Here is a 144179-nt window from a genome sequence, read left to right on the forward strand (position 1 = left end):
GACTGTCAATACTCCCAGCAACTATTATGTCTAACTTGGCTGCGCTAGGCTTGCTTGTTTGTTCTCTCTCATTCAGTCCATCCCTGACGCAACTCTTATTCAGAATTTCCATTGCCTCCCCAAGACCAGATAGAAAAGAGAGACACCCAGAGAGCTGGGTGTCATTAGCATCCGGATGATGCAACGCCCCAAATTTCTGCATGATCTCACCCAATTAAACCTTGCAACAGAGTTTGGAGACTGAAACTGTTTGAGCACATGAATGCCACGGAATCAGAACTTGGTTCAAAATGCACTGAGCTGAATTAGATGCAGTTCGGCACAACTAGAGGTTTTGAACCCTTTTTTTTTTACCACACTCAGAGGCCTTTCTCACCTTTGCTTTTCAATGGCATTAAAAAATGGTGCTGAGAAATTCAAGAGAAATAACAAGTGCCACACTCCCCTTTCCATCTGCTGGCAAAGGTCATCCAGTATGGTGATCAAATCAGCCTCTTTCCCTAAAACCACGTCAAAAGATAGATAATGATGGCTCCTGTTTCATCAACAAGCTGGTTAATGATTCTGGTATTTTGGTAGGTTCTCCAGTTTTCTAACTAACCCTTTTATACCATAAGTTGACTACAGTCAGGGCACCACTCATGTCCTGAGTTCGCTATTAGAAGGAGTGGAACACATATAGTGTCCTCTTTGTCTTTATATCTGCTGCTGGCTTGTCTCTCTATATAATTTTTCTTCCTGTAGGATTTTCTTGGGTTTATGCATAAGCCAACTACCAATTTTTAGGAGCATTTCTGAAGGAGGTGGGAAGGCATGCATTGAGCTCCTATGGCCCCAATTGAAGGAAGGGGAGTCAATTATCACCCCCTTTCTTTTTCCTTCCAAGTAGGGATAGGGGAAAATTTGATTAATTTAAAAGCGAACCCACTTAATCTGCACTTTCTGAAACAATATATGAACCGAAAGAGCCATCTTACAAAATTCATGCTTCTCCAAAATTGGCAGTGCAGCTTTCCAACTAAGTAATGTGTACAAAAATGCATATACTAGGGTAGGGTGTGCACAAAATGTATTAATGGAAATAGCATATAAAAGTGCATTATATTAGGAAGAATTTCTTTGCAAAAAGGTGTATTTTAGGCAGCGGCAGGCTTGGGTACTTGTGTTTCTAGACCAATGATTTAGAAACATTTTGCCAATTTTTGTAGCCTAAGTTTTGCTGCCTGTGTTTTCTGACTGTTATGTGGAAAAGCACATGAATCTGACCTTTGAAGAGTTTGTAAGTAAAAACCAATTTTAACTTACCAAACTCTGTGGTCTTTTCTGTGCTAAAGAGGAAGCAAAAGGGATATTTTAAAGATCTAACAACCTATATTTCAATGTTTCCTTTTACTGCATGTTCTATTATTTTAAATCTCTGCTGGGGCTCTCTCACCAAGAGAATATTTGCCCCAAACCTGAATCTAGGAATTCCGAGAATTCTCATTTTATTCTTCATTAAACTGTTGAATAACCCACACTTCTAAGCTGCTCAAGGCCTTATCAGTCCACAGCAAAACGATAAACTTGGTTCAGTAGTAAATTGAACCCAAGTCCTGTATATGTTTTTTAAAAAGAGCGTTTGCCTATCTTAGGTGGAAAATGTGGCCCCACAAAGCTCAGTCAAAATATAGTTCTATTTTACTCCTCTGTTTTGGGGGATTTTATGTTATCTCTGTCACTTTTAAGAATTTCTTTTGTTTTGCCTTTATATATTTTGTGTATATGTTGTGCAAAGTTTGGAACATCAGAGTGTTGTTGTTTTTACATATATTTACTAATACGTATACCTATAAATCTGGGACACGGGTGGCGCTGTGGGTTCAACCACTGTGCTGCTTGGGCTTGCCGATTGAAAGGTCGCGGTTCGAATCCCTGCAACGAGGTGAACTCCCGTTGTTTGGTCCCAGCTCCTGCCAACCTAGCAGTTCGAAAGCATGCCAGTGCAAGTAGATAAATAGGTACCACTCCGGCGGGAAGGTAAACACGTTTCTGTGTGCTGCTCTGGTTTCACCAGAAGTGGCTTAGTCATGCTGGCCACATGACCCAGAAAAACTGTCTGCGGAAGCGGACAAACGCCGGCTCCCTCAGCCTTTAAATGAAGATGAGCGCCACAACCCTAGAGTCATTCGCGACTGGACTTAATTGTCAGGGGTCCCTTTACTTTTACCTTTACCTTCTACCTATATATCTACTACTACTACTAAATTAGATAGTGTCTAACAATAACAAGGTAGCCAGCATTCTAAATTGCATTCAAATACTTTACTATTCTTAACTCTCTCTCTCTCTCTCTCTCTCTCTCTCTCTCTGTGTGTGTGTGTGTGTGTGTGTATTTGTCCTTAATAGCAACTTGCATGGTTAAATTCTGTACCTCTCTGATGTGCTGTGATTCCAGTTGAGAAAGTTCACACTTAATACTCTGAGATTCTGAATGAATTACCATCTAGCTCTGCAGGTATCACAGAGACATCGTTCCCAAGGACTATTCATTATATTTCTTGTCAGAGGATTGCTAATGATATGACAGTCCTTGCTAATTAATTTCCAAAATGTAATTCCGTCTTTAAACCTGATGACAAAGCCAAGGCTTTAAATTTTTTCCCCGCTTGCAATCTTTCATTTATTTCCACCCAAAATTTCACTGATTCAGATTTTTTTATTGAAAAAAATCTAATTGCATGACCCCCCCTCTTTTTTTCTTTGTTCTTTTTTTGCATGGAGAAGCAGGGAGGGGGGGAATAGAGGGGCTTATTCAAACCCATTCAAACTATGCAGCGAGGTTTCGGTGTCTTGACAATGCTCTCTGGTTCCACAAGGACAGAATTAATCTTATTAAGTGTCTGTTGCAAGACTAGGAAAACATTTTGCGGTCGAGTCAGTGAGCCAAAAAACGAGGCACGCAATTGTAACATATCATCAGAGGAAAGCAGACTGCTAATGACTTCTGCTGTTCTGCCGTCGCATTTTAATCATTTGATGTCGACTAATTCAGCTTCCCCTATAGTTACACAGTGCCTGTGATTAGCTGATCTCTTGGTAATGGAAACCACGGGAATTATCGTCAATTGTTTGGTGATCACTATTGGTGAGATGTCAAAAACCCATGCAAAATTATCATTAATTTGTTTTTATAAATATTTTATTAATTTTCCAGAAAAATATAAACGGAAACAATACAAGCGTTTCTCCCTTGCCCCGCTCCCAAAACAGAAGACTAATTGTGTCAAATTTGCTGACAAATCTATATGTGTGGGTGCCAGTCATCAGGATGTTCACTGGAATATTTTATAAAGGGGTGCCATATTTCAACAAAATCGTCGGTCTCAAATACAACATTCAGGCTGTGGACTCTCCTAGTTAACTTCTCATGTAAAGTGACTGTTATCGGTTAAGGTAAACGGACTTCCCTAATGACCTCTGACAGGGATGTTTCTGGGTCCATTGGGGCAATATCATCAGCAAAGAGGTTCAATGCTATTATATGTCCATTTCTTAATATTCCTGTTATTTTCTTATAAGCCAATGTTTCCATTCAAATAATAGTGGTGATAAGGGGCATCCTTGTTCGGTGCCTCTTCACATGTTTAGGTATTCTGAATCCATTAACCTGAACTACTACTGTGCTATTGCTATACAATTTTTAAAAAAATAATATGAAGGAATTTCCAAATATCAATTTAGATAAAAATTGGAATTAATGTTTCCATTCAACTTTGCCAAAAGTCTAGGTATTCCTAAGGCTTTTCCATAGTACACAGCATTGCATATAGGGTCCATAATATGTCTATTTTTTAACAAATCCTGTTTGATTGATCCCGTAAAAACTATCAAATCCAGTAAAATTAAATCAAATCCTGTAAAATTATCCAGAGTGCCTACATCCCTGTAACTGAAATGAAGGTAACACTTCTGTTCAGAGCTTTAGACTTTTTTCCCAATACAGTGGCACCTCGGTTTAAGAACAGTCCTGTTTAAGAACGATTCGGTTTACGAACTCCGCAAAACTGGAAGTAGGGTCCCGGTTTGTGAACTTTACCTCAGTCTAAGAACGGAATCCAAATGGTGGAAGGGCACCGGCAGGAGGCCTCATTAGGGAAAGCACGCCTCAGTTTAAGAACAGTTTTGGTTTAAGAACAGACTTCCAGAACGGATTACGTTCATAAACCGAGGTACCACTGTACCTAGTTTTACTATGTGTTATCATTAATTGTATACCAGCAGAACTGATTTTAGCATTTCCCCAAATTGCAAGGAGGACAAAAGAATACATCAGCTTCACCCATCCCCAATAAGCATTCCGATGACGTATCTCCATTGTCTGCCCTTCCAGTGAAGTCACCTGACGAAATCGTTATGGAGTCAGTGGGCTGTATTTGATGTTGCTGTTCTGTTCAAGCAACAGGCTCCCATTTGTGCTACAGCGCGCCACCCTTCTCTTCCATTCCCTGCAGCCAGTGGAGGCTGTTGCGTTAGGCAGTGCCTGTTGGTGGGGTGAGACAGGTAGGATGAGGTTGCTCACCTGCCTTCTGACAGACAACAAGACCCCCTTCTCTTGGCCTCGCTGACGTGATCCAGAGGAAAGCAGAACAATACATCTGAAACCAGCTTGGCTTCAGGAGTTGCTGGAAGGAGGCGTACAAGACCCCATCCAATCATCTTAGGGACTCTGCTCCAGATTTCTGTAGGGCTTCCTCCTTAGCCTTTTCTTCTCCTGAAGGTAGCTCACAAGGCAGTGGAAGTTTAGGGCCAGTTTCCTTTCTCCTCAATGGGCTACCTTCCCAGGTAGATGAGCCCCATCTGCCCCTGTGTGTAGAAAGGCAGGCAATGAAGAGCAAGCTGTCTTTGGGAGGGATAAAAATCACCCCCCCAAAAAAAACCCCATAAAAGCAGCAAAAGTGATTCATAGTCTCTGGGGGAAGTCTGGCTGCCATTACTGATTTTCTCATTCCAAAGAATCCATAGTTCCCCAAAAGACACTTTGGAAACTATCACTGTTTCATAGTTGGCAATACTGGCTTGCAATAGCATTTGCTGACAGGCACAATATTTAATAGCTGATATTACATGTAATGCTATTTTTTAAAAAAAATATAAATAAATCTGGCAGCAATTGGTAGATAACATTCAGTGCAAATTAGTGTTTGACAGCTGATGCCTTTATGAGATGGATGTAGTGGCTTAAACTGAATCTGACCATTAATCCAGACTTGTTGATAACGGCTTGCCTGGTAGTCATAGGTGAGCAGAAATCACATGCAGGCGAGCGAACGAGGTAGTGGAGAAGGGAATGATCACTTCTGTCCTCCCAGCCTGCTTGGCTTCTGGGCTAACCATAGATGAAGGAAAGTCTCTTCCTGCACAATCAGCAGGAAGCAGGAAAGAGTGATATGACCTTCCTCCACCAGTCAATCAAATTATAGTGTGGCTAATAATAAAAGACTACCATGCACAATGGGGGAGATGTTAGCCAATGTGTTCTGTCCATGGATGGAAGGAATCTGGGCTAACAGACACAATTTTAGGTGATTTCCCCCTCTCCCCTGCAGCCCCCTGCTTCCCCCTAAATCTGCTCTGGAAAGTGACATCAGATTTGGGAGGAGGGCACAGGGGGCTGCACAGAGGGGGTGGACAAATCACAAAAAGGCCTATTTCCCCAGTTTTGCTGATGGATTCCCCCCATTAGCACATGGAAAGCCATAGTTGCAATCCATTAAAATAGCCAGCCCATAAAAACATGCTTAAAAGTTGCATTAAAATAATATACAAAGCAGAATAAGAGAGATCTTCCAAAGGTGAAACACCTGTGAAAATCGAAAGGAAATAGATTCAAGGAGGTACTATCAGCTAAGGCTCCAACCCTGAATGATGGCCTCTTCAACATCTTTCATTACCTGCCAAAATCAAACTATCGGGGGATTCCAGCAAGCCTAAAGCAGCTGAATTTCAAATTCTCAGTCAATTTCAAAATTTCACGTTCAGAATGCAGACCTTTGGATCCGAATTGTGAAAATTCATTCATTGTGCGAAGTTTTCAGTGTACATTCAATTTTCTATTTGGGTAGCTGCTATGAAGTACACGAAACTTTCCTTGAAGGTGCAGGGCATTCATGCCAGATTCATGAGCAGATACTTCCAACTCTGACTTAACTGGAAAATGTTTTGGTACTTGCAGGTCCAACTTTTGGGATGGTCCCATCCCAGATACTGTGCAACATCCAACAGGGACATGCAGATTGTTTTAATGGTTCAGAACGCCAACTAACTCCCATTGTTCTTTGTATTTTAGCACGGCCATACTCTTTATTTCCCAGGCACACCCCTGAGGTTTGGGACTAATTTTCCCACTTGGGAGACATACGAAGGGATTTCCCACCAATTAATCTGAACATTCCTTTTCTGTGAAGGCAGGGCACATTAGCAAGGGGGTGAGAGCAAAGCAAGTCTCAGCTGCAGCTGCTGGTATCTGATGGGAGCTGTCCTGTTACAGGCGTGAAGGGGAGGGAATGGAGGGGGTGGGTGGGGGAAGGATGAGGCCATATATAGCAATTGCTCAAGGATATCTTACGTCAGAGTTTGCTGTACTTGTGAAACGGAGGAGAAACTACACCGAACACAAGGTATCTCTCTTCTAGCTGACTGTATGCCTCCTGTTATTTAATTAATACTTGGTAAAAAAAATTGCTTGACTTGGGGCTTCAAAGTAGTTGAGCTGCTCTAACCCAAAGCATTTTGCGAGCAAGATGTTCAGGCTCTTTCTAGGAAGTGTGCTCTACACATGCACATGTCTGTTCTATTAAGAGGGTAATTTCTAGTAAATTGTACTATATGGGGTGTGTGTTTTAGTTGGGAAGGATTATATGTCCAGGTAGACAAATTTTTCATTTCACCTTCCAAATGTCATTATTATTATTTTTTAAAAAAAATCTGTTGCATGGGATTTTTCCAAAAGTTTGGAATTTTCATTTCCCCCAGATGCTCCTCGAGTTTTAAAAATGTAGATATCCTTTCCAACTTTGCACCAATCGCCAGAGGAACTTGGGGGAGTAATATTCTGACATTGGTCTGAAGTTGCTTTGTTTTTTGATATATTTTTGACGTCCTCAAGAAACCCTCCTAACTTGGTGGCATCGCACAGTCGGTACACTGCTGACTCGCTCACATTTCCCCTTTTATCTCCCTGCTTCCTCCCTTTCAAGAGGATATCAGAGACCGAGTTGCAATGACGGAGCCAACGGCCGCAGAGAGGCAGAAGAAGAAAGGAGTTCCCACAGGTCCAAGTGGGCGAAGAGCTCTCCCACCCAATGTCTCCAACGCAGAAGAAGATGAAGTTCCTGAAATGGAGACGATCGGCTTGGTGCCGAGAGGATATAAGCTGCAAGGTATGGCAAGGAGCCTCACAGTTTAGACAGAGCAAAACGTGCTTCCCCTGAGACCTGCACCCAGGTTCGGCATGTTGCCAAATGTTGAGGTTCAGAGGTAATCCATTATTTCCCCAGAATGCATCTGAAAGAGGAACAACTGCATTTCTCCATATTGCATGGGGTTGGACTAGATGATCCTCAGCGTCCCTTCCAACGCTACAATTTTATGATTCTATGATTTTGCAGAAACCTGAAGTCCAGGGTGAGGTACTAAAGGAAAACGTATAGCCCTCTGCTCCTGCTGCAGTGGGAGAAGGGGGAATTAGAGGTCCTCACTTCTTGCTGCAGGCTTTTCATGCTCCTGCAAAGGTATTATTGAAGGTCAGGGGACTCTTCCAAGTGGCATCCAATACAAAGGAAGGTCCAAACTACCTGCTTTCAAACAGGTGTCACAATCTCTCCTTTTTAATGAAGAGAAAGGCGGCTGTGGGTCCCAGATCTGCCGAGGGTCAGGGTCCACGGCTGTTTTTTTCTTCGCAATAAAAGCCTTTAATTAAAAAGCGTGAGTCGTGTTTCGTGTGGCCTCAGCCCAGAGAGACTGCAGCAGAGGGAGGCAATGAGCAGAGCCTTCAAGTGTGCAAACAAACTCTTAAGTGCTCCACAAGCTTTTGGGGTTGCTGATCCAAGTTTCTCCTTCATTGCTAGTCCATTAAAAATTGCAGGGTGTTGTAATAGTCTTATGAAGTCAGAAGCCTGTCCCCATGGTGTGCTGTATCTCAGCTAAGCCAGAACAGCTGCACATTGTGTCCCTGCGTCTCCTCGCTTCCACTTCCTTCCTTTCCTTCTGCTTCACCCGTTTCCAATTTTAGGGACCGTTCGTCTGCTATACTGCAATGCATACTGCTCATGGACTGCAAATATCTATCTATATATAATAAATAACAAATAATATGCATATCATGATGATGGCCTTCTTCCTCTTTTACTTCTTCATTTCATCACCACCACATTAATAACCAGTGTTAAAAAATTAATTTTATTGGTTTAAAAAAACACAAAAACCAACAACATTCCAAAGCATAAGCAGTGCAAAGAGAGAGACTTTAAACCCACCCCCCATCCTGCAACTTTGGTTCACATACACAGAAGAAAAAAGCCATCACAATTTTACATATCTGCGTATATCAGCATAAGGAGAATTAAGGTAAGTTGTCACTAAATGAAAAGCAGGTGCCCAGAGAAGTGAAAATATGTTGATAATTATTAGAAGGGTGAGATCTGCATTTGAAAGCTCTTCTCAGTTTTGCTTATGGGGCTGAAGAATTGACATCCCCTCCCCACAAATTCAGTAGTACCTCGGGTTACATACGCTTCAGGTTACAGACTCTGCTAACCCAGAAATAGTACCTCAGGTTAAGAACTTTGCTTCAGGATGAGAACAGAAATCGTGCAGCGGCAGCACAGCAGCAGCAGGAGGCCCCATTAGCTAAAGTGGTGCTTCAGGTTAAGAACAGTTTCAGGTTAAGTACGGACCTCCAGAACGAATTAAGTACTTAGCCCGAGGTACCACTGTACACGTTACCCTGATCAGCTCTGTGTAAGTGTACTCCATTCAAATAAGATCTTCTGCTTTTGGGTTTCTGCATTTGCCCCTGGCATTTTGCCAGAGCTGGCATGGAGGATGCACGAGGGAATTGCTCCTGCCACCATCCTGGTAGAAATCCCCGTGGGGGTTTCCTCGCATAAATTATCAACACTCATGTCGTGGGGGAGACGGACGTTGTTGTAAATTGGCTGCTGGCATGCGTACAAGGGAGCAAGGGGAGCAGATGGTCCCGGCGTGAAGAATCGGTGGGGGTGTGATTGTGAGGAGAATCAGCTGCCATGGAGATGGGGAATATCAGGGAGGGCTGGGCCACTGGGGATGCTGAGCTGAACGCATCCCTGACTTGCTCCGTGACCTCCTGGCTTCCCGCCCCGCCCCCTCCCGTCAGGAGGGAGTTAACATTTCAAGGTGAGGTGGCTCATGGGCTCCCAGGGTCACATACTCGGAGCTGTGGTGAATTTATTAGACAGCGGTGCTGATTGATTCCATGCCTTGCAAGAACTTTTGCTGGTGTTTCTCTTTGAGGCTGGTTGAGATGTTAACATGAGACATGGGGCTGCTGCCAGAACTGGAGTCCTCCTTCCCCTCCTCCGTAGCACACAGTACATAGGAAGTCTCTAATAACAATAACAATAACAATAACAATAACAATAACAATAACAATAACAATAACAATAACAATAACAATAACAATAACAATATTACAGTGGTACCTTGGGTTAAGAACTTAATTTGTTCCGGAGGTCCATTCTTAACCTGAAACTGTTCTTAACCTGAAGAACCACTTTAGCTAATGCGGCCTCCTGCTGCTGCCGCGCCGCCGGAGCCCGATTTCTGTTCTTATCCTGAAGCAAAGTTCTTAACCTGAAGCACTATTTCTGGGTTAGCGGAGTGTGTAACCTGAAGCGTATGTAACCTGAAGCGTATGTAACCCAAGGTACCACTGTATTATTATTATTATTTCTACCCTGCCCATCTGCCTGGGTTTCCCCAGCCACTCTGGGCGGCTCCCAACAGATTAAAAAAAACAGAATAAAACTTCAAACCTTAAAAACAGGGTGGGCACCTTCACCGTGAAGACCCTCTGCCTGGTTCCCTGTAACCTCACATCTCGCAGTGAGGGACTTTTAGAAGACATCTGAGGGCAGCCCTGTTTAGGAAAGTTTTTAATGTTTTATCGTGTTTTTAATATTCTGTTGGGAGCCACACAGAGTGGCTGGGGAAATCCAGCCAGATGGGCGGGGTATAAATAATAAATTAATATTATATCCTTCTAGGTTCACTTTGAGTCTATCATTGCAGACCTGATCCTGATCCCCCCTAGCACAGTGGCATGGTGGAGAAGAGCCCAAGCAGGGATAATCATATATAGCTACACCTTCTTCCTGTCAGGACACAAAGGGGCGTGATCTCACAGAGTTCTCTCTAGCAAGTTCACAGGAAAGCTCTGTGAGCCTCAGCCCTTTCTGGCAAAACATGAATTGTTGATTTGACTGCATTTGACATCCTACAGATACTTGGCTCGCCAAACAAATAGCCTGACTTGGCATGAGAAACTGCAGTTCCTGTGACCCCACTGAAATCATTGGGACTTCCTCCCAAGTACTTGTGCATAGAGCCAGTGTGGTGTAGTGGTTAAGAGCAGTGGACTCGTAATCTGGTGAACTGGGTTCGATTCCCCGCTCCTCCACATGCAGCTGCTGGGTGACCTTGGACTAGTCACACTTCTCTGAAGTCTCTCAGCCTCACTCAACTCACAGAGTGTTTGTTGTGGGGGAGGAAGGGGAAGGAGAATGTTAGCCACTTTGAGACTCCTTAGGGTAGTGATAAAGTGGGATATCAAATCCAAACTCTTCTCTTCTTCTTCTTCTTCTTCATAGGAGTGCAGCCCTAGTATAATAAACTGAGGGGGTTTTTTAAGCCCAAGGAAGTTAAAAATCAATTCATACCCTGATCTAGGCAGCAGAATGAAGTTCAAATCATACTTTTAACGGCGTGGAAACGGTCAGCCGGGAATAGGTGTTATGGAGCTGAAACCAGCTTTCAAACGTGGTTTTATGATGATGATACCACATGATTAATCCTCCGGGAACCTATCAGCGTAGATTTCTCTAGTCCACCCAAGGACAAGCCTTATTAGAGTGTTCCTGTAATGGGAAGCAGCATACAGGGCAGTATATTTTCTCAGGGCAGCCACAGGGCTCTTTTGTTTGACATTACAATAAGGGCGCTCAGCTGTTGCATTAAAATTTGATTTGGAGGTAGTGGGGATTGCCTCCAGTATGCATTACGGGCCTTCAAAGAGGCTGCATCATTCATGAGGCCTCATTTACGTCCCGTAAGGTCAGGAGTCAGATGTTCAGAAGTCGAGAATGGGAAATTCAAATGACTTGACTGGAGAGGGGCTGCCGTTAATAAGGGCCGTATAATTGCCTGCACGGCGAGCATGTTTACTGGTATTCCCCTTCGCTATTAAGTACCTCCCCTCCACGCCAATGTATTTAGATAATAGTCGTTCATGCAGAGAACTGTCCTTGCCTACCATAAATATTGACAGGAAACTTGCTTCTCCAAGAACCAAGATGGCACCAGCCACACAGAAGAGGGAGGCTCAAAGTTTGGCAAATCATTAGAAAAATCCCTTAGGTAGCAGGTGTGTGTGTGTGGAATCCAGGACAACTCAAAGAGAATTGAGTCTTTTCAGTTGTCACAAACTGCCGATGGAGGGCTTGTCCACACTTTTGCTTGTGTGTGCTACTTTACCCAGGGAAAACCTGCAATTTACCACTGACTCAGAACAAACGTCAATGGGTTTTTCCTGCAGATTTAAGTTTCTTCTGGTTCAGTGGTAAACAGTGGATTTTCCTGGGTAATAATAATTTTATTATTTATACCCCACCCATCTGGCTGGGCTGCCCCAGCCACTCTGGGCAGCTAGGACAAATAAAAATAAAACCCAGAAAGCATGGGACAAGCAGAAAACCTCTTGGACCCATGCTTGGGAAAATAGAACCCAGTGGGGAGAGGGAATAGAACAAGGTATCTTGAGGAAGGCAAGACTGGCCGGAACTCTGAACAGGAGCACTCTGCTCTGCAGCACTTTATTGCAGTTCACAGCTGAAGCTTCTAAATCCAATTCATCATCCTGAGATCCATCCAGTTTCGGGAATCTAGAGCAGCAATAGGGCTGGGCTCCTGGGTTCGTAAGCAAAAGTGAGCTCATTGACGTGAAATGGTGCCTTTTACGCTTAAAGCGTTGATGGTAATGTTGAGCAGGCTTCATGTCTCTCAAGAGCCTCTCTCCAGTTTTCTAACAGAAATCTCTTAACTGAACATAACAACAACAAAAACAAACAAACAATGCAATGCTATACACGTCCTGAGTTGAACAGACAGTGGTGATAGCTAGAAAAGTCACACAATCAAAGCAAGGAGCATGGAAAGAATAATGCAGTCAGGCTCCTAAAACCAAGTCAGTCTGTAAATAGTGGAAGTTTCAAAACTTAGTAATCTGAAAACTCTCTCAGATTCTCTCCCCCCCCCCAGCCACCATTTCGCAAACCCCAGAATCACCCTTACTTTATGTGGCATCTCTTTTGCTTCCTGCCCAATCGTTAAAGCAAAATGTAAAAAATACATATTTTGGGGGTGCTCAATCCTAACAGAAAGCAGCCTGGTCCTCTGCTGACAAGTCTCAACTGCCCTTTAATGAAACCTCATCCAAACACTTGCACAGTATTCCATGGGAATTTCAAGTACTGCTTATATGGCTTTAGTTTCCTTCCCACCCCAACCCCCTGCCAAATCATGAGGTCTAGAAACATGCTGGATGCTCAGCATCCCTTAGCAGCTACTAGATTTTGCCTCAAAAATCACAGGGCAATCCTTTGGGCGAACATTTCTGGACTCCTTATCTAAATAAAAACTGCTAAAACAGATTGTTCAAGACTGAACTGGTTACATTATAGAAAGATGCTAATCCTAAATTAAAAGCATCCTAGCATCCATTAAGCAAAAGGGTCACTTTAACCAGCATTGTGTCTAGAACCAATATCATAAAAACAGCAATGTGTTGTTGATTTCATCTTCATTCCAGTGCCATATTTGTTGGGAAATTAAAAACAGATATCAAAAAAGCAGCCAATTTGCATCATGTGCTAAACTTGAAGCACCCTTAGACTCCAAAAAGAAAAGCAGCCCCTATTCTGTCATGCAACAGATATTGATGCAATATCCTTTTGAGCAGGGATTTGGGAGGTAATGACAAATATGATAATACAATCTATTGAGTCCTGTTTCTGAATGCTAATCACTGTAGAGCAGCTGGGGGGAAAACACTTCCTTCCCCAGTACATAGAATCTCTACGTTACACAGCCTGTAGGGAATTGAGCTTGTCTGGAGTTTCCAAGTCGTACTGGTAATCCCAGTGACATGCATTATCTGATGAAGCACAGCTCTGCCCAATACATAATGAATGGCGGGCAGTAGAGAACTGGTGAGAAAGCTCCAGGCATAGGCAAAATTAGACCTGGTAGGGCTTAAACAAAAAACAAAAAAGCTGTGTGCCTATGAACTGGCATTCAATAGCACTTGCAAATGTCACAAGGACCTGGAAGACCTGAACTGGTTGTCAGAGGCCTGAATTCAAACTGCCACTTTGCTTGTGCACGAGCCATGCCCCTCTAGTACTCCTATTCTTCTTTGACTTCTGATCTTCGGAAAAGAATGAGGGAAAGTTTGAACCTATACCGCTCAGGACTGCTGCCTCTCATATTGACATGCACAATGATGAACTCTGCCTTTTGAACTTCTTCTCAGGAGCCACACCTGTGTTGGTGTAAGACGGGGCCTTTTTGGTTGTGGCACTCCATCCTTGGAGCATATCCCCAGGCAAGTGTGCCTGAGGCCAATACTGAAGAACATAAGAAATGTTCTTGTTGGATAAAGCCAAATGTCTATCTAGTCCAACATTCTGTTTGCTCATTGGCTAACCAGATGCCTCCGGGTAGCCCATGAGTAGGACATGAGAACACATGACCCCCAACAGCTGGTTTTCAGAAGAACACTGTCTCTGATACCAGAGGTAATAGACAGCTGATAGCCATTGATATGATAGCCATATCTTATATGAAAAAGCCTTATCCTCCTTGTGCCTTTGAGGGACCAGGTGAATGTTTGCCTAGGCTCTTTAGATCATTTGCATGGTAACGCTGGATGCCTGCTGCTCAATCTTTATATTGTTGTTGTTAGAATTTATTTACCACCCTTTACCTGGGGGTCTCAGGGCGGTTCACAGAATAAAATCAAGATAGAAAACCACAAAATACATAATAAAAATAAAAACAACAACCCAATAGCCTCCCCCCCAAAAAAAACACATTTTAAAAGGGCATAGGATGTAAATCAGATCAACCAAAGGCCTGGTTAAAAAGGAATGTTTTTGCCTGGCACTTAAACATGTACAATGAAGGCGTCAGGCAAACTTCCCTGGGGAGAGCATTCCACAGACAGGGAGCCACTGCAGAGAAGGCCCGTTCTCATGTTGCCACCCTCCGGACTTCTCAAGGAGGAAGCATATAAAGGATGGCCTCAGAAGATGATCTCAGGGTCCAGGTAGGTTCATATGGAAAGAGGCGGTCCTTGAGGTATTGCGGTCCTTGAGTTTGATTTAATTTATGATTGCCCTGCAAGTGGGTTTTTTAATTTTTATTTTAAAGAATTCAAAGGCAGGGTCTGAAATTTGTGAGATAAAATGGTAAAGGGAAAGGAATTAATTCTGGGAACCAAGTGACAAGAAGGAACTAAAAATGCCATGTTGGTCATCTCTTTGTGCACCTGCAGATGTTCTGGAAGTGCAGGAAGTCCATTTGTTCAACCGTGAAGATGACATTAATAAGAGAGAACACCACACGGAGCGATACTACAACCTCAAGCTGATTGTGCGCCGAGGGCAGCCCTTCCACATCCAACTCACATTCAACCGCCCGTACAATCCAGAAAAGGACCATTTCTGGATTGAGTACATTATAGGTAAGTGTCAAATGGTGATGTTCACCACCACCCTTCTCTTCACTGGATTATTATACTAGACAGGGGGGCAAATGGATGAGATGGGTGTGGAGGAGGTTGTCCTTACAGATGGCAAAGACTGCTAGGTATGTAGAAGATACTGGTCTTTGTTTTGAAAAACAAAAAATAAAGCAAAAACAAATTATTTCTCAGTGCTTCAAACTGGGGTGGGTGGGACTGTGCATTTACATTTGAAATGAGCCATGTCAGGAGACAGAGAACGTTGAGCAATTTCCTTATTTATTAAATTTGTATGCCGCCCATCGTCCGTAGATCTCAGGGTAGTTCACAGCATAATAATGTGAGATTAAAAACACAAAATACATAAAGGTTTGTCCAGGAAGGAAGTGAGTGGAGTGAGTTCCAACACAAATGAACTTCAGCCTCTGTAAATCAGTTGTTAACGCCTCACCTCTCCTAAACACTATGGGGAGGAAGGGAACAAAATGGCTTGGTTTTAGACATAGCCATAGTTTAGCATTACAAGAACGAACACCCTACATTTCATGCGAGGAGGATACCAGAAGCTTCCACTTTCTGTTAGAGCTAACCACAGTTCCCTGTGCCACCCAGGAAGAGGAAAGTTCACACGGAGAACCCTTTCGATAGCCAGAGATGAGTCAGATTGGGGTAATAAGGAAGGTTAAAAGAAGGTCAGGGGATTCAGGCACGGAAATGACTTGCCTTGTGTGGGAGGAACAGAAAGAAAATGCTGGATCATCTCTTGAATTTTCACGATTAGTCGAGGGCCACAGCTAGCCTTGAATGTTCCAAAAAGGCTTTTGCTGTTTCAGATCATCCTTCTACCTGTCAAAGTAGTGGTCCCATTGTAGGCAGGCAGCCGGCGGTGGAGAGCAGGGGGTGATGCTTGGGCTAATCATATAATCATTGATTCTAGGGTCAGATTTCAAACCTTCCTGATCCTGTTATAAAATAGAAAAACCTTCTCTTTGGAAAGTGCCTCTCCATGGGGGAGTCCTGCTGACTAATCCCAAAGAAAATAGCAAATCGCATTCCCTGCCCATCAAATCTCATTTTAATAAGGTGCCTTGAAAGAGGATGAGCTTGGACCTCTTCAGAAAATGCAAATGGACACTCATTGCAAGATATGCTTGCCAGCTGGCAACTGTTTGCTCACAGGGAATGATGAATGGCCAAATCCTAGGTGATGCTTGCATTAGATCTGGCACTGGCTTCAGGGGATTCAATTATGCATATGCAGCCAGTTCCTGGCTGGCTGGCTGGCTGGCAGGCATGTATTTGGATCAGCTCTGGCCTCAACAAAGGATCTCTCACTCACTCTCTCTCATCACAATGGCACACAGCAAAGCTAAGTTGCACACAGCCTTTGAGCATGTACAGAGTTCCAGCCAGAGCATCTCAGTAACATGAGCACCTGGTAATCATTAGTATACTGATCTAAAGACTGAAGTTCCATTTAACTATCATGGATTATTGCCATTTTAAAAAATCTATCCTCCATGAACTGTCACAATTTTTACAACCATCCAAGCTAGTGGCTATTGCTACATCTTTTTGGTAACGAGTTCTGTGTGTTTTTATTGTACAAAGAAATAGTCATTTTCTTCTTTGGTTGGTTCAGAACATGCTGCATGTTTCATCGATTACTTGCTGATTACTCAATGCTTGATTTGTAATGGAAGAACAGTCTGCTTATGAAAAACATTTGTGCTGTGTTAAAGTTGCTGTTGACTAATAAGCTAATTCTGTGTGCTGCAGTTATATAGGGCAGTATTCAACCACATTTTACCTAGAGTAAATCCACTGAAATTAACCTTACATTTGCATTCTCTTTCTGCATCTGAGTGTCTGCGAACTACTGAGTCCATGACATTTGTGGCAAATTTACTATTCAGTCTACATGACTTACTGATGCAAATCTTTCTCCACAGCCGTCTCCCCTACTGTTATAAACTCTTTGAGAATTATTTTTGATTTGACATTTAATTTGTCTTCCTAGGAACTAGCTGTATTTTTGCATTTGTATTATGGTCTGCCCCCCCCCCTTTCTGTTGCTGCACAATAATCGTGTAGCCATTTATTAAATCTGCTAGTTAGGAATTAGCATGCATTTAGCTTTTTCATTTCTATATGGTGATAAGGTGTGCCTTTTCAGGTTTTCCTTTCAGGTTCTTTTTCATTTTGAAGGAAGGATAGTCCATGTATGTTTGGATAAAATCATTTGCATTGTCAGTTAAATAATACAGACGGAGTCCAGAGAGAAAAGAAACTCTAATAAGACTTTACTGAGGAAGACTGAATAAAAACAGTGTATAACTTGAGGAGAATGAAACAGAGAGGTTTTGCCTTTCTTACTTGTACATATCAGGGAGACATTCAACTAAACATACAGAGGGAAACTCCCTCAGAAGTATCTAGCCAATCAGAGCACATGCCACCTCACGAAAGATCATGCCACGGCCTAGGTGCTAAGCAACACCTCCATCTCGCCTCCTGGCTAGCTGACTTACTGATAACAGAAGTAACCCTTAAACTAGAAACTGAATGACCCCTGCTGTTGCACTTTCAACAAAAGGAGGTTGAATCTTGGGTAGTATTAGAGAAAGCGCAATACATAACTGGGTTTTCACCATGAATTCCTTGGTGAACTACCCATCACATTCCATTCTTCCCTATTCCCGTTCAGGGCTCAGATCTGGTAACTTGAGTCACCACCAAACAGCTGCTAAATACGGGTAGGAGGCATGGTGTGCTTTGCTGCTTTGCAGGAATGGAGAGAAGTTGGAGGCATAGAGATGCTGATCCCACCTGCCATGTTCTCCCTGCAACCTGCAGGACTCACAGCAGAGATAGGAAACCTATGGCCCTCGAGGTCTAGTTGAACCACAACTCCCCTCATCCCTGACCATTGGCTGTGCTGGGTGAGGCTGAAGGGAGTAGAAGACCAACAACATCTGGAGGACCAGAAATCCCCCATCTCTGATCTGTAATTTAGCTTCATCCCTTGGACACTCTTATTCCAGTGCATACCTTACCCTCCTACTGTTGGGCACAGAGCATACAGATCCCTGTCTGCTGAGTATATCCATAGTAGGTGATGCTGTGTCAGTTCCATATGCTTACTGAAAATATAAGTCCTCCTAATAATGGCTTGTTCAAAAGGCAGCTAAAAGATCACATCAATTTCCCCTTTTATTGCGTCTTCCTGGGTCCGACATTAAATCTGTTGATAAATTTATACGCCACCTCCTTGCATTAATGATCTTTTTCTTACGGCTGTAAATCTTCAGATCCATTTGAACTCTGCCAAACTGGCTTCTTAAAATCCATACATATTGGTCTAAATGCCCTAAACACTTTTGTTATAAGCCAATTGACTGATATACAGAACAGCATCCATAAAAGAGCTGTTGGGTTAAAGTCGGCATTTTCTTGGCTCCTGTATTCCTGTAAATCCATGGATTCTGGGACAAAGATAACTTTGCCTTTCTCTTCTTCGCTCTGGTACTCAGTCTTGTTGCTCTTGATAACTGTGCAGTCACAGCTGTAAAGAAAAGGTGAGGACAGACCTATCTGGCTGGCTGGAATAAGAATTCTCTTCCACAGGCAGGGATGTAAGAAGACAGCATTTTTATTTACTCCTTAATATTTGTTATAGAATCCAGAATGCGGCAGCTAGACTGGAGACTGGGAGTGGCCGCCGGGACCATATAACACTGGTCCTGAGAGATCTGCATTGGCTCCCAGTAGGTTTCCAAGCACAATTCAAAGTCTTGCTGCTGACCTTTAAAGCCCTAAATGGCCTTGGTCCTGTATACCTGAAGGAGCGTCTCCACCCCCATCGTCCAGCCCGGACACTGAGGTCCAGCGCCAAGGGCCTTCTGGTGGTTCCCTCACTGCAAGAAGTGAGGCTACAGGGAACCAGGCAGAGGGCCTTCTCAGTAGTGGCGCCCGCCCTGTGGAATGCCCTCCCATTGGATGTCAAGGACATAAGCAGCTATCCCATTTTTAAAAGACATCTGAAGGCAGCACTGTTTAGAGAAGTTTTTAATATTTAATGCTGTATTGTTTTTAACACTCAATTGGGAGCCGTCTAGAGTGGCTGGGGAAACTCAGCCAGATGGGCGGGGTATTAATAATAATAATAATAATAATTGAATCATAGAACTGTAGAGTTGGAAGTTACCCTAAGGATCATCTAGTTCAACCCTCTGCAATTCAGGAATATGCAGATCTCCCATATGGGGACTGAACCTGCAAACTTGGTGTTATCAGCACCACGTTCTAACTGACTGATCTTTCCATGACTCACATGAATCACTGTTTCAGTTCCACCCAGTATTTACTCATCTTGCTGACCAGCATGGCAAAATTGCATAACTTACGTAATTTACATTGTAATTATGATATTCCACCCCATGCAAAAGGCCGTCCATTTGACTGCAAAGGAATTCCCGTGCAAGCGGAGAGGAATAGCAATCCATTGCATATTGTTTGTGGACTGAAAGTGGCAAAATCCAATAGGATTTTCTGAATTGATTTCTGCTCAGGACATGGGATGAATAAGAGAACATGGGCAATTTCCACTTCTGTTTCTGTTGGCAATTTTCAGCATCCCTGGCTGAAGGTAAATTAAGATCTACTGGGAGCCTTTTGTAGTCCATCAGCAAGGGCGTTTGACTCCCAGGTGTTGCAATAGCAAAACTACCTTCCCCACCGAAATGAGGCTGTGGAAATGAAGAAAACTAACCAGGGCTGAGTGGACTTTTGTGTGAAAGAACTGTGAGCTCAGGTCAGTTCTGGTACCAAAAACAAATCCCTAGGTTTAGAATGCTCTCAGGGGCATTCCGCTCCTTAATTCTGACTTTGGGTGCTTCCAGGCGGTGACTATTTTTGGGTTGCGAGTCAGTCAAATACCGACAAATTTGGATTGCGCTCTTATAGTCAATTGGGAGGTTTTGCACAACAAATCCACTTCCCCCAACGACTGGACTTCCTGCGATATGGAAAGTGATGGGAAAATGTACTGGAAAGTGTGGGGTATTTACATTTGCTGGATCAGGATGAGTATCAGAATTGCCCATTGTGGTCACATATTTGTCTTTTCTAGTTTAGCAGCTGGCACACAACATTTTTTGGGGGGGGAGTGAGTGAGTGTGGATCACATATTTTAGGAAACAATGGTACAACAGTAATAAATAACAGCTTTTTCAAAGGGTGGAGTCTTTTGCAGAGTATGAGAACAATATGGTGTCACAAAGACCACAGTTGAATTAATGAGTCCCTTCTCCTCCTCCTCCTCCTCCTCCTCTTCTTCTTCTTTTCATTTAACAGAAACTTGGGTGTTTGGTTAATTAGCCACGTAACACTTAGCTGCAAATGGCACGATGTGAAAAGCACATTTTTTCTTTAAAAAAATTGTCATAATGCGTAAGATGTGTGCTGGCTGGGGCTGAAGGGACTTCTGATTCAAAACATCTGGAGAGCTCCACTGGTGGAGGAAGGGGGGCGGTGGGGCGGTCCACCTCCGGTGTCATCCCTGATGACATCGCCACCTCCGGTCCACCTCTGGTGTCATCCCTGAGGGGGGTGACATCGCCACGCCACCCCCCTGAGATGCTTGCCGTGCACAGCATGGGCTCTGCTCCTGGTGCTGGAGCAGTTGCTCCGCCTCTGGAGACCACTAGAATGGCAAATACTAATAGCTGTTTGACACCATGATTCATAGCGATTGTGACAGCGATTTCTGTACACTTTGACAAAATAGAGAGAGCTGCGATTGTGCCAGGGGAGGATCAGTTTAAGGTCTTCAGCCTATCCCCTGTTGCCCCACAGCTGAGACTTATATGTACAGCTGCTGAAGGCATTGTGTATACTTTGATTCTTCTTGCAGTCCCATGGACTGCAAGAAGATCAAACCTCTCCATTCTTAAGGAAATCAGCCCTGAGTGCTCACTGGAAGGACAGATCGTGAAGCTGAGGCTCCAATACTTTGGCCACCTCATGAGAAGAGAAGACTCCCTGGAAAAGACCCTGATGTTGGGAAAGATTGAGGGCACAAGGAGAAGGGGACGACAGAGGACGAGATGGTTGGATAGTGTTCTCGAAGCTACCAGCAGGAGTTTGACCAACTGCGGGAGGCAGTGAAAGACAGGAGTGCCTGGCATGCTCTGGTTCATGGGGTCATGAAGAGTCGTACACGACTAGACAACTAAACAATAACAACAACAATACTTTGGTTTACTTCTCTGGTTTTATTTGTGGAATTAACTGGGTCTTTTCTCTTAAGAGAAGGGTGGGAAACTGCAGACCCCCCAAGTGTTCCTGTTTTCGAGGGACAATCCCAGTTTTACAGAAGTTGTCCTGGTTTCTGATTTGATCCCTGAATGTCCTGCTTTTTCCTTAGGATGTCCCAATTTTCTTCAGAGAAATGTTGAAGGGTATGGAGTTATGCGTCCCCATAAGACAAGGAGATAAGTAACTATACAACCTTTAGAAGACATCTGAAGGCAGTCCTGTACATGGAAGTTTTTTAATGTTTAATATTTTATTATGTTTTTATATATGTTGGAAGCTGCCCAGAGTGGCTGGGGCAACCCAGTCAGATTGGCAGGGTATAAATAATAAATTGATGGAGATGGAGATGATAATGGAATAGGACGTCCTTACAGTGGACCCTCCGGATATGAACTTAATTCGTTCTGGGGTCCTCATGTACCCCGAAAAGTCCAAAGCATGAGGCACTGCTTCTGCACATGCACGCGCGCCAAAATCTGGAAGTATACACTTCTGGGTTTGCCGCGTTTGCAACCCGAAAGTGATGTTACACGAAGGTAACTTAACCCGAGGGTCTACTGTATTTTCATCAGAGAAATCGGAGGCTATGGAACTGGACGAGTCTGGTGGGCCAGATCCTTATCTGCCTTACCCAGCCTCTGCCCCTGTGGGCCACACTTCACAAGTGAGTGGGTGGCCCACGTGTCATGCACCTGACATCAGAAGGACATCAGCTGACGTGGGACTTTTGTTGGGACTTCAAAGCACGTCACAAAAAGCCCTGCACAACTCTGAAGCACTGACAATCAGCTGGTTGCCTTGACTTCAAAGTGTCATGAAGGGCTTTTCGTTAGGAATCATAGAAGCCTAGAGGATCATCTAGTCCAAACCCCTGCAGTGCAGGAATCTTTTGCCCAACATGGGGCTCAAACCCAAGACCCTGAGATTAAGAAGTTTGCAAAAAGCATTGTGTTGTGCTTTGAAGGCCTGCCGGCCAGCTGATAAATGATGCTTCGGAGAGCCCTTTTGACCCAGCCCAGCTGACTTTTTACCTTCCGACACTGGACTTCATCTTTGATGTTAGGTGCTTTGCAAGTGGGTGTGGCTTGGCAGAAATGGCCTATTAGGTCCAATAGGGAGGCCCAGCATGCCCCATGGGTCAGAGGTTCTCCACCCCTGTATTCATAGTACCACCAGAGGGTGACAACATGAGAACTGGCCTTCTCTGCAGTGGCTCCCCGTCTATGGAATGCTCTCCCCAGGGAAGTTCGCCTGGCACCTTCATTATATACCTTTAGGCGCCGGGCCTTTTTAACCAGGCCTTTGGTTGATCTTATTGACACCCAACAACCTTTTAGAATGTGGCTTGGGGGGTGGGTTATTGGGTTGCTGCTTTTGGTTTGATTTTATATGTTGTGGTCTTGTTGTGAACCGCCCTGAGACCTCTGGGTATAGAGCGGTGTATACGTTGAATAAATAAATAATAATATTCAAAGTGAATTTTGGTGATACCCCCTACTCTTGTCCTCCTCGTAGCATACCCTCCAACATTTATCTGATGAAAACAGGGATGTGCTATTCAACAACAACAATAACAATTTTACAACTTATACCCTAATACTCTGACTGGGTTGCCCCAGCCACTCTGGGCAGCTTCCAACATATATATATATATAATAAAATAAAACATTTTTAAAAACACCCTTCTCTATATGGGGCTGCCTTCAGATGGCTCAGGGGTCAGATAACTCCATACCTTCCAACATTTATAACTCTTGGCTATTTATAACCCTGTCACAATTATTATATTTCCTGGACGTGCCTGGAAGCCAGGGATACGGATGAAGGGTCAAATAAATAATTAAATAAAGAGAGGGAGAGAGCCCTGTCCTTGTTATCTATCTGATCTGTGGTAGTGGCTGGGGGTAGGGGAGGGGTGAACACCTTCTGCATTCAAAAATACTGCTTGAAGGGATGGAGAGGAATATCTGGAATGGAAAGCAGCAACCAGGAAGCCCGTATACAGCTGTTGTTTTGAGGCTTGCTTGCTCCCTCTGCTGGTTGCATGGGGCCAGGCACCCTTGGTTGCTGAGCTTGCTGTGCACAAAGGCTGGATTTGAGATGGATGAGATTGAGGATGATGTAATCGGAACCTTGTTGCCGGCAGATGGTAGCAGCACCGCTGTCCCTTTTCATAGGTTCTGAAGGATTTTTTGTTTTTTGTACTGCTTCATATAAGCTTGCAAGCTTCACCAGCAGGGATGTAAGAAATATGTGTGTGTATTTGCCCTGTTAAGGAAGTGATTAATCTGCTGTACCAATGCTCAGGCAGGGATTTGTTATTTATTTGTTTATTTGTTTCATTAAATAAATACCGTCCTTCATCCATAGATCTCAGGGCAGTTCGCAATATAAAATACAAGATAAAAACTCAAAACGCATAATAAAAACAATGACAATGACAAAAGCCACAAACCAACAACGCCCCTCCACAAGAGCCAGCTTGGTGTAGTGGTTAAGAGCGGTGGACTCATAATCTGGTGAACCGGGTTCGCTTCCCCGCTCCTCCACGTGCAGCTGCTGGGTGACCTTGGGCTAGTCACACTTCTCTGAAGTCTCTCAGCCTCACTCACAGAGTGTTTGTTGTGGGGGAGGAAAGGGAAAGAAAATTGTTAGCTTTGAGACTCCTTAGGGTAGTGATAAAGTGGGATATCAAATCCAAACTCCTCTTCTTCCTCCTCCTCCTCCCACTCCCACAAACACATTTAAATGGATATAGAATGTTAACCAGCCCAAGGCCTGGTTGAAGAGGAACGATTTTGCCTGGCACCTAAAGGTGTACAATGAAGGTGCCAGGCAAGCCTCAGAGAGCATTCCACAAATGGGGAGCCACTGCAGAAAAGGCCTGTTCTCGTGTTGCCACCCTCCAAATCTCTCGTGGAGGAGTCACACAAAGAAGGGCCTCAGAAGATGATCTCAGGGTCCAGGTAGGTCCATATCGAGAGAGGCGGTCCTTGAGGTATTGAGGTCCTAAGCCATTTAAAGCTTTATAGGTCAAAAACAGCACTCTGAATTGGACCCAGGAGCTAATCAGCAGTCAGTGCAGTTGGGTCAGGATCGGTGTAAAGTGCTCAAGCCATCTTGTTTTAGTGATCAATCTGACTCCTGAATTCTGCACCAGCTGAAGTTTCTGCACCACCTTCAGAGACAGCCCTACATAGAACACATTGCATTAATCTAGCCAACTAGATAGCAGAAGTTAGACTATCCCTGTCCAGATAGGGGTGCAGCTGGGCCACCAGCCAAAGCTGATGGAAGGCACTCTGCGCCACTGAGGCCACGAGCCTCAAGCGACAGCAAAGGATACAGAAGTACCTCCAAGACATGTACTCTTTCCTTCAGAAGGAGTGTAAGAGCAAGCGCAGGCAACCTCCCAGCCATCTGGGCTAGGGAACCACCCACTAACAGTGCCTCAGTCTTATCTGGATTGAGCTTCAATTTGTTGGCTCTCATCCAGTCCATGATCAAGGATAAAGACTTGTCTCTGCTGCCCCCAGAGGGCAGGAGGACTAGATATAATGGTGTTCAGTTGCAGGCAAGTAGATTCTGGTTAAACATGAGGAGAAACGTGTTGATGGTAAGAGTGGAGGCAATTACCTAGGGATTGTGGGGGTCTTTGTTGGAGGTCTCTGAGCAGCCATCTCTGTGGGATGGTATGGCTCTGGGTTTTTTGCCTCAAGCAGGGGAGGTGGCCTGGAATACTTCCAAGGTTCTTTCTAACTCTAGAATTCATTAATAGTTGCAGTAGAATGGTTGTTCTGTTACACAATGTGATCATGCTTTGTGTTGAACAGGTTCCAAAGTAGCATCAGTGTTGTTCGAATTGTATTTATGCAAGGTGCCTTGGAGATCCACCTGGTTCAAAAGTTAGGATAGATATAAAAATCTTGATGGAAACTGGGAATAGAAGAGAATTTTGTCCAGTCTGTGTTGTAAAACAAACCGACCCAATTCACACCTTCCAGGCTACTGCATCAATACAAAAACAATTCTCCTTTTGATTTTGCACTTCTCCAAATTTGGTGAAATATTTCTCAGCTCAGTGCACCAAAATGCATTCATCTTTTAGAAGAAAATGTGTTTAGGAATGTGTACATTCAGATACTCTATGTGTTAGATTGCCATCAATGGTGGAGGGATGGAGTCAATCTATGGTTTTAAAGGCTGTTGCTTGTTTAATGGGGTTTTATCTGTGATAGTACATTATTGAGATACAGAAATTACTGTTTTAAATTGAGTACTTTATTATGTTGCATCCCAAAAAGGTATTGGTTTTTTTGAGGAAGGCCATGTTAGAAATATTTTAAGTGAATAAATGCACACAAAACTATTATCTTGATCTACATATGTAGTTTGAGTTCAGAATTCACTGGATGCAAATAGTAGCCTAAAGATCAATGAACAAATGATGATGAAAAGCTTGAATCAAGAAGCCCCAATTATGCAATGCTCTCTCTTTTTTACGTTCTGCTTGATTCGGCTTCAAATTACCCCGTTTCTAAATATAAATGTCAAAGATTAAAGCAACCAAAAGGGGCTGTGATAACAAGCTGCATAAACAAACTTTTCAGATACGCTTGTGCTTTAAATCTGTATCATTTTTGTGGCACTGAATACTGAGCAGGCACTTTGCAGTTTTAAATTGTTCCCACAACCCTCAAGTACCAGATATTTATCTGTGTATTTGCCCAGTGCCATCAAGGCGCATGGCGTCTTACAGAGTGCATGAGGAGAGTTGTCTACCCCAAGGAGCTTCCAGTAATCTCAGATCTGACCAGAGGAAATAGTGGAAGGGGAGGGGAAGGAGACAAGAGTAAGCACAGAAAAAGGTGTGATCCAATTACAAGTGTTAGGCCTTGTTACAGCCTTTGCTGTAGCAAGGAGGTGGGAGTTAGGAGGTTGAGTGAAAGTCTTCATGATACAGGTGGGACCTGAGAGGTGTGGCATCATTCAGGAAGGGAGGCAGGTCCTCCACTGCAGGTGGTTGGACTCGATGAGCCTTGGGACCCTTTCAACTCTACAGCTCCATGATACAGGGCAACAGGAGAAAATGGGCAGAGGTGTGTGTTTTTTCCTGGACTACAGCTCCCATCATCCCTTATCACTGGCCATGCTGGTTGGGGCTGATGGGAGTTGTAGTCCAGAAGCATGTGGAGGAGGCCATGCTTATTATCCCTGGACCACATAGCAGTGCTACATCTCATATTGATGCCTGTTGTCTCTGAATGCATGCATGCTTCCTAACAAGTCCATAAGAAGAAGAAGAAGAAGAGTTTGAATTTGATATACCGCTTTATCACTACCCGAAGGAGTCTCAAAGTGGATAACATTCTCCTTTCCCTTCCTCCCCCACAACAAACACTCTGTGGGGTGAGTGGGGCTGAGAGACTTCAGAGAAGTGTGACTAGCCCAAGGTCACCCAGCAGCTGCATGTGGAGGAGCGGGGAATCGAACCCGGTTCACCAGATTACGAGACTACCGCTCTTAACCACTACACCACACTGGCTCCCAATATGTTCATAAAAACATGAACTATGAAAGCGAAATCAAATACATTCCTCATCCACAAAAAGAGGACATTAGAGAGGCCTCCTTCTCCTCCTCTTCTTCCAAATATGCAGGTTCAGCAAGCTGATTTTTCTCCTGGCATTTCACTTTCTTTAGTAGTTGGGTTTCCTTCTGGCCTTGGCTTGCCATTATACTGTAGAGCAGAGTTGAAGCTGAGCCCCTACTGTAGAGAGAGGAAAGGTCAGGCCCAGCCACCGTTCAAAGAACGAGTCGGCATTCAACTTGCTGATCCCATTGTTAGCTGCCACCGGCCTCTCATCTTGGTTGCCTCTTTAGCATCTCCCTCTCCACCTGATTCCCTTTGAAGCCCCCTTTGAAAGCGTCCTTTGCTCTATCTTCCCAAATGTGCTATTGATTTGGCTTTTCTTTCTTGTGTTGCTTCTTTTGAAGGCCTCTTTCTTCTTCCATATGGCCCAAATATTCTGGGTTAGATGGAAGGTTTCCTGAGTTGTGTCAACCAAGGCCACAGGAACCAAAATATAAACTAGAATTGCACTGGAGATTAAAGTAGAAGAACCCTGTCACTAGAGATAAATCCAGGGCTTTATAGGGGCTGTATCTAATCTCTAGATATACCACGTTCAGTGCCAAAGTTCAGGTCCCAAAAATGTGTTTCTGCAATTATGTCTCCTGCTAAACCAGGAACATATCCCTGTCTTTGCTCTGTGCACCCTTCCTGAGCACAGCAGTCCCTACTTTACAGGAATATGCGGAGTGGGACAGTTCTAGGGTATTGGAACCTGCATTATACCAAGTTAGGTCCATGTAGCTCAGCATAATCCAAGGATGATGAACCTTTGGCCCTTCAAATGTTGCTAAACTACAACTCCCATAATCCCTGGCCATAATACCTGCACCTAGTTCATCCTGCCCCCAAGTGCAGGGCACCTGAGCAGCGAACTACACTGCTGCCATTGACCAGGCTGACTGGGACTGATTGGAGCTAGTGTCCATCAACATCTGGAATACCACAGGTCCTCCACCCTTGATATACAAGTTGGTAATCATGGGAGGACAACATGCCCACCTGCTCAATTTATATGGGCGGGTGATGTTTGTAGCTAATATTAGGGAAGAGCCCACTTTGCTGGTTATTTTCAGATGGTGCCCGGTGGTAGCAAATCCTAACATTTGTAGAATTTAATATTGAGGCCTGGAACCTTTCTGTGACTAGGGCGGGGTGGCAAATAATCTCTTTTTCCCCTACTGAGGGCTGCATATGCTTGGGGGCAATCTGTGGGTGGGTGAAATGCCAGAGCAAAACATCGGTCAGATCCACCCCTCCCCCCCCCTCTCATTCTGACACCCCCTTCTCGCTTTCTGGGCCAATCTACACCGTGCTTTTAAAACACATATAGCACACATTTAAAGCTCATGACCTCCACCTCAGAAGGAGCTGTTGTTTCCCATTACACAGATACAAGACCTAGCACCCTTAACAAACAAAAGTTCCCAAGAATCTTTGGTATCAGTCATGTGCTTTAAATATGCATTGGATATGCTTTAAATGTATGGTATGGATCTGCCATGGAGAGCCAGTGTGGTGTAGTGGTTAAGAGTGGTAGACTCGTAATCTGGTGAACGGGGTTCGCATCTCCGCTCCTCCACATGCAGCTGCTGGGTGACCTTGGGCTCTGAAGTCTCTCAGCCCCACTCACCTCACAGAGTGTTTGTTGTGGGGGAGGAAGGGAAAGGAGATTGTTAGCTGCTTTGAGACTCCTTTGGGTAGTGATAAAGCAGGATATCGAATCCAAACTCTTCTTCTTCTTCTGCCAGGCTCTTTCTAATGCCCCATTTCTCTCCCCACCTAGCAGGCTGCCAGAGGAGGGACACATCACTCTTGTCAAAAGTCTGAACTGATTGCTTACAGAGGGCTTTTGCCAATCCATTTTGGCTCCCACCTGTTCCCCACTGCCTATGTCCTTGCCAAAGCTCTCAATTGATTGTTTTCAGGGGGCTTTCCCCTTTCTTTCCATTTCTCACAATCTTTTGGCTTTTCCCATTTTTACCCCCTAATTGCTCTCCTTCCTTCCTTCCCTCCTTCCTTCCTTCCTTCCTTCCTTCCTTCCTTCCTTCCTTCCTTCCTTCCTTTCTTTCTTTCTTTCTTTCTTTCTTTCTTTCTTTCTTTCTCTTTCTTTCTTTCTTTCTTTCTTTCTTTCTTTCTTTCTTTCTCTTTCTCTCTTTCCAGGCTTCCCTCCCTACATGAAATTAGGTAGAGGGCCACAGGTTCTCCACTCTAATATAGGGAGACCTGCAAGGATGTTGGTGATTAGAAGATTCTTCAGTGTACTCAATGAAGGAATTTGTTTACAGGGTATTTTTGTGACTTCCAAGTCTTGGGTTCTTTTGTCCCTGTTTTATGTAAACAATGCAAACTTCTGCAAGTTGGTTTTAAGGAGCAAGCAGATGTTAAAGATAAAAATGTTGACAAGAAAGCTAGATTATGCAGACAGTATATATATATAAAAGCAGTAAATCTACTGTAATCCTACTGACTTCCGTTGGGCAGTTCCCAGCCCAGATTTTGCTGCACCATCAAAATGTAAGACAACGATTCATCCGTTGCACTCATATGCAAAACTAGATTTCTGCCCCTTCTCTTCCCATCTCTGCAGGGCGATATCCACAACAAAGCAAAGGCACATATATCATCGTCCCTTTGGTTCAAGAGCTGGAAAGCGGCAAATGGGGTGCTAAAATCACTCACAGTGACGGAAGTTCTGTTGGCCTGAATATCATGCCAGCTGCTGATTGCATTGTGGGGAAATTCCGCATGTATGTTGCCGTCTTGACTCCGATTGGCATTCTCAGGACAAGGAGAAACCCAAACACAGATACATACATCCTGTTCAACCCCTGGTGTGAAGGTAAGGAATGTCCAGGGTGTAGATACATGGGGAGGAGGTTTGTCCTATTAACATATTTGGTATTCAACAGCATTAGCAAAAACCCTGCCTCAATATCTGTAGGCTGTGTACACTGGACACTCAGGTCCAGCGTCAAGGGCCATCTGGCGGTTCCCTCACCGCAAGAAGCAAATTTACAGGGAACCAGGCAGAGGGCCTTCTCGGTAGTGGCACCCGCCCTGTGGAACGCCCTCCCACCAGATGTCAAAGATGTTTAGAAGACATCTGAAGGTAGCCCTGTTTTGGGAAGATTTTAATATTTGATGGATCGTTGTATTTTAATATTCTGCTGGAAGCCACCCAGAGTGGCTGGGAAACCCATCAAGATGGGTGGGGTATAATAAATTATTATTATTATTAGTAGTAGTAGTAGTAGTAGTAGTAGTAATAGTAATAGTATTATTATATACACATTTCTATTTCCTTTGGCTCCAGTGCACTTCTGCCACTGGGGTTTGAAGCCATGTACATGGAAAATTAGCCACAACCCATATCTATCCTGTAGTTTCTTGAGAAATTCTCCTGTTCGATGCATTTTCCCTCAAACCAGCTTCCATCCGATTTGAAAATGCAAGCCACATTTACTTTGCAGTTAAGCTGAAGTGCATACATTTGTGGGTACAGCCATTGCACATGCTCAGGCGATAGCTTCATGAATAGGAGTTGTGGTTTGTGTGTGTGTGTCTGTGTGTGTGCACATGGGAAAGCAAACAGGTAAGTGTGCATCAGACAAAGACATCCTCACCCCTTCTCTGGTGTGTACAGCAATGTGCAAACGTGACTTGAAACACAATTCAGCAGGGGTGGGGTGGGAACCTCACTGTATTTTAAGCTACTAATGCATACATAGTTGTACAAACCCAAAGTTTTATAGGGGGTGGAGAACCATCCTCTATACATAAAGAATATGAAGATGAAGAGCCATATACATTTTTAAGCATCGTGCCAAACAGATTTCAACAGATTCTTTTTCACGTGTTCACTGGGTGGATGCAGGCAAACCAAAAAACCACCCCAAACGTCATGGGGCAAAAGAAATTCTCTGATTTTTACCTCATGCTTACCCTTACAAGATGGCCAAGGGTTTTCAGATATTTTTTGTTTCTTGCTTTAAAGAAAAGCTTTTTAAAAAGAGGCTTTCCCCATAGCTTCCCGCCAGCCAAAAATGACTTGGAAGTAATATTGTTTCGTGTTGTAGCACATCACTCCCAAGGCATTTGGGAACGTGTGGTTGGCAGGAAGTGGCATGAGGCTCTCTCCACAGGTTTCCATGGACTGAACTTCCCACTAAGTCCTAGGACAGGAAGTGGCAACTACCTCCTAAAATTCTCCTCCACCCCAAGAAATTGGCCCCAGTTTTTACAAGGGAAGAACATTTTCAGGAAACTGGTGTGTATGTGTGTGTTCAGGGCTGTACCTCAGTGGGAGAGCATTTGTTTTGCATACAAGAAGGTTCCAGATACAGCCTCTGGCATCTCCTGGTAGGGCTAGGAATGTTACCTGCCTGAAACCCTGAAAGCCACTGGCAGTGCTGGGCTTGATGCACAATATAAGGCAGCTTCCTCTGTTCCTATTCAACCACTATTCCTATTACTAAAAGAGCACATAGGTAAAAGGTAAAGGCCCCCTGGATGGTTAAGTCCAGTCGAAGGTGACTATGGGGTTGCAGCACTCATCTCGCTTCAGGCTAAGGGAGCTTTCCGGGTCATGTGGCCAGCACGACTAAACTGCTTCTGGCACAATGAAACACCGTGACAGAAACCAGAGCTCATGGAAACACCGTTTACCTTCCCACCACAGTGGTACCTATTTATCTACTACTTGCACTGATGTGCTTTTGAACTGCTAGGTTGCCGGAGCTAGGACAGAGCAACAGGAGCTCGCCCCGTTGTGTGGATTCGAACCGCCGACCTTCTGATCAGCAAGCCCAAGAGGCTCAGTGGTTTAGACAAATATGACAAGGGGAGGAATGTTCATCATGAAGATTGTAGCTAGATTTTAGCCTTTTGTCTTTGACTATAATTTGTTTCTCAATAAGCCAACACACACATGACTTAACAGAATCAACCAACAGGCTGATTTAATGTTTGATAAGGTTGTGTTGTTGTTGTTTTTAAAGAGAAAGAAATGTGAGTAGAACCCAAAATTATTTCTCCCTTTGTATCACACATTAATTATCTGGTGTGCCTCACAAACACCACTGTGCAGTTGGGTCGATATTTTCCTACATTTTATAGATTGAGGAAAAGGCTGTCTCTTGAGCCCATAATGTGTCAAATGGATCATACTAGCACCCAGATAAGCTAACTCTCTCTCACACAATCTTATAAAAAATTCCATTGATTTAAGAAAAGCATGGAAGCAGTGGCGTAGCGTGGGTTGTCAGCACCCGGGGCAAGGCAAGTAGTTTGCGCCCCCTAACCCGTGGATTTTAGCACTGATTTTAGCACTGCGAGTGCGAGCGTGCCCCCCCAGATGTTGCGCCCGGTGCGGCCGGCCCCCCCTGCTCCCCCCACACTATGCCACTGCATGGAAGTATCTCTTCTCATTAGCATCCATATGCATCCATTTGGTAGATCTAGAGACAATTCCATGCTTAGCCATAAAAGTCACATGGATGACTTTACACAAGTCATTATGGGGAACGGACTATAGCTTGGTAATAGGGACCATTCCTTCTATGCATAGGGCTTCATTTGATAAGGCCATGTATAATTAGATCCATGAAACAGTTCCCCTACATCAGTAGCAGGGCTCCATCAATGCGCAGCAGCTACCTGTAGGGAACTCGCAGTCAGATTTCTGGATTTCTTGCTCAACCCAATCTCAGTTGCCGTAATAGCTGTCAGAAATCAAAGGCCTTGTTTTCTGGAGCAGTCTTCCCTTCTTGGGGAGAATTCAAAGACCTGTCTCTCTCTGTCTCGGTCTCTTTCAACCACACTTCACTGAATACTGAAAAACTGAGTACCTTTGACAAAGAAAGGGAAATTCATTAATCTCTACCTCATTTCACAAATATTTGTGAAGCGGGGGTTAGCAATGAAAAGCAAACTTGATTGAAAACCTCTAATATTTCCTGAGGAGAAAAGAAATATGGACAAAACAAAAAATGCGCCACAGCGGGAGAAGGATCGTGGATATCAAGCAAATAATGTATTTGCCCACAGACCTTCCCAGCTCACTTGGCCTCTGCTGCCTGCTGAATTTACCACCATACCAGATATGTGGACTGGCTCTTGCAGTTTCCTTTTTTGAAATTCTGCTTCTGTAATCCCAGATATAGCAACTAGAAGGGGGGAAACCCGTCTGCTGAACTCTGTGGAATTGTGCATGCAAACAAAGATAAGACATTAATGTTTGTGTGATGGTGCCACATAATACTGATGAACACAGCTACTTTTTGCATATGTCTACTTTTGCATCATGTCCCCTGTTTATATATTCAGTGCTGGCTTTTATCATCTTATCATAGGGCCAAAAAACCCATGGCACCGAACACATTGCATGCAATCATACCAGATGAAAATAAATGAATAGTAGGCACCAGAGAGGCATGCGGGGAGGGGTGTTTAGCCCTTTGCTCCACCACCATGGTCATAATGAGAAATCCCCCTCCTGTACAGCTGCGATTCTTGGTGCCAAAAGAGGCTTCCTTTCTGGAGTCAATAGCTGCTTCAGGGGGTCATCTACATCAGGACTGTGGAAGAAGAGGAAAGGGTTAAACCTGTCAGTTTTCATTTTTTGGTACAGAAAGTATTGGTAGAGATCTTTCCTATTCCAATTAATTCAAGAGAGTTCTGGAAGCTTCTCTGTGTGATACAAACTGCTGCAAACTGAAAGTTTCTAGCTGACATGTAAGTTTCTGTTCTGCCTAGAAACAAGCAGAAGGTTCATGATGTTTGGGTTATTCCTTCAGAGAAGCTGAACAGCTGGGTTTAAACTAGTTCTGTTATCTCTTTCACTCAAGGTCATGCTGACTATAATAATCAGCCAGAAGGAGCCTGGTTTTCACTTTCTGTCTCTCTTTCCTTCTGGTGTGGTGTTTTGTATATAGTATGCTTAAGTGCTAAGTCTTAGTCTTATTATAAATTATTGTAAATTTAAGTTCTGCTGAAACTGGATTTCTCATGGACAGTGCCAATCCTGAATGTATTGGATTTGTGACCATTATGCTCATTTGCCTTCAGTAGCAGTAAACCTCCGCTGGAGGAAATATTAATTGCCCCTGGCCTATTTTAGGGGAATCCTGCAACATGCTAAGTTTATTTTATGTTGGAATCGGCTCTGGATCAATTATGAGTAGAATTTTTTTTACAAAACCTCCCCTCTCCCCTGCTGTGTAGTCCTGACGAAAATGGTGCCCCTGCACTATTTTTTAAAAAATGTTCTGGTTACAAACTCATCTAGTCAGGCCCTCAGAGGAAGACTTGCATACAATGCAAAACGTACTGAGAACCAGGCCCCATGGAGTGCAGTGAGATCTAGACTCCTTGTACTGCTTATTGAGAAATCCTGAATTTGAGATAATTAAGCGCAGATTGTTAGACAACGAATTTCAAGAACTTAGTAGCCAAATCATGAATAGTGTCTGTGCAAGTCTGGGGGTGGTATGATGTGGGAAACCAATGGCAACTTATCCTTCCCATTTGAACAATCTGAATCAGCGCAGGCCATACATGCTAACAGGACATTCCAGAAAATTCCCCTCGCAGAGACGCTATCCCTCTGTGGACAGAGACAAATGGAATCAGTAGTGTATGTTTTTTTGCCCTGTCCCTTGTATCATTAAGTTCATTAAGCCGTTAGCAGGGAATGGCGTTCAGGCGAATGTAAAGTTTGTTTACTCAGGATGCAGAGAGGATGGTGATAGTAGCCAGGTTTCTGCAGAGGATTTGTGAATATTATTCAGCATTAACTTAAACGTTAGATACAGGTTTTGCTGAGTCATTTTATTGTACTGAACCTTACTGGACTCTTGTCTATATGCCAATAAAAGGTTTGTGAATTTGAGTTCTTGTACAAAGGATTACAGGGACGCGGGTGGCGCTGTAGGTTAAATCACAAAGCCTAGGACTTGCTGATCAGAAGGTTGGTGGTTCGAATCCCCACGACGGGGTGAACTCCCGTTGCTCGGTCCCTGCTCCTGCCAACCTAGCAGTTCCAAAGCACGTCAAAGTGCAAGGAAATAAATAGGTACCGCTCCAGTGGGAAGGTAAATGGCGTTTCCGTGCGCTGCTCTGGTTCGCCAGAAGCGGCTTAGTCATGCTGGCCACATGACCCAGAAACTGTACGCCGGCTCTCTCGGCCAATAAAGCGAGATGAGCACCCCAACCCTAGAGTTGGTCACGACTGGACCTAATGGTCAGGGGTCCCTTTACCTTTACCTTTACAAAGGATTACAGCCTTGCTAGCCTGTCTGCTCACACCTACCTTTATTACGGCATATTCACACAGCCTTTTATTTATGTCTTGGGAACATTGGCATGCTGCTTGTGCCACAGTCTGGTGTAGTTGCTGATCGGTGCTTCACTTCAGGGTTAGTTGGGAGGAGGGTATGTAAAAAAGGAGCTTTCTCCGTGACGATCTACATGATGTCTGAACAGAGACAGTGCGCGGGGGAACTTAGATCTGCAGGCTGGGAGAGCTTCAACCACCTGCTTGAAACGGAGCCCTTCGCTGCTGACAGCTCTATTGCAGCCATGCAAATCAAAAAGTGCCTGAGGCTTGAAACAGATTCTTACCATCCACCCCCACCCTCAGCAGCTGGAAGGAAGCCTCCATTTCAAAAGAGAAGATGGAGCTGTCCATAGGGATGCTTGAGGAATTTGGTTGCTGTGGAATCCGTGGCAAACTGGGGGAGTGCCGTAGCTCAGCAGCAAAACATTTACCTTGCATGCAGAGGATTCTGGGTTCAATCCCCAATTTCTCCAGGTAGGGCTGGGATTGTCCCCCATCTATAACCTGGAGAGCGGCTGCAAATCAGAAAGATTGGGTGCTTTCTAGGTTCCTGACCTTTACTAACCTGTGGATCAGACTGTATCTTATATTTCTGTTTTGCAATGCATTTTTTCAGCTTGAAAAAATGGACCAGAATGCATTAAAAAATATATCTTTAACAATAACGTGCTTTAGAAATGCAATGAGTTCAAACACATATTGAAAGTACGTGTTTCAATAACATTTCTGTGCAGGTTCAGTCCCCCCACTATCCCAAATCTCCATCTGGAGATGGGGCAGAATGGCGTTATGAATAAGCACTTGTGAAACTGACACAGATCAGAAACAGACTGATTTGATTAAGCAAACTGAGGCTTTGGGCTTCTTACTCAATTAGATTTCGCTGCTCTTGTCTGCAGGCAAAAATCACACAGCAGCAGGAAAATATTTTGGGATGAGGAGGGATAGCTTGCCTCTCCTCCTCCCTGAAAGAACAGGGTTGGGGGTTGGGGGGTTGGTGTTCAGTCTCATTCCTATTTGTTGCCACAGTCATAAAACTTCCTTGCCTAGTCTCCTGACATCAATCCTTAGTCATAACATCAAGTCAGGTTTCAATACGGGGAAAGGGAACCTCAGAGAGCCAGTGTGGTGTAGTGGTTAAGAGCAGTGGACTCATAATCTGGTGAACTGGGTTCGCTTCCCCGCTCCTCCACATGCAGCTGCTGGGTGACCTTGGGCTAGTCACACTTCTCTGAAGTCTCTCAGCCTCACTCACCTCACAGAGTGTTTGTTGTGGGGGAGGAAGGGAAAGGAGAATGTTATCCGCTTTGAGACTCCTTCGGGTAGTGATATAGCGGGATATCAAATCCAAACTCTTCTTCTTCAGGCCTGGGGCCCTCTCAGGATGCAACCCAAGCCACACCCCTTCTTTCCAAGCCACACCCCTCACTGACCTTGTTTCACAATTTCATTGGGTGTTTTTGCCTGACTGGAAGGTGTGTCTTAGATAGGTGGGGAGGATAGAGAGCAATGTGTGTAGAGACCAGCCTACTGTACAAAGGTAACCTTTACAGCTGTTGCTCCACCCACTTTTGCCTCTGGCCCCACCCACCACCAGCATGCACCTCCCCTTGAAGGGGATGGGACTCTTAGTCTGAAAAAAGTTCCCCGTCCCTGTGCTGTTATTTACATAGATCAGTGGACCACACCCTCAGCCTCCTCCAGCATCTCTCAACTCCAGGGCACGCTTTTCCCTTCAAATCTTTTGACATTGACTCGCTCTCTGTCACCGATTAAGAAGTTTCAAAATTGTTCTTTGATCCGCTATGCAGATGCCTAATTGCATCACGGCACTCTGGACTTCTCAACTTAGCGATGCAAAATCATAAAATGCTTGATGAGAGGTGACATTTTAATCACGCTTTACAGATCCTGCTCAAAGCAGTGCAGATTTGCCTTCCTCCCCCCTCCCCTTTCCTCCTTTTAAGTTGAAGAATACCTGGCTCCCAATTACAAGGAATTGTGCGAGGAAGGAAGGATATCCTACTGCTCTGCTTGATGAACAAAAACAAAAAAACAAAAAAACCAGCCTTTTCATTAGCGTCATATCATTCTGCAGTACTAAATGCTGGCATCTATTATAAGCAAAACAACTGTATTGACGAGCTTTCACACACAACGTTTTGTTGCAGAGGATGCTGTGTTTCTGGATGATGAAAAGCAAAGGCAAGAGTATGTCCTGAATGACCTTGGGGTTATTTTCTATGGAGAGCCTGATAGCATAAGATCCAGGAGTTGGAATTATGGCCAGGTGAGTTGTTCTGAATGGACATGTTGGAAGTTCTGCCACTTATGCTGCTGTCCTAAGATCTTGTGCGCCAGCAAATGAACACTTAAGATTGAAGGTGGGGTAGCGTCTGCTGGGCCAGGGTGATACCACAGACCACAGTGGCATAGCTGTCAACTTACAGATTTGAAAATAAGGGACCAGCAGCCTTGAAAATAAGGGACCAGTAGCCAAAATAAGGGGCCAGCAGCCTTGAAAATAAGGGACCAGTAGCCAAAATAAGGGACCAGCAGCCTCACCTGTTCCAGGCACTCCAGTCTTCCTGTCCTCCTGCAGTCTGGTCAAACTCATGCTGGGTAGCTTCGTGAACACTGTCCAACCAACTTTGTAACCAGAGGTTCAACTGAATAGAATCTGAATCACATGCACCACAAGGCCTATGCAGCCTCAACTTAAGATGGCTCCCCGGCCTGGCTTTGCACTGCAAAGTTTGCAGCAGCACGTGCAACAAAATGGCGTCCAGCATTCAAAAAACCCCTCAGCTTGCATTAACTAGCCACACACAAGGCATGCAAGCTCCACCCCCCAGTCGTTCTTAGACTTCTTATTGGGTGAGCAACACAGCCAAGCAACACAGTTGGAGCCTCCCTCCTCCCTGGCCGGCAGGAAGGGAGGGAGAGGAGCTGCTTCCTTTGAAATTTAAGGGACATTATTTAAGGGACATTTAAGGGACATCCATCAGTAAGGGACAGCAGCGGGACATGGCGCTGGAATAAGGGACTGTCCCTTCAAATAAGGGACACTTGACAGCTATGCACAGTGGTGTTGTGTGACATTACTGGAACCTTGATATCTCAGGCTCGTGCAATTTTTTTTAACGCTGGGGTATTAGGCTGAAATTCTTACCGCAATTGTTTGGGAGGCAACCTGCTATGTTCAACTGAATTACTCCACACATAAGGACTCACAAAGCCTGACCTGCATCTGAGTCCTAAGCATTTGCACCAATGTTCTCTGTAGATATTTTCAGACACCTTTTTTGACGGGTGTGCAACTGATGCATAAGGATAGGACAGGCAGGTGGATAATATACAGCGGTACCTCGGGTTACAGATGCTTCAGGTTACAGACTCCGCTAACCCAGAAATAGTACCTCGGGTTATCAGGAATCAAAAGTTTTGTGTCTCTTTTGTAGGAAATGTATACTTTTTTGTGCATTCTGCAATCTTCATGGTGAGACCAGAAATCGTGCGGCGGTGGCAGCGGGAGGCCCCATTAGCTAAAGTGGTACCTCAGGTTAAGAACAGCTTCAGGTTAAGAACGGACCTCCGGAACAAATTAAGTTCTTAACCCGAGGTACCACTGTACGTTGATTCTTCCATATGCGCTTCTGTACGCTTTGATCCACATATGAGTGCTTTCAGTTTTATGCTTCCCAAATCTAGCTTGATGCTTTGCATCCACCCTAGTGGGCAGTGCTTGATGAGATTATTGACACTGTGTGTCCTGTCCCCCTACTTCCCACTCTCCAAAAGTTCCAGAAACCTGAGGTATCGGTTTGTGTGTGCACACCTCTTTTTTCTCCTTAAAGGGGGATTGCCCACCTGTCAATCACTTGATATTATTATCACATCAGGCGACAACTTCATTATGCTAGTATCCATCCTGGTTGGTTAGAGCATGGTGCTGATAACGCCAAGGTTGCAGGTTCAATCCCCATATGGGACAGCTGCATATTCCTGCATTGCAGGGGGTTGGACTAGATGATCGTCAGGGTCCCTTCCAACTCTACAATTCTGTGATTCTATGATTCAGCTCGTTGGTGGGCAAATGACATCAAAGGCCTCCTTAAAGTCCATTAGCAGATGCAGGTGCGTTCCAACCATTTGAATGCAAACCACACCCCCAATGGACATTTCCCCTCTCCATTTGCAGATATGGTTTGAATCAGAGCACATGTGCTCTTTGCTCTCACTCATTCTTCCCATTCACAAACACACAGCTCCCTTTCTCTCTTCCCCTTCTGCTTCTGGGCCGAATGGGTACCCTCTTACCTGGCGTGAACAAACAGAAGAGCCAAATCAGGACACAGAGGCAGCTGTCTTACTCTTGCCTCAATCTTTGCATTCCTCTTTCTTCCCACTGGTGCTTCTTTCAAGCCAATAGGAGATGGGAGAGGTGTAGGCAGCCTTAATTTTCAGTGATGGAGACAGGCGAAGGGGCTGGAAAGGCAGATGTTGTAAGAGTGGGTCATCTGGCTAGATAAGGCAATGGGAGGATTGATCTCAAGTAGCCCTGTGACCTACTGGCCAATTGCAGGTAGCATTCTGCCAACCCTTCACATTATTAGGATTTCCTACCAGCAGTATCTCCACCACGTCCAGATTCAATTTCATCCTGTTTTAAGAGCTCATCTATTCAACCACAGCCTCAAGACAGTGGTTTAATACTGAGAAAACGGGTATCGGATGCTTCATTAATGAAATATGGAACTCGAGGGAAAGCGTATTGTCTAATTTATGACACCCACCAGCAAAGCTCTGGATGATTTTTGTCAGCAGCTTCCTATGGGTGATAGATGTTAAAAGGCATCAGTGATAAATATCAAGCCATGTGGGACACAATAAGTCAACTGCTAGAGGGCTGAGATGGGATCACCAGTGATGACCACTGAGTTCATTCTGGGGGGAAAGGAATCACTCGACAGTTAGATTCGACATCCCCACAGGCTGTTCAAGCCAGGCCAACAAAATTTAGTGAGCTGCTGCCACTGAGACATCCAAAATCATTGAGAAGGGAAAATGCCTTGTCAACTTCCAGACACAAGTAATCTGTGAAAGTTGCTAAAGGTGGAAGTCAGACTGAAATGGACCCAGAAGTGATGTGTTATCCAGTTATTTTATTAATCTTTCTCCCTATTCTGTGTTTCCTTAAAAGTGAAGACCTGAAACAAGTCTAGGAATGGTTTTGTCAGGAGGGTCCCCTTCCTATTTTAACCAGCAAGTCTCAAGCTCCTCTCAGTTGGTCTTAACTAGCCAAGATAGACTATTTGACAACCCTAGTCAACCAGTCAGCATTCTTGAGAGAAAGCACCTAGGCTGAAGTGATCCTAGTGATTGCAAAAAGTGGCTGCTTCTGACTGTTCTGGTCTACGCTTTGTCACATACAAATCAGACTGGATGTGAACATCTTCACCATCTTCAAAAGTTATCTCAACAAGCAACTGATGCCTCACTCACCAGCAAATGCCCATTTTCAGTGGAAAACTGAAAATTGCTTGGAACAGCCTCTGGAACACAACCCTACAGATGCAGTTGTGGCAGAGAAGAATGTTTTCCCCTTTACCATCATTGCTGTCGCCTTCTAGGCTTCAAAACGGGCTCTTGACACACATGGGCAGATTTGCCTTGTGCCCCAAGTGAGCTCTTATCTCCTCTCCATACTGGGTGGCTAAGGTCGTTTGAGATGGCAGCAGGGAATGCGGGCAAGCAGGGGTTGACAATGTTTCTTGCTCCGGTCGATCATTCATTCCAAAATGCCACTGAAGCATCAACATATTTGCTGCTGGTATCTCCTCTATATGCCCAACATCCATTAGTTTCTGTAAGTCCTCATGGGCAGAGCATTTTAGTGGGCCAGGCAGCCTTTTCCCAATAGGCCTTGACCAGGTAACAATCTAACAATGATGAAGGTCTAATCTTAGTACTTCCTATTGCCAGGGGATTGCTATACCTGCTGAGGGTACACTCAGAGGCAAACTCAAGCTTGGTACTGCACAATGTGCGGAATTATATTTTGGGTATAATTTCTTACGGTTATCACCCTTGGAGTTTGGCCAGTGCTGCAGAGTTCTGATAGATAGTCAATGGAATATGGGGAGGAATAACCAGGAGAAGCTGTAGCTGCATCAAGGAATGTAAAGGGCACCTGCCATTTCGATATTGGGCACTGCCAGATATTGATGTAGTTATGATGGATCATTGGTTGCTTGAAATGAAAAGTCCTTCTTACACTTATGTGATCAAAATGAAGTTCTGTGTGTAGCATTATAAGAAAGAAAGGTAAAGGACCCCTGGGCGGTTAAGTCCAGTCAAAGGCGACTATGGGGTTGTGGCACTCATCTCACTTTCAGGCCAAGGGAGCCAGCATTTGCCCACAGACAGCTTTTCTGGGTCATGTGGCCAGCAGGACTAAACCGCTTCTGGCACAATGGAACACCGTGATGGAAACCAGAGCGCACAGAAATGCTGTTTACCTTCCTACCGCAGCGGTACCTATTTATCTACTTGCACTGGCATGCTTTTGAACTGCTAGGTTGGCAGGAGCTGGGACAGAGCAACAGAAGCTCATCCCATCATGGGGATTCGAACCGCCGACCTTCTGATCAGCAAGCCCAAAAGGCTCAGTGGTTTAGACTACAGCGCCACCCACATCCAACTGGGAGAGCATCATTAACCCCTGGTGGCAATAGTTTTGGTGCAAAGTCTGTACTTTATTCACCGACCTTGCATTACTGACAGCAGGAATGACTTGATGTTACGAAATCTGCTTCGCTTAGACTCTGATGAAAGTGGGGCAGACTAAGGACTGCCTCAACCAACAGCACAGAGATAAAGAAAAACTTTTATTTGATGAAGCATGTGGCAAGTATGGTGAGCTCAAAAATGGATCCACATCCCCAGTTGTGAAAGGAACATTTTTCAAGAGCTGCTACCAAAGCATTTTTCTTACTCCAGGATTGTTTACACCAATGAACTCTTGTACACCATTGAGATTTATGGGCCAATTCCTAGAATAAACATTCGGCTTTTTGAAGATGATATTGTTGCTGGAAGCATCTCCTTTGGGAAAGTGTTGACCTCCACCGCGAACCCTGTTTCACACTATAGGATTATAACTCATTATTTAGTAATGAGCTTCTGTTCCATTCCAAAAGAGAGAGAGAAAAGTAATGCAATTATAGGTAACAGAGCCAAGGAGATGAATGATGATAAATGTGTCATGTCCAACCTGGATGCAATTGCATTAGATAGTTCATCGCCATGTCGGTATGTTAACTAATCAGTGATGCAATCAATTTATTGTTGCTATTTTTAACCAACTAGCATTTTTTTTTGTTAAAAAAAGAAAAGAAACAGAGGCATAAAGAAAAGCTTCAACAATTGCGATGGTCCAGCTTGCAACAGAAATATAATCTGCTCATTTGTTTACCACCGCTTAGAGAGGCTCATAATTGAATTCATGTGCCTTTGCCTCCATCTCGGCAATTGTTTTCCAAGAGACAGTGTCATTTTTTGGTTGCTATGCAATTTCTTCTGAGCAAATTGGACTGTATCACAGGGCAGGCTCTTTCATAATGAATTCTGCTCTATTTAGGCACTTCTGCCCCCTATTTATTCCTGTCCTTGTTGTCATTGGATCCCAGAATTTAGACTCCTTTATTAGAGTTCATTCTCGAAGACAGTTTCAGGCCACTTGCTGGTCTCTCTTTGCAAGGCTTGCTAGGCCCATCAATAATCAGAAGTACAACTAGTGGCAAACTATCTATATTTGGAGTGGCAGTAGAGAGAGTTTAGAATAGATTTAATTTGAGCTAGGGCTAACCAGTGCTATTCCACCACCCACCACCCGATGTATTTTAAAGTTATCCAGAAGCTGAATACTGGAACATGATATTGCATTTGAATATTTGACATAAATAACCACACTTCTGGAGGCTACCATCTTAGTTCAAAATGGCTGCTGCTGCTTTGAGTTGCCGCAGGTGTATTCTGCAACATGCCACTGATGCAATAATTTTGCATTCACGGCGGATTCACGCATCGTTCCGCTTTGTTCATTGTTCTGAAACGCTTCCCCGGTGTTGCCACATTATTGCCATTTGGAAGGGCGCAAAAGCAGGGCACACTTGTGAAACATTTGTGGTTTAAAAAGCTACAGGATTTCAGAAGGAAGTTAGGGAGTCATGTACTGATTGGTGACAAAGCAGTATGTCTGGCCTGAAACTTTTGCCAGTGCAACAGTATTGAAAGCAGGATTGTGTATAACTGCCCTGATAGTATCATGAGCACAAATCATCACAAATGCACAATAGAAAGGGCATCTGGAAGGGCTCCTTAGAATCATAGAAATGTAGAGTTGAGAGGGGTCCCGAGGGTCATCTAGTCCTACCCCCTACAATGCAGGAATCTCAACTAAAGCATTCATGACAGATGGCCATCCAGCCTCATCTTAAAAACTTCCAAGGAAGGTTCTACCTTCTGAGAGAGTCTGTTTCGCTTTGAACAGCTCTTAAAGTCAGAAAGGTTTTCCTGATCTTCTTTCTTGTAACTTGAAGCCATTGGTTCAAGTTCTACCCTTCAGAGGTAGGATTAAATAAGCTCGCTCCCTCTTCCATGTGACAGTCCTTGAGATAGTTGAAGATGGCTATCATATCTCCTCTCAGCCTTCTCTTTCCCAGGCTAAATATACCCAGCTCCCTCAACCGCTCCTCAAAAGGCTTGGTTTCCAGACCCTTCATCAACTTGGTTGCCCTCCTCTGCACACATTCCAGCTTGTCAAAATCCATCTTAAACTGTGGTGCCCAGAACTGGTAATGGAACTCCAGAAGAAGAGAAGAAGAAGAGTTTGGATTTGATATCCCGCTTTATCACTACCCGAAGGAGTCTCAAAGCGGATAACATTCTCCTTTCCCTTCCTCCCCCACAACAAACACTCTGTGAGGTGAGTTGGGCTGAGAGACTTCAAAGAAGTGTGACTAGCCCAAGGTCACCCAGCAGCCGCATGTGGAGGAGCGGAGACGCGAACCTGGTTCACCAGATTACGAGTCTACTGCTCTTAACCACTACACCACACTGGCTCCCCAAGTGTGGTCTGACCTTATTCAACAGAACAACTACCTATAGGGAAGAGGCCGAAAGGGCATTCTCCGTGTGTGACTCTTGTGTAAAACAGCCAGAATCTGCCCTTGCGAGTTTGCATGGATCTGATGTGCAGCTGTCTTGCATGAGCTACCTTTGAACTGCAGCACTATGCCTGCATGCACCAGTGGCAACCATGGCTTAAAGCAGTGACATACTCTGGAGCCACCTTTAAGTCTAAGCTGGACAATCCCACCCACTTTAAGTTTTTTATATATTTTCACCTTTACAATACATGTCTCTCCCCATATGAACTCTACCACTTGTGAGCTGCAAATTGGACTCTGCTCCATGTTATGTACAACACAGGAAGTGACAGCGAACTGGTATTCGGAGGCAGCTTGCTTCTAATCGTGGAAGTAGTACGTAGACTTCATGATGGCTAGCCATTATCTTTATCTTTCTAGTTTTTGGAGAGCTTGCACCCTCTCTTTTTCAGAAAGGCCTTTGGCTGCTGAAATTTTTAATCAAAGCTTTGTACTACTGCTGCTGAGATATGTTGGTTTTGTAGTATATTAATGGGGGGTTCTTAATGATAATTTTTATTGCAGTTTTATGGTTTTATATTATCATTGTAAGGTGCCTCAAGCCACAGAGAGGCGAGGTTTCAATGGCTAAGGATTGTTTGTTATTTGTGTAAAGATTTACCGTATTTTTTGCTCCATAACACTCACTTTTTTCCTCCTAGAAAGTAAGGGGAAATTTCTGTGCGTGTTATGGAGCGAATGCCTACGGATGGCGGGGGGATCTGCTGCAGTTGTGAGCAGAGGATCCATGGTTCCCCATCCTTCCCTCCTCCGTGGTTCGCTTTGCTTGCTTTGAAACAGGAAAGCGGGAGAAGAGCCACTGAGTGGGGAGAAGAGAGGGACAGAGAGCCTGGTTACAAAGCACGGATCCACATGGATCCTCAGGATTTTTGCACTGGGTCGCCCCAAATTCACCATCAGATCACATAGCATGTCCATGGCTACAGCTTGCACCAAAAAAATCACACACCCACTGTTGCCTGGGGCCGCAGTGGTGCAAAAACGTGGTTACAAAGCATGGATCCACATGGATCCTCAGGATTTTTGCATTGGGCTACCCCAAACTCACCGTCAGATCACATGTCTGTGGCCACAGCATGAACCACAAGAATCATACATCCACTGTTTCGTTTAGAACATTTTTTTTCTTGTTTTCCTCCTCTAAAAATTATGTGCGTGTTATGGTCGCGTGCGTGTTATAGAGCGAAAAATACGGTATATCAAACATCTTCTGGTGTTTTGATCTGAAGTGGCACAGCTGAAGTTACAATTCGTATATAGGAAAATTGGTGTTTCCTCCATGGAATTGAAAAAAGAATTGTACTCCCTCTTTCGAAGCAAAGAGCATTTGTTTCCCGTTTGTTTTCTAGAATGAGCACTGAATCCATTCTCTGTTTCTTTCTTTTTCCTCCCTTTTATTTAGTTTGAAGAAGGTGTTTTGGATGCATGCCTATACCTGATGGACAGAGCACAGCTGGATCTCTCAGGCCGAGGGAATCCGGTCAAAATCAGTCGTGTTGGCTCTGCAGTGGTACGTAATGAACATATAGTGGATGCAATGTGTGGAGTTTAATGAACCATTTGCTTGTTACTTGGCTTAGGTCAATATGCCCCCATCAATCTCAATTGCGCTCTCTCTCTCTCTCTCTCTCTCACACACACACGCACACGCACACACACACACACACACACACACACTTCAGTTTTAAAGCCCCAGGGCTGGCTCTACAGCTGGGCTAGAGCAACAGATTGTGGAGTGCCGAATTTACGTATAAGCTAAACAAGCTACAGCTTAGGGCCCCACTCTCTTGGGGAGTGTCCAAAAAATTTAAAGGGGAAAAAAAAGGATGTACATTTCCAAAACATAAGATAAAAAACAAATAAAACAAAAACCTACATACAGCAACAGTGTTTTGTGTTGTGTAGGCTCCTATTTGTTATGTGCAAATGGCTTTAGATACCTATTAGGTCCATAAATTACCATATAGCATATATTCAACACACAAAAAAGTGGCAATTTGTTGTTGACAAAGGACAGCTGGACATATAAAGGGCCCCATCATCTTCAGTAGCTTAGGGCCTCCTCAAACCTAAATCTGGCCCTGAGGGTGTCAATGCCCAGTATTTCATTTTTGGTGGGTGTACTCAGTTGTGTAGTGGCAAATATAGGTGGCTTACAAAATAATAATAATAATCAATGCAGATCTCCATGCATTTCAGCTAGATTTACTATTTTCTGTGCATGTGCCTGGCCAAATGCTTGGGAGTGCTCCGATATCATAGTCCATGTAGCAGAAGTTGCACACCATTTTCTTGAAACTAAAGCCCCTTGTGTTTTCAGTGTTCCTCAGTGCTTAGATTTGGAGCATACAGAACAATTTCTCCTTGGTGTCTTCTCCCGAGTCAACCTAGGAGCCAGGGGTGCCAACTCCCAACGGGCCTCCCAATATTTTTTGGGGGGAGTGGGTCCCCCGTGTTCAAAAGAATCAGGGCCAAGCACAGGGCTGAATGTGGTGTGACTTAAGTGACCAGCTCCTTCTCCTCTTCCTCCTCCTGCCATGGAGAAGAGGGGGAAGTAGCCCCCAGCCCGTGGCGGCAGCAGCAGGAGGAGAAGCCACTGGCCATTGAAACTATGGTGCCACCACGTTCAGCTCTGCCTCCTGGCTCCTCCCGATCTCCTGACGCCACATAGGGACTTTGTGTGCATGACGTCACACACTATGCCACAGGCATGACATTGTGTCACAATCTCAGACCACTACACCTCTGACTATGCTGCACATTTTGATACAGGCTAGAGAGAAGTGCATTCCGTAAATTCAAGCCACCAGGATCATGACAGCAGTGCAGTTTTGGAATGCAACGCAGTGATTTTCCCCTTTCATTAATGTCTCACTGTTTTGGCCTAGAGGAAATTTATCGACTTTTCTTCAAAATTAGGACTACAGTGATAATTAGACTTTTAAAAAAAGAAAAAGAGGGGAAGGGAACAGGGAGGTAGTGTGACCTGGTAAAAATCAGAAATAGCCTGAAATGCTTTGGAGCTTGAGGCAGACAATTCAAATAGCATCCCCGCTGATAATAAAAAATATAAAATAAAAAACCAAATTTTGCTCACCCACAGCTTTGGACTGTCTCCTAGCTCGTTTTAGATAAATTAGGTAATTGATACTGTAATGCCTTTTATCAGCACCTCTCAAATCTACACCCTGAGGCAAGCTGCGTCACCCTGGCTCATGGTAGATCCAGTTCTGTCTAAAATAATAGGGTCTCAAAAAATAAAATAAAAGTGGGTTAGGTTCCCCAAAAAGTCTAGCAACAGAGACTACAACCCTAATCATGTCTACTCAGAAGTAAGTCTCATTCCATTCAATGGTGTTTACTTCCAAGTAAGTGTGGTTATAGTGTAAGAGACTGAGCTATCAATCAAGAGGACCTCGGATTGATTCTTGCCTATATGTAGGCCGCTTGTGCATCACCAAAAGAAAGGGTGAAAGAAGACAGATTTGCATACGATAATTTGTATGTATATATGCAGATTTTTTTGGGGGGGGAATCTCTGTGATTTAAGTAGAAATACAATATGTCTCGCTGTTGTGGTTCCCCAGATGACCTGTGTCAAAGTCCCTGCTCTCCGCTTCTGCTTCTTTATCACTCTCCTTCCTTGGAGGTTTTTAATCAGAGGTTGGATGGCCATCTGTCACAGATGCTTTAGCTGAGATTCCTGCATTGCAGGGGGTTGGACTAGATGATCCTTGGGTCCCTTCCAACTCCATGATTCTATGAACATCCCTTCAACTAAAGGTAAAGGTAAAGGGACCCCTGACCATTAGGTCCAGTCGTGGCCGACTCTGGGGTTGTGGCACTCATCTCGCTTTATTGGCCGAGAGAGCCGGCGTACAGCTTCTGGGTCATGTGGCCAGCATGACTAAGCCGCTTCTGGTGAACCAGAGCAGCACACAGAAACACCGTTTACCTTCCCGCTGGAGCGGTACCTATTTATTTCCTTGCACTCTGACGTGCTTTGGAACTGCTAGGTTGGCAGGAGCTGGGACTGAGCAACGGGAGCTCACCCTGTCACGGTGATTCAAACCACCGACCTTCCAATCGGCAATCCCTAGGCTCTGTGGTTTAGAGCACAGCGCCACCCACGTCCCCCTGGTAGTCATAGGTGAGCAGAAATCACATGCAGGCGAGTGAACGAGCTAGTGGAGAAGGGAATAATCACTTCTGTTCTCCCAGCCTGCTTGGCTTCTGGGCTAACCATAGATGAAGCAAGCCCTAGGCTCTGTGATTTAACCCACAGCGCCACCCGCGTTCCTTCCCTTCAACTAGAGGACTGTTAATCTGTAAGTAATATGGCCACTCTACCTTTGCCATGAGCACACTAGGCTGGCTTTAAGCAAGCCATTCTCTCTCTCAGTCTGCAATATAATAAGTGGATTCTAAGGGGATAATAATACAGTGGTACCTCGGGTTACAGACGCTTCAGGTTACAGATTCCACTAACCCAGAAATAGTACCTCGGGCTAAGAACTTTGCTTCAGGATGAGAACAGAAATCATTCTCTGGCGGCGTGGCGGCAGCGGGAGGCCCCATTAGCTAAAGTGGTACCTCAGGTTAAGAACAGTTTCAGATTAAGAACGGACCTCCAGAACGAATTAAGTTCTTAACCTGAGGTACCACTGTGCAGACTTAACCTTACAGGGTTGTTTTAAGGATGGGCTATGTGAAACCCTTTGAACACATGGAAACAGCATACAAGTGCTAAATATTATTTTTCTGCATTCTAAGGTGTAGATGATTTGGTGTTTAATTTGGAAGGTTCTTAATTATTATTCCAGGCGTGAGTGGTGGTTTGTGGGGGGCCTTCTGCAAGTTACAGGGAACCAGGCAGAGGAACGCCCTCCCGCCAGATGTCAAGGACATAAATAACTATACAACTCTACAACTTTAGAAGGCACCTGAAGTCAACCCTGTATGGGGAAGTTTTTAATGTTTGATGTTTCATTCATAGAATCACATAGTTGGAAGGGACCCCGAGGGTCATCTCGTCCAGCTCCCTGCAATGCAGGAATATGCAGCTGTCCTGTACGGGAATCAAACCTGCAACCTTGGTGTTATCAGCACCATGCTCTAACCAATGGAGCTATCCATTTGCTTATAGTGCTTTTATGTTTGTTCGAAGCCACCCAGAGTGGCAGGGGCAACCCAATCAGATGGGCAGGATACAGTTGTTGTTGTTGTTGTTGTTGTTGTTGTTGTTGTTGTTGTTGTTGTTGTTGTTGTTTCTGTAGCCCCTTTCTAGTCCAAGGATGGGGAGCCTCTGGCTCACTTGTTGATGATCCCCAACTCCCACCAGCCCCCACCAGGATGGCCAACAGTGAGGGATGATGGGAGTTGTAGTCCGGCTACATCTGCAGGGCCACAAATTTGTCTGCCAAATTTGCCTTTTGGCAGGCACAGTGTGTTGGTTTTCCACTGGTTTGGAAAGTGGAATGATACTACCATCCTGCCTGCCGAATGCCTTTTTATTTCCTGGCGACGGCCACTCAGGGTCTCGCCCTGAAACCCCATTTAGGTCTGCTGCTGAATGCTTATCTCAGGGTTCACAGGAAGTCGATTTTCTAATTAGAAACCAGTACTTAATCCAGCCAAAAGCTTTTCAATGAGAGTCGTGATTTATTTGGCAAGAATGTAGCGACTCGGTATTAACATAATTACAAGGTACAGAGCAAAAGGAGCTTTTCCGCATAGCCTCCACTGATTTGGTTCAAATTGCTGGAAGGAAATGTATTGCTCACTAATAGCTATCCATTTAGTCATTAGTCAGCAAAACTCTCACTCCATACAGCCTTACCCCGAGCAAAGTTAGACAAGCAAAATCTTTCTTGTTCTCATGATGGGCACACGGTAGACAGCCTATTTCCACACACACATACACCGCTTACTCAGGATAAATTATATCAAAACCATTGGAATTGCAAGGGGGTCAAACAGAAGTTTTCTATTCTTTTTCTTGCAAAACAGGTCAAATGCTTTCTGGGACACATTTCGTTTCCCACTAAAAGCTGATAAGTTTGGAGCTGAATCACACAACCATTTTGGTGTTGCTGAGGGGTTTTGGGTGTGCTTGAAAGCTCGCGCTTTGAAGGCTCACTAACCTCATACTCTCCAATTTTTCAGGAGCATGTACCCTCCCAAAGAATGGTCACTACTAGATCCCCAGCTTCCCCATATCAGCTCACTCAAATCAGACCATTCCTTCAAACTTGCCATTAGTGACCAGAAGAAAGTCCTTTTGTAGCTTTCCTCATTCATACAGATCTTAGAACAACTTGTACGTGTGTAAATATAGCCTGTTGTAGGCCACAAGCCTGTAAGAAAATTGCAGCTCAATTTGTTGTGGCAACCTGGCATTCACCCAATGAGCAGTGGAGGTGATCTGAGGATAGAATCACATTATGTATCTTCCTCTTCTTTGGCGATCACTCATAGCCGAGTAAGATTGTCTTAACAGTGAGTCCGTAAGTGACTGTGGAGGCCAATTCTGGAGCCACACATCCTTCCACAGTGGGGACATTGGTTTCCGGGCGGGAGTTGATCATGGTGAGGGTTTGCCAAACATGCCTTTCTGTTTGAACGTTTCTTCCTCTTATCCTGAGTTCAAGCGTCTTCAAAGGCCATGACAGCTTTGTCTAAAGGCTGTTTATGAATGATGCATTATGGATCATCCCATTATGTGAGAATGCATTCTCACATAATCCTGCCTGTAAGAATGCATTCTTAAGGGGCACCCTCCTCCCACAACACGCAGCCTTGACTCCCCACCTCCAGAACTCTTATTTGTGTGGGGAATTGCAGTCAAACATAACTATGCACGAGTGGTAGTTAATGCATAAACTGGGGTTCTTCTGTGTGGATTGTGACTCAGGTTCAAATCCTAAAGGATGTCTTTTCTGTGTGAATTTAGGACCCTTCCAGATATACCTTTTGTGGGTGATTGTGCTCATGATGCTATCAGGGCAGTCAGACACGATCCTGTTTTCAATATTGTTTGTGCCTGCAGTAGTGCTGCCCACTGCTTCGTTTCCAAGCAGTGCATATCCCATAGCTACCTCCTGAAATCCCAAAACTTGTTCTACCACAAATGTGCTGGTTTATTAATTTGTTTTATCCTGCTTTTGTTGCACTGTAGCTCTTCCAGACAGCAATATTGTGGCAGGGCTAGGGAAGCATTGCAGAACAACTAATAGAGCAGAATAAACACACATTTTACTGTGTCAGGAACATGTTGCAAAATGCACTCTCAATAAAGCACCCGTCTGGTGGGCCTCTCACTGGCTTGTTCTCCCTCCAGATCAATTCTAAAGATGATGACGGTGTGGTGTATGGCTCCTGGAACAGCGTTTATGAATACGGAGTGCCACCCTCCTCTTGGACTGGAAGTGTAGACATTCTGTTGGAATATCATAGTTCTAAAGAACCGGTGCGGTATGGTCAGTGCTGGGTCTTTGCCGGAGTCTTCAACACTTGTAAGTATGAGATAAAATATGCAATGAATCTTTTGTGGCATGGACACGGTTTCTTTTTCACATTGGAATGAACCAGAGCCCTCCCAATACCCTTCTGAGATTGCATTGATGCTTGCACCGAATAACAATAATCTTGTTGCATGCCACCCCAATCTCCTAGGGCTCCAGGCGCTTACCAAGGGCTTGGTTTCCTTAGAATGGGGAACAGTGGACACTGTGGTGTCTTTATAATTTATGGCTTGTTTACACATACATGCAACTTTCCCCATTACATAAATAATTTTATAACTTTCTTTCATAGCACCTCTTATGTACCTTTTCTGTAAACTAAAAATTGCAAATGCTACAGTCATGGGGGAGTCATTCAATAATAATAATAATGATGATGATAATAATTTATTATTTATACCACGCTCATCTGGCTAAAGGGACGCTGGTGGTGCTGTGGGTTAAACCACAGAGCCTAGGACTTGCCAATCAGAAGGTCGGTGGTTCGAATCCCTGCGACGGGATGAGCTCCCGTTGCTCAGTCCCTGCTCCTGCCAACCTAGCAGTTCGAAAGCACGTCAAAGTGCAAGTAGATCAATAGGTACCGCTCCCGCAGGAAGGCAAATGACATTTCCGTGCGCTGCTCTGGTTTCCCAGAAGTGGCTCAGTCATGCTGGCCACATGACCCGGAAGCTGTACGCTGGCTCCCTCAGCCAATAAAGCGAGATGAGCGCCGCAACCCCAGAGTTGGTCACGACTGGACCTAATGGTCAGGGGTCCCTTTACCTTTACCATCTGGCTAGGTTTCCCCAGCCTCTCTGGGCGGCTCCCAACAGAATATTAAAAACACGATAAAACATCAAACATTAAAAACTTCCCTAAACAGGGCTGCCTTCAGGTGTCTTCTAAAAGTCAGATAGTTGTTTATTTCGTTGACATCTGATGGGAGGGTGTTCCACAGGGCTGGCGCCACTACCAAGAAGGCCCTCTGCCTGGTTCCCTGTAACCTCACTTCTTGGAATGAGGGAACCGCCAGAAGGCCCTCAGAGCTGGACCTCAGTTTCAGGGCTGAACGATGGGGGTGGAGACGCTCCTTCAGGTATACTGGGCTGAGGCCATCCCCTTGAACATTTTCGTTGCCCTTTCCCAAACCTTTTCCAGCTCTACAATGTGGTTTTTGGGGTGACCCTGCCTTACAAGGAGTGATGACCTGCGACTTTGTGGTGAACGGTGGGATATACATGCTGAAAGCAAATAAGCCAATATTCCCATCCACTGACTCTCTCAAATGAAAGGAAACATTATGTTGCTGAAATGCAGACAGCAGAAGCTGGGCACTTTTGGTACTGTTGTTGCAAAGCACTTAGCCAAGTGATAAATAGCCAAGACATTAGCCTGTTGTGGTTTTTGGTTTTTTGAAAATGGAAGATGTTGGAATGTACATCTTTGTTTAAACATATATTGCCATATGTAGAAGAGATGCAAAATGTAACAAACATCCTCTTTCTGTCACAGCTGGCAGAACTCCAGAGCAAAACTTATCTTTCCCTTCGTAGTCATGCCAATATAAGTAGGTATCGCCAGATATAAAGAACAGCTACGCATTAAGAAACATCCAATTTATCCACATCCACTTTCATTCCATGGGAGACGCCTTTATGAATCTTTATTCAGAATGTGGTGAGAGTGGATTTTACGCAAATGCTGTAAGGACATATTAAAGTAAACCTTGAGCCATGTTCCGAAAAAACACCACATGTCTGCAAGGAAATTAACATTTGAACGCTCTGAACTCAGTACATCTCTAACACAATTTACAGAAAGCATGCTCTACTTGCTACTCCCAGGTTCCCTTGCTACAGGGGCTCAGAAAGTCAAGAAAGGATAAGTAAAATACTTTGATATATATCCAAAAGAAGGACTGTATTAAGGCAGTGTCTGATCCATTAGGACAAATGGGGCACTGCCCGACCAGCCTCAATCTGCCCTCAAGCAGCCCCATGCCTGCCTGCCTTCTTACTTATGAACAGTCCAGGGGTTAGCACTATCTGCAAGCTTCTTCCTCCCTTAGCCTATGTAGAACTCAGTGGGAGTAGCTGGGTGAACATAGACTTTGTTGCCTCTGTGACTCTGGCTCCACCTGCTGTTGGCCTCCTGCTTTCTGCCCTGCTGGTTTCAATGGGCACCAGCAGCCACCACTGTTTGTGAGAATCAATAATTGTGAATGATCACACATAAACCCCATCAAAAAAATCTCCGAGAGGCCCATGAATATGAGCTGAAACTTTTGCATTTATTTCAGGCATTTGCTTTCCCAAAGCTCTAAATGGTTTTCATTAAAAAAAGCCCAACCCCAACAGCATTTACAATCACATATAAAATAAAAATCACAATAATTAATTACAATTCCATTTTAACAGAACTCTAGGAAAAGTTTCCACCAATAAAACCACATCCTATGGCAATCACATTCATCTTTTAAAACACACACTCTGTGTTTAATATGCACAGCAATTTAATTTCCAGCTATTTAGGGTTTCTAATGCTGTATGGGTGCAACGATTCAGCTTCCCAAGGTTACCATATTGAATATTTTGGGACAGTCATCTGTTAAAAATGCTAAAACATTCTGAAAAAGAAGGAGCAGAGCCATTAATCTTGAAATTGTCAGCTGAATTATTTCCAATGAGCCTTGATGGCTTGCACACTCGAAGTCTGGGAGGGCATTCGAATTAAGCTTAATCAATAGGTGCATATGGCATTGGAGGAATCCAGGCAATTTGTCATCAAACCATTAAAATGAATGCACTAGAAACATTACTCTTCTGCATGAAACACTGCAGCCACCTTAGGGCTATAGAATATGAACTACGTACTGCAGGAGTGTCAAAAATGAGACCTCGGGTCTTATTAGGTCTTTAGGGGCCCCCGATGTGGCTTCTTCTACGCAAGAAGCTGCATTATACTGGTCCACCTAGCTCAGTATTGTCAACTGGCAGTGGCTCTTCACTTGAATAATAAACTGATATTAAGATGAACGTGTAATGAAAAATTCAACCTATAATAATGTACCATACAAATGTGTGTAACAAGCAATAAGAGACCTGTGTGTCAGATAGATAGATAGATAATTTATTACGGTCCAAGACCAGCTTATAAAACACACTTGGGGGTACAGTCACAGAAGAAAAACAAACAATTAAAACAATGTACAACAATAAATTTAAAAACAATGTGCAACAATAAACCTGTGTGTTAATAAAAATGCAAAAAACAGATCCAAGTCTCAGCAAGATTAAACTACCAATATCAATATACATATCAATGAAATGAGCACCATATATATTTAAATATATTTAAAATCCATGCATCTGTAGAGATAATGTACAAATTCTGTGGAGAAGTACAATTAATGTCGTTACGTACATATAAAAACTCTGCTTCTGTACTTCCTTAGCCTTTGTGAAGGCTGCAGGTGAAGTCTCTACATTTCAATGGAAATGAAAAAAGGATGAAATTGAAAAGGTGGCAACTTTTGGCTGCAAAAGAAGGAATCAGGATCACACTCTAAGCACACCCTCAAGTCTTCCTCCTGAGGATGCGAAGGAAGAAAGGAAGAACTGGGGGTGCATTTAGAGTCTTCCTTTTGGAGGATTCTTCCCATTGGAGTAGAGTCATCTCATGTTCTGGGGTGTCAGGTGATTGACAGTTGGGTCATGATGTCCACCTGTCAAAGTGGCCCATGGGGGGTGGTCTTGGGAGGGTTATGAATGCAGGTCAGTGGCCAGTTCTAGTTTGTCAGCATTCACTATTCTGACAATTAATTTGCCAGCTATGTTTCTTAGATCTTTTATGACCACCCTAAAAAACAAAAAAAAAAACTTAGTTTCCATAGTTTATTGATAAATTGTCCTTCCTACAATACTCTCAATAACCCTCAAAGATTTATATCTGTTTAGTCTCATGCAAACACCACTGCATTGACTTGAACATTTTTCTTGAAAAATAATCTCCTCTTCTAATAGTTTTGAGGTGCATAGGAATTCCTGCCAGGGTTGTCACCAACTATTCCTCAGCCCACGATAACGATGCCAATCTGCAGCTGGATGTCTTTGTTGATGAAGATGGAAAGGTGGATTCCAGACTCACAAAAGACTCAATCTGGTAAGGTATCTGGAGCAATGGAGGTTGTGTTGACTCTGAAATGTTAAAAATGTAATGAGAATAACCAATACTTCCCTTCTCTCCTGAATTGAACGCTACTATTTTATAGGAACACAGGGAGGGTGCAATATTAAAGACCAGTGCGTTTTCCCCCCTAGGGGTACACAGGGGTACGCATACCCCTAAACATTTTGTGAATCTAAGTTTGGCCGCATTGACGGGCAGTATTTCAATATGAGTAGGAAAATGAGAGTACCCCTAAACATTTTTTAAGAAAAAAAATCACTGTCGAAGGCCATAGTATTAGCAACATATAGGTCACTGAGGGTGTGATTCTGTAACTGCTTCCCAGAGAATGCACCACATTGAACTCAGTAGGACTTACTTCTCATAGATATGCATAGAATTGTGCAGGGGGAGCCCAACCTTCTGCATATAAAAATGTAAGATGCTTCCCTGTATCATTGTTGCACGATTGCATTGTTGCCTGCAATCTCTGGTTGGTAATGGAGGAGTACGCCTTTGGAGGTGAGGTCAAGCTGTTGGAAGGTTGCAGCACCTGCTGTGACTGTAGAGACTGACATAGAAGAGACAGGTTTTGTTGCAGCTGGGGCAGATGAAGGTGTTCAGTTTTGCTTCTACAGGTGCACCATGGTGTTTGTTCTCTCTGCACTGCTCCCAGTGGTCATTCCATCTCTGGTCCCTGCTATGGTTACAATACTTGGCTGTTTGTCTCCAGGCACTGCAGTCCAGGCACATGGCAAGGTTGAAGCTGCCAGCCTTGCAGACTTCTTTGAACCACAGAGTTGGTCAGCCTGGTGCCAGCTCCCCTTAGAGCACATCCTTGGGGATCGCCGCCATCCCCATGGAAATCCCTAGGGAAACCGTGCAAAAGTGCTCAGATAATTCACATCACTATTAGACAAAGACTCTGTTCTTATATTGTTGCTTATAATTTCCATAAAATTGAGACAGTTCCAGATTTTGCATTTCAAACCCCAATCAAGGGCCTTATACACTTTCCATTGGTATTATTCTTTGTGTGTGTGTGTGTGTGTGTGTGTGTGTGTGTATGAATCTTCGTTATGGAGGATGTACATACTGACCCTTTGGCTATACTGTAACCGGAGTGGCGGAAAGTGGGCACAACCCACAGGGAGCATAAACTCGATATCAAAAATGATGTAGTATACTATTGATTGATCTCATAACTCAAAACTAATTCTACTTCCCAAGAGGGTGGGATAGAAGTATGCGCATACAAGTGAGCACAGAAATATAGTGCAGTTACTTACCCACCCTAGTTGCAACAGAAATTAACTTTTCTTTATGATTTATGTGTATTGATATACTGTCCTATAACCACATTGCAACAGAGCAGATCAATCACAAAATATACGAAAGAAGCATAAAAACAACTGGAAAGGAGAAAATGAGAATGGATAAAAAGAACTAGGAAAACTAGAAGTGGTATTTACCTAGCGTTGAAATAAAATCAAGTTTGGGGTGCCACCACCAAAAAGGACATTTTGCAGTAAACATCTTCTGCACTGTGCTTTCCAGGGCACCTGTTTCTAAAATTATTTTATTTACAGTGGTACCTCAGGTTACATACGCTTCAGGTTACATATGCTTCAGGTTACATACTCCGCTAACCCAGAAATAGTGCTTCAAGTTAAGAACTTTGCTCCAGGATAAGAACAGAAATCGGGCTCTGGCGGCACGTCAGCAGCACAGCAGCAGGAGGCCCCATTAGCTAAAGTGGTGCTTCAGGTTAAGAACAGTTTCAGGTTAAGTAGGGCCCTCCGGAACGAATTAAGTACGTAACCCGAGGTACCACTGTACTTACTTAGGATTATGCCTATAACCCAGTCTTCCTCCAAGGTTTAGCTTACACATAGTTCTTTCTCTGGTAGTCCACCTCACCCCCCATGTAGGCAAGTTTCAGGGTCAGACCTTCTTAGCTTCAGCAGTGGAACTGTCCCATGTAGCATCAAGCAAGCCTCCCCCACCCTTGGGCCCCCAAATATTGTTAGACGACAACACACACACCCCAGTATCCCCAGCCAACATGGTCAATGTTCGGGAAAGAAAAATTCCAACAACATCTGGGAACCGGAGCTTGAGACAGGCTGTTCTAGGCTGTAAGGGAATGCTTTGATCTCGCTCCTCCCCTATATATATCTAATGATTTCATATACTTTTCATTTCATGGAGTCATTCATTGTCCAGCAATTCTCTAAAACCTAATTCAAAATTAAAGTAAGTGGAGCTTTGCAGATCTATAACAATTGCGGGTAAGCTCCGGAGTGGTTTAAATCTTGCTTCCTTTTGGGAACTTGATTACATTTTTGAAGTCCCCCTTTAATCTTCTCTCTCCATGGTATATTTATTGCTACATGATGTGCACAACCTCTTGGGTCATACATTAATTTAACCTATAGTTCTTTCTATTCCTCCTCTATGTCTTTTCTCTTCATTTGTACCACTCAGTGGAAGCTGTACCCTAAATTGTTTTGTATCCTAATTTTGATGTGATATTAATGTGGTCCTTTTTTCATTCAAAGCCGAATTTAGGATATTTAAAACCATTTTAAACATATCCTGCTTCAGGAAAATGTATGCTGCTTCTATGTTGCATTACACTTAAGTGTTTTAAATTTGTTGGTAGCCACCCTGAGCCCAGAACCGGGAAGGGCAGGGTATAAATAAAAAAATATTATTATTTATTATAACATCGCAGCATTCCCAGCAGTTTCAAAAATTCAGGCAGTGTGCATCACTTTCCTGGAATAATTCCCACACACCCACCCATCCCGTCCTGCTTCATTAACTCACCTAACTGACAAGTTTCCCCCAGCTTTCATTTCCACTTTGAAATGTCTCATTAAAGCAAGCCTCAGATTCACACCAATGCAAACTACTCGTCCCTCTTTCCCTCAGCCATTATCAATGAAACTGGCTGAGCTTAACGATCCTTATATTTTCCTAAGACATCATTGCTAATATTATTGCATTGAGTATCTGAGACAATGGGCAGGGTTATGTAATTAGCTTTTCATCTACTGGGAGGGAGCGGGTAATTTTTATTTTTTTTAAGGAAATTGCTGTATTCCCCTCCCTCCTCAAATCTCCTGAAGCTTGTCTGAAAAGTGTCTTCTGAGAGGCCTGTTCTCCCTTATTTGCACTCTTTCTGGAGCCTTATTGAACCAGTGGAATGAAAATGGCATGGCTATATTTTGTTTTTTTATGAAAGTTTGAAATATCCTGGACAGATTTCAAATGGGATGATGACCCTGTGGTGTTTCTGTCAAGGCCGAGCTGAGAAGCCAGAATGTGAGGAGGCCAGGGCCAAGGGATGAGCCTGTTTCTTGGGCACAATCCCAGCCAAAGTCCTTTGCAGCCCTTCCTGTCCAGGAGGCCCCAGGAACCTGACTAGATTTGTGCGGCCAGACAGGAGACTTGCATACCATAGATTCCAGCGTATTAGATGACTTTTGAACCCCGGAAAATCTTCTCCAAAGTCGGGGGTCGTCTTATACGCTGGGTATGGTTGTGACAGGTGGCAGCGGCTGGCTTGGAACGGCAACGGGCAGAAGGATGGTAAAAGCCACCCCCCACCTCCATCCCATGCAATCCTGAAGCAGCAGCAACCGCGAGGTGGTGCGCGGCTTCGGCCGGGGCTCACCCTCCCTGCCACCATGGGGACCGCCGGATTCCCGGAGGGAGGGAGCCAGGAGGGAGGGAGGGAGTTCAACCCACCAAACGCCTTGCCTCGGGCTGTTGCTGCTGTTGCAACGGCAGAGGCAGCGGAGGGGTGCGCGCTGTGCCCCTGGCGGTGCTTGGCGGGCGGCCAAACTATAATTTAACAGCAAAAGTTGGGGGTCATCTTATACACCCAGTCGCCTAATACGCTGTAATCTACGGTATACAGTGGTACCTCGGGTTAAGTATTTAATTCGTTCCGGAGGTCCATTCTTAAGCTGAAACTGTTCTTAACCTGAAGCACCACTTTAGCTAATGGGGCCTCCTGCTGCCGCTGCACCGCCAGAGCACGATTTCTGTTCTCATCCTGAAGCAAAGTTCTTAACCCGAGGTACTATTTCTGGGTTAGCGGAGTAGGTAACCTGAAGCGTATGTGACCTGAGGTGCCACTGTATGTCACTGCTGAGAAGGTGTTCTGAGCTAGCTCACCACACAGGGCAGCCACCCTCAGCTCTGAAAATTCCTAGGCCCAGCTGCTCTTGCTGGTGACTGCTCCAAAGAAAGGCTTTCAATACTCAATTTATAGGGCCTATTTTTTATTAGCAGTTGCATGGAGGTCAGCTCCAGAATCTCATTCAAGTAGTGGATTACCAACTGGTGCCCCTCCCTCTAGCAGCTGCCGAGTGTGCAAGCAATAGCTGTGCCTGTCAGAGAAAGCAGACTGTGTGCAGGGTGCTTTAAGTCTGGCCACTGAGTTTATGCATTATTTAGAACTAGCCAGCCAGTTCTAGGATTCAGTTATTTCCATTAAATGTCCATTAACGGAACAGCCATAATAAAGATGCCCCTTAGGTTTGGTACTGTTTAATATGTGAACGTTATTCTTTTCTTCTCTAAAGGAACTACCATTGCTGGAATGAGGCTTGGATGACCAGACCAGACCTCCCTGTAGGTTTTGGAGGCTGGCAAGCTGTGGACAGCACCCCTCAAGAAAACAGTGATGGTAGGCATATTTCTTCCCTGCCACACAGCAAGGTAAAGGTAAAGGCCCCCTGGATGGTTAAGTCCAGTCAAAGGAGACTATGGGGTTGCAGCACTCATCTCGCTTTCAGGCTGAGGGAGCCAGTGTTTGTCCTCAGACGGCTTTCTGGGTCATGTAGCCAGCATGACTAAACTGCTTCTGGCACAACAGAACACCGTGATGGAAGCCAGAGTGCACGGAAACGCCGTTTACCTTCCCACCACAGCAGTACCTATTTATCTACTTGCACTGGTATACTTCCGAACTACTAGGTTGGCTGGAGCTGGGACAGAGAAATGGGAGCTCACGCCATCATGGGGATTTGAACCGCCGACCTTCTGATCGGCAAGCCCAAGAGGCTCAGTGGTTTAGACCACAGCGCCGCCCATGTCCCTTTGCCACACTGCATGATGGTAGGTTCACACCAGACAGAAGGAATGAAAAAAACCCAACCAATATCTGATTCAAACGTAGAAATATAATGGGACATTTCCATTTTACGTGCTAAGGAAAATAGGCTTGGAAGGGATAGAGTTTCTCTTTTTCGCCTTTCAGAGAAAGGTTGACTAGTTACCACAAAAGTTGTTAAGAGTTCTTAAAGGGCGATGGAATGACCCTTAGCTAGGCAGGGTGAAGGGCATACCCTCCAACATCCTAACAATAAAATTCCATGGAACACAATAGCCAGTGCGGCTTATATAACTCTCTATGAAGGTATAAAAGAAGAATTACTGAATGGCCTTTTTGAAGAGATTTCATCTTTGTATACATCGCTAGTATGACAGCAGCAGACTGAGTAGCATCTATATTCAAGAAAGCCAGAGAAATATTAAGAGCATCTTCAGAGATGAGACAGAGGACTAGACCAGGCATCCCCAAACTCGGCCCTCCAGATGTTTTGAGACTACAACTCCCATCATCCCCAGCTAACAGGACCAGTGGTCAGGGATGATGGGAATTGTAGTTGCCTGGACTAGACTATCTGGATTATACTGGAATAAAATCTTTTAAATCTCAGGAGCATTTTGGTCGAAGAATCAAGACAAAACAAGACTGGCTGGCCACTAATGGTTAGACAATTAGACCATTTGGACTCCAAAATAACTCCCACCTTCACTGTCAGCAGGGATAATTGGTAATACAGTATCATCCATTTCAGAATAGGAGATTTGTCAAGTGAGTTCCTAAGAAAAGCAACCTAAGACAAATGCTGCTGAAATAGACCAAAGGTCCACGGAGTCCAGCATTCTTTAACAGTGACCACCCAAATGCCTCTGGGAAGGCCACAAGAAAGACAAAAACATTATAGCCTTCCTATATTGTTTGTCCCCAGTTGCCAGTATTCAGAGGTACGCTCCTGAAATAGAAAGCCCTGATCTGTTTTCATGACTTAGTAGTGGAATACTGGTTGCACTGTAAAAATTTGGTCCAGGCAGTTCAGAGACCAGAGTCACAGTTTCTGAGCACCCAGTGCTTGCCATCAAAACATACGGTATCTGCTTCAACCTGCCCCAGTCTGACAGCATTCATTAGGGAGCATATGGGAAAGCCGTAAATTATACGCTTGATCCTGGGAAACATCCCTAGCTCCTTCTGTGCTAGTGATCGTAAAGGGCACAGCAAATTCTGTGGCAATGTATTAACTATTGTTAACAGCAACAACTACTTTTTTAAAAAATAATGCTTTGGGCTTCTGTGCATTTTGGGATGATCAGTTTGAGATTATTCCAAGAGGCCTTGGAGGGTTTTATTTTATCTAAAGAGGGTTTTATTATTTTTTTGGCTAGGAGAGGCAAAGTTGCATTATATAATCTTTTGGTAACTTGGCTTTTCGTAATGGTCTCTGGCTGGCAGCTGTTCAGGGCAGAAAGTATGGAAAGATCTGACATCAGAAGTAATTTTGCAAGCAGGAGTGGAAGGGTTCAGGTGGCACAGCAGGAGACTCAATACATGTTTCCCCTTTTGGTTCTCCACATTCAGGCATGTATCGGTGTGGTCCAGCTTCTGTTCAAGCCATTAAGCATGGCCATGTCTGCTTCCAGTTTGATTCACCTTTTGTTTTTGCAGAGGTATGCATCCGTATTCTTCTTTACATGGTCTTAGTGAGAAATATGATGTAAATTCAAGTTAAGCTATCCACTTCAATTATGTTTGTTTGTTATTTATAGATCACTTAATGCCAAAATAGGCTTCTAAGCGGTTTACAAAGTATAAAAGCCTACTACACTAAAACTAACATGATAATATAAACATCTGCAATAAAACAATCCCATTTCAGTGGTACCTCGGGTTACAAATGCTTCGGGTTACAAGCACTTAGGGTTACAAACTCCGCTAACCCGGAAGTAGTACCTCGGGTTGAGAACTTTGCCCCAGGATGAGAACGGAAATCGTGCACTGGTGGCGCGGTGGCAGCAGGAGGCCTCATTAGCGAAAGCGCACCTCAGGTTAAGAACGGACCTCTGAAATGAATTAAGTTTGTAACCCGAGGTACCACTGTAAAGCAACACCACAGTTAACACAGGCAACTCACATTGAGAAATCATGGGAATGTCTGTGTAAGCAGGTGAATCTATAAAAGACGGCAGAATGCCAATACAGATGAAACCTCTTGGATTTCACCAGGGAGTATGTTCCCAGTGGCGGAGGAAGAAGAGTGCGGGGGGAGCACACCGCCCCGAGCAGCGCAATCCCAGTGGGGTGCCATTGCAGCTGCCCCCTCACCCGTGCTGGGCGCCATGCCCCCAGGACACAGGACACGCCCCCAGGATGTGGGCCACACCCCTGTGGGCAGGACACCACGCCCCCAGGGTGCGCACCAGCCCCGCCCATGCCTGCTCTCCGCCCCCCCAGTGCTGGAACATGAAGCTCCGCCACTGTATGTTCCATAACACGCATGCCACCAATGAAAAAGTTTGCCTCTGCATCATCACCAACTGATGATCATTAGGCCATGGGAAGACTAACCATCTTGATCTTAATGCCCTTACCGGGCAATGGCATTTAATAGTCTTTATCAAGATAGTCAGCGCAAAGAACAGAGAGGTGGAGAAGACCTCATAGAGGACAAGAGAAGCTTGGCATCAGAAAATGAAAGGCTATAATTGGTTAGCCAGAGCTTAGTAAAAGAAGGGTTATTGAAAAGGATTTGAAGGATGAGAAAAGACTGAATTAGCTCACATGGAACAGGAAGTTTCCTTGTGGCATGCTAGATGAGCAGAAGGCATGATGGCTGGAGTGGGGGAAAGGTAATGAAGTGAAGCAGCATGAGAAAGTGAAAATGTGAATGGAAATAAGGGGAGAAAGCAAGATGGAGGCAAGATCATAGAAGTGATTCATGAAGTGACCCATCAGGCAGCCTTTCCCGCAAATTTATGCTTTGGGCTCATGGAAGTCTTTATACATTTGTAATTAATCTATTTCTTGTGGCACAGTTGTTGTTCTTTAATGGCCCATAGCTTGGGAATTAATGATCAACTGACTCATGAGATAGCCAGCAAATGGCTTCACGCTCTGCCTTTGCTTCATTTTTAGGTGAACAGTGATGTTGTATACTCAAAAGCAATGAAAAATGGAACTAAGGTGGTTCAACATGTTGACAAGACCCAAATTGGGAAATTAATCGTGACCAAAGAAGAGGGCGGGGATAAAGTGAGGGACATTACTGAGCTCTACAAATTCAAAGAAGGTAATTTCACGGCAAAACTCACTAATTACCTGAATGAAGTTTCATTTCTATCAGTCCACAGATCCACAAAGCAACTTCCCCCACCCCCGCCACCTATTGTCCATTCAAAGCAACTTTCCCCAATGATTACATTTGGACAATAGCACCACAGCTTAATAAACTGGGATATGAGCAAGTCTTATGGGTGTTCATGCAGCCCTTGAGCTCCTCTTTTGACAAGAGCAAATAAACAAGGAAACTCTTCAACTAACAAGTTCATCTGATTAATCTGAACCAGAAAGCTGTGGTTCAGAAGCTGTCTTGATAGTCCAAAGCTGTTAACCACAGTTTCCAGGTACAATGAAACAGGAAACTATTGCTAATTGGAGAGTTCCAGGTTTGTTTGTTTGTTTGCATGCACATGCAAAGAAAAGAACAGAGGGATGGCATGCACACCCACAAGGCTAGTTCATATCTTAGCAGGCTTATAATTTTCTGAACCTGCTAAGACACCAGGACTGGCCCAAAGAGACCTAGTGATTTGAACCTGGAACTCCCAATATTTAGTCTGACATGCTAAGACGCTGCTGACTCTGATGAGGCACCTGAACAACTGTCAGGTATGTTTCTTCCAGCAAGGGCCAGATTTAGCCTATGGCCCACCAACTGCTGAGTTTGCTGCCCCTTTTTGCTTAAAACCCCTTCCTAACCCACTTGCATGGTGCCTAGCTCTTCTGTGAATCTTCACTTTAACTCTTTGATTCTAACTTTAAAAAACTATATTTATATCACTGTACTTCAACATATCTATCTCCTATTATCCTCATGTCTCTCCCTCTTCTTTCTCCATTGCCTCTGGCATTTTTCATCCTTAGATTTTCTAGACCATATAAATATGCTTTGAGTGATAAGAGGAGTTTGAGAACGTTGGCTGCCACTTTTAGTTAACCATAGTTCGCCACGTCATCTGGATCTGTAACTGTAGCTAAACTGAACTAAGTTTCTTTTCAACAAGCCAGCTTCAGAAACTATAATTTGAAGTTGGGCTTGTTTATAATTAACTCGAGTTTAGTGCTAACCACAGTTTATCATAGCAAATGGCACGGCAAACTGCGGTTAAAGGGAAAGAGAAACACTTCTCCCAGGGAGAAGGAGAGCACATGAGTTCACTGTGGTTCTTTATTGCTCATGGTTGAGCATGATGTGGGAACACGACCAGTGGTTCACGTGTTTTTTAAAAAAACCTATTTTCCATTTGTTTTGCAGGCACAGATGAAGAACGTCTAGCCCTGGAGACTGCCCTGATGTATGGTGTTAAAAAATCTCACACCCAGGATGTTGTGTCTACCGCAGAGGTTGACATGGACTTTTCAGTGGAAGACTCAACAATTGGCAGTGACATCACTGTTAACATTACTTTTCGAAACAACACCCCAAATCTGTACACTGCTACATCTTACCTTTCTGGCAACATTGTGTTCTATACTGGAGTCCCAAAGGCTGAATTCAAGAACCACAGTTTTGATGTAAAACTGGAACCCATGAAAGGTAAGGCAAGAATATGTTTCTGCATTTTAATGGTGTGTCATTAATTAAAACATGTAGCTCCACCCATTTTTTTCAAGGCTCACAGTAGAACATGATGCAAGAAACCAAAGGAAAATGTTTTATGTATTTAAAATGTTCAAAGCATCTTACAGCAACTGTAATATAATACATATGCTCTCCATAATGAAATACTTAATATATTGACAACATGTAAAAATTCAATTTAATTAAAGGGTTTTAAAAAGCTCAGGATTAGCAGCAACAGAAGGGAAGCAGCAGCAAACTGTAGAGACAGAATTACACAAAAGCCAGTTAGAACAGAACAGTCTTCATCTGGTATAAGGCCAGCCCTACCATTAGGCAGAGTGCCTCAGATGCTGGTGCGAGGCAGGCAAGGGGTAATAGTAACGCACTGAAGAACAGAAGTGTGTGTCATGCAGCCTGACCTGCCATAGGCATGAACAGCACATTTCATTAGCGTGTGCACCCTACATACTTGTACACAAGGGACATTATTTTTATTCCTCAAATAACAAACTCAGCAGCTTTAATCTTTAATCAGTTAATGAGCTGACCCAAACTGACCCAAACAGTTTAAGGTTTCTTCATCTTCCTGCCACAAAAGCAGCCTCTCACCCAGACAGATCTTTCTCCATGGAAGGTGAAGAGTGAAGCTCAGATGGAGACAGAGCCATGAGACCGAGACAGATGCAGGCAGAAGAAAAAAGGCTAGAATGGATCTGCCTCCGTCTTTCTCTGGAAACAGTCAGTGCTAACTTGCATCTAAGTTTGCCTTCTGCCCTCTGATGTAGTGGAGTGCCTCTATGGTGACCTATGGGGGACCTGCTGCAATATTATTATTATTATTATTATTATTATTACTATTACTATTACTATTATTGAGAGCAGCAAAGACGCTGGGGATTGCAGGCTATTGTGGGGATGTCCCCAGAGTTGTTCACCTCTGAATGGGTTGAGGGAGTGAGCCTTAAAATCATGATGAAATCACATGGGTTGGACGTACTCACATCCACAAGGCCTTGCATAGGTGTCAGGCTTCGGGGAATCGGCTTCCTCCTCTGTGGCAGTAAATAAGCAGATCAAACGAAAGGAAAGTCTTAACAGTTAGTTTCTTTAATAATCACAGTGAGAGACAAAAGAAAGCGTCTCCCTAGAATGGTGGTGCTCCCAAGTAAGTCTCCCCTCCCCTCCATCCCTATTAATCCGCGTCACTCCTGCATCTTGTAATCTGAGTTTGTAGCTTCTGCGCTTTCTGTTCTGACACTCTCTGATCTCTCCGTGTCCTTGGGGATTGTGGGGGGGGGGAGGGAATGCCATCCAGAGACTGTGAATCTGTTAACCCTCTCTCTTCCCGTGTTTCTTCTCCTAGCTGTTCCCCATCCAGTATTTCCCAGCTTCTGCCTTCTGAACTATGCCCTTCTGCAAACCACTGTTCCAAATCTATACTGTCCTCCTGCTCCTGGGAAGATTCAGGGTCAGGGGGAAGGGGCGGCTCCCACCATTCTTCCTCAGTGCAATTCCTCCTCAGCATGGTCCCTGACAATAGGTATCAGTTCACATAAAACGTTTCTTTGCGTAGAGGCAGAGGGTGCTGAAAGCCAATGGCTTGGATTGCTCCTACAACTTACCCACTAGTATAGCCTATGCATGGAAGGCAGAGTTGAACAACCTGTCTTGTTACATGTTGGCCAGACTTTTTGATAAGGTACAAATGAAGAGGAACCCTACAGTGATCTATGTGCATTTGGGTACAGTCACACACACACACACACACACACACACACACACACACAAGATGATAAGTGCTGTTATGGAAAGAAAGGAGCAAAGCACGTTTTCAAACAGAAACTGAGCACATGGTCTTCCAAATCATGATTAAAGGCATTGTGTAGGTGGAAATCAAGTTTAAGAATCTGAATACTTCAAATATCTTCAAAGGGGCTATCAGTTCTGTTCAGCTAAATTTAGCTTTTTAAAGGACAGTAGGCACACAGGCACTGCTCAGGAGAGAAGGGGGGGTCATTCACTTTCTTTCCCCACAAGGGAGTCTTTGTCAGGAATGCCTATCTTTTTTCTGGCAACTCTCAGATTGTACATTATGAAATGGCCTCATGGAGTCTGAGGTTTCCCTGGGGTTAAAAGTGACTCTTTGACCAGTATCAATATGATTGTTAGCTATTGTGAGATCTATAAAACACAGAAGAAAACCTAACAATTATTCTTAAAAATATATGGCTGTTTTAAAAAAATTATCACTGAAAGCAGCCCTTTAAAAGTTGCTAAGAATCTTGCCCCTCTCTCAGTGGAAGCTCTTTGGCCAGTCTCAGATGGGGCCTTCTGGCGGTTCCCTCACTGTGAGAAGCTAAGTTACAGGGAACCAGGCAGAGGGCCTTCTCCGTAGTGGCACACGCCCTGTGGAATGCCCTCCCACCAGATGTCAAAGAGAAAAACAACTACCAGACTTTTAGAAGACATCTGAAGGCAGCCCTCTTTAGGGAAGCTTTTAATGTTTAATAGGTTATTGTTTTTTAATACAGTGGTACTTCGGGTTACATACGCTTCAGGTTACATACGCTTCAGGTTACAGACTCCACTAACCCAGAAATAATGCTTCAGGTTAAGAACTTTGCTTCAGGATGAGAACAGAAATCGTGCTCCAGTGGCGCAGCAGCAGGAGGCCCATTAGCTAAAATGGTGCTTCAGGTTAAGAACAGTTTCAGGTTAAGAACAGACCTCCGGAACGAATTAAGTACTTAACCTGAGGTACCTCTGTATTCTGTTGGAAGCCACCCAGAGTGGCTGAGGAATATTATTATTATTATTATTATTATCTGAAATGGCACTCCGTTTGAGGACACTTGTTGTCTCTCCTGGCTTTCCTAAGCAGAACTAGCAACTTCCTGGTCACAATCCGAGTCTCCTCTACATGTACAGTCCTATGTGGCCTGTACTGTATTTGCTGCCACTTCAGTATGGCATACTTCTGTTGCAGATATTAATATTGTGCAGTTTGAAGCAACTGGAAGCATAAGAACTGACTCCTTTTGGGATTGAATCATTGTCCAGCTCCATAAAAATAATATTCGAACTTTTACTGACAGAACTCTTCAAAAAACAAAACATAAGCATCAAAGATACATCACAAAATATCCATACAATGTCTTGTGCTGTCTAGCACAGACTCGACATCTTAGAAAATATGAAATAATCCAAACAGACCTATAAGCAAAGGTCTCTCTCTCTCTCTCTCTCTCTCTCTCTCTCTCTCTCTCTCTCTCTCAACAGCCTGCATTGCAGCCTCCATTGGCCTTTGGCTGTTTATTCTCCCTTCATTTGCATCCTTTTATTCTCTGTCCCTGTTGTCTTTGTCCACGGAGTTTTCTTGGCAGGGATACTGGAGTGGCTTGCCAGTTCCTGCTCCAGGTGGGTCACGTTTAGTCAAAACTCACCACTATGACCTGTCCATCTTGGGTGGCCCTGCATGGCATAGCTTATAGCTTCTCTGAGTTATTCAAGCCCCTTTGCCATGACAAGGCAGTGATCGACAGAGGACAGGATGGTTGGACAGTGTTCTCGAAGCTACCAACATGAGTTTGACTAAACTGCGGGAGGCAGTGGAAGACAGGAGTGCCTGACGTGCTCTGGTCCATGGGGTCACGAAGATTCAGAAACAACTAAATGACTAAACAACAACAACAACATTCTCTATCCCCAGAGAAATACTATCAAACACCACCCTTTCAAGTTGGTGAATTTGCAACTTAATACCTTTGTCACTTGATCTAAGGTCACAACTGTTTAGAATAATAGAAAACTATCAACAGTTATTCATTAACCCATTAAGGAGCTCAGAATCCTTTAGAAAACAACCGTGGGGAAAACCCCAATGTTAGCAATAAACATTTAGCCATTTTTCATTTTAAACCTTCATTAATACACATACCTTTTCTCTCTGTGTTCAGTTAAATCAATTATACTTAACAACTTCTTAGGATGGTCAGGTTTCCAATCTTCTTCTCAGACTTCCAGAGAGCTATTCTTCTGAGTCTGTTGTGCCAAAGAACAATAAAAGAGGCTAGTAGCCACCTTAAAAATGGACAGATTTATTTTGGCATAATATGTAGCCTACAAAATCTTATGCCACAATAACTTTGTTCATCTTCAAGGTTTCACGAGTCTCCTTGTTGGTTTTATCTTGAAATGTTTCTCCCACTCAATCTTTCCCAAAGTGTGAAAAAATAAGATTTGCTCATGCCATAGCAAATCTCCTCCCCCCCCCTTTATTTTTTTGGTGGAGGCAGGGAGTGTTAGACATGACTATTTCTAAGTTTCATCTAAGGTTAAGACTTAGAGGGGTATTGTGTAATTCCTTTGCAGCAGAGGGGCCACATCAAACAGCTCCTGACAGGTCTTGGAAATCTAGGTCAGATGGTTGCCTGGGAATAGTGATAAGAATGAAAGCAGGGGCTCCATTTTGATGTGGGTAGAACAAAGAGGGAGAATCAGCACATCTTTTTCACATGGCAGCCTCAGTGTGAAGGGTTAGGATTTTTGTTACATCTGGAAATGTAGCTAGAGGTCAGAAGCATAGTTCTGCTCTTTGTGGCTGCTGACCAGCTCTGCAACTCTGAAAAAAATCCTATCCTATTATCATCCTAAGAGACAGAGGTCTAAAAATAACCCCCCCTCTTTTATAGGGATTCAAACCTCACAAGAGTATGGATGGGGGAGAAAGTCGATTAAGTTCACATTTAAGGGTGAAACTACTTAATTTACACTTTTTGAAACAATAAGCAAACCAAAAACATTTGATTCTCAGAATTTTGCAGTGCGGTTCTCTGGTCAAGCAGTGTGTGTGAAAATTCGCGTACTGGGGTAAAGTGTGCACATAAATGCATGTATAGTGCAAACAGCAAAAAAAAAAAAAAAAAAATAGTAGAAGCTGCTATGCAAAAATGTGCAGACTAGGCAAAATTTCATAGAAAAATGTGTCCATTGGAAGAAACTCACACTAAAATGCTGATGGATTTTCACGATGACCTTTTAAAAAAAAGGAAAAGGAAGGAAATCGCAAACTGGTGTGGAAATGTAGAAAACTGAACTTGAGAACAGAAACCGAAATTGCCAGTTTGACCCTTCCTTACACAAGGGGAAAGTGCCTCTCCAATGAAATGCCTTCTGCATCAGGGGCTAACTTCCTATTACCGACACTCCTAGCTGCAGAAATGGCTTTATTTCCGTGGGTTAAAAATGATCTAAATCTACATTGTATTCCCCCCCCCATGTCACTGCTGTGTTTAGATCACAGCAAACAATCCAGCAGTTCTACAACTGGAAGCTTCCTTGTGCCTTTGAAAGCTTTGACCCTCCCTGTGAGCAGCATCTTTATTGCATCTGATGGCCTATGGGTAATACGACATCAGCAGGACTGGAAGTAATAACTGGCAACTATATTGCTTTCAGGCTTCAGTTGTGTTTTCTCTGTTTGTTTGTTCCTCTTGTCAGCTCAAACTGTCGAGGTGCTAATCAAGTCGAGCGAGTACATGAGCCAGTTGCTGGAGCAAGCCTCCCTGCATTTCTTTGTCACAGCCCGCGTCAAAGAAACGGAGAAGATCCTGGCCAGGCAGAAGAGCACTGTGTTGAAAATACCCCAGCTGCTCCTTAAGGTCAGTTTCAGGGATGGCAACAGGTTGCGGAGGACGGGCATCGATTTGATTCAGGTCACATTTTTAAAAGGATAACCTAGCTAATTTGCACTTTCTGAAACAATAAGTAAAGGTAAAGGGACCCCGACCATTGGGTCCAGTTGTGACTGACTCTGGGGTTGCGGCGCTCATCTTGCTTTATTGGCCAAGGGAGCCAGCGTACAGCTTCTGGGTCATGTGGCCAGCATGACAAAGCCACTTCTGGTGAACCAGAGCAGTGCACGGAAATGCCGTTTACCTTCCCACTGGAGCGGTACCTATTTATCTACTTGCACTTTGACGTGCTTTCAAACTGCTAGGTTGGCAGGAGTTCTGAAACAATACATGAACCCAAAACACAGCCATCCTTCAAAGTGCTCCAGATTTCGCAATGCAGTCCTCCAGCCAACTAACCTGTATAAAAATGCATATCCTGGGGTAAAGTCTATTGGCAAAACCTATTGGTGTTTCACAACTTTCTGACTACAGTGGTTCCTCGGGTTAAGTACTTAATTCGTTCCGGAGGTCCGTACTTAACCTGAAGCACCACTTTAGCTAATGGGGCCTCCTGCTGCTGCTGTGCCGCCGGAGCACGATTTCTGTTCTTATCCTGAAGCAAAGTTCTTAACCTGAAGCACTATTTCTGGGTTAGCGGAGTGTGTAACCTGAAGCGTATGTAACCTGAAGCATGTGTAACCCGAGGTACCACTGTAGTTGCAGGACCTTAGCTAGACCTAGCAGAGTAAATGCAGAGTTCATGAAAGCAATTGGCAACTTGGCTGAAGACAGGATGGACGAAGCAGGAACCAGGAACTTGTAGTTAGGTGTTTATTATATACAGTGGACTACTTACAGGAACAGAACAGAACACGGATTTTTAGCTAGCTCTCTCATACACGACTCACAACTCCTGAACTCGAACTTGTACTAACACACATTCCAGTTAGTAGGCCATTAATCATTATTCCCGTGAGAGAGCTTGACCAATCATGGAGCTGTCTCCATGCCTCTGTATCACCAGGCAGACTTACTCCTTCACATTGCCTTGGCTGTTGGCCAAACTCTAATTGACTCTGTGTGTGTAGCTGCACATATGCAGATTCCCAACAAAGTCTTCATGAAAATTAATATACTGGTGAAAATAGCATACAGAAACGCATTATGTTTGGGGGAATATGTGTCTATCTGGAAAGGTTTGCACGAAAATGCCGGTGGATTTTCATGAGGACTTATTTAAAAAATAATAATTCAGAAATTGATGTGGCAATGTGAAGAACTGACTTTAAGAATGGAAAAAAATGAGAAACTTGGGAGAAATCAGAATTGACAGATTCACCCATCCCCAGCAAAGAGACCAGTGCTGCTGTTCTGATTCCAGATGTATTCTGAGTCTCTGTTCATCTGCCCATTGGGGCTTGGTATACTAGAAGATAAAGTGAGATGGATAAGGAAGCTCCAGAATCTGATAGGGGAGGGAATATATTATTCATTTTGGTTGCATATCCTGTCTTGCTTGCATGATGGAACCCAAGATGGCGTCCAAGTGGTTACCAGGTAATCACCCATCCAGGCACTGAACAGACCTGGATCCACTTCAGCAAGGTGGTGGCCTCATATACGGCAATACTTTGGTTTGGTAACCTATGGGCCCTCCAGATGTTGTTGACTCCCTTTAGTCCCAGCCAGCATGGCCAACAGTCAGGAATAATGGAAGGGGATATCCAGCAACATCTGGAAAAACACACAGGTTCCTCAACCGTAGCTTGAGTGGGCATGCCAGAGTGACTATAGGACTTTTTCAGGCAACAGCCGTACAGGCTATGAGAAGCATGCATGCACCAAAAGAAGCACACTATGTTCCGCAAATACAAGCTCAGAAAATCTTGGAAGTTTGATGGGAAACGGCTTCTTCTCATCAAACACCAAGGTTGGTTCAAAACTCTCCTCCAGCCTCAGCCTTTGTGTATCTAATTAGCCTGGACAAATGTTGATCGGCAGTGTCCTCAAATGATATAGTGTGTCTTTTCCGAGCATTTTGCCGAGGAAGCCAATAAGTCAAATAAACTTTGCTTTCGAGCTTGTATCTTCAGTAACCACATTTTAAAAATGTATAATCCTTTCATTCATTCAGTTATTTATTTATTTATGGCCAAAGCTGAACGGCATATATCATCTTCCCTGGGTTAAGCCTCCTAGATTCCTCAGGCCTCCCCTTCTGCTGTGAAGTAGGAATAGTAAACTTGCTGAATGGCAAGCAAAATCCAAATAAACACACCATTGGACCTACCTGGCCAGCTTTGTTACCCATCATTACTGCACTTCCTTTGCTTTCTGGAAGTCTTCTTCAAGCACGAGGGCAAGGAATCAATGGTTAGTGGAGAAAAGAAACCTGACACCCCTGGTTTCTGTCAAAAGAGTATCATGTGTATCTGAGTATGAGGGGAGGAGAGGTAAGAAATTCTGAATACAAACTCAAATTGGTTCCTTCCGTGGAGCAGCTTGCCGTCTGATTCAACTGAGAGAACATGATCCCTCTCTTTAAAAAAAAGAAAGAGAAAAAAGACCAGGGAGGAAGAAGTGAAGGTTTAATATAATTCATAAAGCCGTAACAAGCATAGGCTGAACTGATTTATTCTCATGTGCTAAGATAAATGTGACATACCACAGATGTTGCCATGAATTATGCATTGTGCAGCGTGACAGCATTTTTCTTTCTTCCCTTTTTATTTCAAAAGTGCTAATTCCTTCTGTCCCTGTCAGACGAAAGACTCGCCAGACCACAGGAGGTATTGCCATGGTTGGGTCTAAGGGTTATCATCCTGTGCCTGGGAGTCCAATAGCAATCTTCCTCCTCCTCTACCACATAGGCGTTTTTGTGAAAGCCAAAATGAGCCATTTGGTTGGATCCATCACTGACAGCCAAATGCAACACGAACCACCATTCATGTTAAATATACATTAATATTTACTTGTTTACATATTTAAGTTCATCTGATTTTTGATTTGCATCCTTTCCACAGGTTCCTGGGGAAAAGGTAGTTGGCAAGGAAATGGCAGTGATAGTGGAATTTGCCAACCCACTGAAACAGAAACTCACTGACGTCTGGGTCCGACTTGATGGGCCTGGTCTACTGAAACCAACCGCAAAGCTGTTTAGGTAAGAAATCTGTGGTTATAGCATTGGCTGCCCAACCTGTGTTTTCACAGGAATATGAACACTTACAGGAGGGGTATCCAAACTTTTTTCAAAGAGGGCCAGATTTGATGAAGTGAACATGCATGAGGACCGACCAAAGGGCTGACCAAAGAGTTTTTGAGGGGTTTTTTTTGGATTTTACCACAGGAAATAAGCTGCCAGGGGCTGGATTAAACTGACCGACAGACCCCCGAAACAGACTTTGGACATGCCTGACTTACAGTGACGCAATTCATGCCAGTGCAATATAAAACATAACACTGTCATAGTATCTCCCTGAGGTAATCTAAGGTTGCAATCCTAACTGCATTTATCTGGGAGTAAACACCATTGAATTCAACAGAGCTTACTTCTGAGCAGACGTGGTTAGGCTTGCAGACTAAAACTGCGAACTGTGATCCAGGAAGTGCACTGTTTAATATGTCACCTATCAGCACAATCCTGATCATGTCAATTCAAAAATAAATCCTATTGAATTCAGTAGGGCTTAGTTCCAGGCTATTGAGGTTAGGATTGCAACCTAACTCATGAACCCGCTAGGAAAACTAGTATCTCTTGGTCTCTCTCCCTCCATCTTTAGTATGAAGATAGTCATACTAATTTACCTTACAAGGTTGCAGCGAAGGCTGTTAACAATGTTTATAAAGCGGCCTGACTGCTATAAAGGCTGCTGTATAAATGCTATGATGGTTTTCTTTCATAGTGATTTGACGGACTTGATGGACAAGTCTTGTTTTTACACTCACCAGATTTTTATTTTAACAATAAATAAATAGTTCCGGTGGGTTTCTGGATTTGGGCAATTGCAAGATCTTCTCCGAAACCATAAGGACTAGAAACTGCCTTTTAGAAAAAGAAGTACCACTCTAAAAGCTGGGGTTCTTGGGCTTGCATAATAACACATAGTGCTGATTGAGTTCTCATTTGGCTTGGATAGAAGCTTCAAATTATACTTAGAGAAAACAAATCGTAGCAGATTATTTAAATAATAATCCCATTTGTTTCTGTGGATGGAAGATGATAAATGACCAGTCAGTGTTGATGGCTTAGCACATTACTGAGAATCATCCATCACTAAGGTTACTCCGGGCAAATGGAATTAGTGAAGTTTTATTCCATTAGCCAAAAAAATTTTTTAAATTAAAATAATCCTTTGGGATATATCGCAGGGTTTTTAAAAATTATCTCCGGACAAGGTCTTGTTGGAAGTGCACCCTCCAGTCTTCTATAACATTTTTTTTAAAATGATATTTATTGCTTTTAGAAATTACAAAAAAGGAAAAGAAAAGAAAAGAAGACAAGAGAAAAACAAAAAACAAAAAACAATACAGTACAATATATATAGACAATACAAAACACAACCTAAACACATTAACCTAAACACATTAAACTAAACAAAACAAAACCCTATCCCCAACCCTAACCCTAAATAAAACAAAACAAAAACAATTTAAAAACATACATCACACCTTTTCCTTACTCTATCTTTCATTCCCTTGTTTCCTCGACCTCCTCACACCTCCCTTTTTGTATTCCACTTCTATTAATTGTTTCAGCAAATCCTTTCCATCTTTCTCTATTTTCTATCATATTATAAATATCTTAACATATTTTTAACCTTATTTTTCATTAAAACTAAAATACTTATATATGCTTAACTCCTTATAACATTTCTGCTAAGGCCATAAAATTTCTTTCCACCATTTTTCTATCACTCATTAATTTTACAGTATTTCTATATATAAACTTTAAATTTTCCAATCTTCTTCCACCATCTCCTCTCCCTGGTTTCGGATTCTGCCAGTCCTTTCCGTCAATTCCATATAGTCCATCAACCTGGAGATCTTATGTCCGAGGCTCTTAACTCTTTTCCAGGTCCCTTCTGCAGGTCTTCTTCATATTCTTTAATGCTAAAGAACAGATCTCGGGAAGACTCCAACCTAACAATACTTTTATTCCTTCTGGACAGGTCAGCCAAATTTCCATAGTTGAAACTAAGGTCCATAAAGTGTTTCAAGACATGTTTCAAAATTCCTCCAAATCCAAAGGCCCCCAGAACTTCAATCTCCTCCAGACCCAAGTCCACGTCCCAGAAGTCAGTTAATCCCTGCATAGAGGGATCTTTCCAACTTTCCTTCTTCCGTCCAAGCCGGGATCCGATCCGCAAAATCTGACTTTTTCTAGATTCAATCATAAAAGGCCTCAACTTGTAGTCCTCAATTTGCTTCTGTAAGACTGAGGATCCTACTTGTATTATTTTAAGTTCAACAACAACAGCTTTCTCTTTCTCCTCCACAATTTGTCCTGCCAAAGTAGATTCCTGTGCCAAGTCCTGAATTATTTCTGTATTACAGTCTTCTATAACATATTATTATTTTCGCTGCAAAATGATATTCGGGGGGGGGCACTTTTATGGGATACTGACCAGGTTACTTTTTGTCATCTTGCTAGGGTTGAGATATTTGAAGGATGGTTTTCCCCCTCCCAAAGCACAGAGTCAATGTTAGATAGAACACCTTTCCAGAATTGCTTATAATTAAGTCATATAACAGATACCACACTTCTTCAAGGAATGGATTTGACCCATCTTCATTTATCCACAAAACAACCCTGAGAGGTAGGTTCGGCTAAGTGACAGGGACTAGCCCAAAATTACCCTACAAGCATGATGGCTGAGTGGGGATTTGAACCCTGGTGTCAACACTCTCATCACCTTACCACACTGCCTCTCAGTTAACTTTAAACAATTCTCTTCTGCTTTGGGTTGTCCACTTTGCCTCTGAATTACAGCTGTGAATTCTCTAGGGGTGTTCTGATGTATCCCCCCCACCTCTAGGGCAAAAAAAACCCCTCTTGCGATAGGTCATTTCTTTAAAACATAGGTTATCTTTTCTATCACCAAGATACCTACTCATGTATTACAGTTCAGATTTATGGCCCATCTACCACCATGTTTACACTATTCTTTTTCACTGCAGAGAAGTTCCAAGGAATTCAACCTTGACCTGGGAAGAAAAATGTGTTCCAAAGCGGTCCGGCCCCCGAAAGCTGATTGCAAGTTTGAATTGCGATGCTCTCCGACATGTCTATGGCGAGCTGGATGTTAATATTGAAAGTGCTGTGTGAAAGGCTTTCTCCTTCTTCTTTCATCCCTACAAACCCCCCGCCCCTGCCCCACACATTGTATTTCAGAAATTTCATTCCCGGGAAACATAAAGTAGAAGTATCTACCCTAATCCGAATTAATTCATAATCCAAATGTTGTATGTATACATTGTGTGTGGCTACTTGCACGGTTACTTCTTATTTTGCAGTTTCCTTTTGAAAAGCTATCCTACAAAAACCCTGAAACCACACTCTTTAAACACCCAGACTTTTAAACAACATGCATTGAGAAATTATCTTGCGCCAACATAACTTAAGATGGAAAAGAGCAGCACAATAGCAAAATAGGTCTCTTCCGCACCTGTGCACACCTCTTGCTTTTCAGGCGAGAAATGTGGTGGTAAATTTCATTTGCATCCTGCTGGTACTCCAAAGAGTTCAGGGTTGGCATTATGCCCCCCCCCCATTTTATTTAGGTTAGACTGAGGGGTCATGATGGCCAAGGTGAGCTTCATGGGCTAGCCTATTAAAAGGCCTCCTGCCTTCTATTCCAACTCTCTAGCCACTATACTACAATTGTACCTGTCCAAGCTTCATGCACACTGTTCTTTTATGCCCAGATCTGGCACCGAATTGCCTATACAGTGGTACCTCGGGTTACAGATGCTTCAGGTTACAGACTCCGCTAACCCAGAAATAGTACCTCGGGTTAAGAACTTTGCTTCGAGATGAGAACAGAAATCGTGCTCCGGCAGCGCGGCGGCAGCAGGAGGCCCCATTAGCTAAAGTGGTGCTTCAGGTTAAGAACAGTTTCAGGTTAAGTACGGACCTCCAGAACGAATTAAGTACGTAACCAGAGATACCACTGTATATATATCCAGTGATGGAAGGTAATTAAACATTGCCACCAGAGGTGTAAGCTTGTGAGGGTGATTGGGAGCTCAACATTATGCACATGTCATCAGGACATCAGGAGGAGATGGGGAGGAGCCAAATGCAGTGGCCACATGGCTCAATGGGCGGGGGCGCCACCTCCTTGGTGCCGCCACCAGGGGCAGGCTGCTTCAACCCACGGCAAGAGGAGAAGGAGGAGAAGGAGACGGCCACTGGAGCCACTGCACTTTTGGGATGGGGGAGGGCTGACCCCCTACCCCCAAAATATAGGGGGCCCCAAAAGGGCACAGTCCCCAGGATCCAGCGCCCCCGATCTCCACCCACGAAAAATGTATTTCAAAGTGCATAAAATTATTCAAGATTAGATTAATTTAGGCCAATGAAGCTGTAGGCCATATTCTTCCTGCTTGTTCATATGTAATTATGGCCTCTTACATTAAAGCCAGGACAATTTTAAGAGGTTCCAGTCTCTGGGGTACTTTGAACTTTAATTTTAATTAAGGCTTGATATTTTATATTTTTAAAAATTCTGCCAAGAGTAATAAAATGGCCTAAGTAGATACTATCCCGGAACAAGCTTGTCCGAGCACAAATTTGGAATTGATGCCACAAATAAATTCTGAACACTTCTTGGCACCTTCATGTCCAATACGTTTCCTCTGAACATTTTGAAAATGGTGGTCAGTGTCAGGACTGAACAAACTGAAGGGAGTGGGGTCAGGGGAGTCATGTGACCTGTCATGCAAATTCTTTAACACCTCACCAGACCATAGTTTTTCTAGATAACCACTCTGAGAAAAGACGGAGTGTAGCAGATCAGAGCTGAAATATGCATCCCTTATGCTGGCCTGCCAGGATATTCTGTTGCAATGACCACTTGGGCCATCCTCCTGTCCCTAACACAGCTGCCATTCCATGCACCAACATATATGGCTGCATTGACAGAGAATCTGGGGTTGAATTAAAACATTGTGTGGGTGCCCTGAGACCCCTGTATTCAATCCTGCAAACTGCTGCTCCAGTGAGTTAGGAGATAAGATTGAAGTTGTTATTAAGCCACGTCAGACAGATCTTTGATGCGCCATGAGTCTCTTTCCTGAAATATTATCTAACTAAAATGTGTGCTGTTGATGAACTGCATTTGCTTAGAAGCTCTGATTCATGTTGCTATAATGAGCTGTATCACCTGCTTTCCATTTGTCTGAAGGACAGCCTTCTGAGGCTCAAAAGCTCACATTCCTTCCAGTTTATCAGCCAAAATGTATGCAATAAAAGAATGAATTTTCCTGGGTGCATCTCTCCTATGTTGCACAGGTTCCTGCCTGACTTTTTCCTTGCAACCCCTACAAGCGAGGTACAATATGACAACTTCAGGATTGATGCACAGCGATGTTTTCCTCAAGGTTCACATAGTGTGCTCAAAACCACACTGAGTGACAAGCAAGGTCACAGAGGTCCCCGTCTGACAATCATGTTTGTTTCAAAGGTTATGGTAATTTGTAAAGCCTTTTGTTCTGGGATGCTCAAATTTCACTCCTACAGATGCTTCCCCTCCCTCCCTTTACAACTGAAATGAGATTTCATCGTTTTATGTTGTAATATTCTAAAAGGGTTGTGTCTTCCATCTTCCAGTTTCAACAAAATGTCTTCACATATTTCTGTGTTAAGAAACTGCTTGGATGCAATATTTAGAAGAAGGTAAAAGCAGCTGGGCATATATTTGAAGTTAGTATTCTTATGGATAGAATGCCAAATGTTCTATCCATTCCGTAGGAGCAGAGTGCAGATTTCAGCACTAACATTTTTATGCTTTTCAGTTAAAATTCCCAGCTTTTATTATCTAATTATTTTAAATTAGGTGTGTGTTTACTGCATAGTGTATTAAAGCTGTATTAGTTTTGCCTGGCACTTAAACTGGAGACAGGAAAGGGGGAAAATATGCATGTATGCATGTACATATATATAAGGCCATAAGAATATGGACCTACCAGCTTTGGAGGGGAAAATGTTCAGAAGTTTCACCCTCAACCATTAGATTAATGATTGTCTAGGCTCAATCTGGTTTGCCTGCTCATCCTTTTCCAGAATTCAAATCCACGGAGACTTGAACCTAGTTTCTTGTTGGTAACAGAGCACTCCTCTTACTTCTGCGCATTCTTTCTGAGAATAAACTCTGAGACTGTGCATCAAAAAAATGTCATATATTTTACTTCACAGTAAATATATTTTACACCACAGAGATCACTGGGTGATTGCTTTCCTATCACTTGGGTACCAAGTTTCTGCAAAGTAGAAAAGGACTTTCAGCTAACATTTTAAAACAGACTTCCTCAACCTCGACCCAGATGTTTTTGGCCTACAACTCCCATGATCCCTAGCTAGCAGGACCAGTGGTCAGGGATGCTGGGAATTGTAGTCTCAAAACATCTGGAGGGCTGAGGTTAAGGAAGCCTGTTTTAAAAGTATTTTGGCATCCTTTGTTTTGCCAATCAGCAAAATTGTACTACCGACCTTTAAAAATTGGGGAAGCCATAGCCAAACACTGAAGCATTCTGCTTTTTCACGAATAGCCTGTGCGGCCAAAGACCCCTCCAGTGCACTTGATACCCTTCTTTACCTGAAACTAAGCATCTATAGGTCTGACCAATACCTGAAGGAGAGACCCCTGGGAATCCTGTATAATGGGGCACATCTGGCCCTCCAGATGTTGGACTCCAACTCCCATCATCCCTGTTCAATGGCCCTGTTAGCTGAGGCTGATGGGAGTTGGAGACCAACAACATCTGGAGGGCCACAGGTTCCCACTCCTTCTCTATGAGCTACTTTGAGAGGGACAAGGCAGACAGGCAGATGTTGATGTGATTAGAGAAACAGCTGCATGATCGTCACATGACTTAGGGCTTTACTGCATATTAATCCCAAACTCAAGTAGCAGCCCCTCTATGGAGACAGAACAACTTTGGGAAGGGGCAGTTTGATGTGGAGAAGCAGTGGGAGATAGGATGCTTATGCTCTCAGCTATCATCTGTTGGAACAGAGTTTTCCTGTGGTGAGCATGCACATTGCAAAGAAATGCCAATTAATAGAATACTTCCCTCTCAAAAAAAGAGAGATGAAGGTAGAAATCAACAAGGAGTAAACATAACACAACTTCGCTGCATGGGGTGCCTTTTCCTCCACCACATGAGCTCTTACAGCATTGGTGACAAGCTGGAACCAGGCCATGATTATGTACCAGTATCAATAATATTACATAGCCAACTCCGTTATCCTTATGTAGCCAAAAGAGCACCGCCCATGCACAAGAGGGAGGTATCAGCAGGGGCCCAGAAGCATCAAGATTTGGAGAAATACAAAAAAAAAACATTTAGGGGGGAAACTATGGAACAACACCTCCCACCTATCCACCCACCTGCAAACAGCTGAATATAAGTCACCATTACACACTCAATTTGCTTTGCTTTGAATATTCTGCATCGTAGTTTGATGGCAAAATAACATAACAAGAACCTGCTGGATCAGGCCTCTGGCCCATCTAGTCAGCATCCTGTTTCTCCCATTGGCCAGTCAGGTGCCCACAAGCAGGATCTGTGTGCAACAACACTCTTCCCTCCTGTGGTAACTGGGACCCAGAGACATCCAGTGTAGAGAGAAGGTAGCCATTGTGGATAGTTGCTGTTGAGACATTTAAGGTGGGTGTTTAATTGTCTAGCCAAATGCAAATCTTGAATGGGAAACAGTATTCTTGCTCCACACTGCATCCACTATGAAATGATACGTTTTGCTGTGGAACAGACGCCTGCTTTGTGTTGCAGAGTTTAAGCATCTATAGCATAATGGAAATGCCAAGTCTGGTTAATGCAGAAGACTGGCACTCTTCTTGTCTAAGATGATGCCTTTCTAAGTGCTTTCCCCTGCTCCCACCACATGCAAACCTTACAACAGAGACTCTCAAGCAGCAAAACTGCACATTTTTCAACGTGCATCTTGCTCTTTGTCCTTTGCATCCGTATCTTCCTCCCAGACCTACAGCCTGGGACACGGCATGCAATGCAACCTGAAGCAATTTGCTGAGAAATAAATCCCACTGAGTTCAATGGTGTATTCCCTAGTACGTGTGTTCAGCTACAGCCTTCGGCTGCATCTAGAATTTGGAGAACTATGCTGATGTCATTGAAAACAGCAGCTCTCCATCTACTCCTCCTCGCAGCAAATCAAAACATGTGATGCGATGTCATCTCTGAAATCCCCCACCTCCTCCACTTCGTTGGTTTATGCTCGGGGTGTGTGTGTGTGTGTGTGTGTGTGTGTGTGCTGAAAATAAGAGCACAGTAAGTCCTCACCACATATTTCTCTTTACTACACTTTATCAGGGAGAGGAGGAAGAGAGACAGACAGCCTCATGTAACATCCAGTTTTATTGAAGCACTTAAAGGGGGAAAGGGGCTATTGCACATCAGTGCTGTGGTGTTCCTGGTCCACACAGGTAATTCAATTAAAATGGAAGCATCGGGTGGTATTCAACCAAGTTTTACTCAGGGAAGACCCACTGAAATTAATGAACATGGATAAATTAGGTGCATTAATTTCAAAGGGTCTACTCTGAGTAAGAACTAAATACCGCCCATGAGCTGGGATGCAATTTCCTAGGAGGAAATTATTATTTTTTTTAATTAAGTGCTAGGAAATGTCTGTGATTGTTTTGTCTTTGACGAGTGCACAAGGGACAGATGGAAGCTATGGAATCCAGTCCCAATTACACAATTACCTTAGTCACAGAACGTTTCACATTGGCCACAGAGCCAATTTGACTCCTCTGATATTTTCCCATCCTGACCCTTTGCACTGGAGCTCTCCTCAAAGTCACAGAGGGGATGCCATTGAATTTCACAAAGGAAGGGTTTTGCATTAGGTGATTTTATGTGAAACTTACAGGAAAGGCAAAAGCTTAGTCTAATGAGCTCAGTTCTTACCAACCTACCAAAGCACACAGGCAATCTTCTCCTGCACAGGAGCTCTGGAGCCAAAGCAAGGCAGTGTGTTTGTTCTGAAATGTTCACTCTGCAGCCAATTATCCCAGACTTCTATTGAAAACACTTGCTTTGTATAATTGTTCTTCCCTTCCTCTCTAATCTCCCTAATTGCGTGTGCAAAATGAGGCTGTGTTGAGAAGCAATTTTATTAGATGAATATCATAGTTTGGCATCTCTTTTGACCTCTTCACACACAAGGGTTTCCTCTATATGGAAATCATCTCCTTGTCAGAAACACCTTGTTATTCTAAGGTGGCTTATCCTAGGCTTGAGGCAGCTAAGCAATCAAATAATAGCCAAGTTACAGAACAAAAAGGAAGTGACAGACCCAACAGGCAAAACTAATTGTTGCAAAGCAACTAACTTCCCCTGATACAATGCATTTTTGTGTGCTACTTTCACCAAAATATGTATCTTTGTAAGCATTACTTGAAGGGTGGTGCTGTGGGTTAAACCACAGAGCCTAGGACTTGCCGATCAGAAGGTCGGCGGTTCGAATCTCCGCTACGGGGTGAGCTCCCGTTGCTTGGTCCCTGCTCCTGCCAACCTAGCAGTTCGAAAGCACGTCAAAGTGCAAGTAGATCAATAGGTACCACTCCGGCGGGAAGGTAAATGGCATTTCCATGCGCTGCTCTGGTTTGCCAGAAGCGGCTTAGTCATGCTGGCCACATGACCTGGAAGTGTACACCAGCTCCCTTGGCCAATAAAGCGAGATGAGCGCCGCAACCCCAGAGTCGGTCATGACTGGACCTAATGGTCAGAGGTCCCTTTACCTTTACCTTTACCTTTACCTTTAAGCATTACTTGACTGAAGAAATGCACTACACAATGCAGAGAAGTGTATATTTCAAAAGCTGGCAGTGTTTTGGTTCAAGTAACGTTTTCAAAAGCACGAGTCAGGTAGGTTCACTTTTAAATGTGAACTGAATCACATTTCTGCCCCATCCCCATCTCAGAGTAGGCCCGTCCCTTGAAATTCATTTTATGGCTTGGGAGGCCATTGCACTAAGCAACTTCTCCACCTGCATGCTTTGGGCAGATATCATACATCAGCCAGACCTACTGCTTTCTGAATTGAGAGGAGTGAGTTTCTACTTGTTCTCCAGTTGTTCGGGGAAGGGCTGTGCCTGAGTGGAAGAACACTCCCATGCAAAAGATCACAAGTTGGGTATGAGGTAGAACTCCTATCTGAAACTCTGCAGAACACCTGCAAAGAAAAGACTGAGCTAGAAAGAAGAAGAGTTTGGAGTTTGGATTTGATGTCCCGCTTTATCACTACCCGAAGGAGTCTCAAAGCGGCTAACATTCTCCTTTCCCTTCCTCCTCCACAACAAACACTCTGTGAGGTGAGTGAGGCTGAGAGACTTCAAAGAAGTGTGACTAGCCCAAAGTCACCCAGCAGCTGCATGTGGAGGAGCGGGGAAGCGAACCCGGTTCACCAGATTACGAGTCCACCGCTCTTAACCACTACACCACGCTGGCACACTAGGAGATGTTCTCCTAGTATTTTGGACTATAGCTCCTATCACACTTGCCTATTGGCCATCCTGGCTGGGCACTGGGTTGGGGAAGGCTGGTGTATGGCAACTTGCACAGGGCATCTGGACCGTTCAGAGATGCAAGAAAAGGATGCAGCCTGATTCTTATTCCCTGGGGTAGTCAGGAAGTCTCAAACCCAGTGCCATAGAGGGTGTGCACAAAGAATTTGGATCAGCGTTTCTATAGAGGGGCATGCTTTGCATGCAGAATGCCCCAAGTTTGATCCCTGGCATTTCAGAATTAGAAGAGGATCAAGCAGCAGGTGATGGGAAAGACCTTTACTTGGAGGAGAGCAGCTGCCAGTCAGAAGAGACAAGATTAGGCTAGGTCAGGGGTACGCAACCTAAGGCCCAGGGGCCAGATGCGGCCCAATGGCCTTCTCAAACCGGCCTGCGGATGGTCCGGGAATCAGCGTGCTTTTACATGAGTAGAATGTGTGCTTTTATTTAAAATGCTTCTCTGGGTTACAGTGGTACCTCTGGTTACGTACTTAATTTGTTCCGGAGGTCCGTTCTTAACCTGAAACTGTTCTTAACCTGAAGCACCACTTTAACTAATGGGGCCTCCCGCTGCTGTTGTGCCGCTGCCGCACGATTTCTGTTCTCATCCTGAAACAAAGTTCTTAACCCGAGGTACTATTTCTGGGTTAGCGGAGTCTGTAACCTGAAGCATATGTAACCTAAGGTACCACTGTATTTGTGGGTCATAGGAATTTGTTCATCCGCCCCCCCCAAAAAAATATAGTCCAGCCCACCACATGGTCTGAGGGACGGTGGACCAGCCTGTGGCTGAAAAAGGTTGCTGACCCCTAGGCTAGGTGGTCAAATCACTTGTCCTGGTATGAGGCAGCTTTTTGCGATCCTAAGTGCCGCTCGGTGTGAGCTAAGGAAGTTTCACTGAGCCCAACTTTTATATTACAAATTATGTAGCACAACAACCATGCCCCTAACATTGCAATCCTAATCACCTCATTGCAGGTTACTTGAAACCAAGAGTCCTTAAGAGGGTTAGGATGAGACCCTGGTGTTTGTTAACTGACAGGATTGCTTATTTGCTTGCAAATCAAAGTTCCCATTATTGCAAAGGATCCTGAAACTTCTATAATGCTCAAAAACACTTAAGGGATATTTTTGCCCTTGTTTCTAGAAAACGTTGATTCCCTTTCAGCTAATAAAGATGTCCCTGGTCCTCTGTGCTACAAGATCAATAAATACAGAGAAGGTCTTTTGTTGTTGTTTTTTAAAGCATGGACAGAGTTTGTGTCTGCAAGGGTCTCCATATTGCAGGCCCTTGGTTCCGAGATGGGAGTCAGGTGGGGAGCTTGATATCGGCATATATAGGTCACACCGGGTGATTGCGGAGATGCTTTCTTGGCCTCTTGCCTCTAGATGGGGCTAAAGAGTCTCTGGCCAAATGACAGTAGCTAACAGGCCAGGCTGTGCACAGGAAACCTCATTTTGCAGGCGATCAGGAAATGCTGATTGCAGGAGGTCTTCACTCCTTGTTGTAAACCCTGTTGCTGGATAAACTAGTTCTGCCGGCGTGTGCCCTGCAAATAACAGCTGACGGCAAAACCCAGCTCTACCCCCTCTTTGGGTTACAGCTGATCTTGTTTAATTGGACAGGGCTTGAGGTGTCACAGCTGAGCTGAGACACAATTCATTTATGTCTCTTCTGCGCAGTGCTCAGATTACCAGGTGGGGCCTGCTCCCACTTATCTTGTGTGTTGTGCCCCATAGCTGTTGTTTTCAGAAGGCTACTGAGGTGGGCACGGCTCAGTTAGAATTGGGCAGAGTGACGGGTTAGGGCTTGTGCGTTGCATCAAGAGTCCCCCATACCTTTCCTTCTAAAATTCAAGCACTGATAGTGTGCTGCAGTTTAAAACGTTGCATTTTTCGTCTCGCTTTCTTGCTACAGACTAGTTTCTCGTGTGACGTCATGATACCGATTCTAAGAAAATCACAGAACTCCGGGGGAAATTGCTGCTGCTGCTGCTCCTCAATGGCCTTCGTTCTCTGTCCCTTGGCTGGTTTCACAGACATAGCTGCCAATACAAGGAGATGCAGCTATATATATAGAACAGAAAATTGGATGGACCTTAATGAGGGAGCTTCTGAACTCATATGGCTTAAGCATAATAGCATGCAAGAAATCACAGGCTGCTCTTGCAGAACGCAAATGCCACATGCAAGGGCGAGCCAATCCTTGGTTTCCTTTGGGCTCTTGCAAAGCTACTGTGCTTGCTGCCCCAAATGCATATTTAGCAGCCCTGCTCTCAAAACCCTGTTCCTTTCAACCCAGACCAGCTTAGAAATAGCCCGTGCAGACGCCCAGAGAGATATATGAGCAAGCCCAAACATATATCAGATCAAGAGTTAAAATTCAGAAGGAACAATCAATAGTCTTGGGGACCTTAAAGACTAACAAAATTTATTATGGCATAAGTGTTCATGGACCACAATCCACAGGTAAGTGTGTATACTATATAGGACTGCAGGTGTAAGTGGCAATCCTGCACTCGCTTACCTGGGGGAAGGACCCACTAAACTCTGTGTATCTACTTCTGAGTAAACCAGCTAAACCAGGTGTGGGTCTCAAACGCTCGGCACATTAGGGACTTCCCCTGCATGCAAAGGCAGGCTCTGGTGGATTCAGCAGATGAGACCAAATAGTGGATCCAACTGTGAAGAAGGTGGTTTCTGTATGTGTTGTAGAGGGAAGTGAGCGGCAGATGGGGCTCGTCCACCTGGGAAGCTAGCCCATCTAGGAGAAGGAAAACTCTGGTTCTAAACCTCTGCTCCCATGTGGGATATCTTCAGGAGAAGAAAAACTAAGGAGTAAACCCTACACAAATCTGGAGTGGAGTCCTAAGATGGTTGGGTGGCACTTGTATGCCTCCTTCTGTCAACTCCTGCGGTCAAGTGTGTGTGTGGGGGGTGTTCAGACGTATTGCTCGGCTCTCCTTTGTACCACATCAGTGAGGTTGGGGGGGGTCTTGTTGTCTGGGCAGCCCAGGATCTCCATACACACGACCCAGGCTTGCACCCTGGGGAGGTCACTTCGGTGCTGCTGACATAGAGGCTTGACTTCACCACGCCCTCCCCCGAGGCACACTCCATTGTCTCTCAAGACAGATGGATGCCAAAAAAAATATTGTATAATATTGCTCTCCTAGACTGCACTCGTAGATTGCATTTGGAAAGGAATAGAGTTTGGATTTGGATTTGATATCCCACTTTATCACTACCCGAAGGAGTCTCAAAGCGGCTAACATTCTCCTTTCCCTTCCTCTCCCACAACAAACACTCTGTGAGGTGAGTGGGGCTGAGAGACTTCAGAGAAGTGTGACTAGCCCAAGGTCACCCAGCAGCTGCATGTGGAGGAGCAGGGAATCAAAGCCAGTTCACCAGATTACGAGTCTACCGCTCTTAACCACTACACCATACTGGGATGAGGTAGGCTGGGAAATAAGAATATGAGGGGAAAACTAAGATGTGGTGCAGACCTATTTAATTTTTATCCCCCACCCACTTATATTTGCATCCTGCTTTTCTTCTTTCATTGATTCCAAGGTTTCAACCAGGTCACCCATCTAGGCCTCGAACCAGTTTCAGTAAGGGTGTGGGCCTCATGCACCTTCCGACTGGGGATGGGTGAAGAGGTTGCTGTTGGTTTTACTCCCTTTCTCATTTTTCCAGTCTTAACTTCAGCTTCACACCTTTCTATATTACTTTGAATTTATCAGTTTTAGTGCGCATTCCTCCTACTAGGCAATTTTTTGCAAGCATGTTTTTCCAAATGTGGTGCATTTTGTCTGTTGCTTTCACTAACCTTTGTGTCCTAATGCCCACTTTTCCCTAATATGCCTGCTTGTGGAACACATTGTTTGGTTGTAGGCTGACACTGCAAAATTCAGAAAAGTGTAGGTTCGCATTATAATGCAAAGAGGACCACCTCCCCGCCCCCTCCATTCCCACCCAGAGCAAGAGGGGTGGGGAGCAATGAAATGGATAGTGAACATTCTGTTGTTTTGAACGAATAGAAATGTAAAAGCGATTTCAGTTCTGCACCTCTGACTGAAAAGCCAGATTGCTTTTAAACGTCCTTGGCTCACGTGAAGGATAAACCAGCCTCTCTCCTCTTTTCCCTTTTTCCAAGTCATCCGTGGCTCTACAGTGCTCTCGCCTCTCCCCTTCCATTCATCTTATTTTGCAAGAGATGCTCTGCTGAGTCAAAGCACTGAGCTTGCCTTTCCTCCTTTACGTAGCAGTTGCATTTTTCACAAATGACAATGATCTTGTATTTCTGCTCTTCTTCTCTTCTTCCTTTCTTAGCCATGCTTGAAAAAGCCCTAAGGGGGACAAATGAAAATTGAACCTGTGAAGAAGGCTAAGGGAACGAAAAGGTGAAACATCTAAACAAAAAGCAACTCTTTCTAATTTATTTATTTTTTAAAGAAAAAAAATGGCAAAAACTTGCCGTTTAGGACTTGGTATTGCCGTGAGATTATCATCACAATCCTATACCTCCTCCCAAGATGTAGGATTTCTGCTAATGACACATTGTGATATAATGAGCATTTCTAGAGAAGGGACTGTATTTCATTGCTAGAATGAAAGTCTTCATAGTCTTGGCATTGCTACTTTGATGGATCAAGTATTTGTCAATGTGGAAGACCTCTGTACATGAGGCTACACTCTGGCTGTGCAAAATCCAGAGGCTTGGACACACACACACACACACCCCGAGGAGTGTGTCTTGCAGAGGGGATGTGGCCTAGAATGAGTCCTGAGGGGCCTAGAGGAGCCCACATTTGGCCCCTGTGTCTGTGGTTGCCCAGTCCTGCTCCAAAGGGCCAATTAGGTCTGTACCCACTTAGCAGCACTGCAGGATGAGGTGCTATCAGGAAGCTGAGATTGGCTCCAGGTTCTCGCAGAGCTTTATTAACCACGAACCACGAAATTTGGGATCCCCTCCCAAGTTCCGTACCCATTTTGTACCGTGAATGACATGTTTTGCACCCTGCAAACTGAATAATATCACCATCATACCAGGTTTTGTAGTTAGCACCCCAAAATCCAACAATGTCTGATTCAAGCCACACTTTTGCACTGCAAAACCCCACATTTTGAGCATCAATCACTCTGTTGGGGATGTGATACAGAATGTGGGGTTTGTGGTACAAAACTATTGCATAATGTTTGCCACAGGTGTGGAGTGAATGTTGGGGTTTGGGGGCAGGATACCTGTGACCCCTGGTTTGAGTATCAATTACTCCATTTTGGGGGAGGGTACAAAACATGAGGTTTGCAGAACAACTCATTTTGTAGAAAACGGTACAAAACAAGTGCAAAACTTTGGCACCAGTTTGGAGGGGATCCCAAATTTCGTAGTTTGTAGTTAATAAAGCTTTCTCGTGGCACCCCTGATGGCAACCCCAAGTTTGCATCTGAGTAATGTGCAAAGTGGCCTTGAAACCCAGCCAGCAACTAATGCCAGAAATCCTTTTGCCTCCCATGGTTTCGACGTCCTCTGGATTCCCATGCTACCCCTTTGTTAGTTCTGGCTCAAAATGCAAAGCACAATCCTTTAAAAGCTTCAATGCTGGAACATATTGAAGGCCCTGATGAACCAACCTGCGTTCCCAAGGACGTCTGAGTATCTCAACAAGTTCATGCCAGGTCTTATTTACTGGCCCAAAGCAGCTAAATGCCAGAAAACACGTCTCTGCTTTTGATTTGTCTGCAATCAATAACTGGATGCCTAAACTGTAGCTTTGATACAGCTAATCTGATTCCAAGTTGCAGGAGCTCAGCTCAGACACTATTGGGTTAGAGCGGACTCAGAAAGTTTCTCTTGTCCAGCTTGGCAGTTTATCATCAAGACGCCTAAAGAATATCGAAGAATTTGGCATCTGTCCCTCTCCCCGCCTCCCCTCCCCTCATGGTCTCCTATTAGTAATTAGCAAAAATGAAAAAACTTTTTAAAAAATTAATCATTCTGCCTGCTCATCAGTTACACTCAAATATGTTTGCTGGTTCCCAAAAATCTTAATATGGGTGCCTTTTCAGCAGGAGTGCCAACCTGAATAAAATATTGTGGGGGCCCAGGTAGGCCCTGCCCCACATAACTGATCACATGGCTCCTATGCTTTTCAGAGTTAGTGAAGGAAATGTGAAATAGCTTGCAATGAAAGAAGCGAAAATTTACAGTGCGTTTTTAAAAGGCTTGGCCAACTTTTTCTTTTCTTTTATGATGTTATACCAACATAGCTTCCAAACATAGTTTCCAAACATACCTATAGATTAATAAATAAAACAAATAACAAAGTAGAGCATATGTGTGGGAAGAAGAATTAGATCTCCCTCATTTTCTGCTTAGCATTTGATGTGCCCTGAGAGACTGCTTTATTTTGGTGGAAACCACACACACATAAAAAACATTTTGAAAAGAACATTGAATTTGGCATAGCTCCCTGTCACCATCTAGTGTCACATTTGTATATTACACTTTAAAGGTAAAGGTAAAGGGACCCCTGACCATTAGGTCCAGTTGTGACCGACTCTGGGGTAGCGGCGCTCATCTCGCTTTATAGGCCGAGGAAGCCGGCGTACAGCTTCCGGGTCATGTGGCCAGCAGGACTAAACCGCTTCTGGCAAACCAGAGCAGTGCACAGAAACACCGTTTATCTTCCTGCAGGAGCGGTACCTATTTATCTACTTGCACTTTGACGTGCTTTCGAAATGCTAGGTTGGCAGGAGCAGGGACCGAGCAACAGGAGTTCACCCCATCACGGGGATTCAAACCACCGACCTTCTGATCGGCAAGTCCTAGGCTCTGTGGTTTAACCCACAGCGCCACCCACGTCCCTATTACACTTTACAACATACTTAAAATGTTTTATTCGCAGCTGTATGGGTGAGTCCTTTATTTATGTTATTTGGATACTGATTAATTTTTGAAGTTTTTAAGCAATTACCTATAGTTGATCCTGCTCTCTGGGCACAGGCGATAGCAGGGCCTCTTTGGAGAAGATCAGAAATATAACATGAAGCGAGGCGAGTTCCTGCTGATCTAAGATGGTAGAACGCACTATACCACTTCACCATGCAGGGAGGAGAATCACATTTCTGAAAGTTTCTCTATGTAAATTAGACAACACCTCCTTGCAAGGAGAAAATCAGCACAGTAGAGAAATTATCCTCTGATGTGCTACCTTTCCTCTTGCAGGGAGGTGTTTAAAACACACACACACACACACCACCTGCTTCCCTTTGTAACATAGACAAAATTTCCCTGCAAGGAGAAAATCAGCACAGTAGAGGAAAAATCCCCTGATGTGCTACCTTTCCTCTTGCAAGGAAGTGTTTAAACACACGTGCCCCTCCCCCACCTTCAGTCTGAAGTGGCACAAACCACATTTTGCCCTCAGGATTTTCCCACCTTATTCTGCTGCACATGTAGACCAGGATCAGGGCAGGGTGGCAGGGGCAGAGTTTGAATTCTCATGGCACACAGAATGCCTGGCACAAAAGAAGAAGTTATATGGGAGGAGAAATCTCTTCAGGGGCTTTCTTTGTTTGGTTTTAAAGCAGCTTGGGGGGGGGCTGATTTGGATGAAGGCCAAACACTTTGCCCCTTCATCTGATTCCCCAGCTTAAATCGAATATAATCTCTCACACACCCTTGAAACTGCTATAGGATAGTCATGTGTCATTTAGAGAGGACTGACGGTTATCACTTTGAAGTGTAGTCAGAGGATAGTCCTCTGTTTGAAAGACTGTCCAGTCCAGATCCAATTTTTAACATAAAGAAACAACAGAAGGGAGAGCAGTCAAGACTTTGAAGATGCCCTTCAACATTTAGAGAATAAACTGAGCAAGCACAGAAGTCACACAATCTGCTTAAACAGTATATCTTTACTCTTCAAGGCACATTTCCACCCTCAAAGAATTTTGGGCACCGTAGCTCACTCCTCGCAGAGTTACAAGTCCCAAACAAACTTATTGCTATTATTATTATTTTATTTGTACCCCGCCCATTTGAATGGGTTGCCCTGGCCACTCTGGGTGGCTTCCAGCCAGTGCCGGATTTATGTATAAGCTAAACAAGCTATAGTTTAGGGCCCCACTCTCTTGGGGGCCCCCAAAAAATTATGAGTCTTTCTAAATTGTGTTTCTAAAGGAACTTTTGTTATTGCCAAATGCCAATGTGTTTGCATTATTAGGTTTGTTATGAATAAAAAATAATTTTAAGCTAGGTAGGGCTTAATAATTATTTCACTATTAATATACTTCTTCTTAATTGTATTTCACTATTAATATATTTCATCTTAATTGTATTTCAGTTCAACAATTACTTTGATAAAATACATATTTTGTTATATGCAAATGGCTTTAGATACCTATTAGGTCCATAAATTACCATATAGCATAAATTCACCTCAAAAAAAAACAGTGACAATTTGTTGTTGACAAAGGACAGCTGGACATATAAAGCATAGCTGTCAACTTTTCCCTTTTCTTGCGAGGAATCCTATTCAGAATAAGGGAATTTCCCTTTAAAAAAGGGAAACGTTGACAGCTATGATATAAAGGCCCCTGTTACCTTCAGTAGCTTAGGGCCTCATCAAACCTAAATCCGGTCCTGCTTCCAGCATATACCAAAACATAATTAAACATTAAAGTCTTCCCTATACAGAGCTGCCTTCAGACGTCTTCTAAAGGTTGTATAGTTACTTATCTCCTTGACATCTCATGGGAAGGCATTCCACAAGGTGGGTGCCACTACCGAGAAGACCCTCAGCCTGGTTCCCTGTAACCTCACTTCTCGCAGTCAGGGAACTGCCAGAAGGCCCTCGGCGCTGGACCTCAGTGTCTGGGCTGAGCGATGGGGGTGAAGACACTCCTTCAAGCTCAGTGCATAACAGAAAGTCAGCACCAACACTTTGAATTGTGCTTGGAAACATACCAAGAGCCAATGTAGGCCATTCAGGACTGGTGTTATATGGTCTCGGTGGCTGCTCTCAGTCACCAGTCTAGCTGCCACATTCTGGATTAGTTGTAGTTTCTGAGTCACCTTCAAAGGTAGCCCACACAGAGTGCATTCTAGTAGTCCAAGTCAGAGATAACCACTGTCTGGCGAGACAATATGCAGGCAGGTAGGGTCTCAGCCAGCATACAAAATGGAGCTGGTAGACAGCAGAATTGACCTGCGCCTCCATGGACACCTGTGAGTCCAAAATGACTCCCAGGCTGAGCTTTATAGTGTGTATGCTGCCTTGTCTCAGACTTCTCTGCTGTGGTGAGATGTGTTGTGAATTAGTATATGCACATTTCATGCAAAGCTATGTGGTCTTTTTTAGTGATGTGTAGGTGGGCAAGCGGACGTGTGTGGCACTGTGCGTTAAACCACAGAGCCTAGGACTTGCCGATCAGAAGGTCAGTGGTTTGAATCCCCTTGATGGGGTGAGCTCTCATTGCTCAGTCCCTGTTCCTGCCAACCTAGCAGTTCCAAAGCACATCAAAGTGCAAGCAGATAAATAGGTACCACTCTGGTAGGAAGGTAAACGGCGTTTCCGTGCGCTGCTCTGGTTCTCCAGAAGCGACTTAGTCATGCTGGCCACATGACCCTGAAGCTGTCTGCAGAGAAATGCCGGCTCCCTCGGCCAATAAAGTAAGATGAGCGCTGTCAGAGGCTCAGGAGCAGAAGAGCAGGGGAGAGAGCAAATAGAGAGCGGAGGAGAGGAATCAGAGGGGAGCGTAGGGGAATATGACAGTGGCCCGAGAGATTCCATGAGCTTCTCCAGCGAATCAGAAGATTCCCAGGAGGGGGCGCCTATGGTAAGGGCGAGGGGAGTCCCAGGGGGGACGCTCCATAAACAAGGAACCAGAGGGGACTCCCAAAGGAGTAGCGGAGGATCAGGACCAGTTCCCCCACCAGAGCACAGTGGGGGGGAAGAGTCACATGAGTCAGGACCAGCTTCTCCTCCAGCGGGGAGAGAAGATGAGTCAGGGGTAACCACGCCCCCATCGGGGAGTGGGGAAACGGAGGGAAGGCCAGGTCCAGCTAGCCTCACCAAAAGAGGGAGCAGTGACACAAGTGTAACGGTCAGAAGGAAAGTGGGAGGCTGCGCGCGCGCGCCAAGTTCAAATGTGGAGGAGCGCGGGACAGCAGAAAACCCGGATTGGGAGCCAGGTCCTAAAGCCCGAAGGAGGGGGGGAGAAGAGTCGGGGGACTCAGCGTCAGAAGAATCTAGGAGGGCTGAAACTCCGACTAGCAGGAGGACCCAGAGAAAGAAGGAACAGAGGAAGAGGTGGAGTAAGGCTAGAATCTTAAGCTGGTGTCAGGGGGGAGGAGATTCAGATGGGACTTCTACGGTCTAAGGCATAGACGTAGCGTTGCACGCTGCGCGTCTGGAAATGAAACTGAACTTCAATAAAGACTTTTTTACTTGAGGAAGAAGCAGCGTTGTTCTTGTGTGAGCTGGGACCTTGGGCAGCGCTGACAAGCGCCACAACTCCAGAGTTGGTCACAACTGGACCTAATGGTCAGGGGTCCCTTTACCTTTACCTAGGTGGGCAAGCTAAGCTGCTATTAGCCTTGGAAGGAAAAAACTTACAGGCAGTTCCTTCCCATCATATACACACTTTAGGTGGGGAGCAGGAGCAGTGTTTGTCCTGTTTCACCCCCTGAGGCAAAGGAGGAAAGTGCCATCCTGCCCCACCATTTCACTGCCCTGCCCCTGTTGAAGTCTCCCTTACCTGGGCTGCACGTCGGCTCCTGAAAAACAGTGTACAAGATCTCCCAGGGAACTGACCACTGCCCAAGGTGGCTCCCTCAACCTACCTCACGGGCAGACCAACTGTGGGAGGGAGAGATTTGGGCTTGGGCTTTGACAGGAGGAACATGGATCAGATCTCCTGTGCTGTGGCTACAATCCAAACCTCCCCGCCGCCGCCACTCGCCACATCAATCAGGTCTGATTTGATCCTTTTCCAGGTTTCTCCTGCAAAGTGAGATTGACAGCACTGTTGACGCAGTGGGCTGTTTGCTTATCTCTGTGCTCCAACACACACATGACCTTGCTGAGGTTTGGCACTGGCCAGATTTAGTGGCAGTTACAAAACTTTGGAACAAACTCCCCACTGAAGCAAAGCTCTCCTCAACATTATATTCCCAACTCTTCCTCTAAGACCATGAAGATCAGGAGGTGCAATTCACTGAGATCCATTTGCATGGTACCCATTGCTGTTTTATTCTCTTTTTTCTGTTGTTTTAGTTTCTGCTGACATTTTGCATCAATCTTTTAATTTGTTTTCGAAATCTGTGTTGGTGTGTTTTGCTATGTTGTACACTGCCCTGTGACTGTATGGTGGTGAGTGGTATAGAAATAACTGAAAATCAATTGATCAATATTGGTTCTCATCCATGAGTTGTCTGAAGTTTTGATTAAGTGATTGATTGATCTACTGAACGATTGATCTACTTATTAAAGCAGGGGTCATCAGGTTTTGGGGGCCATTGGGCACATTTGGAATTTTGAGAAAGTGCTGTGGGCGCCAGTAACAAAAAGGGCTGCCATGGAGGCATGGCATAACACAAAATAGCTTCTATGGGGTTGTGGTATAATGGCTGACACATCTGAAGTGGTGTGGGCTTGTCCTCATCAGCTGCACCATGCAGGGAAAGGCTCCTACATCAGCCACCAGCACACTCCTTGTGCTTCTCATCTATTCAGAATGGATGGAAGAGTCCAATCCAGGCACCCAAGGAAATGTGAGCATGTTTAAGGGGGTACCATTGGACAGTAGTCTTCAACTTTTTCAGGCGCAGGACTCACCTTTGACTCAAACATACCGGTAAATATGGGGAGCCACTTCTCAATATTTTACCATATATTTGCATGGTGGTAGTGCTGCTGTTTCAACCCAGCTTGGATCAGGCCATGACCTACCCAACCCATCAACGGAAGACCATTACTATAGGACATGCTGGCAAGTCAATTGAAGCTTGCTGGGTCAATCCCAGTTTATTTTAACCCACCCAAGTTATTGGGGTAGAGTGAGTTTAGCTAAACATATGATCCTTAGGTTCTGCATGTTGGGTAACTAATGGTCATTTTTGCTAAAGTCCTTTTCAGAATCTTCATAAAGAAATGCTACAAAGAAATGTTACAACTTAGCATCATACCAAATTGCCTTTCATTAGAATCTTTTTCCGAGTATTGGCAGTTCTCTAATGGGTCTGGCCCATCAGCTTGTTCATGTAAAGGTCTTGCCAATTGCTTTGTTTTTCTTTTAAAAAGAGAACTTGTTATTGATTTGGAAATATTAATGCATACCGATAATATTTTTCCCAGCATAGAAGCAATTTCTTTCAGTACATTATATATCATACATGCAGAGCATTAACCGTTGGCCTGCCAAAGATGCAGGCAGGTGGGAACTCTCTAAATTCAAAGCCTAAGTTTGTAAAGGAAAATATGGTTGATAAATGTAACATTTTCTAAAACAGGTGAAGGGAGAAGGCAGGGTCCAACTCAATATTATCTGTGCCTAAACTTATTTTGGGTGGTGCGAGGGAGGTAGTTGACAGAATCCGCAGTTGGGCGTAGTTGTTTTCGCTCTGCAAAGGAGACAGTTGACTAAAACCGCAACTGTTGTTACCATCAGAGGCCAGACATGTTTCCTGTTTTTATGCTTTCTGCTTGAGTAACGCAAAAGTTGAATAACACACAAACATGGGAGGGGGGGGCTTAGCTAGCCATATAGCCATATGCCATATTAGGTAATAAGCACAATCTTGCCAGCTGATTGGGGAATTTGGAGAGGTGGAAAGAGATGGGCAGGCTCTCAGGTATAAAGATGCTTGCTTATTTGTATCTGTGGGCCAGTCTTTTGGGAACGATCCCACTGGCCACCTCTGTGCGCAGATCTCAATAAAACTTTTTTTCTCTGAAGAGGAACTTCCCTGGTGCGTTTGTTCTCTCCTCGGTCCTGGGGGTAAGCGGGCAAAATGAATCCCTTGTGACCTAAGGATCTGCAACTAGAGCATGGTATAAGGTTGAGATGCACTAAGTGCACGCCACATTTTTTATTAACTGATGGGTTCATATATATATATATATATATATATATATATATATATATATATGTTTAAAGAAAGCTAAAAAAAAACCAAAAAAACCCATACTTTGTTCTAGAAGGCAAATGGCAGGCCTACAAAACCTGCCATTCAGCCAGCCAGCCAGTAGGTTACTGGTTTAACCACTTGATTGTAGTTATAGACCAGGGTTCGGGAACTTTCTCAGCCTGGTAGACTGAGAGCTTTATCTTCACAAGCCCTGCAGGCCAAGTTTGGCAGATGGGTGCCAATCTCCTGACTTCATAAGGATGTCAGGTGGCAACCGTGCCTTTGAAGTGCGTTTCCAAGAGATTTCTCTGGGAACTGCTTAGAAATGTACTCCACAGTGAAGCCACACCTTTACCTATCTCCCACACGATGACACACATGATGTCAGGGGTAGAGCCAGGTGAGTGTTGTTTGGGGGAAATGGCCTCACGGGCACCCCTTCGTATGGGCTTTTTAATTTTCTTTTTAAGGTAAAAAACGAAGAAGCAGAAACGCCCCACACATGCAAAGTTCTTTCCAATCTAATCTGTCCTCTCTGCTGATTCCAATAAATAGTAAACGAAGACCATTATCTGCCAGATCCATTAGTCAACAAGAGCCCGTTCTTCTATAAAGATCCTTTTAAGAGCTTCACAGCTCTGCCTTTTTAGAGCTTCATAGCTTGGAGAATTTTAGCAGTTTTCCTCAAGTGTTGAAGGAGTGGATATTCAGTAATTCCACAGAGGCCCAAGACTGTAACAACAGGAACATAATTTAATTTAGTTATTAGATGCCTCTTTTCTTCCTGGTAGTTATGTGCTACCCAAAGGGATAATATAACTGTTTCCCTGCTCCCCCCCCCCCAACCCTTCAAATTTTAAAACAGATTTTCTAAATATAGTTCCAGTTCCTTTCTTTTGTTTTGATTATTATTTATTGTTTCTAGACAATGGCTTTTGAGAGAGAGAGCGGGAGAGAGAGAGAATTACTGATTTAAAATGAAACATCTTTTTGGAGATCTGTATGTCTCCAAGTGCATTCAGAAGCACTGTTAAGTACAGAAAGCATGACTTTATAATGAGCAGTGCTCAGGTACATACACACACAGGGGAGGGAGGGATGCTGGGGAGAGAGAGAGAGAGAGAGAGAGAGAGAGAGAGAGAGAGAGAGAGAGAGGGGCTTTTGGATTGATTTGTTATGAGATTCCCTGAGCAGGCAAGACACACAAATGACTTCTCCGGTGTGGCACTGCCATGGGTGAATCTGTCTCTTTGTCAGGCTGTGATCACATCTTGATACAAGGAGGCTTCCTCTTCCTCTAGTCTACACGGAAAAGAACACTTGCACTACATTGTATTTAGAATAGAATCCACATGGGAGCGACCTGCTTTTGGAGGAGAGATTATATTTTGCTCGCTATTATTTCAGCTAACAGCTCACTCCTGTGCTATTCTGGCCCAGCCACCTGCTCAGAAAAACCCAGCATGCCGCTAAGTGTCACAGTACCCTAAATCAGAAGCCGAAACTCAGCCAAGTAGAATGCAGCAGAAAAGCACTAATGAGCTTGCCACGTAAGTTTATTTATTTGTGTGCAGAAATCTCAGCGACTGGTATTAGCGTAACAGCACATGGAGAATCTACAAAGCTGGCTAAATGCAGAACAGGGTTTCGTGTTTTGTTTTGTGTTTTTTTTCTAAATCTATGAATATTCTTTGACATTTGGAAAGGAAACAATGCTCTATTCTGATGAATTATCATTTGCTAGCATGTACAAAAGGTCTGGTCTCAATATAGGCTGAAAATGCCTCCTAGAAACCATGGATCAGACCAATTATTTGGGTGACAAAACATGTAACATTTGAAGTGTGCGTGGTGGTGGGGAGTTGAAAGTGACCCTGGAAACTTGTTCCTTTTTCTGTCCTGTTTCAAATTCTGTGGGGAACCTCAGGGTTTTTGTGTGTGCATGTTTTCAGCTTGACTAAAGGTAAAGGTATAGGGACCCCTGACCATTAGGCCCAGTCATGGCCAATTCTGGGATTGTGGCGCTCATCTCATTTTATTGGCCAAGGGAGCCGGCGTACAGCTTCCGTGTCATGTGGCCAGCATGACTAAGCCGCTTCTGGCAAACCAGAGCAGCGCACGGAAATGCCGTTTACCTTCCTGCCGGAGCAGTACCTATTTATCTACTTGCACTTTGATGTACTTTCGAACTGCTAGGTTGGCAGGAGCAGGGACCGAGCAACGGGAGCTCACCCCGTCGTGGGGATTCGAACCGCCAACCTTCTGATTGGCAAGTCCTAGGCTCTGTGGTTTAATCCACAGCGCCACCCTTGTCTAAGTAAAGTCAAATGTGGCCGCTGCCTATTGGCCCATATATGTCACATCACTAACTTCCCACCCACCCCAAATCCAAATTATTTACAAATATTTGTGATCCTGGCAAAAAGGAGAGCTAAAAAAATGATAGTCCCATAATACAACAGGTACTGCATCATAAAATGAACATTGGAAACTAGGACAGAAGTACTAGCATTGTAACCAGAAAATTAACAAAACAATCCTTAGATCCAAACGCACCCAAACAGGCCTCTTTTCTCAGCTCTACCTGGAAATACCAGAATTTGCATTTGGGATCTTTTGTACAAAAAGTGTGTGCTCTGCCACTGACCTGTCTCAACACCTTTTGTGAGTGCAGGACTGATGCACCCTAATTACACATGAAGATAACTAGGCTTCGGCTAATAGGATTTGTGTGGATGCATTTTCCAAAGCACTGAAAGACAGATTGAAAGGCTGATCTAGAGAACAGAATACCTGCTACTCCCATCTTTTTGAAAGCGGATAATCTTGCCCTGGAACTGCAGGCCCTTGGCACCCGTTTCAAAAAGACATCAGAGTAGGACAACCAGAAGGATGAGGAAAACATAAATGCAGCTTGTACAAAATGTCTTACTGGAAAGCACAGGTGGCTCTCTGAAAATAATCTCATTTCAGTTTTCTAGCACGTCCAGAACCTATATTGTAATAGCATTTGCACTTGCTGTAATTGAATCTAATATGATTTTGGAAGATTCAAAAGGGCATAATTACAATAATCAATACATCATAAAGTGGAATAAAAGCGTAAAGTAGAATTCTGATTCTCGAAAGGGGGGAGAGGTCTCATGAAACCTCAGCTCCACTTCCAAGCCTCTTTCCCCTTTCCCTCCTACAGTGTTTCAAACTGGGATCACTTTACCCACTTACAGAGCAATCCTAAATCCTGGCTGGGAGCAGTAGGTGGAGTGGAATGGGGCATCTGCTGCCAGGCTGCAGAATGGGATGGGTTTGGGTTCATTTTTCACAGGACCAGTCAATCCAAAACCACAAGCTTTCCACCTCCACCCCATTTGGGGGTTTTCTGCTGGCTACTACCAAGTGGAAGAACCACTGGCTGACTACCAGGCTGGTTTTACGTGATACCCAAAATCAGCTACCTGAAGTGACTATCCTTGTAAGAATAGGGCCAGCTCTGACTTGAATCTTGATGAACCCTAATAATTTTGTCCACTTCAACAAATGTGAATGTAATCTGCATTTGGCAGCATTGCATCTCCAGGATTTACCCTCTCAGATTGATTGATTGTGTTGGTGTGTGTGTGTAATGAACAGGTGCACAATACCAACTATATAAGTCTTTAGAAACTGTCTAAGATTGAATATCTTAACTACTGAAATGTTTTCCCCCCCCCCTTCAGCAGTATTTTCAAATCTTTAAAGGCCACTCGCTCTTTCCTGCTTCCCTGGTGCAAAGGTAACAGAAACAGGTGAGCACTTTTGGAGAAGTCAGCTGTCTGAAAAGGCTATGCATGCCAGAGACTGGATCGCTGTCTTCTTTGTCTTGTGGTCATAAATTAGACGTGAGGGGAAGCCCAAAGGCAGACAGTAAAAGTGTATGTATGCATGTGGGATTTTGAGCACAGAAATGGCCACATGTGTTAGATCAAGCAAACCTTTGCTCTTCCAACGCTCCCGGCTGCATTTATCACAAACCACTGAGCCTAGGGCTTGCTGATTGGAAGGTTGGCAGTTCAAATCCCCGCAACCCATTGCTCGGTCCCTGCTCCTGCCACCCTAGCAGTTTGAAAGCATGTCAAAAGTGCAAGTAGATAAATAGGTACCGCTCTGGCGGGAAAGTAAACAGCATTTCCGTGTGCTGCTCTGGTTCGCCAGAAGCGGCTTAGTCATGCTGGCCACATGACCCGGAAGCTGTACGCCGGCTCCCTCGGCCTGTAAAGCGAGATGAGCGCCACAAGCCCAGAGTTGTCCGGGACTGGACTTAATGGTCAAGGGTCCCTCTACCTTTACCTAAATACAAAACAAATACAAAACACTGTTGGAGAGTGGGGAGAGATGTTTGACCCTGAGAGGCCAAAGAGGTTCAGGTGGGTGTCTGAGCTTGTCCAAATATATGGTATGATTTGGGGGGATTTGGAAATCTGCATACGGGGGAGAGCGGGGGATCCTTCTCTATAAGCCCATTTGATTTCAATTCTCCACCCATCCTCTACCAGCCTGAACACTAGTTTGTATGTGGTTCCTGGTCACCGATGATTACCAGGCTAATGATTAAATACAGTGGTACCTCGGGTTACAGACGCTTCAGGTTACAGATGCTTCAGGTTACAGACACTTCAGGTTACAGACTCCACTAACCCAAAAATAGTACCTCAGGTTAAGAACTTTGCTTCAGGATGAGAACAGAAATCGCACGACAGCGGCACAGTAGCATCAGAGGGAGGCCCCATTAGCTAAAGTGGTACCTCAGGTTAAGAACAGTTTCAGGTTAAGAACAGACCTCCAGAACGAATTAAGTTCTTAACCCAAGGTACGTAAGAACTAATTTGATCAGAATCCCAGCAGCCTGTGAAGAAGTTTTCAAGGGAAAGCACTACAGCAGGGGCAGAAAAGTAATGCATTCTGCTTTATGGTGTCCTTATTGATCCTGCCTGAAGATAATTTCTATCGGATCCCCGTGCTCATATTTCGCCATAAAGGCTTCATGTTGATAGGGAAATGAAGCTGTACTACTAATTGGAAATGGGGCATTGGTTACCTGGGCAAAATAAAACCCAGCCACGGCTTTCATTCATAACAAATGCCGCTCAACTGGCTGTGCTCTGCCTCTTTGTCTCCTGAGAGAGTATTTAAGTGCCACTGCCTTAACTCATTTACAATCCTGAAAGCTAAGCCAAGGGTAAAGCTTAAGGTAAGTTTTAAAAACCAACTATAGATTTAGCTCCCTGTAGGTTAGCTATAAATTTAGTTCTTCGTGGTAGGATTTTTGTTCCTTCAAAAAGCAGGTAATAAGACTCTGAGGGCCAAAGCTGACGTGACAGGAAAGATCCATGAGCAAGATTTCCTGTGGGCCATTTTGTTAAAGTGAAAAGCAGCCATGGGGAGACCCAGAATCAGACGGAAGCCAGGATTGGTGCTGAAGGTGGGGAGGGCTTAACCCTTTCCAATCACACAGTTTCCCTAGCCAACTATATGTTTCCAGGATACTAAATTCTCCCCTTGCAGGCCAGTTAGCAGCTTGAGGGACTCATTTTGCTAATGGAAATGAAGTGGTGGCAGGGGGTGGGGATGATTAAAACTCCTCCCCTACAGCCAGAGCCACAATCTTACCCACCCCTGCTTTTCCCTTTATAGGGAGGAAAGTCTACTTTGTTCCTGAAACAAGTTCCAAGTGCTGAAAACTTAATAATACCACTGTGTTATATATATACACAATACAGTTAAAGCACATCCACCCCTCAAGAATCATGGGAGCTGTAGTTTATCTCCCTTAGAGCTTCAGATCCCAGAACCCTTAAACTACAGTTCCCAGGATTCTTGAGGGTGTATGTGCTTCAAATGTGTGTGTTTATGTGTGTTTTCTCTAGAAAAAGAGGTTCTTGAACTTACCACGCTCTTAGAATGGCAATTGCGCCCACCTGAGAGGTGCCAGAACCCACCTGAGAGGTGCCGGAACTGAGTTCCAACTGAAAAAAATGCCCTGTGTGGCAGTAGTGGTGTAGTTCAGGGGTCACCAACCTAAGGCCCATGGGCCGGAAGTGGCCCACGGCGGTAGTTTGACCTGCCCACAAGCCACCCTTGAACCGAGTCGCCCGCTCGCGCACTTCACTAAACCAGCACAGCGCGGCGCAGGGACTCACTTCTGTGACACTGGAAATCACGTCTACGCACGCACAGACTCCGAAAATCGCAGGCGTGCTCACACGCGATCTGGCCCACAGAGGGATCTCTACGGGACTGATCCGGCCCAGGCAAGATAAACCTTGCCGACCCCGGCGTAGTTAGTTTCAAACTCTGATGGGTTTACGGAAGGGGTTTGACATACTGAGGGCTGCGATCTTTTCTAGGCAATTTTTGAAGAGCCGCATACCAGTAACAGGTGGGGTCTGCGGTAATAGCAGGCAGAACACAAATGTACATTTTACCTTACTGCCAGCAGGCTGGTTTCGACGCACACAAGCCCTCTCTATTCCTGCAAGCAACTATCAGAGTTCAAGGAGACATGTCAGCGAGGCAAAAATACTTGGGGTGAGGACTGTGGCCTGAGGAGAATCCCATGGGCAAAATAGTGAGTTTCTCCACTCCTACTTTATGGGAACCCCCTTAATGGACTATGGGGTCAGAGGGAAAGAAGATAAAGTCGCTACCAGAGAAAGAAGATAAAGTCGCTACCAGAGAAGAGTGGAAAATTAAATTGTTGGACTATGCCAAAATGGCGAAATTGACCGGAAAGCTCAGGAACCAAGAAGACCAAACCTTTAATAAGGAATGGGAAAATTTTATAATTTATCTTGGAGACCACTGTAAACAGGTGGAAACATTAGCAGGGTTGCAATAACACTTGTAATGTAATGGGCATTATAACAGAACCCATGGAGGGTAAGGTTCGAAGACCAGAGATTCGGAGGAATCTCTTAATTGTGGATATGCGTTATGTTATTTTTATAATTTTATACTTGTAAAATCAAATAAAGAATACAAAAAATAAAATAAAAATAAAACTATTTTTAAAAAATGTGCAATGGGGCCCTCCCTGCTCTTTCTGTTGCGTGGGGCACTGGGTTTAGTCCCCAATGACACCACCACTCTGTGGAGGGAGCACTTAGTTCTACGTTTCGTCCTTCAAAGTAGCTTTCTCTAGTCAGAAGTAGTTTGTCAGGTGGGACTGAGCTGCTAGTAAGTCACTGCTGGTTACAGAGAGGGAGGAGCGAGGAGGCAGGGAGGTTGATGCAGGACAAACACACCGTGCATCATCTGAGCTTTATTACTTCGCCATTAAACCACTATCACAGGGTCTTAGGCATGGTTCTTCCACGACATTTCTGAATTGTGTGTAAGAGGTAACTCCAGGCACTTTATGCTGGTGCCATATAACCAGGCAGCCATGATGGTTGCAATCGAGACGTGGAAAATATGCTGCATGATTCTTAAGAAATGAACTCTCAACCACACTGGACTGCTTCCCTCTGCTCAGTTTTCTGTGTATTTCCCCTCCTTTTCTCATTACCTCTTAACATTGTTTGCTTTTATATTGCATGCCTTAATATATAGTATTTGTATCTTGATTATTAATTTTATGAGGTGACTGTGGCAGGGGAGTTTGTATTATTGTTTGCATGCTGAAAAATTAATAACAATTTTTAAATAATTAAAAACTAACTTTTCAACAGCCTGTTCATTTCATATGGGCTATTTGCTTACTTCCCCCTGCACAACAACCCATTGGCTATGTTTCCAGAATAAAGAGCTCCAATTGGCTTGAAAGTTATAACAATGGGCCTCAGGATTAATGTTCATGTAATTTCAATGATTTTACTTTCTTGGGTTCCATGATCACTGCAGATGGTGACAGCAGCCACGAAATTAAAAGACGCCTGCTTCTTGGGAGAAAAGCAATGACAAACTTAGACAGCATCTTAAAAAGCAGAGACATCACCTTGCCAACAAAGGTCCATATAGTAAAAGCTATGGTTTTCCCAGTAGTGATGTATGGAAGTGAAAGCTGGACCATAAAGAAGGCTGATCGCCGAAGAATGGATGCTTTTGAATTATGGTGCTGGAGGAGACTCTTGAGAGTCCCATGGACTGCAAGAAGATCAAACCTATCCATTCTGAAGGAAATCAGCCCTGAGTGCTCACTGGAAGGACAGATCCTGAAGCTGAGACTCCAATACTTTGGCCACCTCATGAGAAGAGAAGATTCCCTGGAAAAGACCCTGATGTTGGGAAAGATGGAGGGCACAAGAAGGAGATGACAGAGGACGAAATGGTTGGACAGTGTTCTCGAAGCTACCAGCATGAGTTTGACCAAACTGCGGGAGACAGTGGAAGACAGGAATGCCTGGTGTGCTCTGGTCCATTGGGTCACGAAGAGTCGGACACCACTAAACAACAACAACAATTTCAATGATTAACCTGGGATGGTGACACAGATGGAAAAATGAAGTCTGTAACCGTGTCCTATGGTTGCAGGTTCTGGTTAAGAAGAAGAGACCTTAACCACAATCCCAGATTCAGATGACATACTAAGCCAAAATCTGGTTCTCATTTTGCCATTATCTCATCAAGCCATTTTCACTTGCAGTAATAAGGACTGCTTTCAATCCAGCTTTTTGGATTGCAACTGCCCCCTGGAAGAATCCAGAAAGTAGAGTCTTTCTCAGCCACGTTCCTCACAAAGTGGCCTTTCATCTGTATTAGCATACCCTCCAATATTTCTCTGATGAAAATAGGGGTGTCCTATTCCATACCCTCCAACATTTCTCAAATGGAAATAGGGATGTCCTAAGGAAAAGCAGAACATTCCAGGTTCGAATCAGAAACTGGGATGGCTTCTGTAAATCTGGGGCTGTCCCTGGAAAATAGGGACACTTGGAGGGTCTGTACTAGTCAATGACCGTAGAATTCAGGGCTGAAAGGATATATGCTCTGTTCACTTTCTAGCTTCAGTTTGGTTAGCTTCACTGTGTGATTTTTGTGCATTGGTGCACTGCAGAGGTGTCTGAGTGGTGATGCTCTGCAAGAGAAACTTGGCATTAAGAATACCAATCCCTCACATCAGTTGTGCCTGCTATAGTTTGTTAAGCAAATATTTCCATAAAGCTTTCAGTCTGGGTACATGCTGTATCGTTTCCAACAGCAAATGTATGTTTAACTGGTAAAGAGCACTGAATAGTAGCTTCTCAAGGTTCTCAGTATATTAATTGGATCAATTGGAAAGGAGAACACAGGGACTTTATTTAAAGGCCGGATCCAGCTCAGGTTGTGCTTCATTGCATGCAGCCAGTAGTCCCAGAAAGCAGGGGTTGCCTCAGCCTCTGTATCTGTGACCTGATTCACAGGTGCATCCCACTCCACAGATGAACTCTCACATCCCTTTGATGCAAGTTTAAGTAATTGAACACTATACTTTCCAACAGAAGTAGCTCACCTATTTGGCCGTGAGCTTCCGAGTAACATCAAGTGATGAGATCCCAGGTGATGCATGAGTGTGTGTAAATCCATTCAGACACATCCATCCGATTCAAAGGGAGATGTCTGCATGTCTGTATCAACTATGCAATTAGATCAGGGGTGGAGAGCCTATGGTCTTCCAAAGTTGCTGGACTACAACTCCCATCACACACGACCACAGGCCACACTGGCTGGGGCTGATGAGAGTTGGAGTCCAACAATATCTGGAGGGCCACAGCACAAAGTTAGATCACATGATTAAGGGGTCGCAGTGTTTTCCCAGAAGTGTCCTTCTCCAGCATTGCTTTTAAGCCTTGCGCATCCTCTTCTGCATCCTCTTAAACATCCAATCAGGTCAACCCAATCATTTCCCACTAATGTCCAGCCGGCAGCTTGCAGAAATGTCATTTAAAAGACATAAGACATCTGTGGTTTGTTGAGCCTGTCAGCAGGTCACCGCTGTGACTGAAGTTTATTAGCCAGGCTGACAAGGTTTTTCCTTCCTGTCCAAGCCAACAGCCCATTTTCTAATTCAAATGATTTTCTTCTTTATTATCAACAAACCATTCTTTGTGCTTTTATTTGTTGGTTTGGTGGAGGGCACTGCTGATCTTACACTGAACAACTCACGGGCACTTAATTGCATCCAATTTATGGGCTTGGGACCACTGGAGAACTGCTGTACATGTATGTGATGAGAGAGAGAGAGAGAGAGAGAGAGAGGGCGCAGTAGGGAAGGCTGGCATGGAAGAGGTTGGGTGTCCCTGATCACTTTTGACTGGCCCCACTCACTGCTAGTTTTGGTCCAGCATGCACTGCCCCTTCCATTATCCACAAAGGGAATGTGGCATAAGAAATATCCCCCCCCCCTATTCAGGAAGAAACAATGGCTGCTTTTATGGGCCCCCAGCACATAACTAGTTGACTGTGAGGGTCCCCAGCCAACAGCATGAGCAGATGCCCTCACATTTACTTATATGACAGAACCCTTGAATGCTCAATTGTGTATCTTTTCTGGGTAAATAAAAGGTTATAGAAAGGAGGAAGGAAAGGTTATTTGGAAAGAATGTGGTGACAGGGACCTATGGGACAGGTGTTTTCCTGGTGACAAGAGCACGGGGTCTCCTTCAAGCTGCACAAGAAATTGGAGAGGAATGACACAAGCAGATGCTGGCTCTTGGCATAGGCTACATTACACAATGTCAGGTGGGGAAAAAACAGGGGAAAAACAGCTACTCTTTATAGCTTTTAGTGTTTGATTAGCCCACAGCTTCATCTGTTATACGGGAGAGAATAAATGTGTACAGAATATATAAATTCTGCATAAATGAAGGACTTCCAAACTGAAGTCACCTTTGAAGTTTTCCTGACTGGAAGTGAAGGGGGGAATTACAAAACTGTAATAGCAGCCATGGGGGGTCAGGAAGAGAGTTCCCCCCAAGCTGAAATTCAGATTACAGTTGCATACCATGATCTTGTCATTTGCCATACAAACCTCAAGGGACCCACACCTGCTCTTACTTGCTTGTAATCCCCCATACACTTTCCTATGACAACGAGGGATGTGGGTGGCACTGTGGTCTAAACCCCTGAGCCTCTTGGGCTTGCCGATCGTAAGGTCCATGGTTCAAATCCCCACAAAGGGTGAGCTCCTGTTGCTCTGTCCCAGCTCCTGCCAACCTAGCAGTTCAAAAGCACACCAGTGCAAGTAGATAAATAGGTACTGCTGTGGCAGGAAGGCAAACAGCGTTTCCATGCGCTCTGGTTTCCGTCACAGTGTCCTGTTGCACCAGAAGTGGTTTAGTCATGCTGGCCACATGACCCAAAAAGCTGCCTGTGGACAAACGCCGGCTCCCTCGTCCTGAAAGCGAGATGAGAGCCGCAACCCCATAGTCACCTTTGACTGGACCTAACTGTCTAGGGGGTTCTTTTCTCCTATGACAAAACTTCCACTGAATAGAGTTCCTCCTCCACCTAACTGGTTTTCCAACCAGTTTTGACTATCATAATAAATTATATTGTTCGTATCTGATATTCTTTTGACTGTGATACAAAGGGTTATAATCCATATCATTCTGGCTGTTTCACTGAAATAAGTACATTTTTTCTGTCACATTTTATCTGAAGATGTCATGGTGTATTTATTGGTTATTTTTATTTCTAAGCTCTGAGACACTTTATTGTTTTTGCGAAGTCTGTCAAACTGTCATCTTTACTAGGGGTAGGGATTTGAGGAGAAAGTGTCAATTATATTAAATAGCATATATAGAGAGTGTGTGTTTATACTAAATAGCATACACACACACACACCTATCTATCTATCATCTATCTATCATCTAGCTATAGTGTGTGTGTGTGTGTGTGTGTGTGTGTGTGTACACATGCACACATGTGTGTGAATAGATAGAAGTGTTTTTTTGGCTTTGGAAATATGCATGGTAACACATACAGTCATGATCAATGCAAAAACCATTACAACTTTCACCAAGAGTGACCCTCATTAGGAAGTAGGCTTCTGTGTATGCGATTTATGTAGATTCTTTATATGTATGCATGCATTTTATTGCATTTAACAAATAAAAGCAATTTAAAACCAGAAAAAATTAAAAGAATGAGAACTACAAGCTACATAAAATGCTCATCTAGTAAAGATTAATAAGGAAATATCCTACTCTTTGAGCGCAAGTAGCAATGAAGGAGAAATTTGACTCCGTTGCTATTTTAATGGTGAACCCATCAAATTTGCACTTCCTGAAATAATACACAAAACAAAACACGGCTATTCTTCACACATACCGATTTAATAAAGAAATAAAATGAATAAATAAAACACTTCTAATTTTGCAATGCAGTTTTTCAGTCAACTAATGTGTACAAAAACGCATAGATTAGGGAAACGTGCATTAAAATGTATATATTAGTGAAAATAATATACAGGGGGAAATAATATATAGGGGGGAAATACTTTGCAGAAATGTTATTGTTAGGCAAAAATGCAAGCAAAACTCTATCTGTTAGTAGAAATCTGCAGCACTGATGAATTTTCATTAGGTGGTGTATTTTTTTGCAAATTGATATGGAGATGAGGAGAAGGGAACTCATGACTGGACAAGAGAGAAATGGAGAGAAACTGAAACTGACCGATGATCCCTTCCCTAAGTGCGAGTATAAAGATGCCAACCTGTAACTGGATTTCGGAACATGCTTTTTGGTCTCCCAGTGCAGCATCTCCAATGCATCTCACCCTGACCTCCATGGCACCTTCCCCACTGCTTGTCTTCTGTGGAGACCTGCTTACTGTAGCAGCCAGGTAAGGAGAAGACAGGTGATAGGACTAGGTTTAGGGAAGCAGCGGCAGGATGGAGCCTGTCTCCCACTGCAGTGGGCGGTTTAGAGGCTTGGACAAACCTAATTACCAATTGTTGGCAACTGGTAAAGTGCCTTTGTAGTGTCCTTCAAGCAAGGCTTTTGGTTGATGGAGAATACCCAGACTCCCATTACTGCCTTAGCTGTGTGCTCAGGGATGGAACTTGAACCCACTTTCCTGACGAAAGGCTGTAGCTTCCAGCTTCCATGCAAAAGGTCCCAGCTTTGGTTCCCGGCATTTCTAGGTAAGACTTGGATAGCTCAGTTGGTTAGAATGTGGTGCTGAGAGCACCAAGGTCGCAGGTTCAATGCCCATATGGAACAGCTGCATATTGCTTCTGCAATGCAGGGGGTTGGACTAGTTGGTCCCAGGGTCCCATATGGTTCTGTGATTCTATGAAACTCTAGAGTGCTGCTGCCAGTCAGTGGGGACATCACTGAACCAGATGGACCAATGCCCTGACTCAGCAGAAGGCCATTTCCTATATTCTTTCCATTCCAAGGGAGAATCTCCTGGGGTCAGTTCAACTTGTTTTATGGCCATTTTACACTGAGAATCACAGCCCATCTCTTAGCAGATCTCTAAACTTGTGCTTAATAAGAGCCTGCAGGTTCCCAGGAGGCAATGCCTCTTCCAAAGATTTGCCTTAGGAGCAAAAAGAAAGAAAACCAGTGTTTTTTCAGAGAATCTATTACTAGGCTGAGACTGTGACTTTCCCCCCTTTTTCTTTTGCAAAGGTTTAGAGTGCAGTACTGCTACCATTTTTACATCCCTGTGTTTTTGGAAGGCTGGCAAAACTATCATTTTATTATTTTGTGTTTATTTATTGGATTTTTTAAAAAATGTCTCCGATTCAATGGCTTGAGGCGGTGCACAAAAAAGCAGAACGATGCAGCTATATATCAAACCAAACAAAAAAGCAGATCACAATAAAATCTGAAATCCAACACAGACACAGAGACAGAGACTCAGCACAGACATAAATATCCACAAAATACTGGTGCAATGTATACTGTCCTCCTCTGCAAAACCCTGCAGATTTAACCTGTTTGAAACCTAAAATATCCTCTCTTGATATCCAGATCAGAAACCGCTGTTTCCAGGGCACTGGGTCAATTAGAGTTGGGCAAGGCATAGATTCATGGATTCATAGAACTGTAGAGTTGGAAGGGATCCTGAGGATCATCTAGTCCAACCCCTTGCAATGCAGGAATATGCAATTGTTCTATACAGGGATCGAACCTGCAATCTTCTTGTTATCAGCACCACACTCTAATCAGCATGAATGACATTGGGCATAGAAGTGTAACAACTATACAGAGAATCCCAAAGGGATAAGTGCAAGGGGGGGTTTCAATTCAGTTCACATTTAAAGTCGAATCTCCCTAATTTGCACTTTCTGAAACAACCATCCATTCTTCAACATTTGCCCCTTTTCTGAATTTTGCAATGCAATTCCCCAGCTGTGGAATGTGTGCAAAAATGCACCATGTGTGGTTAAATGTGGATAACAAAGCATATATTAGTGAAAAGAGTGTACAATAATAATAATAATAATAATAATAATAATAATAATAATAATAATACATTGTAGGGGAAATTGCTATGTGTATACAACACTGTATACAAAAATGTGTGTGCTAGGAGAAATTTGACTAAAACGCTCATGAATTTTCACGAGGGCTTAAAAAAAAAATCTGCAAAATCACGTGGAAATGTCGAGAACTGAACTTACAATTGGACAAATGAGAAACTGAGCGTAACCATAACTGACAGATTTACCCAACCCCAAAACTGAATCCGCAAATGTGTCAAACATTCTGTGTTTGACAGGAAATTGAGTAGAAAATACTCACCAGTGTTTTGCAAGGTTGGGGATCTCTCTGAATGGCATTTGATTCTTTTAAAGCCAGTCTAAGCCAAACCTTTGCAATCGAGACCAATACGTACTCAAGCTCATTACACTTCAGATTTACACTTCAGAGAGTTCCTTGGGGTCACTTCACACATTAGACTTTTGAGAAGAATACGCTGAAGAGATTATAAGCGGAGCGCTAAAAGTAAAACTATAAACTGTGAATGTGGAGTGGGGGGAAAGTTTGAAAACACATATAATCAAGGAGTCCCAACAGTTCTGTGTTGAGAGTACGCATGGTGGCAAAGCAAGATCCACCTTTTGTAATGTGTGAAATGGCCCTGATGAGGCTCCCCAAATCGTGTTGTTACAAGGTGTCAGAGGCCAGTGACTCCAAGACGGGGAACTTAGATATGTTTATACACGCCTGCTCTCGCAAATCTTTGCTGCATTGATTCTGCATGCCAAGATGAGCAACAGGTTCTGAGTGCATTGTCTGGGAATGGAAGGACTGGAGAGCAAATCCAGGGCATTTTTCATTCAGTTTGCTGTGATTCAGAACCACTTGTGAGAGGTTAGGGTTGTGATCACTCATTTGCGAGCATGGCTCATTCATTCTAACCCACACAGTCGACCCCTCTGGCAAAAGGATGGGACTTTGCTGCCACGTGTACACAGGGAAGGACATTTTTCCTTATGAAAACCAATGAGCCAGGCTCTCTAATAAATCTGTCATTGACTGGGCTGTCGTTGAGTGGGTGGAAGGCAGCATGAAGGGCAGCCCTTAGAATGAGTCAGTTTATTTAGATGTCAAGGACCTACTGCTGCCATTTTACACGTCATTAATTCTTTTCACCCCTCGAAAGAAATCCCAAGGTCCAATGGATTCTGTACTTTTCCCCCTACACTTTTGGCTGCTGTCCAGAGTGCTGATTGGGAAATCTAGACTTGTGGTATTAATATGAAGCCGTTCACAAGCTGCACCTTCACAATGGCAGCCTGGTCCTACACCCGTTTACTTGGGTGTAAAGTCCTACTGAGTCCATGTGGATTTGAGCCTAAGTGGGACTGCAGCCCTGGTGGAGGATGATATGGAGTGGGGCACACGGGTTCAGATGTAAGCTCACACATGGATTCTCCCTGGATGGTGATTCATCATGATGCCTTTTTATGGAATCTCCATGTACAGAAGCAGATTGCCACTGGATGCCAATTGGCACCAAGCAAGAGTGAAAGAGGGCTACTACCTTGAGGATCCTGGCTGGGCTAAATCAGACATGGGGAACCTTGGGTCTGTGAGTGAAATGTGACCCTCTCAGTCTCTCTATCTGGCCCTTGGGACTCTCTCCAGGCCACCGCCTCTCTCCCAAGACCTATGCCTTGCTTTGTGCAGAGGGAGGGCACAACGGGCACCATAGATGGCACGCCTGGTGTATTGTGATGCTGCTGAGATACTGCACATTCTGCTCCCATTTCAGGAAGCACACATTCTCTTGAAGGAGCATTGCACCAAGTCCTTGCCATTAACATCCATCCATGAGGCCCTGATCTAGTTATGATTGGTTATGGATTATTAAACAGCTGCCCTCAATGAGGGAGCAGTGGTCCCTGTTCTATGGAACACTCATTAGGGTTCATTCCATTAGGATACGTTCTCCTCTCTTTGCGTCCGTGTTATCATACCTTTTCACGTCATCTCCAGCAATTAGATTAAGCAAGTTATTTTTGCTCTTGTTTTGTTTCTTCTGATGCTATTTTGATTGCCCTGCTGTTGATGCTATTTGCTTAGGCTTTTTGTCTATTTGGATTTCAAAAAAAGAAAAACCACCACCTAATTGTTGTAATCATACATTGTCTTAGCTTCTTTTTATCGTAAACCACCTTGGGAGCCATTGTAGAGGAAAGGCAGTGTATAAATAAGTAAACATAATGGGAAAGCGAGTTCCTTAATGAGAAGTCCTTTCCTGGTTGCAGAGCACTCATCAATGAGTTGACCTGGGATGCAGTGCAGATTCCACCAGCCTTTCCCAGATGATATCACAGGAAACTACCTGACGCACACACGCTTTAAGAAAAGCCTCCGAGGTGTATGCCGCCCATGTCTGGGCCCATCCTATTACACCATTATCCTACTGATTCACTCCGCAAAGCGAAAAATCCAGACACGAACCTTGGAGGCTGCCAGACGATTTAGATAGATGACAGGTTGCTGAGCGACTCTTGAAATTTCTGCCTGCCACCTCCTGAGTAGCAGCTGTCGTATTTTAACCATGGCATTTCCGTTAGCCACGTTTTATCCAGAAACAATGGTATTAATATGATGTGCCTAGAACAGATTAAGAATATGACAAGAATCAGCAGAATATATATCTGTATGTATACACCCACACCCACACATACAGACATATATCTCTTTATTGGCTGTCGCTGTAACAGAGAATTGTTCGTTATATGCTGCAGTGGCCAGGATGACATCACAGCACACCTTACGGTGGAAGCGCAGATCCATGCTACAGGAACTGAACACTGCTATAGTCACATGCAAGGCTAGCCCAAGTCCTTTCTGGGCCTGAGATAAAAAACCCAAATGGCATCCTTTCCGAAAGCTGAATCATAGGCCACATTTCTCTGGGACTTGCTTCATTGAAAGCACCTCGTTGAAATGAACAAGAGCTTTGGGTGAACACTGCTGTCCTTTCACAAAACTCCTGTCAATTCCAATGAGGCTTCTGCAGAAACTGTGCTCCGTGGAGCAGCCCTCAGTTCTTTGTGTCTCCCACACTGTTTTCCTCAACGACTTCCCAAATCCACTGCCCGAGGCTACCACTTCCTTTTGGTTTGTGGCAGAACATGGCTGGGGGTAACCAGAGAGAGACAGAACATTAACATCATAGTTTCCACTTCAGGATGACACCCTGAAGTCAACAACAGGCAAATCTGTGGCGTATTGCTGTAAGCCACCATGGTCCTTGCATGAGATTCAGCAGGGTATATGTCAGTGAAACACCTTGTAACCCAAAGATGGGGAACCTCAAACTCCAAAACTACAATAGGGCAAGGAGATGGAATGCAGATCAGCTATTAGTGTTTCTTTGTCCTAGCACATCCCAAAATCTGTTGGCACCTAGATTGGCAAATTTTGCATATGTTTGTTTGTATAAAGCACTCCTAGGGCTTGGTTGAATGGGTGGTAGATATGCGTAATAAGTAAATAAATACTATAAACAAAAACAACCTATGCTTGCAATCCTATACCCAATTACCTGGAAGCCCCATTGAACCCAATAGAACTTACAGTACACCTGTGCAGCCATGTATAAGATCATCATGCAAGCCTGCAAAACTCCTTTGAGACTCTGTCTTACACTAGAAAAAAAGAAGAAGAAAAGGTAAAGATAAAGGACCCCTGGACGGTTAAGTCCAGTCAAAGGTGACTATGGGGTTGCGGCGCTTTTCTCCACTTTCAGGCTGAGGGAGCTGGAAACAGATAGGTTTCCGGGTCATGCGGCCAGCATGACTAAACCACCACTGGCGCAATAGGACACCATGACGGAAACCAGAGTGCATGGAAACGCCGTTTACCTTCCCGCCACAGTGGTACATATTTATCTACTTGAACTGGCATGCTTTCGAACTGCTAGGTTGGCAGGAGCTGGGACAGAGCAACGGGAGCATTGCACGAATTCGAACTGCTGACCTTCCAATTGGCAAGCCCAAGAAGCTCAGTGGTTTAGACCACAGCGCCACCCACATTGAGTACTACATATGCAGACTTGATGCCTTTAACACTATGCCTGCTCCCCCCCCCCCCGCCCTCCATACTTGACATCCAGCACGATTAAGAATTCAAAACTCGAAAGCTTGACCACCTTCTTGTGGCATTTGGTGTTCCTTGACTGTAGATTTTTCCAGTTTTAACTAGACTGAGAAGTTCATGTGTGGATGCACCGCTGAAGAATGAGAAGGTGGCAAATGAACATTTTAAAAGGGAAACAAGTGCTGTCAGCTAGGCAACTAGTATTTACTAATGCTCTCTCTGTCTTTGAAGTTCACCTCCTAGAAAGAACAATACTGACCCCTACAAGAAAACTCAGGTTGAAGTTTTCAAATATTCATTTTTGGCTTTTACTAGAGTTCGATAGTGGCTCTGGCAATAGGTGCTCAATAAATCTATCAAATAAATGAATGGTTCAGTTTACTGATTACTGTTAAAGGCCTTGCCCCTTTGAAAATGCAGTCAATAGATATTTTATCGCCACAACTCAAGCAGCTGCAAAGTGACATGTATTCTAGGAGCTGTTATTAAGAAAGCAAAATTGGTTAGCTATGGAATATCTGGTATGCCTGTCCCAGACCTTCTGAGTTTCCCCCTCTTCCACACCCCCACCACACACACAAAATTGCTATCAATTTAGTTTATCCCTCATTGTCTGTATTCCACCTGTCCCTTCAACTGGTACTCAAAAGCACTCTGCCTCAGACTGTGGAAGTAAATGGCTGGTAGCTATTGATCGCTTTATCCTCCATCCATTTGTCAAATTCTTTTTTTCAAGCCATCGCTACCCCTTGTGGGAATGAATTCCATAGTTTAACTAGACACTGTACCATGCAACACTCCCAATGATGCTTTTGCTCCCTGCTAAGCTCCCTGCTGCTTGTCCCTCCCCCTCTTGGTAACTGGCAATAGCACATGGTCCTGAGAAGCCAGAAAACCGCCGCAGCCCCACATGCACCCCTGTACTGAGCCTATTGGGCTTGCCAATCATAAGGTCGGTGGTTCAAATCCCCATGACGGGGTGAGCTCCCGTTGCTCGGTCCCTGCTTCTGCCAACCTAGCAGTTCGAAAGCACGTCAAAGTGCAAGTAGATAAATAGGTACAGCTGCAGCAGGAAGGTAAATGGCATTTCCGTGCGCTCTGGCACTCGTCACAGTCCTCCGTGCACCAGATGCAGTTTAGTCATGCCACATGACCCAGAAAGCTGTCTGTGGATAAAAGCTGTCTCCCTTGGCCAGAAAGGAAAAGAGTGCAGCATCCCAAAGTTGAAGTCGACTGGACTTAACCGTCCAGGAGTCCTTTAACTTTACCTATCTATGCTGGCCATACCGGTGTGTGGTTGTGGGTGTTGGAGCTGTATGAATTTGTTTTTGTTTTGTTTGAATTTGTTAGTGGCACAATCTATTAATGTTTATGTCTTCAAATGTGCTGTAAGTTGCTTGGAGACCTTTGGGAACAAGCAACTAACCATTCTAATAAATAAGCAAATAAACGATGACTTGCAATGCCCTTAGTCCCCACTTCTTCCCACCTCTCTTGATGCAATGTCTGTGCAAGCTACAAGCTGCCCCCCTCCACTAAAAAAAGAAAAAGAAATCACAAGGGTGCTATGGACATGTCTCTTGGTCAGCCGTTACCTACGAAGAATTATTTCACATATGCCGGCAAGGCAAAAATCTATGTGGCCAAGGTCCCAGAAAGGTCATGTTGCACTGCACCAAAATAGGTAAATTTTAGTAACTGTTCTCTGCCCAAATATACAGGAAAAATGCCTTGTAAGCCATGATATGACATTTCCTAATCCTGCTATCACAGCAACAAAAGGGGGGGGGGTTAACGTGAATGTGCATTCTAGCCAAAGTCAACGTTACATTCAACTTTTGAGTGCATTTCTACATTTCCTGTAGAAAATGGATGGTTTGATAAAATGGTATTACACAGTGCTATTTTTCTGGGGGGAAATGGTGCTGGAATTCACCATGAACACCTCCCTTGTTCTCTTAGAATGGGAATGGTGCCCACCTGAGAGGTGCCGGAACTGAGTTCCTGTGAGTTCCCCCGGAGGGGAAAGCCCTGGTATTACAGTGCATCTTATGTATGTTTCCTCTGAAGTAAGTCCCATTGTTTCCTATGAGGCTTTAGACATGTTTGGGATTGCAGCCTTATAGTGCAATCACAGACATGTCAGCTGGATAGCGCAGTTGGTATGGCATGGTGCTGATAATGCCAAGACTGCAGGTTCGATCCCTGTATGGGGCAGCTTCAATCTGCTATTTGTTTTCCCTGTCATTCAAAAGTCTCCCTTCTTAAAATAAAAGAAACAGAACAAAACAAGCTCCAGCCCCCCCTTTTTGGTGCATCTAGTGCAGGGCTATATTGTTTGGCACTCTCTCTTTCTAGAGTACAACCACTTCATTATATTTACTCATCAGAAGTACAGGGGCTGGCAAACAGCAGCAGCCTCATATTACTCTCAAAACCTACAACCTGCTGCTTAAGCCATGGGATTTGAGTGAAGGTCAGTAATTATCTGTGCTGTGTTATGCAGCGAAGGGAGGAGCTGACCATACAGGTGGTAATTTGGTGGTAGGGAAATAGAAGGAAAGGGGGTAATTTGGTAGCGTGAACCCGGAGGGAGAGCAGTTGTGCTGTGGCGGTGATAACTAGGTAATTGCTGGTAAGGACAGCTGAGGAAATGCGTGCAGCAGGGCTATGCTGCTCTAAAAAAATGTCTGGATGCAGCAGAAAGTGGAAAGCAGTGACATGTGAAGATAGGGAGCTGTTGTAGACCAAATCAGACTATTGGACCATTTAACACAGCCATGTCTACACAACTGGCTGTGGCTCTCCAGGGTTTCAGGCAGGAGAAGCCAGGAATTGAACCTGGAGCCTTTGGAATGCAGAGCACACGCTCTAAGACAGAGCGCAGGATTTTGTAGTGTACAGTTCTCCAGAGCAAAGTGAAGAAATCTCCTGAGACATTTGGATGCCAGCCTACTGCAGAAAGCATCTATAGAAGCACTGTTAAAGATGAAACAAAGCACCATCACCGAGATCCTCACTTTTTTCCTCCTCAGTTTTATTACCTGCCCTACCTGTTTTATGGGATGTTAGGTAATACCTCTGGTGGAGGACATGTCATGCGCCAGTGTGTTGTAGTGGTTAAGAGCGGTGGACTTGTAATCTGGTGAACTGGGTTCGCGTCCCCGCTCCTCCACATGCAGCTGCTGGGTGACCTTGGGCTAGTCACACTTCTCTGAAGTCTCTCAGCCTCACTCACCTCACAGAGTGTTTGTTGTGGGGGAGGAAGGGAAAGGAGAATGTTAGCCGCTTTGAGACTCCTTCGGGTAGTGATAAAGCGGGATATCAAATCCAAACTCCTCCTCCTCCTCCTCCTCCTCCTCCTCCTCTTCTTCTTCTTCTTCTTCTTCTTCTTCTTCTTCTGGGGTAGTTTGCCCACCTTTGCACTCAGCTCTCTCTTGTGGTGCCGAGAAGCTGTCAGCATGCGACAGTGGCCACACCCTGAGAACATGTTTGACTGGCTGGCTACACCAGGTGAGGAGAGCCGATGAGTCTCAAACCCTCAGTGGTTTAGGAACTTCCTCTGCATGTGAATGCAGGTTACAGGTGATTGATCGGAGAAGACTAATAGTGGATTTGAAGGTCAAGAGGACAGTCTCTGCATGTGCTGTAGAAGGGGAAGTGAGGAGCAGATGGGGCTCATCACCTGGGAAGCTAGCCTGTCTAGAAGGAAAACTCTGATCCTAAACCTCCATCAGTGATGCGAGTGGCGCTGTGGTCTAAACCACAGAGCCTAGGGCTTGCCGATCAGAAGGTTGGTGGTTCAAATCCCCATGATGAGGTGAACTCCTGTTGTTCGGTCCCAGCTCCTGCCAACCTAGCAGTTCGAAAGCACGTCAAGTGCAAGTAGATAAATAGGTACCACTCCCGCGGGAAGGTAAACAGCATTTCCATGTGCTGCTCTGGTTCACCAGAAGCAGGTTAGTCATGCTGGCCACATGACCCGGAAGCTGTACCCCGGCTCCCTCGGCCAATAAAGCGAGATGAGCGCCGCAACCCCAGAGTCATCCACGACTGGACCTAATTGTCAGGGATACCTTTACCTTTACTTTTAAACCTCCACTGCACTATGGGATATGTTCAGGAGGAGAAAAGGCAAAGGAGTAAACCCTACACAAATCCAGAGTGGAGTCCCTAAAGTGGTTGGATGGGGCTTTGTACACCACCTTCTGGCAACTCCTGCAGCCAAGCTGGTGCCAAGCCTATTGCTCAGCTTTCCTTTGAAGCACATCAGTGAGGCTGAGAGGGGAGAACTTGACATCTGGGCAGCCCAGGACCTCCATGCACACTGCCCAGGCTTGCACACCATGGAAGGTCACTTTGGTGCTGCTAATGCAGCGGTTTGACTTCTCCCTTGGAGGCACACTCCATTGTCTCTCGATGCCGACGGACACCCACAACCTGTTTCAGGTGACAGCTCACAACCCAATAAAGTTGAAAAGAGGCATGAGGGTGGCAGGATGGATTGCTCACTTCCTCTTGATAGATGAGCAGCATTCCTAACAGAGCTGAAAAAATGCCTGGGACTTCAGTTCCCAAATTATGTGCAATCCCTTTCCCGGTCATCAGACAAGTTCTTGCAAAGGTAAAACCAATCCTGGATGTTTGGCCACCCTGCTGGGTACATAATCAGCAGCTGTCTATCTCCAGGACCTCTTAGCTGGATTCCTGGGCAATCACAGTGTGTATTGCCTATGATCTGTACTGGGTAATAAAGGATTCTACCTGAGTAAGCAGCTGAGAAGCCAAAGCAAAGAATTCTAGTGGGCAGGAGAGACAAAGACTTTTTGACCATAGTTGCAGCTAGCAGCCCTTGGTTTCTATACATACTTTTAATTCATCTAAAATCTGAAATGAGTTTTATAAGCAGATCCAGTTATGCGGCAGTGAGCAAATCCACAGTCTTTATTTGTATTTTTTTTAAAAGAAAAGCATTGGTACAACTGGTTTGCCATGAGAACATTTGGATCTCAGGTGGCTTTTTTTAAAGTGATGTCTCTTTTAAAGTAAATAGTAGGTGCAAGTGGCTCCCTGACCTGAATCAGGACCCTCAATGGGGTTTTTGAGGGATTTCACCCTTTCTTCCCCCTGTGGTTCTGATTCGTTTGGGGGGGGGAGCACACTGCTATTTGCAATGAAATAAAACCTCCCATTTGCAATAGAAGCTTCCAATGTAGTTGCTGGTTGAGTAAATGGCATCTTGTCTAGTTGGGGCCTAAGCAAGCAATCTTATAAGTGGGTTAGGATGCAATGGATTTACAGCTGAGCTGGGAGGCGTGCTAAACCCCCCTATGCAAAGGATCATAAGGTGGCTTGCGGGACAGATGTGGGAGGAGGACTCAGTTCCTTTGGGGCATGAGTCAGACCTGTTGGGATTTGATGTCGCCCCATGCAAATGGAAATGGCTGCCCTGAATATGCAACTGGGCATTGCAGAGGGAGAGCTGTTCTAGACAAGCTGTTTATTAAGCATTTAGCCTGAATGTTATCCACCCCATTCGTGTGGAAATTGCAGTCCAATTTCTTTGATTGGTTATATGTCGTCCAACATCACCATTAACGGTCCCACACTTTCCAGTGCATTTTTCCTGTCGTTTTCCTTACCGCGGACAGTCCACAAGAATGCCAAATCCAATTTAACAGTGCAACCTATATGACTGAATCGCACTTGCTAGTCAGCAAGACGCTGGAAGTGGCCAAAGTCATGACGGGCAAGCTCTCCTTCAGGGCCCCTGCCGCGGACCATTACTGGTGGTTGTTGTGTTGTTTGAGCACCAAGAGAGGTCTAGACTCTCGCTCAAGGGCTCACAACCAAACAACGAACCTCTGACAGAAACAAGATGGCTGCATCCCCTTTCTGCTCCTGAGAGAACTTCCTGTTGCTGTCCTGTGCCACTTCCATGCCAGGCAATTGCTCCAGCCCTTTGGGGAAGGAAGGGACAGGATGAAACCCGCTCCTTCACCCACCTGCCCACCTCTGTGGTTCACCTAGGCCGCATCATGCAAGAAGACAAGGGACCTGCTGAGCCAAACCTCAGAACGGCAGAGCTAGAGAGGGAGCAGCAGGCCCCTGTAAGGAGAGGCCTATTAAAATTCTGAGCAGGCACCAGATCCGGGACAAACCAGCTCTCCCCTCCTGCCACTTGCAGGTGACGTCATAGCTAAAGGAGTGTGGGGGAGGGGAGACTCCAGAATCCTCCTCCTCCTCACTGCAGGGGATGGACTTGGACAGATCCACCAAACGGCAGGCACCAGCCGCCCCCGCAGCTGCTGCGGAGAAGTGGGGGTGGGGGAGGAAGAGGGAGGCGGGGGAGGGGGATTCTACCGTGCTATCCCCACCTAGGCGATGGAGGGAAGGACGGGCGGTTGCTCACGCTCGTGTTCCCCACCCCACCACCCCCTCCCCTGTAGCTCCTCTCCATCTTTCTCTGCAAAGCCCCCCCCTCCGTGATCCCCCTCCCCGAGGCGCCTCTAGGAGCCTCACCTGATTATAAAACTCCGGCTACAGCTCTCACATTCTGCAGTGGTGCTGTGTGTGTGTGTGTGTGTGTGTGTGTGTGTGTGTGTGTGAGAGAGAGAGAGAGAGAGAGAGAGAGAGAGAGAGAGAGAGCGCTCACCGCCAGCACGTCTTGTCCACATCAACACATTATCGCTAGCTTGCAACGCGATCAGACAGATAAGCACTCGAAATCCCCCCTTTGATTTGTACACACGGATGTGGGTGGGTACGGACACACAATAATAATTATTATTATTACAGTATTATTATTATTATTATTATTATTATTATTATTATTATTATTATTATTATTATTATTCGTCTCCAACCGAGACCCTAACCCTTGAAAAAAGGAAGTTCGGGCGCGTCCTCCCACCCAATCCAGCTCGCAGGTTTACTCGGAACCGACCGAGACTGCAGTCCTATAGACCTCCACTCCCACCCGCCGCCGCCTCCCCGAGAGTAAACCACACTGCGCTCAAGGGGGCACATTTCTCCTGAAATGGCAGGCGCTGTGGGTTTGCTCTCGCTCAGGTGAACTGCCCTGACTGCAACCACCTGACCCCCCGCTGCCCCCCACCCCCAGCAGGAGCGCAGCCAAGAGCGTGGGCATTACGACTGGTATTTCCCCACCTGGGCGCTGCTTTCCCGCATTACATAACCGGGCGGCGGCAGATGCAGCCTTTCAGAGTTAGCCAGGGACACACGGACATGGATGAGAACCGGGAGGTGTGTGGTGAGGCACGTTTGCGCGTGTGGACACAAACTTAGCTGGAGAGGGCGTTTTGCTTTGGGTACGGTGTGGTTCATCCCTAAGGGGGCCATCCGCCGCTTTTCTCTCGCCTTCCCCAAGAATGCAAATGTTGCTCCATCTTTCCACTGCACAACCAGGGCAATCGCTTGCCTGACAGAAGTCTTCAGGGGGCGCCGATGCCATCCCATCCAGTCTCCCACACCACCACCCACTGCGCCCTTCTTGCGCCTGTTGCTCTCCTCCTGAGACCACCTTTCTCTCCACGCGCGCCTAGTCCCTGGCCTGTTTGCTCGCCAGGAGACCGTCTGGCCGGCGGTGGTCGAGAGAGAGCGCCCCCTGCAGGCCTGTCTGGAGCCTCGCCCGGCCAAGGGGAAAGCAAAGGTGGGACTGCACTAAGATGGGGAGAGCGCAGGGCCAAAGGGGCCTGGACCAGGCGAGAGGAAGAGGGCGGGTGCTGCTGCGCTTTGGCGCCCGCCAAGGTGCGCCCGGAGGCCCACGCGCTCCCTAGAGGTCTTTCGGGGTCACTCGGAGCGCGGCGACTGCAAAAGGGGAAACCGTAATAACGGAGAGGAGAGGGGAGAGCTGGCTAAATCCAGTTTGCAATGTCTATAAATGGCGTTTCTCTCTTCCAAGGTGCACATTTTTTATTTTTGAAAAAAAATATCACTCAGTGTCATCCCTCACGTCAGGGCTGTTTGTGGGCGTGAGGTTGTACTTCCTCCGCCCCCTCCTAATGGAGTGAACCATTCCCTGCTCTGCCTTCCCTCTCTCCTTCTCGGTCTGTTTCTGCCCCCTTTCCCTCGATCTCTCCTCTTCTTCTTCTTCTCCAGCTCGGTGTGCGTGTCGGTGTGTTGTAAGAGGAGGAAAGAGGAAAAAAGAGAATAAATAATTTAAAAAATAAAAAAGAACAGGGCAGAGCAGAAAGGAAAGGAAAAGTCTCTCGGCTGCTCGGAACTAGTTGGCAATGCCTGGGGTGCAACGGCCCCCCACATTTCCCCAAGTCACACTTTAAGGAAAGAAAGACAGGGAAGAGAAAGAGACACGAAAGATCTGCAGTCGCAAATGGTTGTACTCAATATAGGATGGGACTTAAGTTGAACGGCAGATACATTTCTCTGGTCCTCGCTGTGCAGCTAGGTAAGTGGACTCACACTTTCTTATGGAAGCAAGGGATTGGGGGGGATGATTTTGAAAGGGGGGGTTGCCTTCAAATGCACCAAAGTATGCATGGAGAAAGTAAACAAAAAATATATGCAAAGCAACCCGTAATAGGCAAATTATTGCTGGCCAAAGATTGCCATTAATTTGTGACAACAAGACTCTGCAATACGAGGTCTGCAGCGCCGAATGTCTCTCTTCTCGCTTTTGTCTGAGAAAACACAGTTTGCTGGTTGCTTCAAAATCTCCCCCCTTTAGTTCCCTTCCCCCTGCCTAAAAAGACCCCTTCCTCAATTGCACTGCTGTGTTGCTTATTTCTTGCCCCAAATATATTCGCGCGCGCGCGCAAAAAGCTTCCATCTCTGGAGGGCTGCATCCTATTTGTCCAAAGCTAAATTCATACCCCCCACCCACCCAACCTCCGGGCCGAAAAATAATAAGGAAATAAATGGAGAGGGAAGAGAAATTAAGAGAGATTGGTACAAAACAATGTAATTCCACCACTTGGAAATCCGAATTTGCAAAAGGGGAGAGAGAAAGCAAGAAAATCAAAAGGCAGTTTGAAGTTTCTGTCCCAACTGCAATCGTTTTACAAAAGTATACTGGAGAGGAGGAAGAGGGAGCCTCTTGTATCAAAAGGTGAAGAAGGAAGGAGAAATCAAAGCGATCTTTGGCTAAGGTGGCTCGGGTTTTCTGAGCCTCTCTCCCTAAAAGATTTGTTCTAAAATACTTATATTTGGACGGGGGTTTACTAAAAATAGCACGGACTTCATTGCACGTTGGGGAGAGGGACCCGGGGCTCGGTTTGTCCCTGGTTTTGTTTGATGTGCTATTCAAGGGTCCTCATTTGAATGCTGTTGGGAGTTTATGCCTCGGAGGTTCCTTGGAAGTTAAGCATCACTTCGGTTCTGCATTGAGCAACATTTAGAGGCGAAACCTTCCTGTTTTGCTGCGGTGGTAGGAAAGGTAAATTCGACTGGCAGCTTAACTGGGAAGCGTGCCCTTCTACGTTTGTCGTGGATGTAGATTTAAAGAACTGCAACCCTCCCCCCCCCTTCGGAAACGCTCCCCTCCCCTCCAGCTCCCTGTCCCAAATCTGCAGATCTCGGGTTTATTTCACTTTCTCTCGCTCTGTCGCCTGTCTCTGCAGCTTTTGAGAAATAGAGGCGACTGGGGAGCGGTGGGGGAAAGCGATCATTGTCGACTCCTGGAATAATAATAATAATAATAATAATACAGACGAATAAATAATACGATCGTAAAAATAGAACCAAGAATGGAATTAATTGCGTGCAGGGCCATCCTGGGAGGGAGAGAGAGAGAGCGAGAGAGAGAGAGAGAGAGAGTGTGTAAAGCTCCCCTAAGGTTGTGTCTTGACAACGTTGGAATTTCACTTCTGTGTGCATTTCCATATTAAGAAATAGCCTCTACCTCTATGTCCGGCTAAGGTTATTTTCCAGAAAGAGACACGGCATTTGCCCTTGTCCTCGAAATGAATTTGTCCATTTGTTTCTTTCACCATTTGCAAGTCAGGATAGGAATTAGGAAGGCTAGAATCGGAGAGGGACACGCACACGCAAATATATGTATATTGTGTGTCTGTGTGTGTGTGTGTGTGTGTGTGTATAGGAAAGGCAGCTATGTCGATGGACTGATTGAAAAACAAAGCAGTCTTTCCGGGATCATTTTTCCCAGAAGGAATTTTGATTCCTTCCCCCTCACAACATGACCATTAGACAATCCAAAATCTTGCCTAGTGTTAGACAATAACATAACATTGGGCTTTGAACATCTGGGTATCGTTTCTATTGGCAGAGTGCTGGAATTTGGGTTTGGAAATGGAAAATACTATGAGTTAAGGATGTGTGTGTGCTTCAGAATATATGCCCTCTTTTGCGTGTTGATCCTGGTGCCTCGAATGTGCCTGAGACGGGTGACCTTTTGGGGCAAAAAAAGCTTGCTGAATGAAAGAAGGCAGGAAAAATAGGGGGGAGATGAAGACCTTCTGAAAAACAGAAACAGACCTGGGAGGTGCAAAAAGAGTGCCCGCGCACACTCATACACACACACACACATCTACACACGTGTCTGTGTGTCTGCCACACATTCTTCACATCTACCGTTCTTTTAGCTTCATTTTAAAAAAAAACAGCAAAAGGAGACCAAATCACGTGTGCGATTTGTACGCTGTTGTGAATGAGGTTTTGTCAAGCTTTCATAAGAGCAAACGACCCTACGTGATGGGCAGGAGAAGAGGCGCTCTCCAAGGTGCTGGTGGTTGTTCTAGCGGGGCAGCAGGATGGTGGTCAAATTCAGGAGCAAAATGTTGTTTGCTACACGATCCCTTCTCTTCCTGTGGCAGCTACTACCAGGTCAACTGAACAGGTGGGAGAGGAGAGACGCTTATTCTTAGCACTCCTCCGGTTAGCATCGTCATTGCCACCCTTCACACTTGGTTGCAAGGCGGGGGGGGGGGGTGAGGAAGACCGTCAAATACGTGGGCCGAATACTTTCCTTTGGGAACATGCCCTTTCAGGATGCCTCAGCCGAGGAGAGACAGTTTTAAAACGCGAGGTGTGTGTGTGTTTAACAGGACGCGCTATACTTTGGGGATGGTCTCCTATGTGTGTTATTTGTTTGTAGGTTCCAGTGTGTGTGGCAGCCAATGTCTGCAGCCTCTGCGTGTTTTGACGTGCTGGGGAGTGGGTTAGAGAGGGAGGGAGGTGGTTACTAAATCAGGTTAGCCATAAATCAGTGGGAGGGAGGGAAGAGGGGGGTTTCCACCGACACTCAGCATTGTGGACAGGACCTCTTTTATTCCAGAACCGATTTCCCCTTACACACACACACACACACACCTTTACATGGTTCGCTTCGATCCTCTCTAAAGGAGTAAAAAATAAATAAAAACTCTCTCTTCCACTTGCAATCTCTAATCTACGCCGTAAATGTCCCCGAGGCTGGGCAAGCGCACTAAGCACACGGCGGAGGGGAAATGGACATTTTTCCCTAACCCGCTTGCTTTGGAAGGCTGTGGCGTTGGGCAACGAGAGCCGCGGACGGTTTGCTGGGGATCAAGCCAGTGATCAATTAAACCAACAAGACGCTAATTCCCTTTCATTTGCTGCAGGATTGGTAGGGATAAAGCCCCCGTATGCTCCTCGCTAGCAACACACCTGCTCCTGCAAAGCCAGAGACATTGCTGCTGCTGCGGCTGCTTTTGATATGTGTGATTTTGTGTGTGTGTGTGTGTGTGAGAGAGAGAAAGCAATGTAGTCAATTCACCAGCGCGCAAGCAAAAATGACTCAACTACTCCCCACGCCGCTCACTCACACACTGACAGTGAGAGAGAGAAAGAGTGCGTTGCAGTGATGAAGAGAGAAATTTCATCACCAGTGCAATATCTAGAACCATTATGATCAAAGAGCCTTTTGCCTTGGTTTGGGGATAGCTTCCCTTTGGGAAAGCGTAGAATGAACAACGAAGTCCTTCAGATTAGTAGGTCCCCCCCCCTTTGATTTGATGTCTGCTGCACCCAAAAGAGACGTCAGGAAGCCGTGTCCCCCCCCCCGCCCCCAGGGAAGGGTCTCCAGGCTTCAGGCTTCCTGCAGATCTTTCAGAGCTACTTGGGGATTTCACTGCGAGAGGCAGAAGATGGATAGTGGAGAATCAGTGTCGATGATGTGTGTGGTGGATAGAGACAGCAGAGCAGACGCTCTTGGGGTGGCGGGGGAGAACTCAGCCAAGGCGAGTGGTGGAGAGATTAAATGAGACAGGGTGAGCCCAGAGGATGTTCTCCTGTCTCCACTTCAGTGGAAGAACCTGAATGGGGAAGTCGCGGGCGAGGAGGAGGAGGGACCAAGAGCAAGGGATTAAGCATGCACCGAACATGTCAACCTCCCTTTAGGTTCTCACTGATGCAAGTTACACATTAATAGGAATTCACATGCGACTAAGCAACTCACTGTTCTCCCCAGTGCATTGCATTGCATCCGCTATATCGCATTTCCAAAGGGGGCGGGTCTGTGGGTGCCCGTTCTTGACACAATTCTCACCATGCAACAGGGGAGGAAATAGGGGGGAAGGTTTTCTTGCAGGAAACAATTTGTTGAAGAGAAGACCTACATGTATGCCTGGTGATTTCTATTCCAGACTTTTTTCCTCCACCAGCTCCATTTTTCACCATAAAATACCCACCAGCTTCAGTTTTTGAAAGGCTCTGCAGATTGCTACAACCTACTTGAAGGTTAAGCGTAATGATTATTAACTACCGCTAAACTGCTGAAATAAATTTGACTTTTTTTGAAGTTGACTTTTGCTTTTAAAAAGTAAGCGAAATTTAGAGAAACGGTGGAGGGGAGAGAAAGATTTTAAACTCCACTCCAAATAATTCAAAACAGTGTATCTTTAAGAGGATATTATACATATAGATATTATACATATATATGGAACAATTTGACAGAAATGAGGTTGCTATTATTATAAGTGATGCAACTGCATGCTATTTGTTTATTTAAGGGACACTTTAAAAAGAAGTGTCAAAAGACGGTTTGATATGTGTGATCTCTATTTAAAATATATCCGGTCCAATTAAATGATCCTGAAAGGGAAAATGACTTTTGTGATGAGAACAAAGCAAAGCAGATCCTCTTCCAGCTTTGAGACGCGTGTGCGCGCGCATGTGTAGATGCGTGCGTAGACGAAGTGTGATGGATAGGATTGATCACAGTTCTCTGGAGTCGGAATTCAGGGTTGGGTATCGCGCGCTGTTTACCTTGCTAGGAGCTGTCCAGTTGACGTGGTGCTGATCTGTTCCCCAGCATACCTGGTGCAAGCAGTCAGAGCAGCGGGCAAGTGCGATGCGGTCTTTCAGGGCTTCTCGAACTGTGTGCTCAAGATGGGCAATAAGATTGCCACCTACCCTCAAGACCTGGACGACAAGAGAAATCTCGAAACAATCTGCCGGTAGGTGCACCTCTTCTTGTTATGGCTCTTCACGGTGATTCTTTACTTTATAACACTGTATACGTGTGTGCGTGTGTTTTGCGGGGAGTGGGGCTTTGACTTTTTGTTGAGATCTCTGTGCTACTGTCATGCGAACCTAAAGCTCTGTAGCCAGACAAAAGGCTACCAGCTTGCCAGAGGAGTTGTTCTTTCATGTGTAATTTGCTTGCACGCTGCACAGGCTTAATCCTCAACAGACTGAAATGCTAAGCTAAGTATAACTATGCAAAGCACGCGTGGATGTTGGTTGCAGTCTTCACCCTGGTAAAGTAAATGGCAACAACCTCGTCGTTTTAATACCCCGATGTTAAGCACCTAGAACTGAACGTAAAGTCCGTCAGAATTCAAAGGGATTTGCTTCCTAATATGTGTGCATTTCATATCTCGGCTCTCACTAGGCCCTGTTACAATTAGGAGTTTTCAAATTATTGTTATTATTCTGTTACATTGTGCGATGGTTCTTTTATTTTCCTCCTGATTTCTTTTTGCTAGTAACAATAATCAGCAGGACAGTATTCACGTCCCTGCCTGCTCAATTAATAGCGTCATGCATATAAAATGCATAGGAACAACAACTTTGCTTCCACCCCCCAAAAATTTGGTATTGTCCCTCTGAGGTTTGAAACGGTAGTTTTCAGTGCCCGAGACAAGGCTTGCAGCAGAGGTGTCCGGCTCTATTGTCTCCTTAGTCCACTAGGAAGTGCTTTTAATGGAATGGGTTTATTCTATCTGAAGGTATGATGAGAAATAGCTACCCAAAATGAGAGAAAGGGGGTGGATAATGCTTTAAAATGCTCGCGAGGGCTGGTAAAGTTTTAGAATGTGATGTATAGCTGCGATGTAATCTCACAGTGCACCGCACTATAATTTCAGTACAAATGTCTGCTTTGTCATGCCATGTGATCACTTACTATAGTGTTGTTTTGTGTGTGTAATGTAATGGAATACAGCCCATATTAAACTGAATCATGATAGTGTGGTGTTGTGTTGGGATCCCCACCCCATCCGTTGCAAGAGTTGCTGCAGTTAAGGTTGCCATGTGTCCTCTTTCTCCAGGACACGTCCTCTATTTCAGGGGTAGAATCTGAGACAAATTGCATTCATTTGCTTTGAATAGCCGTCATAGCGTCCTCCTTTTTTGCCCTTCAAAATATGACAACCCTACTGTGCAGTACAGAGCGGGGATTCAAACCTAGGTCTCCCTGTCCCAAGCCTCCTTATAGGACATCTCTTTAGAATTCGTATTTTAAAACGAAGACATTAAAAAGTTTTAAACTGCAACTGAACAGCCTGGTGTGGTTTTTGCAAGCCATTTTTGGAGCCCCGAAGACGCTATGGATGCAAGTGGTCTTGTTTCCCGTGAGGGAACGAGAGAGATCATATTTCTACAAGGCAACCGAATCTAAATCCCAAACCAGTGGACAGACTTTGTGCGTAAATTTGCCTTCCACCTACTCGCTGCTAAGCAGAATTCGAAAACAAGATTTCATTCTACCAAAATGTCTTGAGTTAGGTTGTCCCATTCCAGTCCACTATTTAGATGGGAAGTTGACACGCAGCCAAACCGTTTTCATGTTTTCTTGAGAGCAAGCCCCTCTCATTTTAACTGGACTTAACATCCAAGTCAGACAGTAATGATCATGTTCCACAGAATCAAATGAAATTTGTTTCCAACACCACGGCTGCAGCCTGACACTTTAAACTGGTTTTGCTGGGAATGATACCATTGGATTTACTTCTGAAAAAGCCTGCCTATATAGAATCGGACTGTAAACGTGCTGAGGCTTTCAAGTCTTGATGGCTTCTGCAAGGCTTAATTGGACACCGAAACTTAACTTGCTCGAAATATATATAAAAAAAATATGCTGAAGGCATTGGGACTAATTCCCTGTTAAATCCGAGTACCCATCGGCTTGAATCCAAAATTACTTCCTCTTGAATTGTGTGGGCGAGGATAAAAGCAGCTCAGATCAAACTGGGCTGTGTATTTACCTCAAAGGTAAATCCATTCATTTAGAAATTAGTGCTTTTGAAATCACTGTTTAGAACTGGGTTGCATCTAGGCGGTTTTATTGGTTTTATTCTTGTTAATAGGGGCAGAGGAACAGTGTAGTTGATTATAAAGATGGGAGCCGAAATTCCAAAGAGAATTGCCCATTCTTCCCCTCTCCCTGCAAAATCCAACGTCCCACCTCGCAATATAATAGCGAGGAATTGCCTTTTGCTTTCTATTCCTTTCCTCAGGACATTTCGTTTGAATGACTGGCATTCCAGCTAGACCTCTATGTATATGAGACAACAACAAAATACTCTGGTGTTGGCAGCAACATGGCGCGGTCCTGGTAGGGAGAAATCGAAAGATACCCCTTCCCTCCAATCCTGAGAAACGCCAGCCACCGCCCAGCCATCATAATGTACCGTACATTCAGCGGAGACATTCGCTGCCCCCGCGCGCAAGACAGCAACTCCCGCTTCCCAGCCGTGTTGGAAACCTCCGTTGTTTCCCAGAAAATGTCTGCCTGGGATCCTGTTTGACAGAACAACTAGTTAGCTACAAAAAATACAAAATAAGAGAGCTGCAGTATGCCTGGCGCGAGACAGAAAGGAAGTGGGGAGCAGGAGGAGGTTGGAGGGAGAGGCGCCCCCACCAACACACACACACACACACACACACACACACACACACACACACACACCTTGGCCTAGATTCTGGAGCCAGAACCCCTCGCAGCTCCACGGATCATGCGCCTAGATTCTAGAGAGGTCGCCTCCTCTCTCTCTCCCTCCCTCCCTCCTTCTCTGTGCGCGCTCTCTCTCTCTCTCTCCTCTCTCTCTCCTCTCTCTCTCGCCCTTGTGTGTGTATTGAAAGAAGCTCAGGGAAGATTTAGTTTTCCTTTGGGAGATGCAATTACGGCAGAAATACAGTAGAAGAGGCGCCCTCTCCAGCCTTCACGCCATCTCCATGCCTCATTATTTATTACAAATGCAGCCAGCGTTGGACTCCACGAGACCAGTCCCGAGTGCTCATAAATTAGAGTTTGCGCCACGTTTCCAACACACACACACCGCCCCCCGCCCCAAGCCATCCAGAGTAATAGCCAGCCTTAGCCAAAACGCCTACATTTGGCAACGGGGAGGGTTAGGGTGTTGCTGTTGGGTTTTGTTCGTTTTAAAATCCTTTGGAGCGGAGGGAAAGAACAAAAGAGCCCTTATGTAGGCACTTACCTGTGGATGCCGGCCTCGATTAGGAGGCGCCACTCTGCTCTAAAAGGCAACTCTGCGGCACAGCTGGGACGGGATGCTATTGTTGTTTGTTCTGCAAAAAAGGAATCGGTTCTAATCTTGGAACGGGGAGATGGTCAGCTTGCAAGTAGATTAGGTCAGGCGCGCAGGCGGTGCGTGCTCATTATGGCAAAGGAAAGGGGCATATTACATAACACACACAGGCAGAGCTGAGGAAAGGAATAGGGCTGCCTAAAAGCAGTCAGTGGGAAGAGCTTGTGGGTCAGAACTGCACGCTCTGGGGAGATCTCATAGAATCAGAGTACATCGAAATGTTCCAGCAAGTTAAGAGACCACTGGTGGCAGAAAGGCACTCTGCACATGCTCCAAAGACACCCATCACTTTTCGTGTCATAGAATTGTAGAGTTGGAAAGGGACCCCAAGGCTCTTCTAGATTCTTGCAATGCAGGAATCTTAACTAAAACATCCAAGACAGATGGCCATCCAAATCTGCTTAGAAACCTCTAAGGAAGGAGAGTCCACAACCGCCTATGGGCGTCCATTCCGCTGTCCAACAGCTCTTGCTGTCAGAAAGCTTTTCCTGGTGTTTAGTCATGTTCACAGCGAACCACCCTGGCACTGAGAGAAAATTTGAGGACTAAGCCATGGTGACTTCTAGCTCAAGTGAAGCCCGCATTCGTGCCATTAATGACTGGTGGTAACTTAGTGGGTTCAGCCATTCACACATTCAAGTATTGGGGCCATGGGGGAGGCGCAATCTGCCTCTATATGCACCAGCAGCCCCCAAAACAGGTCACACTGTTCACCCCAACGTCTTAAGAATAGTTGATGTTAGTAGACATATCTGAAAGCAGAAACAGCAGCAAGGAAGGATGCCAGTTGTGAGCCATCATCAAGTTCACCAAAGAAGGCCAAAATGAAGGCCCCTACAGTGATCTCTCTTCGGATCATATGATCATAGAATTGTAGAGTTGTAATGGACCCCAAGGGACGCGGGTGGCGCTGTGGGTTAAACCACAGAGCCTAGGACTTGCCGATCAGAAGGTCGGTGGTTCAAATCCCTGCAACGGGGTGAGCTCCCATTGCTCAGTCCCAGCTCCTGCCAATCTAGCAGTTCGAAAGCACATCAAAGTGCAAGTAGATACTGTAAATAGGTACCACTTGGGCAGGAAGGTAAACGGTGTTTCCATGCACTGCTCTGGTTCGCCAGAAGCGGCTTAGCCATACTGGCCACGTGACCCAGAAGCTGTACGCCGGCTCCCTCGGCCAATAAAGTGAGATGAGCGCCTCAACCCCAGAGTCAGTCACAACTGGACCTAATGGTCAGGGGTCCCTTTACCTTTTAATGGACCCCAAAGGTCATCTGGTTCAACCCCTTCCAATGTAGAAATCTCTGCTAAAGCATCCATGATGATCCCAAACAGAAAGTAGGCACTGGACTACAATTCCCAGTTTCTGCAGCCCGTTTAATCTGCCAGCAACCTGATCCTAAGGACAACTACCTTGGAACTTGGAATGAACTTCTACTGAGTTAGCATTGGCACTCATTCAAAGGCGCTATGGTTCCTTGCCCAATATATATATTCAGACAAAGGTGAAGGTTGGGATGTGAAAAAGAATTGCTGCCAGCACCTTTGTGCAACCATTAAAATAGTCTGCCTAAATGTTTGTAAATATGACAGAGTTTGCCATGTAGATATTGCCATAAAATAGGTGGCAGCATTTGCACATCAGGATCCTTCCAAAGCATTGCTTATGCCCTTGAATTAAGTGTTATTGGAATGTGCCTACCGACCACCCTCCAATGGATGGAGCCATGCAACTGATAGCCACTGGGCAACTTTGTAGGAGCTTTGTCAAAGATTTGTGGCTCTCCAGTAATCAGTGGCATAGCGTGGGGGGTGCAGGGGGGGGCGGCCACACCGGGCGCAACATCTGGGGGTTAGGGTTAGGGGGCGCAAATCCAGGGGTTAGGGGGCGCAAATTACTTGCCTTGCCCCGGGTGCTGACAACCCACGCTACGCCACTGCCAGTAATTACTTGCATGTTAGGTTACATCATGTTTTTGTGCAGAAATTATCCCTGTACCTTAATCAACCAAGCGGCATTTTGCTGCACTTGGACTTTACACATGAAATCCCCTTGCTGTAAATGCATCATTATAATTCTGTTTGTGCAACAAGCTTTAGAGACCATTGTATATACCTTTTTTGTGGAGGGGTGGGGGGACGGGCCACTTGTTATTGTTTTATGCTTGCTCCCTTGCCCCATTTTGCTAATGTAATTTGGACACTGACATTGCGGGGGGGGATTTTGTTTGAAATTCCCCTTTTAGGTTTTTTATGGTATATTTAGTTTTTATTTTACCAGCTTCTTTCCCACCACAATAAACTTCCCCTGGTGTATTTAGTGCAATCCAGACAAAATGACGTAATGCAGAAATATGTGGTTTCTGATTCTTGTGTTTAGAATACTGAGGTTTAAGCACATGTCTACTCCTAGGGCTAATTAAACCCCAATTAAATTCCTGTTACACACACACACACACAGGCTCTCAGGTTATCCCTCAAACTGGTTTCCTAATGTGTGGAAGAGTATCAAGCTTTAATGCTAAGAAGACTCAGATTTAGCACCTGTTTTCAGTATCAGGACTTAGCCCCAGAATATGTGAAGTAATAAATTACCTATTTATTTATTTATTTATTTATTTATTTATTTATTTATTTGGATTTATCATTTACATTGATACCCACCCTTTCTTCCAAGGAGATTAGGACAGCTAACACAGTTCCCTATCCCCCATTATATCCTCACAAGAACCCTGTGAGGTTGGTTGGGCTGAGCATTAGCAATTTTTTTTACTTATTTATTAATTAAATTTGTATACCACCTTACATCCATAGATCTCAGTGCAGTTTACAGCAATGACAGCCCAAGGTTACCCAGTGAGCTTCATAATAACAGACTCCCAAGAGGGGTGGTGGACTCCTTCCTTGGAGGTTTTTAAGCAGAGGTTGGATTGCCATCCGTCATGGATGCTTTAGCTGAGATTCCTGCATTGCAGAGGGTTGGACTAGATGACCCTTGGGCCCCTTAAAACTCTAAGACTCTACAATGATGATAATAAAATTATTATTAGTGTGGAACGCCCTCCCAGCAGATGTCAAGGAGATAAATAACTATACAACTTGTAGAAGACATATGAAGGCATTCCTGTATAGGGAAGTTTTCAATGTTTGATGTTTTATTATGTTTTTATATCTGCTGGAAGCTGGCCAAGGTGGCTTGGACAACCCAGTCAGATGGGCAGGGTACAAATAATAACATTATTATTATTATTATTATTATTATTATTATTATTATTAGAGTCCTCCAATCCTGAACCACAATTTCAATGCAATTGTAAATTAGGGCACAGTTTGTGATATACTCATTGGAACTACTTTTTTAAACTCGGGAACTCAGCCCTGGAACATTAGAAATTATAAAAGAAGACTGTCCCTTTGAGCCTACGCTGAGTGCATTCCCATTGCAATTGGAGAATTACACCTCTCCACCACCCACATCAGGGTAGCAGGTGGCGCTGTGGGTTAAACCACAGAGCCTAGGACTTGCCGATCAGAAGGTCAGCGGTTCGAATCCCCATGACCGAAAGCATGTTAAAGTGCAAGCAGATAAATAGGTACCACTCCAGCGGGAAGGTAAACGGCATTTCCGTGCGCTGCTCTGGTTCACCAGAAGTGGCTTAGTCATGCTGGCCACATGACCCTCAGCCAATAAAGCAAGATGAGCGCCGCAACCCCCAAGTCAGCCATGACTGGACCTAATGGTCAGGGGTCCCTTTACCTTTACCTCCCACATCCTGCCCCACCAGACACACTTTAAGGGAGGGAGACAGTGATTCCAAAGCCCCTTTTATTTCCTAAACAAAACACTGGGAGAGAGAACCTCAAGACATCTATCATGCCTACATATCCACAGCACTGTGATTGGAAGGCGGGGGGAGATTCCAGGTGAGGAGACCCTCATAGTGCAGCAGTCCTCTTCATGAAGAAGGTCCTTAGTATAAACCCTCCCATCCCGTTAAAAGAATCTGTTTGGATACAGGCTACTGAACTCAGTGGACTCTTCTTATGTTCTTAGCAGCAGAGGCTAAGAAAGGACTCTGCTGAGACACTGAAGTGCTACCACCAAGTCAGAGTAGATCTTCCTGAACTGACCTATGTGTTGAAAATGGGCTGAAACACGGTGAAACAGATTTTAACTGATAGATTAATTGATGGGTCCATTAACGGATGAGTCTATCAATAACGTATCTGCATGAGAATGCAATGTTTTCTGAAGCAAGAAGCCCATTCCACTGTAGTTTGACGATGCACACATGAACTCTACAAGACATTGTTTTGGCAGAGCCATTCCTCCTATGTGGGTGGGTGGGAATGTCTCTCTTGCGATGCGTTCTGCCATCTGCTCCTTGGGTAAGAACTTGTATCACAAATATTACTTTGTGTTTTTTAAAACTCTGCTGTCCAATTATGGGGGTGACATTGATCTAACTTACTCATTGAGTAAACACCTAGCGCTGACAGGGAATTTGCTTTCTCCTCCTGTTCTGCAGCCAGGAAAGGCACTAATCCCAAGGTCGGCAAAGTAACCTAGGGAGGGAGGGGAGCAGCTCAATGTAGACAGAGCATGCTCAGTAGCCATGGAATGTTGGCTGTTGCGGGTGGGAGGGAAAGAGTGGGTGGAATGGAGTATCCTGGGAAGGGGAACGGCTGGCTGGCAGGAATCACACACAAACATAGGAAGCTACCATATACTGAGTACAGTGGTACCTTGGGTTACATACGCTTCAGGTTACATACATTTCAGGTTACAGACTCCGCTAACCCAGAAATAGTACCTCGGTGCTTCAGGATGAGAACAGAAATTGTGCTCCAGCGGTGCAGCAGCAGCAGGAGGCCCCATTAGCTAAAGTGGTGCTTCAGGTTAAGAACAGCTTCAGGTTAAGAACGGACCTCCGGAACATATTCAGTACTTAACCTGAGGTACCACTGTACATCCAGCTCAGAGTTCCCTATGCGTCACAGGTGTCCCTGCCAGCCCCACCTGCAGAGTGGATGTTCTCCTAGTAGAGATTAGGCCTGGAGGGAGGGAGGGCCTTGTGACAGCCGACCATTCCTGACCGACTTCTGTCCTTTGTCTTTTTTCCCCTCACCCCCTTCTGTGCTCAGGTACTGGGACGATTTCCATGCCTGCACCCTCACAGCCCTCACGGATTGCCAGGAAGGGGTGACAGACGTCTGGGAAAAACTGAAAGAGAAATCCAAAAAGCTTGACTACGAAGGCAACTTGTTTGTCCTGTGCAGCAAAACACAGCGGGCGGCTTCGTCGGTGGTGGCTTCGGCCTCCCCTTTGCTGCTGGTGGCTCTCTCGGTGGCCCTGGCGACGTACTTCTCATTTTAGAAGGCCGCCCCCCCTGCCCCGCACTTCGTGTAGAGCACGCCTGTCCACATGACGACGATGACGTTTCCTCCTCGCCCCGCCTCCTCTTCCTCCTGCCCACCCACCCAACTGCTTCTTCTCTCTTACTCCAGGAACTGGATTTACAGAGGAAAAGTCTCCATTTTTTTTGCTTTGGGGGAACGAGGGGAGGGGGAGATCTGTTGCGAATTCTCCATGACGCCCGCCATGACGCCCGCCTGAGAAAGGTTTGGGGAGGAAAGAGAGAGATAAACGGCCGCCACCAAGAACTGCCACCGCCACCACCGCTCTGACGACGACAAGAAGCACGTTTTTCTCTCTCTCTCTCTCTCTTGGCCTCCGTAGTTTCTTTTGCATTCTGATGATTTGCCAAATGGTACCAAATGGCAGGCCTCCAAGCCGGCCAACAGCCAAAATCGGACCTCAGCTTTATGCCTCTTCTTCTTCTTCTTCTTCTTCTTCTTCTTCTTCTTCTTCTTCAGACCAAGGTCAGCTGGAGCCCTTCTTTCTTGTGTGCAAAAAGAAATCTCAGGAACGGCCTTCGAGCCACCACCGAATACTCCTAATAAAATAAAATAAAGCGTTAATAGGTAATAAGAGTAATAATAAAACTAGAATGCTAGTGAGGACACTGCTTGCAGCGACAAACGGAGGGGCTCTTCTGGGAAACATCGACGAGGAAGGATGAGTGGAGCGAGGAAATGTAAAAGGAAAAGAAGAAGGGTGGGGGAAAAACAAAGGAAAGGGAAGAGGGGGGAGGGGGAGAAGGGAACCGGAAATGGATACACCTTCGCTTGGCCACGTGCGGGAAGAAGCACTCGATGGTGAATTAACCCACAGACGATCATCTTTCCTTGGGAACTCGTGTTTTCTTTTGTTTTCCAAGAATTTTTCCGGCCATTCCACTTTAAAGACGTAAGACTCCCCGCCCCCCTGCCCTTCCTGATGGTGTGGCTTAGGGGGGCAGAGAGAAAGCGAAAGGACAACCGAACGAGGGAAAGCCAAGAGGGACAAATATTAAAAGGCGATTTCGCTGAAATGACCCAATGAATGCTGCTGAGTTTGCTGAGAGTTGAGCTTTACTTAAGAGTCAAGGCATTTTTTTCAATTGTCACTGCCTTTTTTCTTTTCTTTTCTTATTTTCTTTTCCAAAGTTTCCCCCTCTTCTTTTTTAGGTGTTCCACCATTGACGTACCGATATCTTAACTATCCAACAGTGTAGATCACAGGGGGCGGGGGGAAGGGGAGGGGGAACGCATACGTTAAGGTAAAAAAAATTTAAATTAAAATTAACACACAGCGTAATGGTTTTTTGGGGGGAAAGTATTAAAAGAGCCTTGATTTTAAAAGAAAAAAATGTAATTTAAGAAAGTTTATTATAAAGTCAATTCAGCAAAAAAAAAAGTTATAAAAGATTTGCTACAAAGTATAGAAAAAGGTATAAAATAAAATTATTGTTTGAAATGAGGATGCAGTTTTATTTTTTAAGAAAAGGTGAATGTATATTATTATATATAATTTTATTATTATAATAATAATAGTATATATAATATAGAACGCTTATATTATATATAGTTATTGACATGTGCTTTCTTCAAGTACATGGAGTAATGGTTTACTAGAGCCTAGCGAGACGCGGGGCAGGTTTTAAGAGGTGCAAGTGGGGAGACGCGAGAATGCCAGATTCTCACATGCGACAAGAATTCTTGGTGCTAAGGGAATAAGAGTCACCCTGAAATCGATGAGATCAGAATGAAGGCTTAACTCTTGGGTTCTTAGCCAGCTGTGTTGAGAGCGAAGCTGATGGTACTTTTTTGTGTGTGGAAATAAATGCAGAGCTTTGTTTATGTTTATGTTTAATATTTATCACTATAAGGTAGTTTGCTTTCCCTTTCTCGGAGTTCCGGGGGGGAGGGTTTATGGCTACATCTCCAAATGGCCCGTGGTTTATAAAGATGCTAAAAGAATGATGAAAAGCCCCCTTCAAAAAGCTGCCTTTTTTAATGGGATTCCTACAGCGAATCCTAAGCAAGCTTCTTTGGAAGCGCACCTCATTGAATACAAAGGCTCCCATTTCCCGGGGGGGGGGATGTTAACCATTGGAGTGCCATGCTATCAGAACCATAAGAGACAATGATCCCCAAACGGATGCTCTTGGGGGGGGGGTCACCCGGTTTCCCTTCTCTAGACCTTTCAGACTCTATATCCCTTTGAGCCCCCAATCCTTAAGATGCTGATGAGATGGGGGGGGAGCGTGACGTGAGGTGAGGTCGCCGCCCTAGACTCAGTTACTTGGGAGTAAGTCTCACTGAACTCATGAGGGCTTACTTCTGTGTCGGATGGCCCTGTAAGTCCCATTGATTTCAGCGGGACTTTCTTTGGTGTGGACATGTTTACTAGCATTGTACTGCCCTTACGAGGTTTTTTCGGGGGGAGGGCGGTAGAGCGTATATATCAATAGATAGACATATGCTAACTGAAATTAATAACTATATTGTCCACCCACCCGGGGTGCCACTTAACAGTCTTCAATAGCACTTATCATCTTTATTATACACAATAACTAGAGCTGTTATTTTATATACAGTGTGTGTGTATTACAATGTAATATAATATACAATTATAATATATACGAAAAATCTAATAAACAATAGTATATTTTTTCCATTTTATGGCCTTAAAAAGGGGACCACATTAAACCTTTTCAAAATACAAGGCTGCGTGGATGTGTGCGCTTAATATACCCACGAGCAGAACTCACTGTGGTCAGTTTTGCTTCTCCTAATCCTGGAAACGATGCCCCTGGATCTGTCGACAAGACGAACAAATGGGGGGTGGGGTGCATATATATATATATATATATATATATAGGTTTATTGTGGTCCCCTTTTAAAGGCCATAAAATGGAAAATATATTATTGTATATTATGTTTTTCTTATATATTATAATGGTATAGTATCATATTACATTGTATTATAAATATTAATATAATATAATATAATATAATATCTTTATTATACATAATAACTAGAGCTGTTAAGTGCTATTGAAGGCTGTTATGTGGCTCCCGGGGTGGGTGGACAATCCAGTTTCAGTTAGCATATGTCTATCTATATGCTTGAGGTTTGCCATTAGCTCTCCTCAATACCTTCTACTTACATTGTAAGGGGAAAGTAAGGGCGTCTTTTCCCGAGACCTTTACCAAAGGAGTAACTTCTCCCACAAAGGCTCAAAGATCACGCGAGTGTCTAATGGCGGACTCCTGCACAGGTCTACTCAGAAGTGAGTCCCATTAATTTCCATGGGACTTGATCCCAGACAGTTAAGTGGGTATAGGATTGCACTTTTATTTATTTATTGTGAAATTTGTATACCGCCCTTCACCCGTAGATCTCAGGGCGGTTCACAACATAACGTTACAATATTAAAAACCCAACATACAAAACAAAAAATAAGAACAAAACAAAACCAATACCCCACCCCAAAAAATAGGCTGCTAAGCGGTTTACAAAATACAAAAAACAAGATGGACTCAAACTTTATACATAAATATCCATATTAAGGATACATAGTAACACAATCCGTTTAAAACAGGAGATTTAAATTCAGAGATTAAGGGGATGCCCGCGCGTATTTCGTTGTTTCATTTAGCCCCGCTGGTGTCCTGAGTTCGAATCCTTTGGTGAAGGAATGTGGCTCAGCGGTTCGATCCCCAGATCTCCAGGTGGGAACCCTGGAAAGCCTCTGCCAGTCAGAGCCGACAAAACTAACGTGGCTATGGACCAATGACCTGCCTCGGTTTAGCTGCTTTCTCTGTCTTCCCCTTTCCCCAACAACCCTCCTGTCATTTTTATCCAACCCCTCCCTCCATTTATTATCTGCTTTGTGGTGGAGGGCAGCGGGCCCCATTTTTACAAAACGAAAACCCTGGAGCTGGGAAGCTGATCTTGAGAATTATTCCGGAATTAATTCAGCTCCACCTGCAATTGGGGTTCGGGAAGGCCTTATTGATCCGGTAGCAAAAAGGAAAAAGTCTCGCCTATTTATTGCATCCCGGAGCCTCTATGCAGAATCAAACGTATATATGGTGGTTTCGTTTGTTATTTTGGAGAGAGGCGAATGTCTGGGCACGGAAAGGAGGCGTGCTTATTACGTGTGTTGTCTTTGTAAAGATCCCTGCTCTTTCCCTCGCCTGCTTTTAATCTGCTGTGCGCGACGATGTCTCGCGGTGGAGGGGATTGGAGAGGCACGCGCACGCACGCGCGCGCCATAAAAGCAAGGAAGGTCGTCTTGGCGCAACGAGCCCTTTCCATGATGAACGTGCGAAGTGTAAGCAACGGCTAAGCGTAACAGCCCATAAATCAAGCACGGGGGGGGGGGAGTCAATCTGCATTTCCCCGACGGGTTGAATCCCAGCAACAAATGTGTCCAGGAAGTGGAGCCAGGCTGCAGGCAGCGCCAGACTTGCAAACGTTGCGCATTCTTCTCCACCGCCTTCTCCTTTTTGGTAATGATCAAATAACAGACCGTCTGGCCCAGCTTCGCAGCCAAGAACAAGAGTCTGGGCTCTCCAGAATTTCTTCTTCTTTTCTTCCTGCACCCACGCCCCGCCCACCTTGCGGGTGGCAACGTGGCCTTGTCTTTTTCCCCCCACTAGATGTTGCTTGAGATCCTACGACGCACAGCGCAATCCT

At 44.6% G+C, this 144179-nt stretch overlaps 2 protein-coding genes across 3 annotated transcripts; both read left to right on the forward strand.

The window, feature by feature from the left end:
- The first annotated feature begins 6580 nt into the window (after positions 1-6580).
- On the forward strand, positions 6581-78444 carry F13A1 (coagulation factor XIII A chain). The gene is made up of 15 exons (XM_053396981.1): positions 6581-6659; positions 7239-7421; positions 14852-15040; positions 29581-29832; positions 37500-37618; positions 45964-46071; positions 51901-52075; positions 56089-56227; positions 60832-60935; positions 62934-63022; positions 64488-64641; positions 65887-66168; positions 71695-71855; positions 74894-75030; positions 78048-78444. Exons 2-15 carry the CDS (start codon positions 7262-7264, stop codon positions 78193-78195), a joined length of 2217 nt encoding a protein of 738 aa, XP_053252956.1. The 5' UTR covers positions 6581-6659; positions 7239-7261; the 3' UTR covers positions 78196-78444.
- A 46866-nt stretch (positions 78445-125310) lies between these two features.
- NRN1 (neuritin 1) lies at positions 125311-141331 on the forward strand. Of its 2 annotated transcripts, none has more exons than XM_053397006.1 (3): positions 125311-125730; positions 130573-130717; positions 139235-141331. In XM_053397006.1, the coding sequence occupies exons 1-3, from the start codon at positions 125676-125678 to the stop codon at positions 139464-139466; spliced, it is 432 nt and encodes a 143-aa protein (XP_053252981.1). In that variant the 5' UTR covers positions 125311-125675; the 3' UTR covers positions 139467-141331. The 2 variants fall into 2 exon arrangements, with proteins under 2 accessions (XP_053252981.1, XP_053252982.1); XM_053397007.1 differs by lacking the exon at positions 125311-125730 and adding an exon at positions 129423-129529.
- The last annotated feature ends 2848 nt before the right edge of the window (positions 141332-144179 follow it).

The sequence above is a fragment of the Podarcis raffonei genome, chromosome 7, assembly GCF_027172205.1.
Source record: "Podarcis raffonei isolate rPodRaf1 chromosome 7, rPodRaf1.pri, whole genome shotgun sequence".
In the NCBI taxonomy this organism is placed as follows: Eukaryota; Metazoa; Chordata; class Lepidosauria; order Squamata; family Lacertidae; genus Podarcis; species Podarcis raffonei.

What these genes read in the sequence shown, in the direction of transcription:
- NRN1 (XM_053397006.1), top strand. Translation starts at nt 125,676, where the DNA reads ATGGGACTTAAGTTGAACGGCAGATACATTTCTCTGGTCCTCGCTGTG. An exon ending in GGTCCTCGCTGTGCAGCTAG is followed by an intron (nt 125,731 to 130,572) that starts GTAAGTGGACTC and finishes TCTGTTCCCCAG; the next exon opens with CATACCTGGTGCAAGCAGTC. An exon ending in AATCTCGAAACAATCTGCCG is followed by an intron (nt 130,718 to 139,234) that starts GTAGGTGCACCT and finishes TTCTGTGCTCAG; the next exon opens with GTACTGGGACGATTTCCATG.
- F13A1 (XM_053396981.1), top strand. Translation starts at nt 7,262, where the DNA reads ATGACGGAGCCAACGGCCGCAGAGAGGCAGAAGAAGAAAGGAGTTCCC. An exon ending in TGCCGGAGTCTTCAACACTT is followed by an intron (nt 52,076 to 56,088) that starts GTAAGTATGAGA and finishes CTCTTCTAATAG; the next exon opens with TTTTGAGGTGCATAGGAATT. An exon ending in CACCTTTTGTTTTTGCAGAG is followed by an intron (nt 63,023 to 64,487) that starts GTATGCATCCGT and finishes CTTCATTTTTAG; the next exon opens with GTGAACAGTGATGTTGTATA.